The sequence below is a fragment of the Centrocercus urophasianus genome, unplaced genomic scaffold, assembly GCF_019232065.1.
Source record: "Centrocercus urophasianus isolate 14NV4802_14NV808 unplaced genomic scaffold, USGS_Curo_1.0 seq_11, whole genome shotgun sequence".
NCBI classification, from domain to species: Eukaryota; Metazoa; Chordata; class Aves; order Galliformes; family Phasianidae; genus Centrocercus; species Centrocercus urophasianus.
The window spans coordinates 74,389,517-74,533,695 of NW_024884253.1; the positions used below are offsets into that span (position 1 = coordinate 74,389,517).

At 34.7% G+C, this 144,179-nt stretch overlaps 1 protein-coding gene across 3 annotated transcripts; it reads right to left on the reverse strand.

Annotated features, from left to right (window-relative positions):
- Positions 1-17,937: 17,937 nt before the first annotated feature.
- On the reverse strand, positions 17,938-79,733 carry LOC122171857 (cadherin-9). 3 transcript variants are annotated; one of them, XM_042839654.1, is made up of 11 exons: positions 79,506-79,733; positions 62,264-62,558; positions 43,754-43,873; positions 41,368-41,535; positions 37,366-37,553; positions 35,878-36,131; positions 35,191-35,327; positions 34,181-34,302; positions 21,593-21,710; positions 21,244-21,495; positions 17,938-18,425 (listed from the first exon to the last, which is right to left on the reverse strand). In XM_042839654.1, exons 1-11 carry the CDS (start codon positions 79,731-79,733, stop codon positions 17,938-17,940), a joined length of 2,370 nt encoding a protein of 789 aa, XP_042695588.1. The 3 variants fall into 3 exon arrangements, with proteins under 3 accessions (XP_042695588.1, XP_042695589.1, XP_042695590.1); XM_042839655.1 differs by having other exon boundaries at positions 17,938-18,419; positions 79,506-79,721; XM_042839656.1 differs by lacking the exon at positions 43,754-43,873 and having other exon boundaries at positions 79,506-79,721.
- Between the last annotated feature and the right edge of the window lie 64,446 nt (positions 79,734-144,179).

The window sequence follows — 144,179 nt, forward strand, 5'->3', positions numbered from 1 at the left end:
TTGCTTGTATATATGGAGTTAAAAAATTACATGCAAAGTTGAAGCTTCCACACAACTAATAGTCAATATTAAGAGCACAGAATACTTAAACTGTGCAAAAACTGAGTTTGGAAAAAGGATGTATAGAAGGAGATGAAATTCAACTTTGAAGATCTTCACAAGTATAGAGCTTATTTAGATACATGTTTTCTTTTTCTATTCCTGAGTTTACTATATCTGGCAAATAGGAAAAATATTTTAGTTCAATAGCTAAAATATACCAAAGGGGCTCAAATAACACAGAAATTGTTAAAAAAAAAAATAATAATAAAAAATCCCTCCATCCAAATAGAAGATCCAACCCTTAAGACAGATGGAATGAATCAGAGAATCAGTAACTGTATGTGATGATACCAAAAGCAAAATTCACAAAAATACATAGATTGCTGATTATATGCTGATATTTTTTATGAAACGAAATTGCAGATATTACTGCCTGCATAGGATGTATTGGTTTACAGATTTCTGTGTCACTGTATGTTACAGAATATCATATATATTATTGAATAGTCTGAAATAGTTTTATTTTTCACAGAATAGATTTGCCTTCATTTTATTAAAGTAATGGTGGAACAAAATGCTTCCAATTAAATGGTAGCTATCTCTATTTTATTGTTCTCTTAAGTCAAAATGGTTGCAAGTAAAAGTTTTGTTTGTCTGTTTGTTTTTTAAATTTTCAGAGTGCAGTGTATAAAGTTGCTACAGATGCCTGTAACATCTTGTTTTAGAACAGCTTCAGTATTATTTTAGAAAGTCTTCTGCTGAAAGCCAAAGAAATATCTGTGTTTTCTAGTTTTATAGTATATGTGTAATGGGAAAAGGAACTCAGCTCTCTCCAAAACATTTTGATGACTGCTGTTTAACAAAATAATTAATTTGGTTAAATGTCAGCAACAAATTTCTGTCAGATAAATGGTTTTAAACAAAGTCTGGGAGAATTTAATGTTCCCAGGGGCAATCAAAACAACGTATTGATCATGACTGAGTTGCTTTCCAGGTAATTATAGGTTTCTAAAAATCTTCAGATTTAACACTGTTTGAAATTTGAACCTTCTGTCTGTTCAATTTATTGGTGAAATGTATCTTTTTCATAAATATTAAAATTCTATCAAAAAAAGTGGAAAATTTTTTCGTTCTATTATTAAAGCAGAGCAGTTAAATTCATGTAGAACACCTCCAAATAAGGTATAAATTCAATATCTTCATCAAATTTCCCAGCTGTCTGCAATACTGATCATAGTTTGATAAAAAGTATCAGTAAAAACGCTGCCACTTAACAGAGTAGACCAGAAAATTAGATCATGTTTAACAGTGTATACTTATGATAGCCCTTTTTAATGCGTTATTTAGCAGAGGAGGCAACAAGAATTCAAGTCTTTTATCCATGGTTTCAGAAATGTAGCAGATTTTCTTTCATCTTTTTACTGTTCTTTATCTTCTTCTAGCCAATAATATTAATGATAATGAAACAAAGCTTTGTACTGTGATTGATCTCAGCAAATAAAAACTGTGCTTTTCAACTACATAAAGTAATTTGAGTTTTCACAATATCTGAGAATATTCCCACAATGCTTCACCAGTAATCCCACATTTTCTTTATGCTACTTCCTTAGTGAGTGCACAAAAGAACTCACTTGATTATGAAACTGAAAGCATTTTTGACATGTCAATTCTAAGTTTTCCTACCTTTTATAAAGTAAATATTAAACTGTACATGAAAATTGTGCAGCTTCACTAATAATGTATTTATTTTGCTTTCTTTTTGTTCTGTGTTATGCTTCAAAAATGAGTAATACTTATTTAATATATATGGCTTTTCTGACCTTTAGTTTTTGATTCTGCCATGAAAAGACTACCTTTGGAGAGCAGTGTGGGATGTTTTACCAGAATCTCCCACAGGTATATCCTATGAACTACAAAATCTAGTTTACAAGTCTTTGAAAATGAAAAAGGAATGAAACATCCTGTCTTCCTGCAACTGGTTTCTTCCCCTAGCTTTCCTTCATAGATACTTCTTCCAAACATATAAAGAGCTTACATCTTTTTACTTCCCCACCTTGCTTCTCCTTATCTCTTTTTCTCTTTCTTCCTATTTATTTATTTTTAGCTTAACAATGTCTTTGCTCCCCCACCGATGCCTTTCCCAGAACGTGTACACTCTTGATTCTGGACAAGACAGGGGATGTCAAGGAGAAAACAATGTAACGTGGAAGCCAGATCTCTTACCCTTGCTTCAAGGTGCTCTAGCTGTCAGCTTTGTGTGTTCTAGTGCCATGAATCTCTCTAATGCTAAGCTCTAGTGTTTGTTTTTGTGTGTGTGTGTGTGTTTTGTTGTTTTTTTCTTCCACAGGGGCATGAAACCTATCACTGCTCATCACATCTCTTAGAAGTGTTTTCTTACCCTGTAGCAATTTGCTTGTCCCGACTCAGTGGGGCTTCTGCAGTGGCTTCCATAGAAACTGCTTTCCCTGAAGTAGTTAGTGTCCTCTTACACTCTGCTAATGAAAGGTCCTCAACCACATTTCAGTACTTGACATTGTAGATAATCCCATCTTCTGAACTATTTCCATAGCAATCCTAGTTATCATGCAGTTAGCTTTCTACAAATATAACTCTCAATTTCAGTCTTTCAACTTTTGACTACTTCATGTTGATAAAGCTTCTACCTGTAAAATAACTATGTTAGAATCGTGATCTTCCATTTTCGACATTTATGTGTAGTCTCCCTGTTTCTTTGTCTACACTAAGTAGATTCCCAATATCATTTGAGTATAATATGTTGTTAATAGTTTCTGTTATGTGTTTTAAGGAGAGGAGTAGCAAGTTAAGGATTTAATTGCTGACATTTAAATTATTATTGAAGCATGACTTCATGAAGTTTGGTATAATAGTGAATCTACAGATAATGTAAAGTAACTACAATAAGACAGTTATCTAGGTTGTTTTGCTTTGTTTTTACAAATTGAAAGGAAAATAATGGTTTTAGCATAGCTGTCTTTAAATGGTGGTTGCAAACCAAAATGTGTTTTCTAATTATTATTATTTTTTTTTATCTAGATAAGCAGAATTGCTACAAAAGTATATCATTATTGGTAGCATGCTCTTTAGATTAAGCTCTATCTGCAGTAACATTTATGATAGTTCTGAGATAGTATTTTCAGTGGCTGAATGAAAAACTCTTGACAGTGGTACAAAATCACCATGGAGGCTGGAGAAATTATTGCTGAACTGATGAAGACTAAAAAAATTATTAGTGCATTCTTGCATCTATGATCTTTTCCTGATGTACAGGGAGACACTGTCCTTTTCAATAGAGAATAAAATTCAATTTACTATAATAGTAAAGCCAGTGTAAATCTATATTGAATAAGTATTTGGAAGATTTTGTCTTCTGATGCATAAGCAGAAGAATGTTGCTCTTTTTTAGAGATGAGCACTGAATGACTTCACAGAAAAATAGAAGCTGGAATCAGTCTTTACTTGAGAAATATAAACTTAGTACATTCTTTCTTCACCTCTTCTCACGTTACATAAGAGGCAACAAAGTATGCAGTATAATTAATTGTGGTTGAATTTTAATAAAATCTTAACTATTATTTAGAGAAGATTCAGAGCATGCCTATGTTTGACATATGTATATTTGCATTTCAATAACCAGTGACATTGCTTCTAATTTATTAGCTATTCTGTGAGCATAACTGATTAATTAGATGGAATTTTAATGACAAGGTTGAGCATATTTTAATACAGATAAATGAAATAGAAGGTACGATTAATAATGAAAATTTTGAAGCATAATCTCTCATTCAAAGCATGGACACACTTGATCTTTGAAATGAGAGAAAAAAATATTCATTTCAGATCTCTAAGCTGCCATAAACAAGCCATGTTTTCTGACATATCATTATCGGACTAAAGAAAAATCTTTTCAATGAAAGATGCTGAAACCTGTAATTCAGATGAATGCAGGATAAACTGCAACGTATTTTTACAAGCACAGCCTACAAAATGGTTTATTACATGTAGGATACTGTGAAAAGTTAAGTTCTCAGCATCTAAGCAATCCATGAATATTTAGTTGTGATAACCTTGTCATAAAACTGTGCTGCCTGCATGACAGAAAGTTTGAATGTCTTGTACTCCATGAATATAGACAGTCTGAATATCACATTCTTACCAAATTTCCACAAACTACTAGCTTTAAAATCTTGTCTTGAACAGACCTGAGAATTCCAGAGCTAGGCAACAGGATTGAACTAACAATCTGAAAAATATAACCAAAACCTAAATTGACCAAGTATATTCTCATTGCCTACATTGCATGGTGCTGTGTAGTGGTTTCTTTGGCTTGTATCCTCGTGTTCACACAAGCAGCTCCAGGCAGACAGAACAGCCTTACCAGGTGCAACTACATCCTCCTCCATCAAGCTGGGGAGCTGGCAGCAGGAAAGATCTTGTCCTGCCAAGTGTCTCTGCAGAGCACAGCAGGCACAGTAGCTTCTGCAGAGTGTTTTTGAGGTTGCCTTCTTATCTGAATGCTGTCTCAGATGTGAAGCAGTACTGGGGTACAATATCATGGATTCTAATATGAAAGACTGGTAGTAAGAGCATGCTGAAAAACATTACAAGAAATAATGGAAAAGGGAAGGAAAAGAGACAGGCTTGACTTGAAGTATATTTAAAACAACAGCTCACTGAAATTGCATAAATACATCAGTCCAGTTCAGAGCTGGGGTCTGAAGCCTCTTGTGCTTTTCTGAGTGGCAGTTTCTTTGATATATTTGAAAATGGAAAGTTTGCAAGCATGTATTGCACAATTCAAGTCTTGTTTTTCTTTCAAGTTAACAGTATCCATAGAAAGTGTGCAGTTGTTCAGTGGTATTTTCTGCAAAATAACTGCTCTAGCCTTTTCCTCTCAACCATCTAAATAATATTAAAAATCCTATACTGGTAAGACTTAAATTTAGAAATACATAATATTATTGTAAAAATTTTGCTGCTTTTTTGAACAGCTGTTTACCAAGACGTGTTAACAAAGCTCAGTATTAATTTTTCATTAGCGTCTTCTTTACACATAAGGATTTTTTTTTAAAGAAGCATTTGGTCAGGCTTTATTTATGTAGTTTAGTTTAATTTTACATTCTATCATGTCAGTTTTGTTGAACTTCTATGTAAGCAGAATAAAATTTCTTTTGTTTAACTAGTAAATTTGTTAGCCGGAACTATAAATTACACAAAATGCTAACTGACTTTAAATAAAAATATTTTTTTTTTCTTGAAATATTCAGGTTTCCATGTAGGATAACTGCAACAAATTGTGTGTGATATCATCTTCAGAGCCTCTGGGGGCTGTATACTGCACTTTTTTCCCCTAGCTTTCAAAGTTGAATAATCCATCCACAGTGAAGAACTAACATATTCATGAGCACGCTTTCAAGTTCAGCTTTACGTTTTAGCAAACATAATGTGATTCAGGGCACTTAAAGAACCCTGACTCTCTCTGTGTGCAGAAGTTCACCTGTGTTGCATATTGTGAGAGATGGCAGCTCTGCCTACGGTGCTGGGAGGAGGTGGAACAGAAGCAACAGAAGACAGAGAACCGTACTGCCTGCTGACACTTTCCTAGGAATGAATGAAGTATTCATGTTTCCCTTTATGTTGATGTTGTTCTTGTTCATTTGTTTTTTAATTATTTTTAAAATTCTTCTATATATCCCACTTAAGAATGGAAATATATAAAATAAATTTCAGAGGCTTATTATTCAAAAACAAGAAAAAGTAAAGAAAAGGGCCACATGGGAATGATAATATTTATATATGAACATGGCATACAAAATGTTCATATCCTACTGAGATTTAAATTTACATATCTGACACATTGATGATTTGTTTTTCTTTTATTACATCCTAAGGAACATCACAGGAATGTGTGATGTTAACAGCTGATACACTGCATGTAATGTTTAATAATTTTCAAGTATATTCAAAATATTTAATATTTTTCTTCTAATTTCTTCTGTATAATACTGAAATTAAGGCCAGTGGAGAATTTTTTTTTTTTTAAATATATTCCTCAGAAATGCAGGAGAACATATAAATGGCACATACTGGGCTGATTCAAGAATTTGCCTTTATTAGCATAAACATTTCTTTTGAAAACACGCACACAAAGATCACAGCAGAATTGTGAATTTAGCATTACCATGCCCTAAAAGATTTACACGTATATGGTTGTGCTAGGAAATTAGACCCTTCTTCCAAAAAATAGAACTTTGCCATATAAAGACAATTTGATCGGGGTATTCTGCAGCTATGCAAAGGTTTAGCAGTGGAGAAACTCTGGAGGAATAGGTTCTGCATCTTAATACTCTGTCATAAGAAAAGAAATGCATGTACAACTAATTAATATTGCAGATGTTAACACTGTAAAAGAGGAATATTGTCTTCGTAATTACCCCTTCATTCTCTTTCCATCCTTTATGCTTTAGCAGAATGTTTTTCTGCTATATTAGTGTTTGTTCTTCCCTTAGTTAATTTAAATTGTATCAAGTAAACAAGCTTTCACATTTGTCCTGGGGAGATAATTCTCCTGTCTAACAGATATCAATGTTTGGATATTGAATTTTCTCATAGTATCCTTATTTTTAATTTTAAATTGCAGTCCTTCTCTTTTGAAGACAAACGTGTTTTTGCCATAGCTAGTATTTAGATCTTCTCAAATCTATATGGTGTATCTCTACCATGGAAAACTTCTCGTTTTTAAGGGCATTTATTCATATGTGCTCAATTGCTTACTTTTTTGTTTGTTTGATTGGTTGTTGTTGTTCTGTATTGTTTTCAGTTTTCTTATGTAAAATATCCTGTAGCTCACAAACTGGCTGGTTACTTATATAATCTAAGCAATATCACAACAAGATTTAACCTTCAAGTTTTTGATACCATAAACTGTTCTTTCTGTTTCCCTTTTCCCTCCAGAAGTTCTAATTGCAAAGCTGGCTGATGCACGAGCAGGAAAGAAACACAGCTTGACTTCCTGCTTCCATGCTGTTTTTGAGCACTACTAAGAACTGAAAACAATATTTTTACCAAGAAACTGAGCAAATATGATCCTGATGTCACTGACTGTTAATACGTTTGAAATCCTCATTTCTGCTACGCTAGTCACTGTGCTAGGACTTTGCTGTCTGTTAGTGACCATAACATGCATGTAAATTCACCTTTTAGAAACAGTACCTGAAATTACATTGAGAATGCTAAATTATTAGATTGAAAAAATAAGCTTTGAAATTATGTATTTTTTGAATACAAGTGACATAGTAAATTAGAATGTTTGTGGCTGAAAGAGGTTTGAAAGCCATCATTGCTGATATAGTGATTAAAAATAAACAGTAAAACTGAAAATCTACCAATGTAACGTTTTTCCAGTTCTCTGAATCTTTCCACTGCTGTAACTAATAGCATCATGGAGGCTCATAGACTTCTGTTTAACCAATTCTTCTTGTTCACTGACTACATCTCTCTCTGGCCCTTTCTCAGTCTGGCCACGTTCTGTTATTTAAAATATGCTCAGAATTTTTTGTTCTAATTTTTATTCCAAAAGTTCCATTCTCATTTGTCTGTTTAAACATGTAGCCTATTTCATTTTATCATTCTGAAGTCTGTATATCTTTTTTCATGCTATTTTTTTCCCACATTCTAATCTGATCTATGGTTTATGTTAATCAGTGAAGAACCTGTGTGTAAACATTATCCGTTTTTCTCGCTCTTTGTAGAAGAGTCCATTCATTGTACAAAAGTAAAATAAATAAATAAATAAATAAATAAATAAATAAATAAATGTATTTTCTATTAATGTTTCATTCCTAAGCAACTAGCTTCCACAAGGATGCTTTATAGCCTATAATGAGCATATGTAGCTTTTCAGAAAATTGTAATATTACATTAATCTTTTATGGTTGAAATGGTAGGCTTCTGAACTTCAGTAAGTTGCCAGTGCCATTTAACCTCCATGTTTTTTTTTTCAAAGTAACTATTCACAAGCATTCATAAACAGATATTCAAAAAACTTCAAAAAATACTTTAATATACTTTTACTGTTCAACTTGATCTCATAGATTCTTTAGAAAATCAGCTTAGATCATATCATAATTAAATAGAAGTTATTCAAGGTGCAAATGAAGTCTAAAGAGATTAAAAGCTGTGTGGAAAGTACATATTAATGGCACAGGGCGGAATGGATATTGAATCAATACTAGTTTCCCAATATGAAAATCAACCTTAAAGAGCTGAATTATTGAAGGAATTTTTTAATGTCATGAGGAAGAGGAAAAAAGTCAGTTTTCTTAGTCTGCTCTAATTGTAGAGAAAAAGAATGGCAAAAACAATTTTTTCTTAAACTTAGTAAGAGATGACAATGTCGTTCACAACTGTTGATCTGCAGAGTACACACATATTTACACAGTATGTAATGATATGAATAGTGAACATTCCTTATCAAAGGAACTTTGTACAGAGTTGGCATAATACCATGCACTTGCAATATATGTTGTAAGGATGGGTATGATGCTATGGGACAGATGGCTAAATATTCTGTCCAAGCCCCAAATAATTTGCTCTGAAGAGATTGAGAATAAAATCTGGAGCAGCTAAGTATAATGTGATAATCACTTTACCATGCTCCTCTCAAAGCTGGAAACCGCTGAAGCTCTATCATTGAACTGTCATTTCCACATGTGTATTCACCCATGTCTGCAAAGTCCTCACTGTCTGAGTTGTTTAGAACAATACCGTTACTAAATAGAACTGTAGGGATCCATAAAATCATTTAATCATAATTCCATGATGATACAGCAACCTGAGACTTTTGCATACGCTAGTACTCCACACCTGATCTTTGCTGGAAAGGAAGGCTTGGATCAATACGACATTTACTGTATAAAAAATGTAACTGACTTTGGAAGAAGGAAGGTTATATACTTGCTTTTGATTTTTTTGCCATCCAGGGTTGCATCATCCTTGCAGGCACCTTTTTCAACATTTTCTTCCCTTGCCTCCAATGTTTCCATCTTTGGCAAGGTAGTCAGAACATGGCAGGCTGCTTCCACAACATGGCAGGTTCATTAATGTTGTGCAGTATGCTTTAAAGAACTGTATATTTTTTAAGATCCTCAGGATAAACTGATATTTAATTACACAGGAAAATATTTTCTGAGTATGTATTTATTACACACATAAAGCATCTACTACTGATTTTTGATTCAAACTAGTTCAAAATTCTATTCTTCTTTTCCTCCTTTGGGTATGGTGATGATTCTACTCTACAAAACTCAAGAAATATCTTGCCCCATTGGCTGAAAAGTGATATTGGAAGATTATTCTTTCATGAAGTGATTTATGTATATGTGTGTAAAAGATGAATTGAACAGGGAAAAGTTCTAAATGGTGGGTAGTCCCAAATCTAGATATAAGGAATGTCAGCATGTATACATTGTGAATGTTATTTTTTGTTTTACTACTTTATGAAACACACTGTAGAATCAAAGTTATGTGAATGTTATTTTAAAATTTATTCAAATAATCTTTCTGAATATTATAAATAGAATTCTGCTGCATTTCTATCTAAACCTTTAAAATTTATTTAAACCGCTTTTTTTCCCAGCTTTTTAAGTGCATGCAACTATCTAGTTTGAAGCACTGAAAGAAATTATATCATTTGACGAGTAAACTTTGTCAGATTACGATATTTGTTTCTGCATCTGTTAGTATTAACAATGTAAATGTATTTTTCTTTCTTTCTTTGTTTTTTAAGGAATTTTCATAAAATCAAGATAAAGACCACAAACACAAGATTTTTGTTTCCTCTAACAAATTATAGTGTGTGATTTGTCATGGTACTTTGTAACTATTTTGGTGGTGTGAAGAATAATAGCAAGTCAATGACCTGCAGAGGGTGAAATTTGGCCCATACTGGTAGTGCTGCACAAAAATTGGCTGTAAAACAGTACAGGGCTGGCCATGTATCAGTGACAATAAATATTCTGGCACCATCAGACAGGATGGCTGAAGGATCTCAGCCTTGACACAGCTGAAATCATACTGCCTTTTCTTTGGAAAAGATCAAGCTTCTCCCGTGGTCAGTAAGTTGCAGATGGCAGCATATGTGTTAGCAGGTGGGGAAGCTGTTTACTCCCTTTGGCTCTCAGTACACATCCCTTAGATGGTGCCATGCTGCCTGGTGTCCATTCTGTATCCTAATTTGAGCATTAGCTGAAAAAGAGCCCTTCACTTCCACAAGGGATGTGGTTGTAGAACCTCTTCATGCCTTGTTTTCTCTCTGCATCACTGTTGAGTGCTGGTCAAGCTTGTTCCTAAAAATCTGTCATTAAATTACAAACCTGACACTACTGTGGGAAAAGCAATTTTTATCAGCAATCAAAAGATAATGTCTCATCAAGAAATCAAATGGAAAATCATGGAAGGAATCCTTTGTAATAAATAATAATTAACTCTAAAGAAGTGAAGGCCAGCTGGTGTTCAGTACTACAACCTGGTATTCTTCCCCTTCCGTCCTACTGTCATCTGTTTTAGATTAAAGATTTACTTGTGGGTTAAAGCTGCTGCTTCTTTGCCAAATCTGACCAGGTCACTGTAGTTTTTAGAGAACAGCTTATTCTGCATTTCTTCATCTCTCCTTTCTTTCTTTCTTTCTCTTTCTTTCAAGAAGCAAGCCCTTGAAAGCACATCACTTTCTCTTGCAGCTATCTGAGATCTCCCTCAAAAACTCAAAAAAAGAGCAACCTTATCTTGGGAAATATTTGACTTGTGGGGTCCCATGGAAGGCCACTTTCATTTAAGATGTCTGAAGACTGTGTGGCTGTAAAAACTCTTTTAAAAGCAATATTTCTCATCAGTTTAAGCAGTGATGATACAAAAATTATAACCTCCTGAATAGTAAGCTGTCCTCCTCGAGGTAGCATGGCGTGTAAAGAGCACACTTCTGCTCCCACTACTGTCCTGCTGGGTGTCCTTAGGGAAACTGTTGCACAAATAAGTGCTTTTCCTACCTGTAAAATGGTGATAATGATATTGACCTTCTTTATAAAAAGCTTTAAAAACTAGGGATTAAAAGCATTATGTAAGAAGTATTATTATCGTTGCTCCTAGCAACAAGCAGTCTGTTTCCTGACAGCCACAATAGCAATTCTCAAGTGCCAAAAATCCCAACCCTAATTTCCCTCTCCTCATTTCTACTTGTGAAACTTCAGCTTTCACCTCTTCTTCCAGTAGTAAGTGCCAGATATGTACTTCTGTGGTGCAGTATCTGAGTTTGGAGTGTGGTGTCCTGCTGCTTTGGGGAAAGGAAAGCTCCAACGCTCCTGATCTATGTTTTAAAAATAAGATATTTTTTGGATCCTGTGCTGCTCCAAATATATTCTTTCACTATGCTAACAAATAATGAAACTGCTTCTGGTGTGGTCCAAATGCCTGCCAGTAATTTGAAAGACAAACTGAAGGACAAAACTGTAAGTAGTGAGCAGTGTTATTATTATTTTACTCACAAAAAAAAAAAAAAAAAAAAAAAAAAAAAAAAAAAAAAAAAAAAAAAATCTGTTTTTGCAGGACTACTTTGTACAGCTTGTCATTCCCCTGTGAGAAGTGATGGGAGAAAAGCTTGGCACGCTCACTCTAAAAGCAAATGCTTTTTGAAATTATGGAGTTCAGTCCAACCTTGATGAAGGTATATTAATATGTGTTATGACAGAAACTGTGTCAGATTCCACAGTAAAATGAACAAAATCGGGAATATGCTCATACTTCAAGTCATAGGATTGCTATGAAAATGTATTTCTTGCTGTAACAGTGCACATGAGCAAGAGAAAAAAAAAACAAAACACTGAAGTTGTGACAAGACTATCACTTCTTGAGCTTTTACTGGTGATGAGAAATTTGTTAAAAAGTATTCTAATTAATTTTGCTACAGCCGGTGAAGGTGTTGCAGAGTTTGCTTTGCTTCGGGTGGGAATGACGGGGGGAAGGGAATAAAGGCAGAAAAGTGAATGCTTCTGAATCTCTTCTGTTAGAATGCCCTGTGACAGCCAGTGGGTTGATTCCACATTTCCTTCTCCTGCAGAAATAACAGCAAAAGGATTTTTTCAGAAGGCAAGAGCAATGATATTCACAACCCACTTTTCTGCATTTTTATTTATGTAAGATTCAAAATCCCAAATTCAAAGTAAATCTTTCAGTAGAGTTCAGGCCAAATCCCTTCTAGTTTGATTTAAGATTCATGAACTGAAATTCATGCATGAATTGAAGAGTAAAATATATCCTCTACTGTTGAATCAGATTATTTTATGTATTTTGGTGTGAAAACAGTAGAACCTGTCTTGCATTCTGACATGATTTTAATCTCTTCAGTGAATATCACTAAGTGACATTTACGAAGTCTATTGGTTAACTGTACAGATAATTAGTTTATATATAGATATGTACATACATATATATACACACACTAACACGCACACATACACACACCTGGGTCAATCTGAAAGTAATATCTCCTCTTTATTTCCATGGAAACTACAAAGATAGAAAGAGTACAATAACACAATTCGTTAGAATAAATGCTCATCTACAACATTATTTTTCAACATAGTCACCACCAGTAGCTATGAAATTTGACCAGCGATGGGGAAGAGCATTTATGACACACTTGTAAAAATCTGCATGGCCATCCAGACATGTCTTGTCTTTCATGAAGCTTCTGCTTAAACACTCACCACGGCACTGCTTTCATTTCCAATGTTTGGTCTCCATAGGCGTTCAGCAAGCATCAATGAATGTCAGTGCATACCATCTTTTCCTCATGGAGGAGTACAGTGACACACTTTTACTTTGCACACACTCTCATGTCAGATGCCATTCTGTTGGACTGCCCCTTTGCTGCCATCTGTTGCATGTCAACAAAACTTAACAGAACATTCATGGGACAGGCCAACCTCTATTGTCATACCAGCAATATCTACCTTGGATGTCATGGGCCAGCATAATAATATATGATAATAAAATAGAAGACATTACTTTCTGAGCAGGCCTTGTACGTACACAGCCATGTGAGTACAAAGAAACAGCCATGTTATATTTCCTGAAAGCAGCTTCTACAATGCATTTCTTCCCCATACATCTTCCAGTAGGAGAGGCAAAAATGCTTCCCATTTCACTGTATTATTTTTTTTAATCTTTCTTTCTGGAACTCAAATTCATAAATAAATTATATTCTAAAGCATTAAGAATGTAACAATTCTCCAGTATGCAATGACCCAATGAGTTTTCTTTTCTGTCTTTCTACTTAGCACAATTGAAGTGTAAATATGACTTTAAAATACAAGTTTCAGTGTGGAATAGACCATTAACTGTTGAAGTGTCCTCATTAGATATCATAGCAACTAAAAATTTTAGGCATGTTTACATCTGGTGGGAGTATAGTTTTTTTATTTAACCCAATTTAATAAGGAGAAATTGTGTCAATATTTTACTGAAAGTTATAACCTTCCATGGGAAATCATCTCCAGCAGTTATTTCTTTACTGATGAAACAACTTAACAGTTTATCAATTTATAAAATTCAAAATAAAAGTACAAAGAAAATATATATGCATTACAAAGCTGGACCATCATACAGTCATCTTTTTTCAGCTTTTTGCTTGTATTGAGATAGATTTGCTTCTTTTTCTTGGAATATTCCTTCATTCAGACTTTTTATTTTTTTTTTTAATTTCACCTCCTCTCTCTCCCATCTGCTTTCATTCGTTTTCCTGAGCGGAAGAAAAATTGATCCTTGCTTACATTATCATCATAAAAATGATATTTCTCCTTCTTGATACTCTTTTAAAGTCTCACAGCCCTTAACTTGTTGGTGACACATGTATGAGATTTGAGGAAACTCCAAGAATCTGTAGCCTCACTAGATACGATAGATTTCATACATGATGCAGGTGGCAAAGTGACCAGAACTTCTGTCTCTCGCTTCCTTTGCAGATGCAGAATTTTCTGTAGAAATATTGCTAGAAGGAGTTCCTTCTTTTCATCCCTCCCTTCTGTTCCTGGTACCTAGTCAATATTGTATATCCCAAAGAATCAATCAGAAATTCTGCCAAGGTTGGGACACATATTATATGCCTATTCAGAAGAAGATCAATCTTCTTTGGACCTTTTGTTCATTGCAACTATAAGTGTATCACCTTAGAATGCCAAAAGAAACCAATAGCTTCACAGGTATCAAGTAGAACCATTGAATAAATAAATAAATAAATAAATAAATAAATCTATGCTTGTCAGCTTCTTCTACTATGTTAAGGGTTGTGACAGACATGAACTCCTCCATGGAAGTACACTGGGAAGCAGTCTGGCTTATGACACCAGAAGATGTTCTTTGCATTGCATATGTATGTCATTTTAGTTTTACTATATTACATACAATCAAAAAGGCAAAAAACAATCTCAGTAGATGGAAACAGTTAAAAATGATACAGAACAAAATGGAAATATTACAATAGTTTATACTGTGAATTCAAATGATTCTTTGATGACATAATGAGTATTTACTGTGTTACTTTATATAGAAGAGTAAGAATAAAAAAGGACATATGTAATAGAAAAAAATACTTTTGCAGCGCATTTGAATGCATAAACACACATAGTTACAATTAAGCATATCAGGTAGTATACTGACCAACCAGTCAACCATTTTAAGAATGCTTGAAATTTTTAGTAATTTCAAGAAATGCCTTGTTTTGCTAGATCAGCTATGTGAAAATCTGTGAGCTGTAGATCTATGTAGGTCATCCTCTCGACATATAATACTTTAAGTAGCACGGGGCTCACTGCTGAAATAATGGGAAAGCATGGGAAAGTACAGTCTCATTCCCGTGCTGAAAACGAAGTCTAAAACTCTCCTTTTTGCTTTAGTAACAATGACTCACGGAATGAGAAATCCAAGAATGAGAGAAGGAGAGTCTTGTGTCTTTTTTGTCTTTTAAGATCTCCTGGAGTTTATGCTCTTCCCAAAATACTGCAGAGGTGCCATGATATATTGACATCAAGTATATGCCTGCATTAGAGACTTCTGTGAGCAGACTTTTGCAATGCTTCTTCCTCTATCTTCTTTCGGGCAGGGAAGGGGGGGGAAATGAATAGTAACAATGCACAAATAAGACAATTTTCATATGGAAAATATGAATTATAAATTAAATGCATACATGTAATGAAGATTAATGCCCTGGCACTCTGTTTCCTTCATTCTGCTTTCACCAGTAGCCTCTCTCAAATCAAACTGATAACATTTGACGCACTCTGTTCCAGCTCTTAGAATCTAAAAGCCTTATTCAACTCCACTGATATTTACCTTGTCTCTATGCGGCCCTGCCTGGGGACAGACATATTCTCGTTTTCATCTCTCCTGACACTACATCATTGTCTAATATTCAGATTTCTGATGACAACTTACAAAACTGCTAAAAGCTTGCCTCTTAGTCCAGTATACTGTGTTTGTCACTGAAGTTTGTGTTAACAACTTCTTTGTTTCAAGGAAGTTCTTCCTACAGTCCTGTTCTGGTTTGGTTTGGTTTGAATATTTTCACCCAGCAGTTCCTCTGCTTACTGACAACACTGTTTAGGACATGCATTCTGAAAATCTGGTTTTCACCTCCAAAAGTCACAAAAAAGAAATAAGCATTCGTATACCATCAAGTTTTGAGTAGATGTCTTGCTACTACAGCATCTGCAGGCTATTTTGACTTTTTGTCACTGTTTTTTTAATTCAATATACTGTTGCAAACTTGACATGCAGCTCAAAGTGAGCTGTTTAGGTGCTAGCCTGCAGCTCCTTGGCCCCCTGACCTCCCTCCAAGAACAAAGCTCAGAGATGCATTATTGGAACTAGCAGGGGAAAGCGTTACAGGGATAAAGTGAATAACAGTAAAGAGAAATTTTTTGAGAAACTTAGTAGAAAGGAAAATATTAGGCAGGACTGTGTTCCTATGCCTGACTGAAGTAACTTTGTATGTAAGCACTCTATCAGATTTTTAGTAAGAGAAGAGTGCCTCTGTATGTACTTTATATCATCTTTTGTGAATGAGGTAAAATTAGCTAATGCAGAGTCAACAAAATATGTACAAACACAAACAATGAAAGTGTTTTCAGATCCACTGTCTCAGATTTCAGTTAATTTTATGTGGGATCCTTTTATCAAAATTTGAGCTTCTGAGAAATGACAAAAATCCTTTTAAATATAGAAGGTACTTGTTTCTGAAAAAAATACAACTATTTTCCATTATTAAAAATTATGATAATGAACAAGAATTACATTCTTAAAATGTTCTGAGGGGCTTTCTGACAGAATTAATTTGAAGGTGCTGCTTAATTTTTTTTTCTGAAAAAAAAATCAGAAAAATACCTAATTTATATAAATCTAGATTATGAAATTTAATAATCTAGAGAAAATCTTAAAAACATGTTTTTTGGACATCCAAATGCACTTAATTTTCCCTAAAAATTGTATTAATACATATGGTATGCATCCTGTATTGTTAATTTATTTGGTTCTTTTAATGCTTCATTTTTTAAAGAAAAACTTTTTAACTCTCAGTCATATCACAACTGATCCAGGTAAATTCTTCCTATCCTGTATTGGAAAGAAAAATGTGCATTGCATGAAAGGTGAGGCAGCAAACGTATTAGAAATGTAAATGTCAACTAGATAACTGTATTAACACTTCAAAATATATGCAAATGTAGATAGTTCTTTGAAAGAAGAGAATGCTAAAATATTTAATAAAATATTCAACATGAACAAAGTTGAATTTTATTTCTACTGCATGTCTTGCTTTAATTTAGAAAGGCACTATTAGTAAGAGAAGTCTAATTGTCCTAAAACCACAAAATAATATTAAAATACAATCTCATTCCCCTTTCTTATGTCTACCAAAATAAATCTTCAAGGTTCCTTAAATCCCCAGGCATGTATCTATTAAATCCAGTCTCTTGTTACCTGGTCACAAACAAAGATAAGTGTGGGTGTAGAGGAGTTTCACAAAAAAAAAAAAAAAAAAAAAAAAAAAAAAAAAAAAAGAACAGTAATCTTATGCCATATAGTAATACACATTGCAAGGCAGATGGCATTTATTTATAATTAAAATTTCAAAATCATTTATCTTTTTTCTATGCTACATTCCCAATACAAAGTACTCTCCATATTGTTCTTGCACAGCACATTTCAACTACTGATCCATTGCAAGATGCACCTGAAAATAAAGTTTTGCACGATACGCGTTTTTATATTGTTCAGAAAGACTGAACAGTTTTTTTGTGATTAACAAATTATATGCATAAGTAGTGTTTTTATAAATACTAATTTATTTAATAAAAATACAAAAATATAAATATACATATATAAAAATATCATGATGAATCAACACACAGACATTCTTTAACTCAATAAATATGGCAGTAATATTAATATAATTTAAATATACTTTAGAGATTATATTACAGCATGGGTTCACAATGTCCCAGCTAATAGGAAAGGTAAAGCAAAGTAATTAAAACAAAAAAAAATCCACCTCATTATTAAAGGCACAAAAAGCCTTTTATTGTGTTTTCATTGTAAATGAAAACCTTTTTTCAGAATTTTCTAGGCAGAAAGGGTGAATTATAGACTTTTTTTATCTAAATCATTCATAACAATTTACATTGACTTACTGATTAAGCAAACCCTTACTAAGACAGCAACTATTTTTAGTTAAAAAAAAAAAAAAAATCCCAAGTAAGAGAGAGTAGGCCACTTTATCTAGTAATATAGACATGAATTCCACTAACATTGACCAGGTCACAGATTACTTCCTCAGTCTCTATCACTTTCCTCTCCACCATACATATCTGCTAATTTTTTAAACCGAGGTCCCCAGTCACTGAGGTAATCATAGTCTTGGTTGCCATCTGTGGCGAGTGATTCCAGGCTGCTGAGTGAATTTGCTATGGAATCATTTCCTTCATAAGCATACGTTGCTAATGAATCATAAGGAGGGGCAGTTGGGTCTGAATCATTTTCCTTTAGCCTTCGATGAATAAAATCTTGAACATCAATGTTTTCCCAAAGTGGTGCAGTCCGTCTTATCTGAAATATAGTTTCTGGTAAGACATCTCTTCTCATCTTACTTTCCTCCCTTGCTTCTGGATTTCTCAAAGTGCCAATGTCAAAAGCCTGGGTGTCTTCTTCCCCACCCCCTTCATCATTGTATGTCACAACGTTGTCTCGCACATCATCCTTCGAGATGATCAAGGGTTCTTTCTTCCTCTGTCTCTTGAGGGCTGCAAACAAGACAACTAACACTGAAAAGAAACAAAAGACGAAGGAAGAAATGTAGAGTTAGAAATGAAATATATGAGAAAATATTTTCATTACCTGTTGTACTTGAAATGTCAAAGGATTTTTAGTAGGGAAATAGGTACAAAAGCTGAAGTTGAGGTTAATAAGTAAAAATATTAGCATTTGTGCAGCAGCCAAATGTATATGTTCTTTTAAACCTATGGGAGCAATGGTTAAAATATTACGTATTCCATGTAGATATACAAGTTACTATTAAGCTAATGTTTAAAACTGGAGAATGTATTAAAATAGATCATCCTACAAGCATTTGACTTCAGCTTTACTTTTGTGAAGTACTGCCTTCCTGGCAGTTACTAAGGGCAATGTTATAAAAAAAAAAAAAGTAGTTGAATCTCCCAAACAAAAACAATTCACTCTCTTGAAAGCTAGTGATTTAGGTATTCCTAAGCGCATGATTCACTACTGAAAGCAGGATCTGCAAGTTCTCCTGAAATTAAGAACCTGAGAATCTTCAGCTATCAAAATTATTGACAAAACTGCTTTTTTTTTTTTCTTCAGGGACTGCAGGAATTGAAATCTGATCTCTGCTACTGTTTCATCCAAAGCATGATTCTGGTAGTTTAAGAAATACTGGTTGAATAAGACTTTGTTTTGGAGAGGTAAGAATTGGCACTAAGCTAAGCCTCTACAGAGGTAGATGAGAAACTAAAGTCAAGCTTTGTAAATACATTCTGCTGGTTAAATGCTATTGATTTCAGTAGGAATTCAATACTTAAATGCATTTAAAAATCTGACCCTTGTTCCAGTATCTGAAGTAAACAGGAAAGGCCAACAAAATCATCTGTCAGTGAGGTGTAACAGCGGATGCCAAGCCACACTTAAAGGCATTAGAGCAGTATATTAAACCTTGGAAGCAAAGTTTTTTACCCCAAATGACTTGAGTGATGGTGAATAAAAAGAATGGACATACTGAGGCCTGAGGGGGGAACAAAGATCCTCTGCATGTCATAGTACAGTGCTGCAAATTTAAAGGGTCTTCTGTTTGTGATTTTGTGAGTGTACAGGAAGAATCTTTTTCAATTTTTTTTCTAGTACTAGACAAGGAGTAGTCTATTCATAAATTTAGTAACTTCATATAAAAGAGGGCAGCTGTAAGGGCAGAACACTAAAAAATTATTATGAAAAAGTACAGCTGGGTACTTAAAGCTTCTCCTGTGACAGGCACAGTCACGCCACTCTACTGTCTGAACATACTTCTTGGTGAATAGTATTTAAATAAAGTCACAAGAACTACATCAGCTGTAAGCTAAGAATTTTGCTTAGCTGAATTCCAGCCTTATTCTACTTCAGCTTCAGCTATGTCTGTAGTGTTAAGTAAAGCAGGGTCTCTGACCCTGGGTCCACAAGATTCAATCTGGTCACGCTTGTTTTGCACAGTGCAGGTCCCTGAGGCTGTTCTGTCTCATGTGGTGTTGCTATGGTTCTAAGGAGCAATGATGATCTTGATTTTTATTTTTAGTTCAATATTTCTGTACTAACACACTGCAGCCTACTAGAGTGGTGTATTCATAGTGAGAGAGTATGTGTTTTGTGGTATATATTTCATGTTCTGTGTTATCACCTGAGAGAGGGCTTTGAAGATACAGACACCATCGACATGGTGTTAAGAACTGTGCAATCTGGAGAGCCAGATCTGATTAGAGCTTGCATCAAGATTGATTGCTGGGAGGTGTGCCCTGCAAGTTATGCTGCTCAGGCTGCGCTTGGACAATGTCCTGAGGAAGTAAATTTGGATCAGGCTGAAAACAGGAATGCAGTGATGCTCAAACCTGAACATTAGGAATAACTGTATTATTAGAGCTCAAGCAGTCTCCCTTCCCAGATACAGTTCCCAAATATGTAGTTCTGTCTCCTAACAGCCTCTGTGGTCATCCGAACATTTACTGGAGGTTGCCCAAATCCACTTGATCTTGCTAGCAATCCAAATACTGACAAAATTATATAACCTTACACCTGTTAACTTCTCACTCCCCCCTTGGCAATCTGTGCTGGCTGAGATGGGTGGGAAGCAGATGAGATCTAACATAGAGATTGACTGGAAAGTGGAGACAATGGACCTCTTAAGGAGGCATTTTTGGCCAGCAAAACCAACAGGCTACAATTTCTGTGCTCTTAACAACATGTTATGAGCTACCATTTATTCTAATTCCTTCAGATATTCCCTATTTTTTCAAATGCTGCTGCTGTCCAGCTACCCATCTAACTTTTGTGCTCAAACTTTATTTAATCAGCTGTACTCACTACCACTTGCAAGCAATTGAACATTTCTCTTCTATGCTTTTGAGCTAAATATTTCCTGAGTATAAAAATTACAAATCATTCATGATTAAATAGCTGGTATAATTGATATTTTTCTAATCATGGAGAAGCATATCACTCATCTTCAGGAAGATGATTTTCAGAGTCCTGGATTAAAATTACAATCTGTTTATAACGTAAAATATTGCTCTGATGTGCACAGTATCTGCAACTGAACTTAGATTTTTAAATTTATTTTCCCAAATGATACCAATAGTCTCATTGTTTCATTTTTATTCATTCTTACAAATTATAATGATGAATAACAGCCCACATTTGTTCCTTTTCCCCTCCAATCTCCTCTTCCATCTTAGAAAAGATTTCTTACAAAGGATAAAAGATTGCATTAGATGTGAAATATTGCTCTGCACTGTCATATGAATAAGGGGTTGAAGAATATCAGGGGTCTAGAAGCAATCAGTCCTTGTGTTGTCAATCATATGTCACCCCACAGGTACATACCCAGCAGGATGATGATGCAGAGGAGAATGGCAATCAGTGCCCCTGTGCTGAGGCCAGCAGGAAGGAGCAGGGCCTCTGTGTTGCAGGACTGCATGTTCCCTTGGCTGTCACAGGCACAGACTTGGATGGTTAGGGTGCCAGTGCTACTCTGAACTGGGTAGTCATTGTCAAATATTATGACTGGAAGGTGATAGGTACTTGTCTTACTTCGACTGTATCCATTTCTTCTAGTTATAATTCCTGCTGTGTTGTCTACAATGAAAAAGCAGAATAAATGTTTGTTACAGGATGAACACAGGATGGTATTGGGGCAGGGGTAATAGGGAAGCTGGCGCTGATCAGCAGTTACCTTTGTTGTCTATAATGGAGAAGTTTGGATGAACAGCAAATTCTGGCACCAACTCAAAGAAAAATTTGTGTCCTCGAGGAGGTTCATCTTTGTCAACTGCACTCACAGTCTGTATCAGCTATAAAGAAAACAGTATTTCATGCTTTTTTCTTTCTTAAGAGATTGTGTTCGTTTTAAATAAACTCTCTGATACTCATGTCCAGTGAAAATCTGATGAATCTCTGTAAGTAGGCACAAACTGATGTCCTAAGCCAAATGTTCCCCACATAAACACAAGAGAGGTTCCAGTAAACAAGTTGTTGCTTTGTTGTTTAAACATATAACAGAGAATGAAAAAAGGACAAGTCTTCACTGTGAGACTGCCATTTGCTTTGATTTGTACTCAGTATCTTGCAGTGGTGCAGAAACAATTGCCCTTCTAAATAAGACATAAACCTCCTGTGGCCTCATATAGCAATGACACAGAGCAGTGTGTAAACCAATTGTTAAGTGGGTCTAATTCCCAGTCTACCTCATCTGCTCCTGGTGATAAATTGTAGTACTGCACTGGCAGGATGCTCAGCTCTCCTGAGGTAATAAAGGGAGATACTTTACTCTTTCCTAAATTGAAATCTCTGGCTGTGAAGTTTTACAGCTGTAAACAAGGGCACTCAAGCCTTCTGGGGGCAGTGGAAACAGCCCCAGCACAGCATCAGAGCAGAAAAGATTGAAAAAGAAGGGCCTCAACAGTGATTCCATGTTGCACAGGTTTTCCTGCTGCATAAAAATAAGTGCAATTATGTGAACCTGATTATATATAGACACATGCACACTAGTAATTTGTCTTTTTTTTTTTTTTTCCTCTACCTTGCTGCTACTGGAGGCTAAGGAATACAGCTGCAGAACTGCAGAAGTAGAAGCTACCTGAGAACATCCATGAGCAGAGCTATGACTTGCAGCAGTTAGTACTGTGTGTGAGCTGCGTAAGGAGTAGTAATGCAACAAACTGTTCAAGTGATTGCTGTGCCCCTTGCACTCTCCAGTGGATACCGTGGATACAGCTGGAGAATGGCCCATACTCCACCTTGAATTTCAAGGGTATGTTTGAGTTCAGAAGATGTCATCTGAAGATGACAAAGCTCAATGGTGTGAGAATGAGAGTAAGCTTCTTCCAAGGATGCTACAACTCAGTACAGCTGTGTTTCTGTAGCACCTAAACTTAGAGGCAGAAGGAGCTCAGCAGTCTGACTTGATTCTTTTAAAGCTGTGAGGGAGCCAATGCCTGATTTGAGGTTTTCAAGAGTTTCCAGTGCATAGGGTGTCCTGAAATTCCGCAAACATCAAAGCCACTTGTTATCAAAGGCTTACTTCATGCCTTGTTTTTCTGATATTTCCAGGAAGAGTACAGCATGAGCCCTTCAAGAAATACAGTAATTGACAAGAAACACTGATATGATTTTTAAGCTTTGTGGAAATAAAGTAAGGAGCAGCTTTTTTTTCTTGCAGATTGCTACAGACATCACCTTGAGTGAGAGTTGAGCATAATGAAATTTGGATGAGTATTAGCATTTCTCGGGATGAAGCTCTATTGGATGAACACAATTACAGGGCTGTAATGTTCAGAAACTAGAAATCTCTACACAATGAGCATTCACCTGTTTTTCTGGTAAACCTTGGGATACTTTAATTGCATGTAATTACAGTCAACTGTTACATAACAATTAAAAAACAACAACAACAACAACAAAAACAATAGAGAAGGCCTGAGTTTGGGTAATTCACTTCCTCGGACCTTCTTCTAAAATAATTAAAAGAGATTTTTTTATTTATTACTATTTTATTTCTATGTTCCTAGGTATCCTGTCATCAGAAATGGACTCGAAAGGGAACGTGCAAATATCAGCACTGTACAAGAGGAAAACAATATGCTGAAGGTAGGATTATGCAGTTTATTTAAGCATGAATAAAACAATGACTATATACTAAGGTCTCTTCACTTCTAGAGCATTTGATGATCATTCATCACCTCACTTTGGGTGTTTTAGTTAGTTAGTTTGGTTTTTAATCAATTTCTCAAGATTAAACAAACCAGTTTAGGACACAGTATTCTGCCTATGTCTCCGATTCTGTCCCCTGTTTCCAATTTACAGTCTATTCCTCTTCTTCCTGTTACTATATGCTTCTGAGAGTGGCCACAGAGAGAGTAAGATGAAGACATTGCTTTGCTTTAAGTGAAAATGGAATATTATTATAACAAAACACACTTTTGATAGATGTAGAATATCAAAATGAAAATATTTTTTCCCTCAAATTTTTGTAAGTTTGAAAACACACACACAAAAGTGCTAGAGATGAGTGAGAATTAAAATATGTGGTAATATTTGTGCAATTACTTGATGAAAAACTCAAGGATAAAAAAAAATCCTCATGTAATAGCTGCCAGAAATTACTGTTGAGAATCTTGGAGTTTTTTGAGATGTAATCAGTGGGATGTTTATAGGATCTGGATTTTACTCCCTTCATGTGCAAATGACATGGGGGAGGACAATTATGCCAGGCATAGCGAAACCTAATTACATTGAAAACTTATTGTTGAGGATAAGGCTGAAGGAGAAAACAATAATAACAACAACAGCAGAAAAAATCTTTTCATCTGCTCAAACTATTGGCTGCATAAATTGTGAACCAGCTGTTTTTTTCATCACGAAAGATTTGAGAACAGAACAATGAAAAAGGATGAATGCAGGTGATTTTTTTTTAAAAAAAAAAAAAGGAGGTAAAAGGAAATTAGAAATGTTATCTAATTAAGTTTTTGTTTGTTTGTTTGCTTGCAATACAACTGTAAATAAAATAGATGGATGTTAGTGAAAATCACTGCAGAAATGAAAAATATGAGCCTATTTTTATTGTGCATTAAATCAATTATTTAAAAAAAGAAATAGTACTGATTTGTTTATATTTTGCAATTTTATGATGAAAATATATTCTTCTTCCATTTTAGGGCAATTGTTGAGTTATGATCACTTTTCTGCAAGACCTCAGAGAAAGGTCTTCAACATTGTAGGATTTATGAGGGAAGCCCTACTTCAGGAAATTTCCTTTTACTCAAATGAGTCAAGCTTATCAGCGTTAGAGGAGAAAAAAAGCATTCTCATTTTGTCTTTTCTTCCATTGTTTCCAGGAGAAAGTGCCTAATTTGGAAATACAGCATTATTGCCACTATTTGAACGTCAGTGTTGTGTGCACTTCTCTGCACTTAAAGAAATAGACATTTTTGTGTTACCTTTGAGGGTATTAAAAATACAAATTAGACACTAATAAATAATTTCTCTTTTATATTTGGGACAAAATGGTTCTACTAACTTGACAATGTAAGATGAGTTGTGAATGATGAAATATTCTTACTGGGAGAATATATTAGAGAATTCTTTTCATGATGAGACCAGAGAATCTTTCTAAAATATTTGGGCCCATTTCCCACTGGAATCTATTTTTTAAATATGACAATGGTTTGGTTAGAATATTGCTTTCATATTTTTTTTTTATTCTTTTCTCCAGAATACTGTTTTTCAAAGATCATGACTCACACAAAATTCAAAACTGTGACTAGTTTTTCTTCTGGCTATTTTATAGCCATTTGCATTAAGCTCTGGAAAAAGAGAGAAAAAAATGATCAGGAATGAATAGACTACCTCATAACAGATTCCACAGATGTAGTACAACCACAGACACTGACTGCTCTATAGTTTGATTCATGCTCCTTCAAATACAGGAAGAATATAAAAGCTAGGTGGGAGCATTCTGAAATAGTAAGAGTCCCTAATCACTTCAGAGATGTTCCTGAGGCTGCATCTGTAGACACGGAGTTGAACAAGCAAGAGTGTTGGGTTATGGACTCACTCTTAGGACTGTCTTCAAAAGGAAAAGAAGAAACATTAAAGCAAATGTTAGGCTAAAAGTACATCTTCACCTATACAGATATTTTAATAAATAGCACCAGCTAGCCACCTTTTAGGTGAAGTTTTCAGCCTGAACTGGTTTGATACTTCGTCCATACAAAGCACAGTTGCAGCTTGGCTCCAGAGCCCATACTTCAACAATGCAACACAATGCTTCAGGCATTATTAAAAAGTTAAATGAAGAAAGCTGAACAAGACAAGGTGAACAGATGAATTCACATTAAAAATTTCTACCCAGAAAACAAAATTTGAGATAATTTGAGTGTCTACTGAATAATCTGCTGCTAATTATTTTTTTTGAACAGAAGCATACTGGTGATGACTGTCATGTTTGAAAATATGTATAAAATGTTTTAATTTTTTTTTCAAATTTTTTTCTGTTAAAATTCACTTTAAACAAGACAGTGAAAAATAATGTCACTTGCAGAGGAGTTTAAAGATGCTCTGCTGTTTTAACCAGCACCTTTGTGAATTTTTAACAATCCATTTGTCGTATAGCATGAAATTTGTATCTCCAGTGACTGAGAAACAAGACCTCTGATGAATGACATTATTAGGAGAGAGACTTCACAGCAGGATCTGCTGAATTTTCTTTTATTTCTTTTGTGGGATTACAGACTGACAGAGGAATAGGCCTTGAATCCGGTTGAAATGTTTGGGCTTATGTTCTTGTTACATTACATTCTTAGATAAACCTGGATATTGTACAACACTGAGAAATTTTTCAAATGCAATTTTTCTACTTTGGTGTGCTTCTGAAATAAGTTTTTAAAACATCACTAGACACTTGAGAAAGGGACATTTTGTTCTTTGTTTTTGTCTGACACTTTTTTTCTGAAGTGACTTAGGAGAGAACAGAATAAATCCTGCATCTTGGAGCACTGGCTTTGTCATTTCTTGAAACATATTAAACTTCTTTTGTGTAGCAAATAATTCTGTGGTGTTTGATCTCAACAATATATCTGCAATAAGCTATGAAAAATACATAAGAGTCTGTTTTTGAGAGATCAGAATGTAACAGTTTACACATACTGTAGTGAAATGATGGAAGAGCAAATCTGTGTCTCTCCTGTCCTTTCTCTTTCTTGTCCCTTTTTCTGCCTATGTGATCTGGTAGGAACAATCCAACTAACCTTGAATACACTGCTAATGCAGCACAGTGGGAAGTGATTGGGTTCAAGATCTTGTGGAAGATTAGAAAGCAGCTACATTTCTCCAGGACTAAAGTAATATTGTTCACAGAACGATAGATTCATAGAATCGCAAGGTTGGAAAGGACCTACAAGATCATCTAGTCCAACCGTCCTCCCACCAACATTACTACCACAAGCTACTAAACAGTATCTCATAGCTCTTCATCCAGACACCTCTTGAACACTGCCAGGGATAGCAACTCCACCATCTCCCTGAGCAGGCTGTTCCAATGCCTGACCACTCTCTGAGAGAAAAAGTTCTTCCTTGTGTCTAATCTAAATCTCCCCTGACTCAACTTACAGCTATTTCCTCGGGTCCTGTTTGTTGCCTTGCAGAAGAGGCCAAACCCCTCCTCACCACAACCTCCCTTAAGGAAGTTATAGAGTGCAATGGGGTCTCCCTTGAGCCTCCTCTTCTCTAGGCTCAACAATCCCAGCTCCCTCAGCCACTCCTCATAAGACTTGTGCTCCAGACCCCTCACCAGTTTCGTTGCCCTTCTCTGGACAAGTTCCAGGGCCTCAATGTCTTTCTAGTAGTGAGGGACACATAACTGAACACAGTACTCAAGGTACGGCCTCACCAGTGCTGAGTACAGGGAATTGATCTCCTCCCTGCTTCTGCTGGCCACACCATCTCTAATGCAGACCAGGATGGCACTGCCATTCATGTTCAGCCAAGCATCAACCAGTGCTTTAGGTTCCTTTCCTCTTCACAGTCATCCAGCCACTCAGCCCCAAGCCTATAGTGTTGCATAGGGTTATTGTAGCCAAAGTGCAGGACCTAATTCTTGGCCTTGTTGAACCTCATCCTATTGACCTCAGTTCAGTGATCCACTTTATCTAGATTTTTCTGCAGGGCCTCCCTGCCCTCAGGGAGATCAACACTACCTCCCATCTTGGTGTCATCTGCAAACTTACTGAGGGTATGCTTAATCCCCTCATCTAGATCATCAATAAAGATGTTACACAAGATAGGCCCAGTACTGACCCCTGGTGGACACCACTTGTAGCGGATCGCCAGAAGGATTTAACTCAATTAACCGCTACCTGTTGGGCACGGCCTTCTAGCCAGTTTCTTACCCAAAGAAGGGTATACCTGTCCAGGCCATGGGTAGCCGATTTCCCCAGCAGAATGATGTGAGAAACCATGTCTAAGACTTTGCAAAGTCTAGGTACACTACATCAACAGCCTTTCCCTCTTCTACCAGTCTGGTCACACAGTCATAGAAGGAGATGAGGTTGGTCAAGCACAACCTGCTTTTCATGAACCCATGCTGGCTGGGCCTGATCCCCTGGAAACCACGCACGTGCTTTGTGATCTCACCCAAGATGATTTGCTCCATAACTTTCCCTGGTACCGAGGTCAGGTTGACAGGCATATCATTCCCCAGATCCTCCTTACAGCCCTTTTTGTAGATAGGAGTCACATCAGCAATCCTTTGCGTCCTATCCAGACAACCAGGAGCGCTGGTAGATGGCGGAGAGCAGCTCAGCAATCCCACTCCCCCCAGCTCCTTCATCACCCTAGGGTGGAGCTCGTCCATTCCCATGGATTTGTGACAGTCCAGATGGAGGAAGAGCTCTCTGTCTCCACCTGAATGATCATAGAATCATTCATATGTAGAATGATGTATTCTACATAGCATCCCAGGCTTCCAAATCAGGGCGTAAAGTGCCCTGAGAATAACTGATCTGGCTATTAAAGGCAGATGTAAAGAAGGTGTTGAGGACCTCAGCCTTCTCCTTATCCTCAGTGGTCACATTCCCTGCTGCATCAAGTAAAGGATGGAACTTCTCCTTGGTTCTCTTCTTACTGTTGATATATTTATAAAAGGATTTCTTATTCTCTTTTACTGCAGTGGGCAATCTGAGTTCAGGTTGGACTTTTGCCTTTCTAACTTCCTTCCTCCATATCTAACAACTTCCTTGCAATCACCTCAAGTAGCCCATCTCTTCTTCCAGAGGACATAGACTCTCTTTTTCTTTCAGAGTTTCAACAGTAACTCCCAGTTCATCCACACCAGTCTTCTTCCCCTATGGCTCACCTTACAGCATTCAGGAACAGTATGTTCTTGTGCCTCCAAAGATTTCCATCTTGAGGAGCACCCAGGCTTCCTGGACCGCTTTACCCTTAGGGAGCAACTCCCAAGGTACCCCTGCAACAAGCATCCTGAACAGTCAAAGTCTGTCCTCTTGAAGTTCAAGGTAGTAGTTTTGATAGTCACCCTTCTGACACCTCCAAGAATAGAGAATTCTACAATTTCATGGTCGCTCTGCCCAAGACAGTCCCCAGCCTTCACATCTCCCACCAGTCTTGCTCTGTTAGTGATGAGCAGGTCTAGCAGGGCACCACCCCTTGTAGGCTCTCATACCAGCTGTGTAAGGAAGCTATCTTCCACACACTCTAGAAATCTCTTGGACTGCTTCCTCTGCGCTGCATTATATTTCCAACATATATCAGGGAAGTTGAAGTCTCCCTCGAGAACAAGTGCTGGCGATTGTGCAACTTCCACAAGCTGCTCATGAACTGCTACATCTTTCTCTACATCCTGATTAGGCAGTCACCCACCAAGATATCATACCTTTAGGCCTTCCATCTGATCCTTATCCATAGACATTCAATTTTGTCATTCCCAGTCCCAAGCTCTTCAACATTAAAACACTTTTCAGTATAAACCACACCACCACCCTTCCTCGTCTATCCCTTCTGAAGAGCTTGTAGCCATCCATCACAGCATTCCAGTCATGGGAGTGGTCCCATCATGTTTCAGTAATAGCAACTATGTCATAGCTAGCCTGTTGCAAAATCACTTCCAGCTCATTCTCCTTGTTGCCTATGCTGTGTGCATTAGTGTAGATGCACTTCAGCTGAGTCATTGGTCTCACTCCCAGCTCAAGCGTTTTTCCCCTAGCCTCATCTCTGGTAAGCCCCGTTTCATCCCTTTCCCCATCATAGCTAGTTTAAAGTTCTTTCAATCAGCCCTGCTATCTCCTGTGCTAGGATTCGTTTCCCCCTTTGAGATAGGTGGGTTCCATGCACTGACAACAAGCCAGGGGCTGAGTAAACTGCCCCATGATCAAAGAACCCAAAGTTTCTGCCTCGACACCAGCTTCTGAGCCAATTATTCATTGCTTGTGCTTTCCAAGCCTGCCCCATGTCCTTCACTACCCAAAACAAAAGATCACTTGTGCTCCTGTACCTTGAACTAAATGCCCTAAACCCCTGAAATCTCTTTTCATATTTCGTAGGCTTCTCTGAACAATTTCATCACTGCCCACCTGAAGTATGAGTAATGGAAAGATATACCCCCAAAGGAATTATCAAATACCCCCAAAAGAATTATTTCAAAATCAGTGAAATCCTAAGTGGATGCCTAACTTGTCAACGTAATGCTTGTGCAATCTCATGTGTTCAGGTAGTGCTCCAGCATGTGCATCACTACAGTGACACATGTGGGTAAGATTGAATAGACTTCTGATCCTGGCACATTATGTCTTCAGAAATGTTCTAAAATACCCACAATTTAATGAAGTTTCATGTTTGCTAAAGCAAAACAATTTTTACTCTTTGGCTCTGGGCCAACCATATGCTGACAGTTTTAATGCAGGGCTGAATTCTTTATAGAAGTTGGAAAGATTTTAATTAAACTACTATTCTTATTTTAAAAGTGAGACAAATAGGGAATTTGTGCCTCTCATGAAATCAATAGGTTTCTACTTGGAGAAGAGAGGGACAGCATACAGTTAGTTGTGACTGATAATTAGCAACAACCACATTAAAAATGCGTTATCTGTCTTCTTCATCTTATAAAGGAAGCAGTGTATGGAGAGTAATGAAACGAAAAATCTGCCAGCTTTCCAAGAGAGAAAACAAATTCTTTCCCTGTTCTGATGCTTGAGAGCCCCTAAATGGCAGGAAAGAATATAGCATCAATGCTAAAAAGCAATTCAGGTAGTTTTCTTAAATAATATCAGTAGATGTTGAAATTAACTGAATTGTTGTCACTAACTTGCTCAGTTTATTCAACCTTCTTTTCAAGTAAATCTTCCTAGTTTCCATGGAGAGGATTCATCCTCTAATCCAGCTACAAAGACACAATTAATTCCTGTGACAAGGGCATGAGAGAACTTGTACCAGAGCCTTCCCTACAGCAGTCCCTGGGGCTCCAGCACACCATCAGAGGATTAGGAGTTTTTAAATTCTGCAAGGGGAAGGCTGCATCATACTCCTCTATAGCTTGTGCATTAGGCAGTGGGACTTGCAAGGTGACAGATCTATTCCAGCCTTATCAATGCTATTGTTTATGCATCTCTAGTGACAATATTTCTCCCTAATCATACCACTGTTATCTGGAGACAAAACAGTGGCAGAGGAGGAGGAGACACTCTGTAGGATTTTCTTTCTGAAAACACAACAAATGGAGACTCTAATATCAGCTGATGTAGAGAATGAGTAATGTTACTAGACAGTAGAGAACAATATTTGATCATTCTGACTGCTTCACTATGCAACTGGGATTTAGAGAGCATGGTGATTAATAGTTGGGCACAATTAAAAAAAATAATAATCTTTTAGAAATTAACCAAATGCATTTATCTTCTCAGTCTGTCTCTTCTGTTATGGGCACCAGATGTCGAAGCACTGCTGTGATGTATGAAGAGGCAATAATGACTCTAATAAGAAAGCATTTTTAGGTGATATTTAAAATAAAGTGTAGTACTAATTGAATGCATATTCATTATACTTATTGGGGCTGCTAAACATGAGCTATCTGGAATTTAGCATCTATAGCCCAAACATTCCAGTTTGCATCTCTATATTCACTGTTATTTTTAGGTCCCAAACTAAAAGTATTCTCATGTATTAAAGTTTATTTGTTTTCTGAAACAGTTTCAAATACAGGTAAATATCCAGGTGTAAATTCAGATGCCTGCATGAGGAAACTAACTGTTAAAAAATAGAAGAAAGATCTAGTTCTCCCATCCTTCTGCATCTACATTTGATGCGTACTCTCTTTCTAGTATCTGCAGATTTTTCCAATTAAGGAATATAATATCTGGAATTAAATTGATACAGTAGATGGATGGAAGATCTAAACAAGAAAACATGTAATTCACAGGCCTTCTCATTTTCTCATGGCTATTTTTAGAAAGGCACTGACTTCACTGGAAAAGTAAACGCAGTTTTCTTTGTTATTGGGTAATTCATCAAGTATTCTAGACTATTTGGTAAAAGAAAACTGACAAGAGCTTTGACTGGATTGAACTAACTGATAATATTCCACATGATTAATTTCATTGAAATAGTACTACTAAGCTCTAAAGATTTCTTTGTGTTATTCAATTAAAGTATATGACCTACTTTGCTATCAGCCATTATACTAAGATTTTAAGATTTCTTTGTCTCAATTTCATCTTGTACAAAGAAATTTTGTTGCACAGTCAGAATTTAGGTCATGTGCCAGCCATTCAAATCAGTGACTAGAATTATCTGAATGTATTCAATCTGAAGGAAAAAAATAAATAAATAAAAGAGATTGTAGATCATAAAAAAATATGAGGTTTCAATAATCAGAAGTTGAGAGAAAGGCTTTTCTCATTCTATAAGTATTGAACTATACACTTATATGACAATTAATGTTGTCGGCTCTGACAGTATGTTCTGATCATAAACTTCAGTTGCTTTGAATCTTTCAGTTGTTTTGAAAGATGTATCTTGTTCATTTTTCTGATATTTTAATTTCCTCCACTGTTTTAATTAAATTCACCACTGCCTTTGATATGAATATTTATCTATGTACATCATTCATATCAAGAACAAAATCATAGAATCATAGAATGGTTTGGGTTGAAACAGACTTTTAAGATCATCTATTTATTTCCAACCTCTCTATTATAGGCAGGGACACCTCTCAGTAGAGCAGGTTGCTCAAAGCCCCATCCAATCTGGCCTTGAATGCTTCCAGGGAGGGGGCAAATACAACGAACTTTCTTGAACAAGAATTAAAATATGATCAAGTACCTCTTTGAAGCCAATCGATTTCACTCGGACTATCCTCTGTATTTAATAATTCATTTAACTAAGTTCCAGTAGTAGGGGCAATTTTGTAAAAAATTACAAATTTGTAAAAACACATTAGTAGACTGAATGCAATTTACACACCTTTCAGTTTACACACCTTTTTCTCTCTCTTTTCTATATTTGTCTTTTTCCATTTTATATATATATATATATATATATATATTTGTTTTAATCTCTTAAACCTGCTTTAAAACACCATTGCTTTGCATCTGGTAAACTGCATATTCTTGCCCTTTCTAGAGTTCTGCAAGCTCTGACATTCTAGATCAATCCCAAGTATCATTTATGCTATTTTCAGTGCAGTCATCATGGCCTTGGTAAATACAAATAACTCTCGACAGAGAACAAAGTTAAAATAATATATTTTCTGATGCATATCTATGTTGCTCAGTCCTATATAGTCTTTGAGTTTTGTGTAGTTAGTATGCTCAAAAGACAGAAATAAAGATCTAGAATTCTGTCCTGGCCTCTCTACCTCAGCAGAAACAAACTCAAATTTCCTTTAGGGAAAATAATGATCTCAAGTCTTTTCATCCTCTCAAAGATGAGAGAGGAAATAAGACAGGATTCAAACGTGGACTTAAGCACGTGCTAGAGTGACAATTTCAGGGTATATAATCTGATGCTGTATCCAGTTATTTGGTATCAACTCAGTAAGTACTTTCGGAATTAAAAATTAGCAAAACATTCTCTTCCTTCACAAAACTTAAGACAGAAAAGCTGACAGATGTAATCATAAATACACATTGTTTCTAATTTTCTTTCATAAACCTTATCATCTTTTTAGATAATTACAGAGTTTATAAAATAAACTATATAAAATAAAGGGATGTACATGAGTTTTGCTCACATTCAGCTCAATTCAGAATTTTATAAAACTTGCAAAGAAAACAGTTACATTAGCTTTATTTATTCATGTACTTATGCATTTTTTATTTAAAAGATTTTTCTTATTCTACATCTCCTTTACTGGAGCATAGTAAAACATTTTCCTGTGTTTATGTGCTTGAAGGTGTGGCTATGTCAACTAAGGCTTTGAAAAACTTCCCAAAGGAAGTGGAGTTATGAGAGAGTACAAAGATTTTTTGTAGCATTATGCATAAGTAGATCCGAAAAATATTTTCTGATGTTAAGGATGAAAACACACCCTAAATAAACATTTCCTTGTACTATGTGATATTATATTAACATAAAATCTTCCATCTTTATCTTTTAAAATCTTCTGGTAAACAACAGGTAGCTACTGTAGTAGACAGGGAATAAAGAGGTTGTTGGTTTGATTTGCAGTTGTTGAAATGTAGACACTATGAAGTCTCTATAATGATATTCCTTAACAGTTTCACTAAAATTCTCAAAAACGTAAATATTCACTTACCTGTCCTGCTTTTGCGTTTTCGCAGACAAATGTTTCATAGTATTTGGCAAATTCTGGTGCGTGATCGTTTATGTCTAAAATCCGGATGAAGACAGGTATCTGGCTACTTTGTTTAGGATTATCTGAAACAAGAGCATGATTACAATGTACTATGTACAATGCGAAGTTTTGCACAGCACACAATTTGTGAAAAGACCTCTTTTGGTTTTTTTTTCCTCCAATAGACACTGGAAATATTAATCTTCATAACATGAAAACAATTATCCTCAACTTTCTACTCTTGTATTTTGCATAGGATTAAAAGCCCTAGCAATATTTGAAATCTTTTTCTTCTATTGTGCTACTTGAATTTTGAAATTATACAAATGAAGTCTGCTTAAAAGATTTGCATAATTGGCCACTGAGTTGTTACTGACGTTTGACTTGTATTCCATATATTGGTGAAGTAAATGATTCATTTTGAGGGCTGTTTCCTGATGCAGAGCTGTCAAGAATAATTTAGAGTCAACTAAAGAAAGAGAAAAAAAGTGTTGTCCCTTCTAAAACAGTAAAACCACAAAGTGTATCTGTGCAGATATTAAAAGCAGTTAGCATTGGCAAGCTTGACATCTGGCATCAGGCTATAGTCGGAGATGACTCATACACTACATTTACTGAAAATGGAGGCAATATTTGACCTTACAGTGAAGGAGTGTTGTGTGAGAAAAAGGTAACAGTCTTTCTAAAAATTAGAAAATTTCCTTCTGATGCCTGTTATTGGTTGGCTGAGATACATTTCTTCTACAGTAAATGATTTGCAGGGAATTCTCAGGAAACCAGTTTTGTTCAGAATTCCAAATTATCTTTCCACAAATGGGCAAAGATAATCCTTAAGTAGATATATAAGCACGTATAAAGATACTCTGTGTATTGACAATATTTGAGGAAGGGCAGGCCTACATCATAAATACTGTAGTATTTCAGTCTTTCTCAGATCCAATGTGCTTCTTAGGCAAATCACTCCAACTTACTGATTTCAGTTGCTATGACAGTGATGTTGTGCCAGGGAGTTTCTTCCCGGTCAAGTGGCTTTGAGATGAATAAGGATCCATTTCCTGAATAGATGTTGAAAATTCTATCCAGGTCAGTGTGTCGATCCACAGTATATCTGTTAAGATATATTACAACTGAGCTTCATTGTTTCTTGACACAGTCTTCAGATTAGTTTACAGCCACCTATAAACATTTTGTGAGTTTCACTGTAGTTAATTGAGAATGTTTTCTAAACAGGTAGTCCTAAGCTTTTCTGTAACTGCCACAGGAATGCAGTGTGTTACAAATACAGAGAAAAGTCTTTTTTAAGACTGAGTGGAATGATGGGCAAATTAATTATGTGTACTGTTTATTAGATTGTTATTCAAAATTATGTTTGGATTTGCAAAGTGAATGATGAAGTAAAACTGAATGTTCTTAGATAATATTTTGGCAGTGTAATTCTTGGAGAATTCAGCCATCAAAGGACATACATTTCAGGTGTAGTTGTCACTTTATAACTGCTTGCAATCACAAGTTCCCATAGATGTTTATCTGTTGAATGTTTTTCAGTGGCTCCTATGAGCTTAATTACATAAGTGCGCCACTGTACTACTCCATCCTCATCGTGCTTTGCGTGAGATGTAACCAATATTTAAAGCATTTAACAACGTGTAATGACTTACTTTATTGTATTTTTTGTTATATCTGGATCTCGGGCTACAACCTGCCCAATAATGCTTCCTTCCTTGGCATCTTCATCTACTTCTATTAAATATGAGGATCTGCTGAACACTGGAGGTTCATCTATGTCTTCTACAGAAATTTTGACCAGAGCTGTGTCTTTAAATGGCCCCAGCTGAAGAAAACGAGGATCCAGATGAGTGTTCGTGGCTTCCACTCTTAAGGTGTATAATATCTTCTTTTCAAAATCCAGCTGCTAGGGAGCAAATAATATTAAGAAAATTGCATCATTTTATAAGAAATGTGAGTCAGCTTTACAATGATGAATTAAATATTTAAGCATTTTTCAGAGAAAAAAGTCTCAAATTTGTAATGATCTTGGGGAAGATGGCATTTTCTAAGTATAAGAAAAAATGAGAATTATATAGGGAAGCAAGACAACTATGATCTCTTTGCCTACTACTTGTTCAGATTCATAGAAGCCCTGGATGATTTATCTATATAAAAATAGAAAGAAACAGGCAAGATGTACTCCCTCCACAAGTAGGAAGTGCAAATGTCCTTATTTTCCTTATGGAGCAAAAACACTTATGCCAGCTCTTTAAGTCACTCTGCCCTATTTCCACTCTCCTGTCTGCTCCCATATTATCACCTAGTCTTGTTTATTCTGCATCAGTAGCAACCGTGATACAACTTATTCCTACACTCCATATTCCACAGTGAAAAGAAAAAATGCAAGATCTGATTTCCTGCCTATGTGTATACATATATATACATAGATATTTGCATGCATGTGCACACAGAAATGAACACATATATACAGTTTCCATATATTTGTATTACGTATATATACAACAATTTACTGTTACTGATCATTTAAGAACAGAACTAAAAAGAGTGTTCATACTTCAACAGTCTGAACCATAAAAAGCACCAAACCAATCTGTCAGAGATGGCATTTTGAGATAAATTCCTATCAATCCCTTTGCTCTTAAGACCTCAATTGACATAATATCGAAGAACTTAAGTTTCACCGAGGCTGAACTTAAACCGAAACAGATTTAAGGTTCTGAGTGTACTGGATTTTTAAAGAGATTACAGAGTAACAGGCTGTAAATGTAAGATCATCAAACAGGAGGTGAGCCTCCAACCTTTGTGAGTACTACTGCACCATTCAGCTGACAAACTCCACTGCAAACTGAACCCCTCCAGGTTCACAGAGCCCTAATTTGAAAGTACTGTGTGAGATTACATATATTGAGCAGACAGCTGCCACTGAAATATTGCTTTATGTGAAGTGACATGCCAGTAAATTTCCCTCGAGACTTGAAAATAACAGATATCTGCTGAAGAAAGAGAAGAAGAAAACTAATAGAAGAACTTCTTGACAGCTTTGACCCCTTGTGAGATCTACCCTCCCTTGCCCTGGAAAAATAACCATAACACCTGGAGAGCTAAGTACATATAAAAGAGAAGGAGAAAAAATAAACCTTTTTGACAGTTATAATCCCTTCCTGTGTATCCTTGTCAGTGATGATATCAAACACATCTGATCCATCCCCATTGGAGATACTATACTCAATCTCTGCATTTTCACCCAGATCAGGGTCATTGGCTTTAATCCTGCCAAGAGGAGTCCCAGGTGGTGCAGATTCAGGAGAGCTGAACTGGTAGGTGCCTGGAAGAGCAAAATCAAGCTTTTTATTTTAAGAAACTTTGTTCTTCTGAATAATAAACACCTTCAATTTCACCTCGATTTTTTAAAATTACACAAAGAAAAATGCCATTAGTCATTACACTAAACTTTTACTTATACAAAACAGGGCTTGGAGTTGATTGACAAACTGTCACAAAAATTTCAAATGATTCTTCAAAGCCATTTGGTACAGTGTTTTTAATGTTTTTAATACTGGAACAGAGAAGCTCAATAATATGGCAGTGATTCTAATACTGATTCATTAACTATTCTTCTTCCTCAGTTCTCCAGACGTGTTGCCAGATATATTTGTAAGTAGCAGATTTTGTTTTGCTTCCTCAAGACAGAAGAGCAATAGCAAAGCAGGAGACTAAGATAGAATAGGCTATGCTTTTCCTCTTTTGATATTTGGAAATTTATATCCATTTCAGATGTTCTATCTAAAACAATTCCTTTATCCATTTTTGGTAATACATAATAAAGAGTCACAGTAAAGAGAATTTGGGTGCATGTTCATGTTAATTGCTATAGTTAATTAAAATGCACATACTTTTAGATTTTCTTTAATTTACTCAGCACATACATATTGTGCTCCTTCAGTGATTGGTGTTATTTAATGTTTTTATAATCAGGTTTTGCTAGAAAAAATTCTGATTACACAGACAGAAATATTTCATCTAATACACAGATGAAATGTGAATCTATACGTATTTACTGACAACATTCACCATAAAAATCTTAAGACATGCTATAGCATAAAAAGTATTAATCAGGTGGTTTTCTTGACCAGAAAGAACTAAACAATGAAGATTCTTCATCATTAGCAAGACATTTCTAAATCAATATTTTCTGTCATTTGCTAGAGAATATCTGACATATATACATATATATGTATACAGAGCATATTCCATGCAAATTTCCAGAATTTGAGGTTTTTTGAGCTATTTTCTGATGTAAATAAACATGAAATCACTATGCAAAATAATAACACTGGAAAAAATAGCTTAAAATTCTTGATCTGACTAATTAACACTGGGCAAAATGCAAAAATATTTTTTGAAGGATCTAAAAATTGTATTGACCTGAAGTACAGTACTAACAAGTATATTTCTTTTAAGTAGCCTATTGGCTGTTTCCTGTATTTACACATACTCTGCTTTCATTTAAGACCCTTGCAGAGTCCTAAAGGTTTATTTTATGCAAAAAGGGCTGTAGTAGACATCTGAGTGCTGAGAGAGTCTGTACCTCAAAATGTACGGAGTACAAAACATTGTCTCTGGAAATACCCTGTAATTATATAGATGTGTAACAAAATGGAAGCTAATGCTTGATGCTAAATTTTGTTTATTGTTACAAAATTGCTCAGCAATAGACTCTTTGACTGCAATCCACACAGACTAGAATAAGCGTTATTCCCTTAAAGCTGAAAATTTGAAGAAAGTTAGGACTCTTGGCAGCTAAATATAAGTTTGAAGGCTTACTCAAATTCAAAGGATTGTCAGAAGTGCTGAGAATACTGTAAGAATAGATTTAATAATTCCACTTATGGCTTCTTCCATATATATATAAGTAATATAAATAAACAACTCCCTTAATTGTTTTTGCATCTGAAAACACTCCTTATTTTTGTTGTTCTGCCTGAGAGCTACGTAATTTTGGGATGTGAGATGGCTAGTTTGATTTAGAGTACAATTGAATTTCAGTTTTGAATTTTCGTTAGTGTGCCATATAAGTTCAGCATTTAAATTTGCCTATGTTTTTCAAGTGTGAAGGACATTGAACATTTCAGGAAATAGAACAAAACATAAAATGTTTCTTCTTATTGCAATCCAAACATCCAGTACTTCACAGTGCTCTCCACCAATTTCATTCTTTTATCTACTTTAATAAATCAGTCTTCAGTTCTTCAGCAACATCATGTTAACTCCTGTTGTGTCTACTTGCTATTGACCCTCTGCATTGGGTCACATTTGTACTTATTCTTGCCTCGCATAAAAGAAAATGGAAAATAATTGCCTTTGGAAGGAGAAAACCTCCAAAATCATGTATTAATTTGAAGGGATGTTCTTATTTATCTTAGAATAAATTAAAATTTTCGGATGTGTCTATATACCTGGTTTCCCTAGAAATTTTGAAAATCACCCTGTTAAGGAGAAAGAAAATAGAAAGGGAGGGTCATCAAGAAAATGAAAGTTACTCCCCTGAAGACATCCCATAGCAATTAATGTATGGCCAATCTATGTTCTTTAGTGATATTCTATGTAGAAAGCTACATGGCATATTTTATGAAGCATCAAATTGTGTGAATTTCTTTACAGTTATGTACCAGAACCAAAACTAATCATAATTATCAGAACTTCTATAGACTTCAGGCTTCAGCTAATCTTTCAAGATCATCATTAAGGAATGAAGGCTAAGGAGACTGAGTGAGAAACTAACATAATTTTGTAGTTCTGTGTATCCTTCATTTTATTGTTTTATATAATTTTGTTTTGTTTAATTTTATTTAATTTTATTCAGCAACAAAGCTTGGAATGGGCTACACCACACTCTAATTTAGGTTCGGGAATTCCTGTTTGCCAAAGTACTGTAGGCTGTATCATGCTATAAAAGAGTATCCTCTCCTAAAATCAAGCAGAAAAATTGGTTGAAAACTGTACTGATTATGATTCAAATTATCTTTCTTTATAAGACCCACTGTACTTTCTCTCCCCTCTCTTTTTAGAACACAACCAAGTAGGAAGAATGAAAGCAAGTTTCAAAAATCCTCTCTCCCACACTGAGTTTTCTAACATTTTAAAGAATCTGTTCTAGGCTGACGTGCTTATACTGCTTTGAGTGTACTTATCGCCATGGCGCTGAAGTACTTTTCAAGTTTCTTTAAGTGTGGGAGAGAGTTCAGCCTTGTTTGTTCATTCTTTGGTGAATTTGTAAAGAGAGACGGTCAGGTCTCTTATCAGTGCTAACAAGCAATTCAAATTTTACAACATGGACATTCTTCCAGCAGACACTGAACCGAGACTGTAAATTTATTATATCTGTAGCCTGTCAAGCAGTTAGTAGACAATGATTTTAACAACAAGGAACTGGATTCAAACAAGTAGCCTAGGATGAAAGGATCTGTAGTATTTCATGAAGCTTACTATATTGTGCATTTTTCTATTGTTTTAATTTTAATTTTTAATTTAATTTTATAAATTTTGTCACATTTATTAAACAGACATTTTTGAAAACCTCAGCTGTGCATCAGATACAGACTAGATTATACAAAGCAGACTTCATCAGGAATTAAGTACAGATTACAAGTACCTGAAGCAAATACTTAGACTTCCAGCAAAGCATATCTCCTGATCAACTCTGCCTGTGCAAGGTGGTATATAAGAAAATTTGGTGAACTACTTGGCTAAACATTAGGGGCATATAAACACAATCCTAGATTTTGTTATTAAATTTCAGTAAAGGTTCTGAAAACCCTACAGTTACCCAAGTCTGCTGTTACAGTTAACATTCCTATGAGCAGAGTAAGAAGGGAAGTAAGCTTATAGTTGCAGAAAATATTTTGACATTTAAAAAAAGAAGATTCACTTTGCCTTTATGTCACTGCAACAAAAAAAAAAAATAAAAAAAATAAAAAATAAAAGAAAAATCCAGACACAGCAGTGGGCTGGTATTTATAGTAAAACAATAAATAAATAAATAATAAAAGGGGAGAGAAAAAAAGATCGCAGAAGGTGACAGTGAAGCAACAGATTTAGAGAAATTCATTGGAAACAACAGAACTCTTAGTGTTCCATACTCTGAGGAAATCGAGGTGGATTGTCATTGACATCAATCAGTGTGATGTTAACCGTGGTGGTCCCTGATAGTCCTCCCATCTGTCCTCCCATGTCTTTGGCCTGGATGACCACTTGATACTCTTCCCTGTTTTCTCTGCTCATGTCCGGTAGAGCAGTTTTGATTATGCCTTAGAGAAAAGAGAAAAAAAGAGGCACAGAGTAGAAGGCACACTTTAACCTCCGATTTTTCAAATATATAGAAATAAAAGAAATATTCATTGTTTCTAATATTCTAAATTAGTATTTCTTTCAGTGGCAAAATTATGTTTGTTGAACTAATAAACTTTTTTTCAGCTGCCATCCACAGCTATTATTTTAATGCAATACGAAATTTGCATCCCTGTAGAGGGCTTGATATTATGGCCTAATGATGAACTCTGTCATGTCCTGGTTTCATTATTTCAAACTTTAATAGATCCATAGATTTTAAAGACCAGTGAGGGCAATGGTAGTCAACCAGGACTATAGCTAATGAAGAATTGGAAAAGACTATAAAGCTAATGTTGGAAAACATTTTTACATAGCACACAAAAATCTCAGGTGATAAAATAAAAATAAAAATCTCCTACCCTGAAGAAAGATCAAAAAAATCTTGAGATCCAGAACACAAACAGTCTTTCCATTATGCATATTTTAGAATAGAAGCAGAGTTGCTGGGTGGTGTTTTTTGTTGTTGCTGTTGTTTTTTGTTTTTTTTTTTGTTTTGTTTCGTTTTTATTTAAAATATAGTGGTTCTGCAGGACTGAAGTGATGATTACTTTCTCTGTTGAAGTGGAAGAATTTAAATACAGTTTCTTTTTTTCCCTTGGGGGATTCAAATGCCTTCCTTTTCTTTTTCAGAGGAAGGAACTCATTACCATTACGTGTATTTTTGTTTGTTTCTTAAATCTATAGAGTTCCCCCTCCCAAAAAGATAGTGAAACAAGACAAAAAAAACAAAAGCCAAAATTCTCTAGTATAGTTATGGCATTTATATCCGATTCAGAGTTACTGGGTTCTACCTACCATAACTCAGCATGTTAATGAGTGTAATATTAAAAAGAAAAATGGATAAAAATAAAGGTAATCACAAAATCAAAGATGAGCTCTCAGATATTCCCCAAACTGTCCACCTTCTTCAACACCTGCTAGCCTTGGTTAATGAACTATCATTGTCCTTTTCCCTTGCTTCTGTATGGTAAAGTTAAGAACATGTGGAGAAAAAGAAACAAACTTCATTCCACATTATTCTCTCTTATTATCCTATATATAATGGCTATAATGGCCTTGCTGAATTGCAAAAAAGTAATTGTTTCAAAAGTAAATTAGCCATAATCTGAGCATGCCCATTAGACTAGGAACTTCATGGACTCTGGAAAAAATTTCACTTAAATTTTGGATACTTATACCAGAATGAATTTGATGATACGCAGAAACATGGTAGTGCAATGCATGAAAAGTTTTATATGTGTTGATATGAACTGTTTCTTTTTGATTTCAGTAGCTTTTTTTTGTTGATTTGATGTTTTATGGGGCCACAATTTTGTGGCCCATGGTAAAAGTACAGGAAAAATGTATGCCTTTGAAACCCAGTGCTGTATTAGTATTCTTCTTGAAATTAAAGAAAATAAAAATAAAAATAAAAAATTTAAAAAATTAAAGTCTGTTCTTTGTTGATAACCAAAGAACCAAAGTTATTAACCAAAGTTATTAACCAAAGTTCATATGAGTCTTTCTTCCTTTGCTTGACCTTTTCTTATATAACAGTGAAAAGGATTTCTCCTTATGCTTTAAGGCCCTAAGTAATGTACTAACGGTTCTTATTTCAATTCTGCTGGAGTCAGAGTATAGCTTCAAAAAACTTTTTGACATAAAAATTGTAATTTAACAAGAATCTGTCACAAACTTTTAAGGATAGTTTATTTACCTCTGGAGATACTTTTTTATCTCATGGTCTGAAATTTTCCATGTGTGCATATGCATATGTATATCTACATATACACATATTTATATATATGCATACATTTAGAGATGAACCAGATAAAATCCCAGAAACTGGTGTAAAACAAACTTTTAAAACATGAATCTTTGAGCCCCTTCCAATAATCTACACTCTAAACGATTGACCTTAGAGTTAACAATTGTCTTCCATAAATCGTATTGATATCAAACAATGAAATTATTCTTCCAAACCAATTTTATTTTAAGAAAAGTTATACTTTTGTGGATTACAACTTCCGTTTGTAAAAAGATTATCTGCTTTATGTCAAGTTATATCACACAATATTCAAATAAAAGTGAAAAATATCTTCATCCCTGTATCTACTCTCTGTCATTTCAAAAACCAGAACCTTGTGAGTTGCTAACCTGTTTCTGGATCCACTGAGAAATATGGCTGTCCCTGAAGAATACTGTACACCACTTTGGCACTATTTCCGTAGTTGGCATCATCAGCATCTGTGGCTGTCACTTGAATAACAGATGTACCTAAATGGGCACCAAACAAGGAATTAAAGAATTCTAAGAAGGCATGTATTTCTTAGAAATCATATGTAGTATTTTCAGAACTGGATTCAGTAAAAAGTCAACATCTGATAGATAAATCCAGTACTATCATCCTCAGGCAAAAAGTAAAATAAGTCATATCTTCCCTATGACTAAAACTAAAATCAGTATCACTTAAACTCCATGATTGGAGGTTGGTGGCCCTGCATGTGGCAGTGGGGTTGGAGATTCATGATCCTTGAGGTCCTTTTCAATCCTGTCCATTCTGTGATTCTGTGATTCTGTGATTCAGATAAGCATTAGAAATTTACAGGGAATGGCACATCCTTTGAAAAACAGTAAAACACTAATTTTTTTCTTGAAATTGAATAGTTTTAAAGGTGGCCTTTTGGTGTAACATGGCCTCAGTAGAGACTGTACGCTTAAAAAATAGGAATCTACTATGTGAAAAATACTATTATGACTTTCAAGTTCGGCTTAAATAATACACTAACTTGATTTTCTGTTTAGAAGACAACCTCAAAATATCTGGTCAAACCTAAAAAAAATTCTGTCTCAATCTAATTTTTAAAAAAATTTTAAAGACTTTTTAAAAATTAGTTACATTTTGCAAAATCATATGATGCACTTTTTTCATCCTTATTAAAATTATCCAACTATCTGGCAAATAATTTCTGTTAAACCATAACTACAATTTTTTAAATAAATATTTATTTTGAATAAAAACTTTTTCCTGAGGTCCTCTGATCACAATGAGAGAATAGGTTATATGAGATTTAAAAAAAAAAAAAAAACGGAGACAATTCACTGTGTGTAATTCATGGTTTAGAAGCAAATGAAAGCTTTTATAAAGCCCTATACAACCCTATACAATAACTGTTAAAACATAATATTTTTAGAATATTACATACATATATATAAATCTTCTCAAGCTTTTATTTCTAAGCAATTTTCAAGACATCAGTATGCATTTTGCTAACCTAATCTTGAGCTGACAAATTTCTGCACATATGGAGGCAGTCTAACAACTGAAACTGTAAAGATCTTTAGCTTCTTATCAAGGGCTGATGACTGACTGAGAAGAAGCTCTTTACTGTGCTTCTGGATAAGTATTGTTGGTATATCTCACTTTTCTTATTTAAAAAAAATAAAGGTCAAGTGAGTTCAGTCCACTTAAATGAAATCACTTCCTATCCTCTTTTTTTTAATTTACTCTTAGACACTTTAGATTGGAGTTCATTCCAATAACTTGTGGTCAGGTAGCCTTCCTGAACTATAAAATTGGTGTTCAGCTATAAAAGATGTTCAGTCATGTGAGATGTTGAAGTGCATGATTTCTACTTTGGCCATACCGTATATATGAGGGACTAGGGTACGCAGAAACATGGGAGCATGTTAAGTCCTGTTATATGTATCTCTTTCCTCATAGTACGTAACAAGAGTTTGCACATAATTTTACCTACATAAGAGTAACTGTCCTTTCTATTTCAGGTTATCAAAATACAACAGTTAGTTATATTAGGTATTACTATTATATAGTTATTACTATTATTAGGTAGTTATAACAGAATAACTAGAGGGGAGGAATACTTCTTTCCCTGCAACGTAGAATCAGTAGAATGAGGTTGAAAAAAGGCTTTGTCACAATGCATCAAACACTAAAGAAGCTTTTTGCAGTTAGCAATCTAGATTATTTTTGGCTAGTTATACAGAGGTTGCCTGTGTGCCAAGGCGAACTATGAAAATAATCCTGTTTAGGGACAATTTTATCACTAATAGTGTTCAGCTGAACTGTTTATCTGGGTGTAAAATAAAAAGTATTCTTTGCAAAATTCCATAAGATCCATCTGCTTTAAAAAAAAAAAAAAAAACAGCAATAGATAAATTAAAGCTCATGCCTATTCCCAGCCTTGGGACTGAGACAGAGTATGGTCATAAAAATTGAATGCACATTAACTTTTTTTTCCCCTGCTTTCTTGTTCATCTGAAAAAAAAGAAAAAAGAAATAGAATACTGAAGACTGTTACAAGGATAACATTTTCTTTCAACAAAGGCATTCCACTGCTTTAGTCAGTTTTGTGGAAATTTCTGTCTTTCTCTCCGTGGACTGTACATTTTTGTTTGTTGAGTCTCAAATGCCATGTAGGAAGGCTGCTGAGGAGAACACAAAAGCTATAACCCTATAGAAAACATAGAGGTCACTACCAAACAAATCAAGCATATCTGATGTAGATATCATTAAGTTTACAAAATATTTATGTTTTCTTTCATTTATTTGAATTCATGGAGTGACTAAACAATAGTGTTAAAACACCTACACCTTGCCAGTAAGCTAACAGTACCACTAAGGGACATGAATAACAGAAATATGTCCTCAGAAAATTTAGTATCAGCAAGCAGTTTGTTTTCTTCTCTACCAACAGAATGCTGTGTTAGAAAAGAGAATATTCATGGACTGTAGGCAGTGCTTGCATAGCTATTTTTCTGAGGAGGAAATTTCTCTCAGTTTCTATGTTTAGAAATCCAAACAGAAAAGGAATATACTGAAGTAACTCAAAGCTATCAACAAATAAATTGGCAAAGTTGTAGAAATGGTTTGGATGTTTTTTTGACCTAAATCAGTTATGACCTTTACTCACCCTCACCCAAATGATAAATGTGGATTTTCAATTTTTTTTTTTAATGTCCAGATTAATTCACAAGAAGTCTTTTTCCTCACTGTTATATTAGGCTATACTAGGCTGCTATACTAGACATTTTTTGAGATGCTTCTGCAGCTGCCAGCTTGAACACAGTGAGGAAGAAACAGAACAGAGAATGAAGGAATTAAATTAATCCTGGAGGGTAGGGAGTATTTTAGCTTTTGGCTTTGTTTCTCATCGTTCTACACCTTTTAATTAGCAATAAATTAAATTACCCTTTCCTAAGGGCCTTTTGTTGTCTGTGATGGCAATTGGTGATTATTTTAACAAACAGTATTTTCCATTTTTCTTTTTTCCGTACCCTGTTGAGGAGTAGTGAGTAGTGAGTTGAGAGAGTAGTTGGGCTGGTGTCCAGAAGCTATCCAAGGTGAAACCCACCACACAGCAAAGATACTGGACAAAATGTGCAAATTGCTTCAATAGTCATCTAAGAAATAATAACAATAACAAATGTTCATGTGTGTTTTTATATCTGAGTGCATGCAAGAATGTGGAGTCCAAAAAAGAAATTTGAATTAGAGAGAGCATCACTCCATATCTAGGACAGTGCCTGAACAGAGTTCCACGGATGGCCAAAACTCATGAAGAATGAGATATAAATTCGAAAAAGCTGTTGAAATGAGAATGCTTTTCTGAATTATCCTTAATGTGTTTGGGGTATATGTAGTCTTAGGTCCTCGAAAGATTTCCTGTTAAAGAAGGTCTCATAATATGACACCAGAATGTTTTATATGGTGTGTGTGCACATCCCACAGAAGACTGCTATAGTCCAAGAGGTCTTCTACTGAATGAGCTAGGTATAACTTTATTTTTATGTAAAATATTACTCTCCAATATGCCCTTGTTCCTTCTTGGCTCAGCTGATATGAATTAAAACAGCTTCTGACAATCAGAAGGATGTATCTGTGTCTATTTGAAAATGTTAATTAGTTGATAACTTCTTTGTGACCTTCCTTTTGGACAAAGCAAATGAGCACATTATATTCTTAACACAGTGCATTTCAAGACTCCTCTATCAAAGCAGAATCCAAGTGACGTACAGGGGTTTAAATATCATTCAGAACGAGGAAATCTCCTTTCCAATAGGGATTCTGTAGCTTCAGTGTGCATTTTCAATTTGATTCTTTGATTCTTTAATTCTTGACTTTTTTGATAGAAATACGATTTCAGATCTATTCCAACTTTTGATTACAAGGAAAAAAATAGTGTTTGGTTTAGACTTTGATCTTCCAATATAAAGACTGCAAGAAGTCATTTCACATGAAAAAACCTGAAAATGCTGAAAAAGAATATTTTTACATTATCAGATGGTTCTGATTTTTACACATAATTTTTTTTTCTTTTTTTTTTCTTTTTTTCTTTTTTTTCCGTAGCTATGTTCAAAAGAAAGCTCCACTCAAAGCAGAAAGACTGTTTCATTTTCAGAAATAGAAGGCCAGCTGGAGTAAGTGGAGAGGCAGGAAAGACTTTGTTTCTCTAAAGGAGAAGTTCTTGTGCACGCTTCCTGTTTTCAAGTACAATGACAGACTGCTCTTCATCAAGTTTATTCATGGAGATAAGATTTTAGAGGAGGAGGAGAACTGTCACAAGCTGAAAAGATTTGGGAAAGGCCTAGAAAATCTCTGCAGTCAAAAGTAAGAATTTTGTTTCATTAAAATCCTATAGAAGATTAGTGGATAGATAGCTTGCTCAGACAGCGTGAATCCAGGTATGTTTTCATCTGGACATGCAAGAGAAATGCCACTACCGTAAGACATGAGTAACATTTTTATTTTAAGTGAGCTACAGAAATACTAAAGTATAGTAAACAACTTTCAGTTTTGAGAGCAGGTTATTCTATTTGAATAGATAGAATCTCTGTGTAGGCAATATACTGGAAAAAATTATGAACTACAGGCAGTCATAAAGCAATGTCTAGGACTTAAAAAAATAAGGATCCACAGAATTTATCACCAAGATCTCATTAGATTATCAGTTGGAGTGGATCACATTCCTGTAGGAATAAACACAGCTGAGACCTAACCTTCATGTTTGGTTGGAAGGCGAATACTACCTAGAAAGCTGAAAGAACATGGAATTGCAAGTGAACTTTGCTCTTTACTACATGACCCCAGTTTAGGAGAGATTCTGCTAGACTGCTTTTTCTTTGATACAGAAAGGGCAAAAAGGGTAGAAGCATGAAAGATTTGTTAAAGCAAGAGGAACGGAAGAGTATAAGCAGAAAAAGAGCATCAACAGGAAAAAAGTATAAAAGATCCGAAGTTAGAAGAGTAATAAATGGGCATAACTGAGAAAAACAAACAAAACTAACTAGAAGAAATAAGGAAACTGTGAAACTGTACCCAAAGGAACAACAGCAACAATAACATTACATGGAAAATTAAGAAAGAACTTAAAATGTGGTTCAGTAATACGTGGTGAGCTAAAATATGTATTAAAAGCAAGGCAGTAAAAAAAGTAACAACAAACACACACAAAGAAGATGCAGACTTCTTTTTACCCAACTAATTATTTTTAATAGCCCAACAACAGACTTGAGGTGACATTTCATTACATTGAATATATGCTGTCCCATATTATCATGTAAATAATCTCACATAATGATTGATCCAGAAGTCAGCTGATGTGCTAACTCCAGTAGATGGGTACTCTACCTTTGATATCACAGTCTACTGATCTTCCATGGACACAGTAATCTGTGCTAGAGTCACTGAAAGTAATTTCTGAGAGATGCAGGAAAACCAAGCTATGATAAGAAGAATAGCTTCCTTTCTCAGAATTATTTTCCTTTCGCTCTCCTTCCAGACCAGTAAGACAAATGGGCCTTACTACTCATTTCCAAAATATGAGATACTATTCTTAGACAGGTTCACTCTTGAAACAATCCCTTGTATTATATAAACATAAGAGGGATATTGTCATCATTTCTTGTTTTGATGCTTTGGGATTTTGTTCTGTGCTCCCTTTTCTACAATAAAATCTATTTACATTTTACAGTGCATTATCAGGACTTGCATTAAAGTATGTGCTAAAGATTGTTTGACTGCACAGAAAGATGCAATGTTGCTAAACTACTCTGTCTAACCTTTTGAAATGCTGTGTGGGCTACAAGCTTTTGACAGTGAATACAAAACATATACCATTGCAAAATAATGTCTGAATTGAGCTGGAAAGAATGGGAAAACTGAGCAAAGCCTCTAGCCCTTGCCCTCCTGCTGTTCAATCTCTTGATATAGTAACTTTAGTTTTTCTGTGCTAGTAATTGTGACTGCAAAGTGCATCAGATGCTCTGCATGAGAATTTGAAAACTTTTATGGACAAAATAAGAAGTGGAAAATAGTAAAAAGAATGAGAAATAGTTTGAAGTATTGGTGGGTGAACAAGACTGGATGTTTACCCTTTGAGGAATTTATTCTTTTTTTCCTCTCACCATGAAGAAAATCATTTCTGAAACAATATTGATGTCATCAAATGACAGTAATGAGTAGTTAGACTCTTTCAAGTGTTAATGTTGATTTCCTCTTACACTGCATTTCCTAAAATAATGAGATAAAGTGATCTGTCACCCATAATTAATGAACTGCTTCTTAGAATTCTTTTACATTTGTTAGATATGCTTTATGCACTTACAATGAATTAGCAGACATTCGGGCAGAGCAAGTATCTTCAGTCCAACAAATGAAAACAAAAAAAACCTCACACACACAAAAACGAACAAACAAACAAACAAAAACCAATAAGGAAATAAATAAATAAACCCACAAATTCAATATTATCATTAAAATTTCTAATCAAAATGAAGATGAAACTCATCAGCTGCGTTTTTCTGGGCTTGGCGATGCTATGTATATTTCAAGTTTTCCAGTTATAATTAAAACTAATATGTGCAACAGGTAATACCATAAAATGCCAAATAATTACCTCAATTATTTATGTTTGTCTGGAATGCCTTTACAGAGTGTGTGAAAACACACCAGGTTTACCGACTAACAAGTGCCATTCATGGCAAGTCAAACAGCTATTCCATCACTTAAAAATTCCTTAAAGTCCTGTTTTTTTAAAAAGGTTAGAGTTGTGAATCTTGCCCATTTTGCCTCACCTTAGTTCCTGGAATACCCTAAAAGGGAGAAACAACTTTTTCAGCTGTTCATATGAGAAATTTGGAAAGAGCTGTCTCCCCCTTGATCCTGGCAGTAGAAGTTGTAGTTCAAAAATGTTGCAATACCTTACCTATTTATTAAAAATCCTGATAATGAATAGCAGTTTCAATCCTGTATTCAAGGCTATTTATATTTTCTAAATTATAAAATAATAAAATAATCACAAGGATAATATTTCTTCTCTATTGTCAAGACCTTCTTCATGAAGCACAGACTAAAGAATGCCCTTAATTTAATTATTCATGAAGAGCTTTCTGCTTTACTGGCTTTTTTTTCCCCTACAAAGAAGTTACCTGGGGACTCCATTAAGTCTGTAACTTAAGTCTTCACTTAAAACTCAACAGACAAAAGAAACAGGTTTTAAAATTTGTCACTTTTTAGGACTACATTTAGAGTTTCCTCTGTATAAGCCCGTACATTTCTATATTTTACACTGTAGTGCAGAAAGATGTGTAACTTTTCAGGAAGAATCTGTTTAGCTTCCATTTTATCTTTCATTTTCCCTCTCATTTTGAGCTTGGCTTTTGTATTTCTTTATTAGATTTTGCAGCTTCTTTACTGTAGATTTCTATTTAGAGGAAGAGAATCTCATGTGTATCTTCAAAATACTTCTGTAATACAAGTAGATAAAAATCTGAACAGTTTCTAGCCTTTTCCAGTTCCACAGACAAACGTGATCAAAAACTGAGTGTTAATCTCTATTTTGACTGTGAAGGTAGTGCTGATGGGCCTGCCTGTGGCAGGGGGGCTGGAGCTTGATGATCTTTGATGTTCTTTCCAACCGAAGCCATTCTATGTTTCTATGATACTGTTTTTAGACAAAAACAAAACAATTTTAGAACCTGCATGATTCTATCTTAATGACTATAGATGTGAGTACAATGTGTATGTGTGTGTGTACATGCAGATAAAAAGCCTCAAAATTAAAGTAAAATTTTAGGAGGTGTTAAGTCACAAGAATTTAATGTTATCATTTTCAGACATTTCATTTATTTTCAAAAGAGTTAAAATATCTACCAAATGATTCACATGCAGAAGTTTTCTTCTTTTTTTCAGTGGTGTTGAGAGACAGGACAAGGAGTATTTGGGCACAGACTGGAACACAGGAAGCTCCTTTTGAATATGAGAAAAAAGCTTATTTACTTTGAGGGTAGCAGAGCAGTAAAGCAAGCTGCCCAAAGAGGTTGTGGAGTCTTACATGTTCTGGAAATATTTAACAGTTCTTGAGAAGTCTCTTGGAAAAAAAAAAAAAAAAGCAACTATCTTTGTGTTTTACTTTCAAAAGACAGTCACATGTTAGCATTATTTCAAAAACTAAGCCTGACATTTTACACTCAGCTGCATAGCATTAGCAACTAAAATGCATACTCAAGCATCCAGAAAGCTGTCTTTGCTTCTAAAAAGGATTGAAAGCTTCTGTGTTCATGAGATTAGACTGAGTGAACATCCCAGAGGTTTACCCTTATGTTTTAAAAGAACAAAAAATGAAATAATACTTCTAAATACAGTTTGTAAATTTGTTTAATGGTGCATATAGACAATTCTCAAGCTGATTTAACTCTGACCTAGTCAACTCCAATTCTTGATTTAGATCTCTTTGTCTACTTGAGAAATCTCATTCTCATAAATCATTTAAAGGAAGATATTTTTTGGGCACCTAGAATTACTTAATTGGCTTAACTGTATGGTGTGAAAAAAAGAAACAAGAAAACCTGTGGATTTGTGTGATGTAAATAGAAGTATTAATGCTGTCATTTCTATTTAAAGAAACCTACGTTTAGACAACAGATTACTTGTCTACTCTTAACTTGCTTATTTTAATGTTTTCTGTGTTTTAGCTTCAACAAAGATTGTTGCACACCTGTGTTATATTTAATGTGTTGCTTCTGATAGAGGCATAGGTGTTCCTAATCTTATCCATTCTAATTCATCCTAGTTATGCCAATCCTTTGCACAAGCAGTTCAATTGCTGCAAACTCCAATGTGGGTCATATAAATGAGGTCTCATTGCACCTGTTACACTGCAGCCTGTCTTAAAAGAAGCAAAATTATCTGTACATGTAACAGCAGATAAATGAGAAAATTTGGTGCCTGGAAACTGACATCAAGTATAGGATTTGGTATTTTTCATAGCTCTGAAAACAGATTGCACGTGGCTGTGAATAGTAATTCATTTTTTTATTAAATGCTGTATAAAAGACATAAGTTTTTACATGTACTGGCTGAAGCAGCATGGCTTCTCCTTTCTGTTTTCAGAATGTCATTGAGATTTCTACATTTTACTTGTGGGGATGTGATAGGTGAAAGGACCTCATTTGAGCACCCTATCTAAAAGAAAACATCACTAGGTATGCAGAACATATCCTACTGTACTGTGTTGCAGTGTGAGAAGAAGCACTGATGTCAAGGATTCAGACCCGTTAGGCTTTTGTTCAGAGATTGGAGTGTTACACTGAATAACTACGGAAGTAAATGGAAGTAAGATGGACACATCAAGCAATTTTTAGTGTGGGTATGATGCAAGCAATTTTAACACTAATTTCATTCTCTAGTCTTGAGCTTACTCTTTTTCTTTTTTTTTTAATGTACATAGATAATGGGAAATAATAAAATGGTTGCAATAAAGTAGCCAAGTGAATAGTATTGTACTGAATAATTTCAAAGAGAGATAAAAGGGAACTACATTTCTTTTGGAGCAGGACTGAAAATTCCCCTTGGCACAAAGACAGTCACTCTGAGAAATGTTCATTGCTGCAGCAGCAGATGAACATATGTAGTCTTCCTTTGACTGGTGGGAAATTGAAACACACAGAGATTAAAGTTTTCATTGCATCTTCCAAGCGTAGGCCAGGCAATTTACAAAGCCTAGAGCCCTATGAAGTACTTTAATATTTGTCTTTTCTACTAATTGCTGCATTAGAACTGCCCTCATCTTATCTCTTCCTGTAAGAAATAACTTAGATCATGAAAAATGAGCAGGTAGATGCAAATAGGAGCTTAGGGAAGGTTAAAAAGCTCAGTTTTCACAGAAAAGATATCTGAAAAGTATCTAAGCTTCACTGTGTTTAAAGCAAGAGCCAGTTACCTTTCCTTTCTGACAGCAGTTCTACAAAAGCCCCATTTCTAGCACCAAGACAGTTATTTTTGGTAGGGAGTTAGTTGATGGCTTTCGTTTTCCTCCTGCATTCCTTGCAAGGGATGACATAGTATCCCTGTTGTAGTATCATAAGGAATCACAATAAAATAAAATAAAATAACGTAACAATAACATGTTAAGAAGATCCAAGGATTTAGAAGACAAAGAAAATGGAATAGAGAAAGAAATTTTTAGTTTATCTGTGAAGCAGTCTCTCCTGTTTTTCCTGCTTTATTTTGCACTTGCACACTCCTGCCACTTCATGAACAGTTTCTGACACAAGTCTAACCTTATGTGAACTTATCTGGGGATCAAAGTAGTGAAACTAGTAGTGAGGATGAATTCATTTATTTTTTCTTATGATTATCTGTTTAAGTTTTATTTTCTTAGTTTAGAGAGCAGATGAGGCATAAGTCAAGAAAGTTAGGAGCAGAGATACAGTAAAAGAGTTGCTTCTTTTGTTTATATCTTGAAAATTCCTTATCTGTAATGTGAAAATGTTTTGTACATCTTAAGCTTGAGAATAATTTAAATTCTTCAGAGGCACTGATTTGAATCTTATTAACACCGATTTTTGTCCCTCATTTTTCTGAATATGCAGTGCTTCTCAGTTCTTTCAAATGAAACAGTAATATATTCTATATAAACTGTAAGGGAATAATGATTTATCTGGTGATTTACAAGGAAATTTTCCAAAATTTATAGAAGGTTTTATTTCAATTTTCTCTCCACCTTCATATACATACATATATATCCCAACAATTCCCATATGCTGTTCTACCCTTGTAAGATTTGTCTTCTTTATTACTTCTTAAACATATACTTATAAGGAAAAATACTCCTTTCAACAAAAGAAAGAGTAAATTTATGAAATTAATGTTTCTTAAAATAAATAATAAGTATGTAAATCAGGATAAAATGTAAGCAAGAACATATTATTGCAGGTTAGTAAAATAGTTTTAGTCAGATTACAGCAAAATCAAGACCATCATCCACACATTTATTTATAAACATCTGAAACCAGAAAAAAGACGCAGAAAGAAAATATCACTGTTTCCGGCTGAAAAATGGAAGAAAAAAACTGCCTCCATTAAGTCATTTATACAGATCTATAGATTAATGCTTACTGACATGAGCAAATTCTAAAATAGAAAATAAGATGCTTGCTGTGTTTTGTTTAGTTTTTGTTGTTGTTATAGTTGATAGTTTTGTTTGTTTGTTCTGTTTTTCTTTAATAAACTGTCAGCTCCATTTGGTCTTGTAAGGTATTCCAATATGAAATAGCAAACTGTGAGAAATGTGGTTTTATGATTATATGACACTGAACAAGCAATGTAACTAAAATAAATATCAGAATGTAGTCCTATTAAGAAAATCATTGGTAATTGTGATACTTAATATTACAAATAAACAATAAAGAAAGGGTGAACAATGATACTGGAATTTCTAAAACAACCATTGTGTAACTGATGTTGCAGTATACAGAGTACAACAGTAAAAATGACAGTATGATCCTGTGAGTTTTCTTTCATTTTGATCTGTCTTTTTCTATTTCTCTTTGCATTTATATATTATGCAAGTATCTTTAATTTAGAGTAGCTGTTAAAGGCATGCATAAGCTTGCTGTAATCCTGTATGCCTGAGTCTAAAAGGGTCATATCTCTATTTCATGTATAATATCCCACTATCAATCTTCACTATCCAGCATTTCAATAAAAGTAATTTTATGAGAAAATGTTCAATTTTAAGTTTAACCATTTGAAATGTGGCCCTCCCTCCTCATAGATTATACAAGTCTTATCATACAGAATTTCTGAATAGGGAAGTGACTTTCCTCAGATCCATAAAATCCAGAAATTAGCAGTGGAGTTAAGTATGGAGAAATGAATGCTAAACTAAATTAGGCATTATCCCTTCCCTTAATAGGATCAATTGAAACACAAAATGTTTTGGAAAATACTCATCAGCCATAAGTTAAAGACTTTTAATGAGAAAAAAAATGTAAGCCTTACTCATTAATATAATCAGGGCAGGTACAGGAGAGCATAATAATATTGACCCAGGAATCAAAAGCGATTTTAATCCACAGAACATCACATTGCTATCTTACATCTTAAAAATTAAGAACTTTTTATTTTCTGAGAAAAGTGGCTGTCATAGTGAAGTGTGGGGGGTTGTTTTATTTATTTATTTTTACTTGTTTCTTTTTTGTTGATATTCGGTCATTTGTATAGGCAATCACATTTTATTCAGACAAATACTTAGATCAAATTTTGTATTGGTGTAATATGTGTTTGGCCCTTCATAGACAGTCTTTGATGAAAGCCACAAGTTGAAATCATTACATTTCAATCATGATCAGAACTATACTTTTTCATTTACATAAAGAGGGAATTAAGACATTATTCTCCAGACACATAACAAGTATTTGTGTTCTCAAAAGTTTCCATCTATCATATTTCTAAAACAGCCAATTCAGAATGCATCATGCTCAAAATCCACCTGCTCTTCACTGTGACCAAGATTTCGTCTTACAGTTTTTGTTATATTAATTTTAAATGTTGAAATTCACACATCTTGTGTAAACATCCAGCTTTCCTATACTTTCTTTTTTTTTTTTAATTAACCTTTATTGTTCTGTCTATTTTTCTCATTTTGAAATTATTTTCCATTAAATCAAATCACCTCATCTTAACAATCTTGAATTCTTATGCTATTCTATTTACAAACATATCTACAGCAGTTATTAATCAACAGTTCTTCAGTATAGTAGCTGACTTTAATAAGAAAATCCATGCTACTGAGTTTTAGAATTTCTTAAACTTTCTAATTTAATTTTTTAAGTTAATATCACTGTGAGCATTTAGCATAATCATTTCCATAAAAGCTATCTGAAATTAAACTGCAGTCAGCTCACTTCACTAGTTTCGATTGCTTCTAGAACTAACTTTGCTACACAGCATTTTAGGTATACCCATAATGCTGCTGGGGATATGACTGGATCAGATATAAGCATAGCCAAGTTAATTTAAATGCAGCTTGATGGCTGCAGTGCAGATACTGCAGCATAGGATCAGCATAAACTAATGCACAAATAAGCATTCATCCCTTCTGGGCTTGGATAGGCTATGCTGAAAATCCATGTTATATTCTCACTCTTCTTACTATCAAGCAAGTCAAACATGAATGAGTTTTGCCTACTGGTATACTGAAAATCACACATTCTGTCAGAGATGTTAGCTTATATTTTTCCCTTGTGTGCTCTAGATCTAACTATTCCAAGAAGCAGTCAGTAACACAGTGAGAGGTATGTAGTATGATATAGAATTTGAATAAGAGATACATAAGCATTCGGAAAATAGTTAATGGCGATTTAAGTTCAACTTCTCAATCACAAAGACATTTTTCTGAGTGTTCAGGAATATCTGCAGTTATTGTGGTTAACTTTACAAAAATACTATAGATTTAATATTTATATTTTAAAAATCTTTAGAGATAAGACACAAAATTCTTAGAAAGAAGTCAACAGTAGTAAGAAAATGAAAATGCCCCTGAAATTTTTTACCTCATCATTGTGAGTGCATTTGTCTCTTAAGAGGTATAGTGTATTTCTGTAGTTCTTTCCAGTCAGAAAAACAATTTGATTAAGCATGCAAGGATCTGTTTATACGTAGTTATAAAAAATAACAGTCATCATCCTGAGTATTTATAGCGTGTAACACAGTACTACACTGACTTTGTTATTCTACGTTCTCTGCTTGAGATTCTGGATTTTGTTTTACAGTTCTTATTCTCTTCATTTGTTATAGAGGGTCTTAAAGAGGCACTTAATTCTTTCTTCAAAAGCATGGGTGTCCAACCTTTTGGCTTGCCTGGGGTGCACTGAGTGAAGAGGAATTTTCTTGGGCCGCATATAAAATATATAATATATTAAACCTATACAAATAACAAAACCTCCTTTATTTTAAAATATTTTTATTAAAACATCAAAAATGTAACAACAGAAACTTAAGTGGGATTCTGTTTTTGTGAAACTAATGAATGCATTATTTTATGAAATAACACCAGCCAACTTAAACAAGAAAGCTAATATGTCTGCTTAATAACAAAACCCACATGTCTTCAGAGGTGTCATGTCATTCACAGGTGTAAGTGGGTTGAAACTTAGTAATCACTGTTTTATTCACTCAGTGGCACAAGAGTAGTAACATGTAATACATGTGAGTTTCAGTTCAACTGAGTGTGTGTGGAGGGTGTGAGAGGCAGTTAGTACTTCTCTGCTCCCAACCGTCTGTAGCATACCATTGTTGCCTAATGAGCCCACATTCAAATTATGCACAATAAATTCATGAAAAATGAAAAATATCACTAAAAGTCACATCATAATATTAAAAATTGTGAGGCCACATTACTAGTTGTCCAGGAAGCCATAGGTTGGACAAAAAAAAAAGGTTCTAAAACCTTTTAATCTTCTTGAATGCACTTCTGTCATCTCAGTCTTTTCTTTTTCCATTCAATTTTCACTGTTTTCTGATCTTTTTTTTCAGATATACTAATTTTCCTAACAACAGCAACCCTACCAAGCATTATTCACTCTGTAATTCCTCAGGGCTGGTTGCTCTTCTGTCACCATTTATTTTACATAAATCTATGACATTAAGATTCATTTTAAATTCTGCAGTCCAGAACATGTTTCCATACCAAATTTAGCTACTAGACACCTATCTCATTTACTAACAGCAGTGTGTGACAAAAACACTCAAGAGATTAAGTGTTGAGGTGTAAGTAACTTGATTGCATAACTCACAATTGAAAATTCTGAAAATTTGTGTGTGCAACACGCACTATGGAAAATATAATTTGGACTGCATATCCATACAAGAGAAAAGTAAGCAGTTGTTCATTAAACCTTTTCTATAGCATTAAGAATTATAACTGCTTAGATATCATAATGCATTGGATATTTTTTTAAAAGTATATTCTCCTACTGTGGAACTTTTGACCCAAGAGATACTTCCATAGCCCATTGCTAACCTGCATTGGTTTTGAGTCTAATTTTTGTTACTTTCTTTTCTTTCTTTCCTCTGCATTTCACTGTATGCACTGTTTAGTGCATTTTGCTGGCTTATACTAATCTTTGTTTCTTTTATCCAGTTAGTTCAAGAACTACATCATTTTCATTCTGTATTTTATGTATGTTTTTTGTTGTGTGTCTTATGGAAGCGTTTGAGTACAATTTGCTCACTTGTAAATTGCATTCCCCTTAGGAGAATGATTTCACCTTCCTCCTCCCAGGTCATTTACTTCAGTCATGGCATCTGCTTCCTCATCTGGAGGAACAGGGCAAAGAGACTCCAAGGAAGAGTACCTTTTCATATTTCTTACCAACCTCAATGTACACCATGCTGCTTAATTAACATTTTTATGACTGACTGCAGAAATACAAAATTTCTGCTCCTTGAATTCACTGATCTGGATTTAGGGCCTTCTTCTCTGCTGCTTTGATAAGTTACAAAATTACTTTTACTCACTCAAATTCAAATGCTAAAAATTGACATTCTCGTGTAAATTTATAGTTCCAAATGCAAATAACATCAAAGCAGAACAAAAAACAACTCATATTCCTTTTTTGCCTCCACACTGAAAGCTACTTACCACTTAAAACCATTTTCTGTAGTGCTGTCTTCACAGTAAAACTCTTTACTGCATTTTTTTATTGACAATTTTTCTACTGAAATACATAATTATCTTTTATCTTCTTCCTTATCGTTTATAGACATTTCATAGGCTTAAAATTTCACAGACAATTCTAAGGCACTAAGTCCTATATCTTTCTATTATTCTTATGCTTTTCCACTGATTCTTAGGAGATTGGACTAAGCATTAAGATTTAACATGGACATAATGTTGTTTACTTTATCTATTCCAACATAATACCTTACTGAAAAGAATATTTCAAGTTAAATATGACATGTGCACTGACAACAATTTTACTTCACAAGTCATCAGGAAAGAAAATTCTGAATTGGAAAAGATTTTTCTGTTTGCATGCATCCTTGAAATAACTATTTTAGGACTCTTCACATTACACATAGTACTGTAGGAATTCCACTGTCATTATTATAAAAGTGTCAGGTTACATTATCATACGATCATAACATGGTTTGGGTTGGAAGGGACCTCAAGAATTATCAAGTTCCAAACTTTTGCTGAAGGCAGGGCTGCCAACCTCTAGATCAAATACTAGATCCGATTGCCCAGGGCTCTGGTCTTGAACACCTCCAAGGATGGGCATCCACAACCTCTCTGGGTGGCCTATTTCAGCACCTCACTGCCCTCTCTGATTAGATATCCCCCCTGATATATAATCTAAATCTCCCATCCTCCAGTTTAAAACCATTCCCTTTGTCCTATCACTATTTGTCTGTGTAAAAAGTTGATTTTTCTCCTGTTTATAATCTCCCTATAAGTACTGGAAAGCCATAATGAGTTCTCCCCACAGCCTTCTCTTCTCCTGACTGAATAAGCCCAGCTCCCTCAAACTACCTTCATAGAAGAGGTACTCCAGCTGTCAGATTATCCCTGTGGTCTTCTTCTGGATCATTTCCAAAAGCTCCACATATTTTTTGTGCTGGGGGCCCAGACTTGAACATACAGTACTCTGCCCTGCTAGGGCAAAGAATAGGAGGACAGTCACCTCCCTTGCCCTGCTGGCCACCCTTCTTTTGAAGCCTAGAATATCATTGGCCTTCCAAGATGCATGTGGACACTGTTGGCTCATATTACAGTTTTCATCCACCAGGACACCCAGGTCTTTCTTCACAGAGATGCTCCCAGTGAGTTCTCCCAGCTTGTACACATATCTGGGATTACCTTGACCCAAGGGCAAAATCTTGCAGTTAGGTTTGTTGAACCTCATTATGTTCACAAGGGCCTACCTTTCAAGTTTATCAAGGTCATTCTGGATAACATTCCTTCATTCTATCATCTGCATTACCCATCTTGGTGCCATCAATGAACTTGCTGAGGATACACTCAACTCCATCATCTATGTCCCTGATAAAAATGTTAAAGTGCATTGGTCCTAATAAGAATGGACTTCTGGAAGACTCTGCTCATTACTGCTGGCCTCCACTGGAAGTAGATCCACTGACCACAACCCTTTGACAGTGTCCTTCCAACCAATTCTTTATTCACCGAATAAGGAATAATTCACACTTCAAATTCCTATGTCTCCAATTTAGAGTTAGGGATGTGACACAGGACCATGTCAAAAAGCCTTGCACAAGACCAGGTAGATGACATCAGTTGCCTTTCCTTCGTCCACTCATGCCATCCATCACAGAAGGCCAATTACACTTGGTGATCATTATTAACTTCAGGAAATTATTTTTGCAAAGACACATTGGTTGCAAATATTCATAGGTGCTTTTTTTTCTGTCTGAGAAATAACATCATGCAGGGCCTATTTTGGAAACCATTATATTAATTCATGATAAGTAAATAACTCTTGATATATTCCTTGTTATTTGTTCCCCATTGTCCCAGGTATTTCAGACTTAATCATCAGAGAGATTGTCTCTACTGTAAATGATTAAAATGCACAGATGATCATTATTAACTCTAATGAGTGTATGATTGTGAATACTATCTATGATGCTATTATTTCTACGAAGCTCAAAGATTTATTATACTTTGAGACTATATTTCTTACCCAACTACTAATGGAATTCCACATTTTTCAGCGCAGCTGTGAATTGCTTTAAGCTAATTATTTTTTAAAAAAATTAAATTTATCTAACTAAATATCTTATTTATTTGGGAAAGATGTTCACATGTTTGGTATCCTAAAAAAAAAAAATAATAAAATAATGATAATCATATTAATGTTGATAACAAAGATATAAAAGCAACAATCCAAAACGAAATCTTTCAGTATTTTAGCAAGATATTTTGCATCATTTTGATACATAAATTGATTTGAATACTTACTTCCTAAAAGTGGCTCCTGTCTAAAGCTACAGAAAGGTTTGGAAGATTACACATTGTAAATATAATGAAAATGTATGTTATAGAAACAACACTCTCAGGTGTGACAAAACTGATAAGACAATTGTATATCTTACATTCCTTGCAGGTCCAGTGGGCTTAAAAGAGCAAAAGAGCAGCTTATAATGTAGAAAAAGGATTTAAATGTGGATAAAGATTAAACAAATAAATAAAAACATGAATCAATCATTTATGTTATCCTACTGACAACAGAATTTTTTCCTTGGATGTTTACAGAAACTAAGTATCTCAGATAAGAAATTATTTGCAATTCCAAATCAGCCCAAAAATGTTTGGAATCTACATAAGGATAATTTTTACCTACCAACTCCAGACATCTCCGGGATACTGGCGGTGTACAGATCCTTGGTGAATTTTGGTTCATTGTCATTGATATCGTGGATTTTAATGATAAATTCAGACTCTGGCTCCACTTGTCTTCCAGACTTTCTGTCTATAGCCTTGGCACGTAGCACATACAGGGACTTTTCTTCTCTGTCCAATTTCTTTGCAGCATGAATATCTCCTGTATTTTCATCTATAATGAACAGACTGCCAGCACCATCTCCTGTTAATATGTATTTTAAATTTCCATCTCCTTTATCTTGGTCAGTGTGTAGCTTCAGGGAGGTAGAAAAGAAGAATTCTATAAATATATGTATTGTTATTACAGACCAAATCATTCAGCATATATGAATAAGTCTGTACAATCTTGACTGTAATTGGGGTCAGCAGTGGTTATCTTCTGTTTCACTGTTGAAAAAATTACGAATTTGTGACTCAGTAATACACAAAAAAATATTTCTATGATAGAAGATGATGTAGTAATGTTCAAAATTAAAACTTAAAACAAAAGATAACACTTCTTTCAATGGCCTATCAAGAAAGTGATAGTTGTCTCCTTATTGAAAACTTTAAAGATGAAAGGGAGTGTAAAATCCTCAAGTTTCTATTTGGAGAATAAATCTTGTTTTCCCATTTATTGACTGTTGATGATGCACTCTTGCATTAGTATCTTGTAACAAGAAATAGATTTTAAGGATTACAGCTTTTGAACTTCCTCAGATCACCTATAAGTGTTTTGCTCTAAGCAACTTGTGTTTCTAACATATTTCTTTTGAAAGATCTTGCTTCAGTTAATTACTACCTTCCTTCTAGTCCTCTCCACACGGGTGAAATAATTCTCAAGAACACTAGGAGGTAAATTTTCAAAGCATTGAGTGGAATTTTACAGTTTTTTTCTTACTACACTTCTACATAAGAGTTCAAAACAGTATGCTTATGAGCTTAGAGTTACTGATAACTTGCTGTACAATACCATTGTGAAAAAGTGCTTCAAAACATCAGCCAAAGCAAGGCCTTGAGACTGTCTCATATTTTAGAAATTCTGATACAATGCTCTTTTCTTGAATTCTACTCCTATAATTTCATTTACAGGGGTATACACTTGCTCTTTAAAATCATCTGCAGTACATGTCCCTCAGATATATGTTTACAGTCCCGTTTGACCACAGCTCAGCAGCCTGAATGTTTTGGATATGGATAGAAAGAATCCAGCTTTTTTTATTTTCTCTGAATAGATTGTAATATGTCACCCACCTGAAAATATATTGTTCAGTATCAGTAAATGCTTTAGTCTAGATTGTCAGTAAAGCCAGAAAAGTTATTTTTTGCCATTTTTTTTCCTCATTTCTCTATCTCAGTCTGTGTTTATCTCCATGTTTCATAGCTGAACCACTTCATCTTTCCACTACTCCACCTGTATAAAGGCTGATCGCGGAGAATTTTGTTAAAATTCCTTCACTTTGATTTTTTCCACTGATTTTACACTGTAATGTAACACTATTAACACATGTGAGCTGATTATTCTCTTGTTCTTTTAGAGGAAAGAATGGATGATATGACTATCTGAGCAATTTTAATACCTACTGTATTCAGTCTACCACTGTAATAAATCTCTATGACAATTCTTAAGGATTAAATACAACGTGTTTGAAGAACGTAATACAATATGCATATAGCACTCACAAAAATCCTCAGTGGCAATTAGCCAGCTCTAAGGAGAATACAGAAAAAGTAAATTTAAAGACTGCATCTTAGTACAGAATGTGGAGTATTATGTAATTAACAAACAGAGTTAATTAAAAGCGTTTGAGTATGAAACCTGATCTTGTTTCCAGGGCAAAGAAAAAGAAATCAAAGTAGATTTATGCGTGTCTCAAGTGCAAAATGGAGTGTATTACTTTTGGTCAGATGATCTTGCCTTGTGTCATACAGCACAATTTCTGTGCACTAGAAAACATGAGGCCTGGGGATAGTGTTGTTGACGTTGTGGCCTCAGTTAAGCTTACATCCTTATCCTTTCTTAATCTTACTTGAACTTATATATATATGTTCAAATGCAGTTATTGATATAAATTTCTATGACTTGTTATACAAATTAAACTGAATTCTGGCCTACAGGTAATATCTGCATAGCAGTCTGCCTTGAAAACTGCATGTGGAGGGACTTAACTATCAGGAGTCTTGGTCTTGAATTCTCAAGAATGTGATTTGTCCAGAGACACTAGAAATTTTCCACTTTTCAAAATAAGCAACCATTTCTGGAACAAAATATTACACAATTCTGAACCAGGAAATGAAAGAAAAAAAAAATCAGGGCAGGAAGTGAAATGAGATTTTTACTACTTTTTGTATTATTTAGAAAAGAAAACCAAAATCTGTATTTAAATAAAAATGTAATGTAAGTGTGGAATTATATCAGAAACCACAAATATATAAAATGCATTTTATATTCATTAGAAATTGTACCTGGAATATTATTTTAATATAATTTTATTTGAAACTGTGGTAATGCTGTGGATTAACCTTGCATCCAGCTAACCACCGCACAACCTCTCACACTGCCAAACAGAATGAGGGAGAGAATTGGAAACAGTATAGAACTCATGGGTTGAGATAAAAGCTATTTACTAAGACAGGTAATAATGTAGTTCATATCTGAATAACTGTTAAATATTTCTCTCAGTCATCTCTGCAACCTAAAGAATCATTCAGAGAATATAAAAATGACTTTAAAAACAGTGTTTTTCATAATAAGAATCCAAATACAGCTATTCACAGTTGTTTATTCCTACAAATTCTTTCTAGATCTAGAAATCTGTTCTTCTACTGCAGACTGGTCCCTTGTATAAAAAAGAAGATACATGTAGATAGGTAGCAAAAAATCCAGACTGTGATTGTAAATAGTGCTGGCTTGCCAAACTCATTTTGATTGTTCATTTGAACAATTCTTTTGGTAATCCAGAATCAATGACCTTTTGCAGTGGGGCAGTGATGAGCAAGTAGTGGGGACACTGATCTTTGTACATTAAAAAGTGATTTTGTAAAAAAAAAAAAAATCTATCCACCATCATTCCCTTATCCTGCCTAACTATACATAGATCCTAAGAAAATAGGTTAATTTATTTTATCTGGCATTCCAAACTGCTCACAAAGACGTTCGGTAGATCAAACTGTGATGGATGCTTTAAGGTTCCCCTGATTTCATGTTTCTACCAGATTTTAAGCAGAATTTTCAAGCACAGTAAATTTTGAAATAGAGTATGATTTCCAGGCAACATATTTCTTTACCCAATTGCCCACTTTCTATTAACAAGACCACTGAAGTACAAAGTACCACTTATTCCATACGTGTCAATTTCTAATTCCCTTGAATGTTTTATTTTAACTTAGCATTTGATGAATTTTCATTAAGCTATGATTTAAGTTTGTAGCATTAGAGTTTGTGAAAAAATAGATTTATTTCCATATTAAAAATAAATAACAATAATTGCAAAAATCAAAACTTCTAATATGCATCTGATATGAGCAAAATACTAGTTGTGTAGAATTTAACAATCAAACAATTCTCACTGTAACAAATTTATATAACTACCAAATATTATTTTCAATTTACAAAACAGAGAAACTCCAGATAAGATTGCATATATTTATGTAAAATAAATATAAGGTGAGATACAGTTATAAGAATGTGATGCAATTTAATTTTGACTGATAGATACAGATATAGATATAGATGATATGGATAGATATAGATATAGATATAGATATAGATATAGATATAGATATAGTCCATTCCATTCTATTTCCAACATGGAGTCATTTGAAGTATTTTGAAATGAATTTAACATTGAAGATGTTCTGCTATTTATCTTCATTATCTTAATTTCTTATTATTCTTTCACACGTATTTATTTTGCTGTAGTCTCCCGTGTTGCTGCTTAAATGCACTGTCAACACAAACTCTCCTGAGGATCATCAGAGACAAAAATATCAGTAATGGTTATGGCAGTGACAATTAGCTTTCTCTGTAACAACGTATGTCTTAGGAATGAGCATATTTTTAAATCTTCTCTCAATCTTCTTTCTTTATTTGCATATGAAAAATATGCATCTCAAATTACCCTTTCTATCCAGTTCTGCAAAACTGATTTTTTGTTTGATGTGATAATCAAGATCATTATATTTTCCAAATAAATCTTGACATAAATATACATGGGTTCATGTTACAATATGTAAATGAGTAGAAAGACAACAGATGATCTCAGAGATCTGTAGCATAATTTTATTTGCCCTAAGTTAATACCTTGCACCTTTGATGTCTTCAAGTACTACTCAATATTTATCAACAAAATGTAGTTATAACACATAACTTCTTGCTTTCAGGATTATTACAGTCCATAACTCCTCAAAAATTATTATCACTACACATGGTAGAAAAGAAGCCTATGTTGAAAGGAAAACAAATTTCATAAACAGTCAAGTTTAGGAATTGTTATGGAAAGAAATAAAAGTAGCAGAGGAAAAAAAATTGCCTGAAGAAGCCAAAATTGAGAAGTTCGTGGCTGTTGCTTAACACTTCAATTTTAGTTTATAAAGTCTTATGTAAACTGGGTGGCAGAAAGTAACAGTATCAGAAAGTAAATTTTTTCAAGTTAGGCAGACATATAATAAGTGGCAAAGAGAAGAATAAGCAACAAATTATTTAACAAATTATTTAGTAATATGAATGCACTTTCCCCATTTAAAAAAAAGAAATCTTCAGACTTAATTTAGATTTCATTCTAATTATAATTTATTTCTGTACAACAACTGTTGTAGAGGAAAAAGGAAAAAAATAAAAGATGAAGGTGAGCAACTTATTACTATTGAGATGGACAAAGAGAGTGCAAATATTTATTTATCAAAATTCAGAAAGGTGGTATGTTCTCTCCTGTGGAGAGGAATGAGAAGAAATGAAGGACAAAGATGCCTCAAGAAGAGGATAGATCCATGTTTACATCGAGGTTTACACTTCTGTATGGTTTATAGTATGCCTCTGTATCATGGTATCGAAAAAGGGCTATCACTGCAGATTTCTTATCTCCACTGTCTTCAAGCAGACATTAGAGCTGCCTGCTCTTTTGCTCTCTTCTATCTGCCACAGGCAAAACAGTGAAAATGTGAAGTGTAAATGCTGCTGGTTAGTTTGTTTTGAGGCTATCACGAGTCAGCAGAAGAAACTTGGAAGCCATAACAGTACTTTTTTTTTTCCCCATGAAACTGAAAGCTGTTACAAGAATTATATATTGATATTATTTTTTTTTATCAAATATATTTCTCTTTAAGGATTTGTTGAACCATCTGCAGCCGTCCAAACATTTTTCTATTCATTTTGTATTTCATGTGCAATTTATGCCTCATATGGAAAAAAAATTCCCTCCAAACACTATTCTCAGCCTCTTAGTTTGCAGTACAGTTAAAGTTATTCCCATATGCCAGTCACATCTTTGTCTTTCCTAGAGAGTCTATTCCTTGAGTTTAGCTTTCAGTTATGGCATAAGGCAAAATTCTTAAGTAATGTATAATTTAGACTGAAAAGCTTTTCCATAATATTTACGTAACGCAGCATTATATTAATAGTTTAACAGTTAGGAAATAGTAAGTTTTGGCTGTAACATATTCAGACTGATTCTGTAAAATATATAGGGAAACCTCAGTAGTCTGCACATGGTATACATGTTCAAGTGGCAAAGTGTTCTAAATGGTAAGATTTAGCATGATTCTTTCAAATATACTTACACCTTCTGAAATGGGAAGCGTAAGTAATGGGAAGGGCAGAAAATTTTTTCAGGTGTGTCCAAAGTGTGAAGCAATGCAGTAATCCTTTTTTAACAAGAGGCAGAAAAGAATGTTTCTAAAGCTCCTCAGATATCTAGTAATAACAATCTGTAGCCAAGATTTCTGGGCTGAGGGAAGAAAGAGGAAAATCCAGTATACATTACTTTCACAAAACCTTGTGCCTATTTGCATCAGATTTTTATTTAGATATATTACTAGAAGTCAGAAGAGTCATTCATATTCAGGTGAGAAAGAAGAGAGTAGTTGAAGAGGTGGATGGATGAGTATTGAAAATAAAATAAACGAAATTCACGTAAAAAATGCAAGAAGTGAACTTGAAATAAGAGTTTGTAGCACCGTTCAATCCCAAAATCTCACATAAAATATGCTGAGTGCTAGTGACAAGTAGGATATTAACCAGTACCCTCATTACATGATTTCAGATTTACAGCAGCTGGAATATAGAAGCAACAGGAGCTCTTCCTTCATTAACATTTCAACTAATTAAAAACTCTAATGACATCTTAATAACTTCAGTGGTTCTTCAGTGTAAATTGCAGTAGCAGCATCTGCAATGCCTTAATTTTCTATTCATGTATGTTTAATCAAAAGTTTTATGTATGTTCTAAATGGCAATGTATTTACCTGACATGAATCTGTGACATCAGCACAAACTTCTTAATTAAACAACCTGACTTTGTGTGTGATGGTAACCAAGTGACTGTATATTAAACAAGGCAAATGACATTTACTTTTCTTATCTTCTATTTTCCAGCATCTGGTTCTTATGTTCAGTTCTCTATTGTTACAAATTCTCTAGAGAATGATACTGTGAAAAACACCACCGACAACAGCTGCAGGTGCTGATTTTGGCTTAATGGTTAGAGGTAAATCTAGTTTTCAGTTAGGAAGTGCTAAGAAGAATTCTTAGCAGTATTTTGGTGCTGCTGATACAAAAACAATTAGGGAAAATTCATTTTCCCTAATACCCACATCTCCTCCTCCTGTATAGGAGTTGGAGTACTGGAATACAACTACTTTCTCAAGTGTCTCCTTCCCTTGCATACCTTCTATATCTCTTGTGCCCTAGTCAAATCTGGAAAGATGGTTGCATTCTTACTTTTCTACAAGGAATTGGATTTCAGAGCATATAGAATTTTCTTGTCCATTCTAATTTCTTGATTATCCAAATCAACTGCTGAGATGCAGGTTCTCAGCCTGATTTAAAAAAATCAAAGTTTTGCTGCAGTTTGTCAAAGACAATAATTTTTCTGTTCCAGAATATGATATATAGGTTACTGTAAACGATTGTAGTCATCACTTATGTCCACAGATCAGAAATTATCACATCACAACTCAACATCAAACACTGTCACTTTAATCAATCCCTGGAGCAGTTGGTAAATCCATCATTATTTTAAAGACTTCATAACAAGACAGTACATATATTTTTCATAGATTTTTTTCTGTCCAGAAACTTCTGGGTAAAATCTTACAGCACGTGTGATATCTTGCAGTTTGAGGGCTCAAAATTCCAAAAGATGAGCATAGAGATAGGCTGAAATAAAATCTCTGTCCATTGAAACAGTATTAAATTTTGAAATGGATAAATTTGGAGAAACATGGGGGAGAGGGATGTGAGCATGCAACTATGAGCTGCCGTTTTCATTCTCATTTTGTTCTATGAATCTAGCGTCCTTGAACTTGTATCCTTTGTCCTAACTGCACAAGAGTTACACTGATTAAGTTCTGTTCTTTCCAGATGTGGATCATCCACAATGATCTGAAGATAGTGTCAATAACAGGAATTTTTAAAATAAATTTAATCACAAGTGTGTACATGAGTGTGTGTATGAGGGTGAAGCAGGAAGGGGGCGGTTTGTGTATCATACAGCATTATGCAAGAGAAATAGAATAAGACAATGAGATGTGAGTCTGTGATCAAAGAGTCTTTTTTTGGTCTAAAATCTCTAAACAGACTTCCATATTTGCAGTACCAAAAAAACAGGACCAGACTATAGGTCAACTAATTCAAAGGAAGCAAACCCAAGAACATGCATTTTTTCTAAGCTGTTCAAAGATCTATTTTTTCCAAAAATATTCAAAATATTTGAAGCTATTTACTGTCATTAAAAAGATTTATTCTTATGTGAATGCACATCAGACCTGAAAGAGTGATGATTTTGAGTTCCATACTTATTGATTCTCAGTCAGTTATCTAAGAAAAAGTTTCAAACCACAGTTTTATATATATATATGTATATATATATATTTTTTTTTTTTTCTTCCCCCCAGAAATTGTGATCTGCAGTTGACAAGCTAAATATTTTGTGGTTAGGACGCTGGATGCATCTCTCAAGAAGTTCAAGCCTCAATACTTATTCTAGAATATGACTGTTCAATTGTGACTCTTTAAAATCCTTAAATTTGAATCTGAATTTAAATTTTAAAATAAACAGTTGTGGAAGGTAGATAAGATCCTTTCAATAATCCTTTGTTAATGTTTATTTCTTAGCAAAGGTAACCAAACAACACAAAAAGGGGATAAATTAGTTTAAGATATTATACTTATTATACTGTTTATTCTTCAAGTTGCACTGGAATTGTAAACTTTCACACTCATCAAAGGACACTCAGTGAAAGTACACTGTAGAGGTATCATCCATCTTTTGTGCTCTTCAGCCTGAGTGCCGTTCCCCATGGCCACCAATGCGCTAAGGCACAGTGTCTTGGTAAAATCTCAAAGGTGGATATATCAGTATAAGGTCTGAAATCAAGAAGGGCCAATAATAAGCACCAAGTCTTGAATATATTGTGATAATGTAGCTTCTTACCTAAAACTATTGCTAAAGGAAGAGTATGCTGGGAAAGAAAAAGATTTATTTCCAAGTAGTTTGGAAATAAGTATTTATGAAAAGATAAAAAGAGTTTTTTTGCTATTCCTTTTTTTGTGATTGATCCAATGCTTACTGAAATTAGCATTATGTACTTCTACAGTTTATTTAAATGTCATTTCAGATTATTGTCTTTGGAAGGTCACCATTATAGCAATGGCAAAGTCAGGATTGTAGCTGGAACATTTACCAAAATAACTTCATTATTTTCCTGGCACAAAAAAAACTGGTAAGTACAATACCATTTCACAAGAGCCTGAAACAGGCTTTCGATTTTACCTGTTTGATTAAGCATGAGGACTGCTGCTTAGTGGAGAGCAAGGGTAAAGCTGTCTGGGGCTTCTAATGAAAACTGCACAAAGGACGAACAGCACGTAGAGAAGCCAAAGCATAAGGCTGAAACCAAGCATGAAGCCCTGCAGATCAACAGTGCCACTTCAGCAAGGGTATGTTTAATTGCTAAATCTGCAAGCTGTAACAGATGAAATTAGATGAATATGGAAATAGTAGATAATGCAAGAGTTAAATAAGAGTGAGGTCTAATGATTTTTTTGTTGTTCATTGGGTGGGTGGGTTTTATTGGTTTCTTTTCTTTTGCTCTTTAGAGTCTCAGAGCTAATATTAATGAAAAAGAAATCCATCAAAACCCATCAGGATGTGCAAAAAAAATGAGTTAATATTAGTTTAACAGCATGAGTAGTCAAAGTGCTTGCATCTGCTTAAAGCACAGAAAAAACCTTAAACTATTGGAGTGAATTTTGTATTAATTTTAAGGGAAAAGAGAAGGAAAAAAAAAAAAATTGGGGGGGAAATAGAGTCTTCAATGCTAACTGTAAAAATATCTCATCCTTTGTTGAATTACATTTTTGTCTTAGTATTTACTTAGTACTTTGGATAAGCACATAGAACATCAAGTAAATTTGACGTTCTCGCTAATTATACTACGACTTTATCTGAAATAAAATATTGACCATTATCACGTTGAGTATGCGGAGACTTTAAGATGTGGAGATTTTGAGATAGAACTTCACAATCTGCTAATATTCAGAATGAAGGATTAAAAATGCTCCTTTCTCAAATATTTTCCAACCTTGACATATGCTATCATTTCTGCCTTGATTTTCTCCTCAAACATGTGAATGTGCTAATTGCTAATTGTTCACCTTTGCAGTGGTTATTCAATTCTCTAACTGTTGTCATTTGCTTCTGTAACTTTGGATAACTGTATTCTGATATTCTCTATTGATCTTCAAATTGACTATACATAGACCTTTCTCCAACAGAAAGGTTTTTCACAATACTACTGTCTGACACAGTCAAATTGGCCTTGTGAAGTAGTCACATACTGATTTGCTCTGATGGGGTTTTCTCTCTTTTTATTACTAGACTGGCAGATATCAGTAAATCACAACATAGTCAAAACACTTCCCCCTTTCAGAATTGCTCCTGTAAAGTAATCCATGGAATAAATATGCAGAATCATGAAAAGTGTCTTGATAAAATCATTTTCTTCACCCTCCCACCTTTTCTGCAGAGTAAATGATTGCCTTATAACAGGTAATGATAGGTCTGCAGATTTCTGCTAGTCTAAATTTCTCACCAGAAGTCTGGGAAATGCCAGCCTGTGAAGTTGTAATAAGAAGCTAGGTCTATCTTGGCAGGTCCCAAGCCAGCTGGAGCTCTGAGGCACACCTGCATAGGTCTTTTAACATAAGGATCTTGCAAAGACCATGAGGCTTTCAAGCTCAGAAAATTTATTTTTTTATTGAAATGAAAATGTTGTTTCATAGGGCAACTGAAAGTTACTACCAGAGACAGGAGGAATTTCCATCCTAAAGTCCACATGGCTTTACAGTCTTCTTTTTGTTGTTTTTTTTTTTTTCTTCCAGCTTTCATTTTTGTTAGCTTATCACTCTCAATCCAAACAAAGCTTTTTATAAAATGTTCTTTAAATCTCTGTTTTAAATAATAAGTTTGACTTCGAGTTTTTTAATTGTCTGTGTTGCAAAGAAAGTCGCTTCATGCCAACACAAAGGTGACCAAGCCATAGAATGGCATTTGTCTTAAGCAAACAGCTATGAACAACTGAGTGGATCAACCACTGTAACGAATGTTTCTCCTTGACCTAATTAAAAGAGTGCGAATGTTTCTCTGAGAGAACAAGACTCACATGAGGATATGAATATGTAGCACAGGACAACATAAGGTATAGAAACTACACAAATTAATAACTATCAAAAGAGTTTTTTTAGTGAACAAGCTTGACTTCAGCTCACATATTCCTTTAGAGAAACAGAAGATGACCTGCATCATAATGATGATTTTAAAAAAAATCATTTTGATATTCAATATTGCACTCTGTGCATAGAATATCTAAAAGAATGTGGCCAGAGAGTTTGGGACTCTTACAGTTTTGCAGCACATGCTAGATGTAGCATTTTAAGAATGTTCACACTGAATTCTTTCCTCATGTGAATTATCCTTCTGAATGGTTATAAGTCAGTAACATACGATTTTTTTTCTTTAAAACATATCATACTGTTTAGTTAAAGGATGATAAAGTAACATGCTGTTTTTAACAGCATTTAGGTGCTGGACTGAATGCAACAACTTTTGTAAAGAGAATGTTAGGATGCATCTATAATGAACTGAAGAACACGTTTGGAAGACTTACAGTGTTTCTGTATGTTTTCTCATGTAAGAATAGGTGACTTCTCAAACTGATTATGTTGAAGGAAAATAACAAATGCTTTGAGTAAATCTTTATGGATTTATTGCATATGTCGATTAAAGACAAATAAAAAAGCCAATTTTTTATATTCTAAAGGCAACATCAAGAGAAAATTCAATATATAGACAAAAACTATTTATGCAATAAATCAAGAGCCAGCTCAATGGGTCACCTTTTCTGATCACAAGCTCTTTTTTCCCAAACTTCCCAAGGCAGATGCTAAGTATTGCCAAGTTCATCACAACATTGTTGAGAGGACATGAACAACAGTGGATGAACTGAGATAATAATGATGGAGTAAGGACTACATTCATTCAATTTTCTTTCTCTTCAATTACATTAAACAAGGAAAAGAAACAAAACAAAACAAAAAAAATATATATAATGAGGTAATTGAATGAAACTGAATTTTTAAGTCTGATGAATGTGTAGCAAGACGTCCTATATTTTATATGAAGTTCTTTTGATTTGCTCTCTCTTTTCCTGTAAATCAGACAACAGTAGTAGGAATCCCACTTGTAAGTGTCTGAATACTTGTAAAGTGCAGACTGCAATTAATAAATGATTGCATTCAAATAGATACTGCAACAAGCTCACCAAAAGAAACATCCTCTGTATAATTTTCTTTATAATTTTTAATAAGACGTAGGAAAATGTCATGAATCAAACTCATTTGTTAACTGGTAGAATAGAGATTTTTCATCAGTTTGCATCCAATTTAAATGGCTCTTATGACATGTAAAGCTCAGTTTATTTATTTTTATAAAAATTATTAAATGGGAGGTTACTCATGGAATAGTTAATTTCGAGCAATGTTAATTCTTTTTTATTTGTATTTCCCCCTTTAATATGAAAAATAAAAGTTCTGTTTCTTACAGGTGGTGCAAAAAATGCTATTGTTCCCTTTCTTTTAATTTTTGGGATAGATACACATTTTAAATGTTTGGTATTGTATAGTTTAACATTGCTCTCGCATAGTTTGCATGAAACTTCACAAATTATCTATCCTTCAACTACCTTTGATTAGTTAACTGCCTATTCTATGCAGAAAAAGGCTAGCTTTCATATGGAAACATAACTGAGCAGTTTAATAAAAGGAAAAAGAAATTCATCTCTTGAAATCTTGTACATATATTTTTGCAAACCATAAAGAATTGTGTTTTCCAAAATTGTTGATTTTGACTAGGTCTGTTTCTTCCCACCTAGGGATATTTCATAATGACAACAGTTAAAGATGTGGAAAATCTGACATTTTGCACAACTGAAGCATTTTTACTGAGTGTCAGTTAAGTTATTTAGAAATAGGGGCTAATAAATTCAGTTTTAGCTTTGGAAAGTAAATCTAGGTATCCCTGAAGGGCTATCTGTTTTGAGACTCCAGTGCATTTTATTGGCTTTTCCTTTAATTAATGGACATGATCCCATCAACATTTTAATATTCTTAAATTGCATGTCCATTTTCTTAAGTTTTTTCCTTAATATATTTGTTGAGGCAGTGAGTAAATTTTGATAGACTTTTATCTCACAGAAAGTCAATGTTTTAGATTCTATTTCTTAGGTCCTTTCCGGGGGTTCAGCTGGGGTTTTCTACCTCATTAAATATAGTAGCAGCTGAAAAATCGAATCCATGATCTTTCCCAATGTGAAAGAAAGAATACCACATTACAGTTTCTTTTTTGTTTCCTCAACCCCTTTATATTTCATAAAATATTGACGAATTTCCTTTTTTGTTTAAAAATAGAAACCCCTCAAACATTAAACTTTGTGTATTATATTGTAGCCCCCTTTTTTTTTTTTTTTCTTTTTCTGAATTCTTGGTAGGTAGTATGAGCTGTACTATTCCTCTCACTGTATCCCATGAAAAACTTCTCATGCTGATGTTTTCACTAAGTTGTTCAACATTCATACTAAGCAACAGGTATCTTGAAATAGCATGATAGTTTTTATGTTTTAATTAAAGAAAAAACGGGGAAGACCATTTCGTTTTTGTTTTTGTTTTTAATCAGGACTGTGATATTGCTTATGCTACCTTTCTATCTGACCAAATATTCCATTCACAAATTCTCCATGGCAAAATTTATCTTCCTCTGTGTTTTTGGTACATGTAGTAACCACTGTTTTCTCTAGATGCTTCCTTAAATTAATTTAAAATGAAGATGAATTAAAAGATGTCATAAACAGTTCTTGAATTGTTTCAGATATGAATAAAAGGATGTATGAAATTTCAAGTCTTCCTAATCTCTCATCTTTTACATAGAAAAGCATCCAACAGTTTGATACAAATGGATCGTTTGAAGAAGGAAAAGGGAAGAAAGATGCGTGACAGATATACGATAGGTTCTTATTACTCCTCTTTCTACAATATTCACAGGGTAATTGTTTTACATGCATGCTGCTGCCTAAAGACAGTCAATGATTCACCTCTGTCCTTTGAGTAATTTCCTTACTAAAGTTATTCTAGGCATCAAGTCTTTTGGCACCTGTTAAATGCTAATATCTTTTACTCACAAAGCAATATTTTCTATTTCACTAAGTGCATTGGACGCACTTACTGGTGTCTATTTAATGTCACATGTCACCATTACCACTGCTTCTGTCCAAAAGCTATCTAGCAGTAGCTGGGAACATAAGCTCTCCTCTAGCTGTTCAGAGTCCATTAAAACCATGCTACCTGCTTTAGTGGTCTCTGAGCTATCCTCCAGCTTTGCAAGGATCTGGTTTTGTCATCTACCTTCTTAGTAGACCTGACCTCATTTTGAGTTACTTCTTGTCATAAGGTGAAGCCTGTCTCCAAGCACCACTCAGATAAATGAGACCATTATTATATCTGTCAGTTTTAACCGCTTAGATGACTCTTGTATGTGCAAGAAAGTAAGAGAAACAAACAAACAAACGAAAACAGGGATGGTGGAGCTGTCAACTTTCCATTCTTGGAAGACATTTGGGAAGGAGACCGGAGGGTACAGTAACCCTGGTAACAATTACTATTCAATCTTAGATATGTGGAAAGATTGTTCTGAGCCTACTTGGCTTGTGAGGCATTTGGCTGCTCTCAATCTAATTTTAAAAGGCAGTAAGTAGTTAAGATGTTAGCACATAAGGCATGCAGGAAGGGCTACCTCCTACCCTCCAGGGTTCTCTGAAACGTCAGAGACAGTCTAAGGTAGAAGTATCCACATTGAGCCCAGACTGTCAGAAGGATTTAGATAGTCAAGTGGTTGGAGGGAGTGTTCTGTTCCTTATGTTTCTCCCTGGTACTGGTCTAAACAGGGCTGGAGGACTGACTGATGAGATGGAGAGGTATTGGCTGTCACAGAATTACTCTCCATCTCCTCTCTATGGGTCGATGATGTTTAGTAAAGTGTATAATAATATGCCATTCTGAGAAATGTGTTATTTTGCTCCACTGCCAATAACAGAACACACAACAAAATGAAGCGTCAGTGAAATAACCTCACTAACAAAATGCAAGCAGTAACATAATGAAGTAAAATTATTTTAAAATCAAAATGTGAAGGGAAAACTAATTTATTACTACTATACCTATAATCCCTTAGATGTTCATTTTCTGATAATTTTTCTTAATTCATTTTATTTTATTTCTAGTGCAGCATTTATTACTCTGCCCTTGTAATCTATCTGCCTGTGTATATCCATATTAAAGAGGGACTGGATAAGAATTCTTACTACCAGATAGTCCTCATGGGTGGGAATAAAAGTGCTTTCTCTTCACACTTTTTTTTTTTTGCTACTTGCCATCACTTCAAGCAGAAGAATACTAAACCTAACATTTAAGTCTTTTTTGGAGATAATCTTCAAAAATTTTGCTTTCTATAAACAGCAAATTTCTTAGCTGCTAATTCTAGCAGCTCTCTTTAGGAGCATGCCTCTCTTTAGGCATGCTGTGTATGCCACATGTAGTAGGGAAATTTTGGTCTAACTCAAATATAAGGGCTGTGTTTTTATGCTACTGAGGACAGTCACAATCATTTTGTCATGTCATGAACTGTACTAAAGTTAACACAACCATATGGATTACACCACTCCAATCCAACGCCCATCTCTTTGGAACACTGGATAGCGTTTGTGGTGATTTATGTTAGAAAATCACTAATGCTGCTCCTCCCTCAGGGCCTCTGTACAAGATTTTGTGGTGAAATGTAAAAAATCTCAACACGCTCTCTGAGTTGTAATAAATATATCATCTCAGGTACTTATACTGCTGCATGGGCATCTGTTTTCTTTCTTGAACTCAGCTTTGTCAATAAGGTCCAATGGTTTTCAATTAGTTTGGAATGATTGCAGAGTAAATTAACACCTGAAACAATATACCATGTAGACTCATTACTGAGTAATTTTCTTTGTGTGAAGCAAACATATTGATAACAGTCTCTAGGTATGCTGAATTTATTTGAGATTTAGAATGCATAGATGGTCTGAAGTCCATTCATCTATAGTACTATGTCCAGAAAAATAAATTCCTGCATTTGCTACTTACTTGTCTCTATACAAACTTTATGTTCTAACAGAAAATATGTCTTTAAGTTGAGGTAGAGCTTCTATGGAGATCTGTGCACTTTATTATATGTTTTCTTTGTAAGCTTCCAACCAATTTTTTATTTTAGAAATTATGCAATTAGTTTACCTTTATTGAAGGTCATTTCAATAAAGGTTGACTTATACCACATCTACCTATTTTTTACACTGATAAATAAATCTAGCAATAGGATTATTTGGAATTATCTTATTTCTACTTACTACAACAGAATCATGTGAGTATAATCTTAGTATAAATGGGTTAGAATCAAGTTCATAGTTATAATTATAGTTGGTTTCTCTGACATTTCTCTCATAATAAAGCTTGCTTTCCAGATGATCATACCTCACATGATTAGAGGTGTTAACAAATGATCAAAAACAATTTGCAGTCTTTTAATTAAAAATGTCTCAATCCACATGGTAGTAAGGCACCAGAAAATAACAGCTACAGGACAACCCTTGCTAGTGAGAGCACTGTGAATGAATGACAGAAGTTGGAATTAAAATTTATTACTGTTTTAAGATAAACATTTCCTTGGTTTGAGAGTCATTCTGGGTGGTTACTCTAAATTAATATCAAGACTGTACAATTACACCAGAACACAAGGCAGATCTGTAGATGGTGGACACCAGAGGACTGGAAATATGGAAACCCTTGAGTTATGTGATATCAGGAAAGATAGAACTTTGGAGAGATGGAATTCAGAAGTGCTGAATTCTTTCAAACCATTAAGTAAAGATCTCGGTTTGTCACAAGGATGATGAAAAATATTGTTTTTCTCTTCTCTTACACCTTGTTTGTGCTTACAATTGTGCAGAGGAAGAAATTTTATTGTTGATAAATAAGATTTTACATTTCACTTGAAGAAGCATACATCCCGGTAAGCTGGCAAGTGCCACAATGTAGATGAATGAAAGCACAGCTTTTCTATATCCTTATCTAATATTTACGTTTAACAGTTTAAAGCTGGAAATGATGAAGTGATGAAGTGTGCATAGGCATATGTAATAACAAACTGTACCATGCTTGTCTGAACAGTTTCCTATTTTATTTACTAAGCTACTCCATTTCCTGAAAAACTTGGAGAAATCAAGAAAGACTCAAGTGACATGACAGGTGTTTTCTTTGCCTGATATGAAAAACTGGGAATGCTGCATCATAAAAAGCAAAGAGAGGGAGGGGAAATTCCAGGGTTGTCAGATGCATCACCTGTAAAGAATCCCTTACACGTAGAACTTACCTTACCCACATATTGAGTATCTGGACCTGTGTACTCTTCCAGCAAGAAAAATTGATTCCACATCCATCCACGCTTGGTACGATGCAGTGTTTTTCCATCATTCTCTGACAGTCTTGTTGTCCTTTCACTGTGTGAATACTTGTTAGTTCTTTTTTGTGATGGCATCATATGAATACTATGAAGCACAGAGCTCCAAAGCAAAACTGTCAAGAAGGAATAAGCCCCCATCATTTACAGAGATGCTATTAGACTCCACTTCTGTAATAATTCACCAGACAAAATTTTCAAATGTTATATTCCTCTTGGAAATAGGACCTAGGGAATGGAGAAAAGTGTTTGAGAATATTGCAGTCTAGCAATAGCCTAGTGATCAAGACAACGACCCATGCAAATTACATAAAACTGTATGAATAAATAACAGTTGTGTATTTGAAGCTTTTCTTGAGACAATTACATACAGGAATTAGAGTGTAAATTTAAGTCCTTTGATGCTACATTCATCCTCTTCCATTATACATTCTCACAGTATAGATAGACAGTAATTTAAGACATTAATTGAGTAAAATGCCTTTGGTCATAAAAGTTTAGCAAACAGTTTCTTGTTCAAACAATAAAAATAGTCATGTAGTAAGAAAACTTGTAGTCTAACCTCTTCCATCTCAGTCCAATGGAATCTTCTTTTATTATCTGCAAGTCTGAATATTCTCTTATTTTGTGAACAAGAAGACTCCCTATTGTCAAATATCCAGAGAATACATTTCAGTTTCTGCATAAAGGAGCTCATGATAGAAAATGAAATTTAAAGTATTATTGATGACTTTAACAAGTTTCTTTGCAAGAGTGAGTTAGGAAAGTTTTTTTTATCGGAATTCTGCTGAGATTTGCAAAATTCTACTTTTGGGTCAGAATCGTGCATGTGCTGTGTATTTATTTTTTCAATATGGGAATTATATGAAATTGAATTGAAATAAATTTCAGTTTATTTTTTCAACAAATGGGAAATTTCATTACATAGAATATTGTTATTATTGATTCTTACATAGATACTGATATTTTCTGTAGAAGTTTAGCTTCTTGTAGAAGAACACAGCTTATCCAAAATCTTTTTTTCATATTGTTTTGGTTTTTTTGTTTGAAATGGAATAGTCTTAATTTGGCAATACAAGTGAGATTCCAAGTGTCTCAGTCTCTTTTATAACCTGGATTACCAGGAAAACATGCTTTAGTTTTTGGATATTCTTATCTGAGCTGTGATGTGTATTACAGAAAATCTAGTTAAACAGTACAGCACCTAAAATATCAGGAAGCTAGTTCATGGACAGTGGTAGTGACAAGAAAGCATGAGAAATTTTAGAATACTGAAATTCTAAAATTTGCCAAAATGTATATACCCATCTTACTTTCTCTCAAAACTCTAACAGAAGCTACCTTTACTTTTTAAAAATTATTTTATTTGGAGGATGGAGATGTCTTTTTCAATGGGAATTAATGGAAATAGGATTTTTTTAAAATGAAAGTTATCAATTAGTTGAGAGCCAAAGTTATTTAAGAAAAAACATTCCATGAATAATATTCTAAATGCTTTAATGAGTTCATAGATAAAGTTGTGCCCTTGTGTGGAGTTCTCCTTAAAATTGTGATATTTTTTGTGGTCTCAGGATCTTAACTGTCAGTTTGAAAGAAAGATCAAAGTCTTAGTATTTTAGTAACTTCAAACAGCTTTATCTGAGCAAGAAGTGAGAGCATAGTATATTTATCACTCTCTAATATGTTTAAAATCAAACAACAAAAAAATCAATTTAATAGGTGTCAAATTTATGCAGAAGATTATGGATATAATACAGGAAAAATTTTATTTTATTTTGCTTTATTTTAATTGAAGAATCAGAGCACAAAGTAAATTCAATTTACATAAAATCCTGCACATGCATCCTGTACATACATCTTGGCACACATTAGTGGATGTGGTTTTTTTGGATTCTGTAGGTACGCTCAAAATCTTATTTTCTATCTTTTAATGTCCAATATGATCCTGTTGAATGTGCAAGGACAAAAGGCAACTCTCCTGTGGCTAATTTAATGTCAGTAATTTTTGACATTGTGAAATAGTTCATGTTAGATACGTTATGTGATTGCCTTCTTCCATGCTTATTCCATAGAGATCAAAAGAGATTGATAAAATAAACCAACAAATAATAATTAAAAAAAGGACAATATTAAGTTCAATCTTTTATGCTGATTTTAAATGTCTAAATTTAATTATTCTAATTCCCTGTAAAACATAGACAGAAGTATTTTTTATCATTGAATATAACTGTCTATCAGTGTATCACATAAAACGTGGTTATCTGGACCACCAAATGCATCACCATTCAGGGCCTATTCAGACTCTGCAAATATAATGCTTGAGGTATTGTACAATAGCAGTAAAAAGAAACAGCAGCTACTTTTGAAAATACTCTATACAAAGAGCAGATCTCCTCGTTTGTAAAATGACTCTCAAGGTTCCTGTCTTAACCTTGGAAACGTTGCTTGATTTGTCTTAAAACAGTACTTTGTCTTTCAGGGTTGTGTTATATTATTTATTTGCTACATTGCAGTTCAAGGATTCGTATTATATGCATTCTGAAAATAAAAAACGTGCAAATATATTGATCAAACTTTGGATTTGATTGCTTTTGCTTTGGATCTGAATGATATGCTGAAACTTAACTAAATGTTCTGGCTTTATGTACTTTAATTCATTACTGATAAATTTCTCTAATTGCTTGGAGTTTATTAGCTCTTCTACATTAAAAAAAATAAAGTAAAATTCTGAAAACTACATATGTATTTGGCAAAGATTTAATGCATAGTTAACCTAAAAAGCAGAAAATCCTAAAATACACGTAAAATATATTTATCTTCTGAATTCATTAGTCATTATTCAAAATTATAGAAAAATCTAACACTCCAATATTTTAGATTGGTTTATTGTTATTTATATATTTAGAAACAGTACTGGGGGAAAAATTGTGACTGTCAATATATGAGGGCTGCTCTGAAAGTAATGCCTTCCATTTTATTACATCGGGTCACAACATCAGAGATGGATATTGGTGGTATGGCAGTAGAGGTTGAACCTCCCCACCATGTTTCCACTACATTTTATTGCTTTGTGACAGATAGCAGTAAAGGGGGATCTGACCTGGAAGCACATATGGAGCATAGATGTTACATAGACCTCCTTCTTGTGGAAATAAATGGCACCCACTGCCCTTCATCAACATTTACTAAATATTTATGTTTGTGGATGTGAACACAGTGATGTGGTAGGTGGCATGTTTCAACAGTGATGGCAGAGACAGTGGCTCACCTCCGCTGGCGCAGATTTTTACAGTTCTGAACCATGCAGACCCTTGCTCACCACTGGTGAATATGGCAGTGACTATGTTGAAAAATAAAGCATTTAGTGACTGAGAATTTTCAATATGAAATGCTGTTATTACACTCTTTGTATCTGTTGTACTTTTCATGGAAATAAATAAGAGGCACTATTTTCAGAGTAGCTTGTATTTTCAGGTAGTCATTTGGAGATGTGTGAGTGTATGTTCAATTTTGTGATATCAAATGGAAGTAACATAGGAAAACTCAATTGTTTAATTTTTGCTATTTCAAAATGAAACATTTAATTTTCTCAAACTCTCCTTATTCCTTTCTGTCCAAAATCAGTGTGCCATACTCATTCAAATGCATTATATGCATTAGATGCATTACACTTTTCACTGTACTAAAAGAAATCCTGCAAAGTGGCTGTTGGTTTCTGCATCTTGTCTTACAGTCAGCTCTTCAGGTAAGTCAGGATGAACACTTGGAAGGTTCAGAAGGCGTATTGTTACGCTGAAACAAAAGTTTCTGGAGCAGTCTGGAAAAGCAAGAGTAGATGCCAAAGGGTCCACAATTTGCAGTGTGTAGGTGGTCTAGATACACTATACAGAATTATTTCTTTCAAATACCAGCCTTTTAAAAAGGGAAAACTCCTCGGAGTATTATCGGTTCCCGTATTTAACGTGGTTTTCTGTGTAGTGCTGCCCTCTACTGATTTCCTCGCTAATTAACAGAAGGACTTACTACTCATCAAGAATGATGAAAGCCTGATTTTGAAACGACTAACAAATACATAAATAAATAAAGCCCGTTCTTTCCCATGGTAGGATGTTCTAGCTGTAAAGAGAGATTTATTAGTCTAGAGGATTCTGGATCTGCTAAACATTACAGCAATTAGATTTCTTCCAAGAGGAGAAAAGATGTTTTGTCTGAAACCAGAGAGCACAATTTTAATGATTTTTGCTCTCAGTAACTGGTTTACGTTATATTCACAATCCTTATTGCTTCACTTCTGCTTCCAGTATTTAGACAATACTAGAGTCAATTTATTATTCTTGTTAAATAGTGAAAAATCTTTTTTTTTTTTAGGTACATTGGAAACTTCCTTAAGATGAGCTATTCCCATACTACACAGTTTAATGCCTTAAATTGTGGAGAATTTTGGTCTTTCCCCACTCAGCCAATCAGAGCATCTGAGTGGATTTGATTTTTACACTTTGAGGGATCCATGGTGGCTACCTGGAATCATTACAGTCTCACTTTGCAGGAAGGACTCTGACATCAGAACCCTGCAACAGTTCCAGATAAATGAATTATGTCTATATAAAAGACATGATTATCCTGAGCATTATAGAAACTAGGAAAAAAAAAAAGTATATTTTTAAAGTCCTTTTGAAAGTAAAATATTCTATTTAGATTCTCCAGGTGTAATGTGCAATAAGACCTGCTGGGATCAATAGCAAGGATTTGTTAGCAATGATGCCAATTTAAATGTTTCTATAGCAATAGCCGTGGCAATGTTTTTAATTAGTACAGCACAGTCACTCACAAGCATGACATGAAGAAAGGCTAACCTTCAGCAACTTGATAGTACATCCCACATCAGTTTGTTTCATTTGTTAATAGTGAGGTAAAAATTTGTTTTTAAAGACATGGGCTGCAGTGCTCATTTACATCTAAAAATAGCAGAGTAAAGTGCAGCAGCAGCAATTCATGTTGCTCTCACCATGTTTTAAATAGAAGGGATGCAACTGTCTTCACAATGATCCATACAATCTGTAAAACTAAGATATGTATTTAAACAGTATATAACGAATGTAAATCTTCTGTAGCCTGTATGTGTTTCACTGACTTTGGCTATGTTTCTTCTGCAAACAAAATATCTGAACATGCATAAGTCGCTCTGAAAGTAATGCCTCATATTTATTTCCATGCAAATTACAGCAGATACAAAGATTATAATAGTACTATTTGATAAAGCAAATTCTCAGCTACAAAGTACTACTTTTCAACAGAGTCACCACCATTTTTTATATATTTTTGCCACTGATGAATAAGAACTTGCATGCCATACTTTTGTAAATCTGCATGGCTGTGAGGAACATGTCACTGTCGTAGCTACTGAAATGCGCACACCACCTACTATGCTCACATCCACTTTTTGGCCTCCATAAACTTTCAGCAAGCATCAGTGAATGCCAGTGGGTGCCATTTTTTCAGTGTAGAGGAATTCAGTGACACACCTTTGCTTCATAGACATTGCTAAGTCAGACACCATTCTGTCAGACTGCCCCTCTACTGCCTGCCATCTGCCACACAACAATAAAATGTAACAGAATACTGTCAGGAAGGTTCAACCTCTGCTGCTATAACACCAGCATCTGCCTCTGATGCCATGGGCTGATACAATAAAGGGGGAAGTATTACTTTCAGAATAGCCCCTGCAGCTTTGACCTATGGAGTCTGAATTCCAAGAGCAATGACTAACATAGTATTAACATAGGCTACACTATAAACTTCACATGGTCACCAATAATATCAAGGCTTATGCTAGATCTGTGCCACTTTTGCTTCAGTCATATTTACTTCCTGACTACCTAAAGACAGACGAGGTATGTACGTACATGCCTCCTTCCAAATGCAGCTGACAATGAGTCCTGTTATCCTAGATAAATGAATAAACTCTGGATGCATCAGTGATAGCTGACTTTTAAAAAATGTATTCCTAATTTTTCTCTTCTTCATAAGTAAAGATAGGGTTGGGAACAACACTGGAGAGATGAAAAGAAAATGATGACTGTGCATCTTCACTATAACCACCTGTTGCTTAATCTGGGAGAATGAAGAAAGGTATCTTCATTTATTTCTAGAAGAATTGAAGTATATTATGGGGGAACTCAAACACAGAAGGGACAGATCCTGGAGTGATGAACGCTCATCTTTTCAACACTTATATCTCACTCGGAAATGACAGTAAAAATAAAAAACAAAAACAAAAACTTCACTCCCATTGCAAACCTTTGGAGCAGAATTTCAGAATAGCTTTCCAGCTGAAAATTTTTCCAGAAAACTACTGAAGATAGTACTGAGTGTACAGACACTACTGAGTGTTTCCTTAGCTATGTGTATCAGGAGGTCACATGAACATAAATAAAGTCTTAGAGAATTTCAACTGATAACAATTTATATTGGAATGACTGAATTAATGCCCGTCGATTAATTAATCTATGTTTTATCCATGCATACCAAGAAACATTTATCTTCCTGTTCCCAGCCCCTTGGGATCATACCTTGGAGATTTTGGACCAAATTCAACCAGGGCTTGAGTCAACCTCTGTATCACACAGTGAGAAATGCTAGTCCCATGAGTGGATGGATGGCAGGAGAATGTGTAGATATGTGTTTGCACAGTCCCCACTGGCAAAGTCTCATGCAGAGACAGCTGTGTGTTAGGCAACTCTCCCTGGGCAGTGAAATAATATCTGCCCTTCTCTTCTGGGATGGAAACAAAACACTGGCCTCTTTCTCCCCACCCATACTCCTGTCAGTAAGTGAATTACTGCACTTCTGACCCATCCTGTATGAGGGTCTCTTACTTATAAGCAACGGTATTTGATCAGGCTGAGAAGAGACTTTAAAAACCTCTACTACTGAGGAAGCAGCTCATTGGGATTTCAAAAGCAATATATGAGTTTTCACATTAAAAAAAATAGAAGACCCTTTTTCTCCTATAATGATCCTTTCTACAGGATCTGCTTTTCATCAACACGAGGGAATCTAAGAAATATATCTCCAGTAAACCTTTTACACAAGGCCTTTTGAAGATCTTCCTTTGATTTTTAGTATCGATTTTTCTCCACAGGATACATATTTTCCTCTTAGCATATAATGAAATTGCATAATATGTTTTTATATCACACCTTATTTACAAATACAACACATTCATGGTTTTTAAAGGTTAGCCTTTAGAGACAGAAGAATAAATATATACTGTCATCAAAGCAAAACTCTTCTTTTTGTTTCCCCTTTGGAATTACCTGTTTATTTGACATGACAAGTCCTTGCATTCATAAACCAGTTGTCTGCACTTTAATATTGATACCCTACACCATTTAAGGCATTTTTTTTTCCATAAGCAGCTTAACCTTCTGTCTGCCTGTCACAAAATAAAGAGGTATCTGGAGATGCAAGCCCCTCTTTTCTAGACACATTGATTCAAATCAGACTTCCTACATTAAGCAGATGAGATTCGCCTATGGTAGCACTGTTAATGATGGGACACACCAGTAATGCTGATAACTGGGACTACGTGCTTTTGTCAAATGCCTTTCTTGCAGCTTGTTACGCAGCTCTCTACTCCAGTCACACAGCTAAGTCCTAATGAAGCATTCTGAGATTCTATGTCAAATGCCTCCTACCACTTCTTATCTTCTCAGCATAGCATGTAGCAGGATAAGAACTTGCTACATTTTCCAAGTCTCTAGCTTGTATAATAGCCCAGCAGGCTGTAATAAGCCAGAATTTCTTGGAATGCAGATATTTTCAAGATAGTACCTCAAGTAATTTTTTTTTAAATACTAATCTTTTTTTAGTTCATGTATATTTGAGTCATTAGAAATCATTCATATAGGGAAGGATAGTGAAAAACAGATGCAGTTATTTCCTGCGTCGTATATATATATTCATTTATGTGAACTGGAAAAAAAAAAAAAAAAAAAAAAAAAAAAAACCAAGTTGCTGACCAATTAAAGGTAGTTAGCAGATTTGGAGTGGTAATTGCAGCCTGTTGTTGTGTCTTCCTTCCTGAACAAATGAAGCAGCTGCTGAATGCTGTCATTTATCAGAGCTCAGCCCTCTTTTGTACCCTTCTGCTGTCTCTAAGGGGAATGCAAAATCAAGAAAAGTTTCATCCTCTGATCTGAGAAAATCACAGGAATTTGTGCACAGAAACAATGCATAGATTTAACACCACTTTTGCCATTTATTATTTCAATGTGAAAGGATCCTGACACAGTTGAGATTTGAGACTGGATTTTCATAATAAATAGTCTGCAGTATCTATAAGTGTTATTTCTACCACTTAAACAAGTAAGAGTGATCTCAGAAATGTTAATTATTATGATTTCCCTATGTCTGAATCTCATTCTTAAAAAGATTTTCCCCTATATTCCCAAAAAGAAGCAGAAGCACTTTTCCCTCACATCTCGTTTGACATCATTAATGAAAGAAAAATATAAAACATGAGTAAATTCTTAGCAGGTGTAATAATGTATTGCTAATTCTCTTAGCATTCTGATAGTCCAAGATCTTTTCAAGAAGTATGATAAACATCTATGATAGTATAAAAGCATGGAGAAATATGTGATTATTTTTTCTCCATTTTCCTACTCTCCAGATATTAGATATTTAGTAATTCCAACAGATAAACTTTATCACAACTTTCTGCTGATCTGCTTTGCTTTGAACTCATGTAAGTTCCTAGGAGCCACAGCACTGTGCAGCAAGGAGAATAGCAGTTCAACAATCTACTGCGAGACCAACTCCTTTTTTTTAACAAGGTATGTGATGGCTTCATTATACAACTAGACCTATAGTTGTAAGCCAGGATGAATAGTCATTTGTTCTTCACTGTCTTTGCCACTGACAAATTTATCAACGTGTATCAAATTCTCCCTCAGCTGTCTCTTTTCCAAGATGAAAAGTTCTGGGACTGCTGGTTCAATCACTCCTTGTTTGGAAGCCATACCATACTTCTGATTTCACCTTTACCCTTCTCTGAATTTCTTTGTATTTTGTGTTAAGTTGTTTGAGATGGGGGAGTTTCATTTATTGCAATATTCAACATGCAGGAGCTTCATGAATGTAGAGACAGTCAATCACATTGTTTTTGTAGCACTGTTTGTTTCTTTCCATTGTTGAAGGAATCTGTTATTATGTATCTTTATATTTGGGCATTAATCCCAGATGAGAATAGTCAGACTGTTATTTTAAGTGTGAAATCTGAAGGTTAGTATATGTGTTGCTTTATGTAACTTCGTAATTTTATTACAAATTCATCATTCGTTATTTTGACGACAAGTGTCTGTATTGCACAGAATGCAATTTTACTAAAAATCTACTGTAGTTATTAAACTGTTTTAAGGTAAAGACCAGATGATGTGGCAAAGCTGGAATGTTTACTTTGTCCGTGTCATCTGTGAGAAACCGGTCTTAGTCCTCAAACAGAGCTGTGAGTTTTCTCACAGCCTGTTGTTACAGCCTAAGTTGTTTTAGGGAGGGACTGTGATAACAGTGAAATGGCATGGACAATTGCACTACAAAAGTTGATTTTCTTGTCATGTGAAATATACTAGCATATACTAGCATATACATATACTAGTGTCATAGCTATAAAAATATTTTGTGAGCCTGTGCAAAGGCTGTTTAGCTTTATTACACTGAATGTTACTTGCAAAATTTTTCACCTTGATATTTGAACCTGTTTTCAGTTTATTTACATGTTAAGTAATGCTGGCTCCATTACAGATCCCCATGAAACAACACAGCAGACCTTATTTCAGTGTGAAAACCAATTATTTACTTCTTCCTGCTGGTTCTTGTCATTTAATCAATTGCTGATATATGCAAGGGCCTTCATTTCCAGCTTGTAGATTCTTAAGAGCCTTTGGTGAGTGACTCTGTCAAAAGCTGACTAGGAGCAGAACGGGAACATATCAAAGAGGTCAGTTATCCATATACTTGATAACACTTTCAGAGAACTGCAATAGCTCTGAGAAGCCAGACTGCACTTTCCACTGACTTTTCAGCGCTACACCATGATCACGAATTTTATTCCTTATAAGAGTTGCTGTTAGTTTCTCTGTTAGACTTTGACATTATTTGTCCTTGATAGAACTTAAACTGCTTTTTTAAAAATGGGCATTATATTTGACGTGCTGAAACCTTGAAGTGTCATGGAAGATGTGGTACAGGATTGTAGGGAATAATGATTAGTCAGTGGTTAGTCACAAGAAACTGCTGACAAAGGTTTTCCATCAAATTCCCAAGTATATTTCAGTTTTTAATTGTAGAAATTTTTAAAAGTATTTTCTAATGAAATTTTAAATACGGCATTCTGCAGATATTTGGCAGTGGATGTTGGGTGCCTTTTTTTTTATTATAGTGGAGTCCCTTCCTGATATTTGTTTTGTAAAGCTTTGTGCATTTTCCAATGGTGGTGGTGGCAATGGTGATGAGGAGACTGTTGGACTAGATGATCTTATGGTCGTTTCCAACCTTGTGATTCTATGATTTTATGATTCTATGATTCTATGAAATTGTAGCCTAAATGTCCTCAACTAAATTTCTTCCTGTGCTTGATTCTTACAGACAGGTTCAAACAGCCCATAAAGAACTCTGATCAAAACTCACAGTTTGGCTTCCATTTTCAATTTAATATGGCAATTTAGATTACTTCAAGTTATAAAGTCCTCTGAGGAAAAAAAATCTCTGAAATTAATCTATTAATCTCCTCCACCTTGGATCCTTCCCTGGATTTTTTTTTTCCAGAATTTCAAGATTCTCTGTAGTATTTCTTGAATTTGATCATTTGTGCAAATTTGTACCATAGTTTATACGTGATTTACTATTGCTATAATGATAGTCAATTCTAGAAGATTACATACTGATCTGGAAATGGGTCTAAAATGGGGGGAAATGTCATCTGCACATATATTTAATCACTTAATTGTGTTCTGATCAGACATCAGTTGTTATTGCAAATACCAACTGTTTTACTATTTATTCAGAGGCAGAAGTAGCTAGTCTATATCAGCTAGCTTTCAAATAACGTGATATGTTTCCTTTGGTAAATTTTGGACTATAATTGAGAGCAAAACATTCTGTATCCTATTATGAATTTCCAGAAAGTGCAGATTTTCATGTGACTTATTTGGATTAATTCAAAACACACACAGTACTTTTCAGATAATATTGTAGAATTACTACCTACATCTTCCTGCCTTTTTCATTGAAACGTGGTACAATATAGAGGATGAAATTTTGAATATGTTTACAGTTTCTAAGAGGGAAAAAAAAAGTTGAAATATGTCTGAAAACAGCTGAAAAAGCAAAGCATATGAAAATGTAGAATTATGTCATCCATTCTAGTACAGATGGTTTGCCACAAATGTCAGGATATCAACAATCATTAAAATATATTTATCTCATAAACTTAAAATATCTACATCTTTCTCCATTCTTAGATTTCTAAAAGATGAAAGAAGAGAATATATGGGAGTATGACCGAATTTATAGCCATGTACCATACTGTTATGACAACTCTAGCTTCATAGAAAAAATTAGCACAAACTTATATTAGGAAAAAAGTGCAGAGGTGACATTCAGGATGTGTATATTGGGTCAGTTTTCTTTCTTATGAGTAGATACAGTGCAAATAAAGTTATATTGTCTACAAATGAGCTTTGTCCCATTCTTTTTACCTTTGTGATTTTGAAAACATCACAGTGGCAAATTTTGATACCACTTCATAGTGGGATTGTTAGCGCAGAGCAGCAGCTAATGAAATATTTTCATTGCTATTCCCAATAAAGTTAAATTACTCTTTTGTTGGTGTTTTTATTCATTGAAAAAAAATGTACCTTCATCAAAAATCTGTATTACAATGTTGATTTTTTAATAAAGAGTAACTGCTACTCATATATAAAATGAATAATAATGATCCTGTAGAGTGAAAAACAACTGTCCTATTGGTTATACAGCTCTTCATGAAAGTTAATTTTGGATACTATGAAGGAAAATATGCTGCAATGGTATAATTAGGAAGGTCATTATAATGTAAAAAAATGAAAATACTTCATATAAATCCAATTGTTTAGTTGTGTAGCCCAATATCCCAATGAATGTTGAGAAATTCCTATTTTGAGTAAAAGGAAGAGCCAAAAAAAATCCTGAAGAATAATTCATTTATATAAACCTGCTTAAACATTTGTATTTTATATTAGGATAATAAGAAAGCAATAGGAAGGAATATGACTGGAAAAAAGTCTGCCTTCTTGCTGACACAGCAGAAGTCATTGAATAGCGCTGCTGAATTTTTCATGAAGACTTTTTGCCAAAAATTCTATTCCTAGTTGACTCAGCACAGTATACATGGAGACATGGAGAAAATGGAATTAGTTTTACAACATGAATTATACCTACATATTAATGTAGAAGAGTAGAAGAATTTTACTTGGAAAAGTAAAATTCAAATTTGTAATGAAATAGAAGTATGCCCATAAAGCCAGTATTGCTAGATTGCTAGTCTTATGTTAAGAAGAAGTTTTTAATCATGAACATTTAGGCTCCATCAGGATTTGTTTTTCTACACTAGTACATTTTAACACTTTTTCTCCATCTTTCCATCCTAACAAATCACTTCTTATTTTGCAAGAATTACTCTTTTTTTTTTTTTTTTTTTTTTTTTTGACTTTATAAATAGCTGTATGTGTTTTAGTTCTTCAAGGATATGTACCAAAATTTCCTGTAATCAATGCATATAATTCACTGGACTTTCAACTAGAAAACGGTCGTGGAAAATTTTTTAAAAGCAAACCAATAATAGTTATATTTTTCACTGTCAGTTCCTAATGAAGTTGAAATAATGTAGGAATAAAATCTAATTCTTTTTGGTCTCTTCTCTGGAGAGTAAGCTAGCTGAAGTGCTTTTCTAGATATCTTTTGTTTATAGTTCTCCTTCATTTTGTATTAATAGCAAAACTGAAATAAGGATCAATCTGTGAAAGAATTTTATACTTCAGGTTTGTACATACTTGATGGACTAAAGCTTAACATCTTTCTAAAATATCTTAGTTACATCCCTAACTGGGAAATGTGTGTCTATTTTTAGAATTTACAGATTCTGTATCTATAATACAATTGCATTTCACAAGAAATGTATAATATCTGGATTTATTCATTAAATTCATTGCTGTTAAGTAGGGAAGAAAAGTGAAAGACTTGTGTTTTGTTTTGTTTTGTTTTAATATTAGGACATTCTGAGTGTTCTTAGTACTGAATAGTAGATGTGTGCTATCCAAAAGAGGGAGCCATAGTATTATACTACATCTTTCTACTTTATGAGGTGATGAAACTGATTAGCTTCTTTTACTCCTTTTCCTTGGACGAGAAGATGCTGCTAGCTCTGAGATTTTTGTTGTTCTTTTCATGTGAAAAAATGATATAGGTCAGAACTAAACCATGCATCCTAATAATTTTCTTTGAGCTGACTATAACAGTTGTAATAAAATCATATATGCTTAAACAACATAAAAGTATATTGTCATAGAGTCATGTCACTTGTTCTTGGTTCCACCAGATGCTTGCATACCAATTTTGATGAAGGAGTTTAATTTCTCTGAATTCATTTACTATCTTATAAGGTGAAAAAAAAATCTAAAATTATCAAAGAATAGTCTATGATGTAAGTTTTTCTGGTAAATAAAAAAAGTGAAAGACATTCACCTAGGAGGAGAGGAGAGAGGACAGAGGAGAGGATACAAACATTTGAGAATAAATTCTGCAGGAAAGCAGTATGAATGTTCTTCAGAGGAGAATTGTTTAAAGTTAGGTGAACATACCATTCATAGCTCATATTTGGCAGATAAAATTTGGTTGCCTTCTAGAATCTGTTTTATGTTACTCAGCTCAAGAGTCATAGATCCAATTCTTTTTCAGAGCTGATGAGTATTAGCAAGTTCAGAAATTAAAAAAAAAAAAAAAAAAAAAAAAAAAAGAAAAAGATTTGTAAATGCTCAGATTCTTCAAAAATTGTTGTTTTCCCACGGTCAATTTTTTCATGTATTCTGAAATCCATGTATCTTTTTTTGTCCTCAGATGTTTAATCATCGGGGATTTATATAATTGCAGTACTTCATGTGTTTTGAAAGTCTCTGCAACTTTCTGTAGAACTTCAGATAACAAGTTTGGGAATAAGTATTATTCCCCATATCTGAATTTACCACAGTGATGTCTGAAGTGCCTAATGTATGTTGCAATACATTATGTAGATTAGTTCTAGGAAAACTCCTACAAAGTACATAAGAACTGAAATTTTATTTATTTATTTATTTATTTATTTATTTTAGGGAAGGTGATCATCTAAATCAAGCACAAATAGAATAAACATTCCACCTTTTATTTCCACCTTTTTCCTTTCATTACTTAAAATTAATTACATTACTCTGAAGTCCTTGTAAAAGAAATTCTTTAGTTGATATATTTTTAAATTTATTCTCTTCAGGTTTAGTATCAGTATTTCATGATCATCAGTTACATTGGTTCACAAAACGTAAACGCTTTCCACTTCATTTCTATTGTGACACATTATGCTTTATTGGTTAATGTGAAACAAATAGAAACACTTTGATTTAATTACTGAAAGCTTTGTTATATAATCCAAAATAAAACACTCTGCCTTAATTTCCAAATTGAACTCTTCTCCCAGTTCTGTTATAATGAAATTTTGTAATTTTTCACAGAACTTTTGTTAATCAAATTAAAGTTTTAATCCGCTGTCATTAAGTCATCTCAAAAGAAAAGATGAACTAGAGTTTAAGCCTGTTTCTTGACCTCTAGCTTTCCCTTCTGGTCTTGATGAATATACATAATAAAATACACCTACTAACACTAGCTTGTGATTTTTGAAATTCTAAAAGATAATGCATTGAAAATGTATGTGAAATTTATTTGAATGTGAGCCCTTTTATTGTAATTATAAGTTCTATATATACAAGTTCTTCCTTCAGTCTTATTTTTATTTTCTGTTTTCCCTGCTGGCATTTCAAAATGTGCTTATTTTTTTTCTCATTTATATTCACCGAAGTTATTTCATGTGCCATCAGGCTTACTTTGAATATTCTATTTCCAAACCAAAAACATTTGTAATACTTTTAATCTATTTTTATTTCAATCGTGCTAGTCCTTTGCAATACAGGGTATGCGGCAAATTACTTAATTACAGTCTGTTTTAACCTGCATCTATATAAATAAAAAGTGTTCTTAAAAAGAGTTACTTTGTAGCTGGAATTCTGAATTTCTAATGACTTCACTAGGACACGTGCTTCTATTGTTTTCTTTTTCCATACGGAATCCACAAAATTCTAGATTTTTCAATGTGTTTATTTCAGTGAGTATTTGAAGGTTAAATGTAACAATGGACTCTTTATTTCCATTCTTCTTCCCTCCATCATTTACACTGAATATTATTTCAGTAAATGATTAATTTATGTAGAGGAGATTTTCCTTTCTCTTTCTTGAATGTACTGTCTTTGCCACACAGGTGTACGTAGCATTATTTCTAATTTTCCTACTTTTAACTCTTCTAGTCTTTGCAAGAAATTTTACAACTTAATTCCAAGTCAATAAAAAGTTGCCGCTAAATTCTGTGTCATTTCTGTACTTTTCCACCATTTTATCTGCCATTAGCCAAAGTCTCTGTATTTCAATGAAATTTTCATTAATGATATACACATATTAATGTCTTCTAAAGCAATTGCTTCTTAAACAGATGTATACATTTGTGTTTTATTCTGTTTAAATGGAATATTTATTAGCCCTGCGTATAATTTTAAAATCTGTATTGTGTATTATTTATTGTCCTATCTTTTGGTATGCAGTTACAACTATTTATGTTATCTAATAAAATCACTGATTAATTTGAGCAATACTTTCAAAATCCTGTATTTGTCCCATTTAAAGCTATACTGAAATTATATTTGAATCTGATTTTGAAGGCTGAACAAGCTGTAATTTCTCTTTCTCTCCCTGTGCAGAAAGAAGTACTTTCAAACTATCTAGATTTTCTGATAAATTTACACGTCAGTGTATAAAAAATCAGTACTTGGTGACATTTTTCAGTATTTTCATTTGACACCTATCCTTCAAGGAGTATGGAATTATTCTATTCATTTGTTTAGTTCCGCTCGTTTAAAAAAAAAGTATTTTATGTAGGTAGGTTGCTCCAACAGTTATGCTTCCTGTTTCTTTCCACAGAAACTACAAGAGATACAAAGAACACTGTTCGATAGAGCAAATTCTCAGCTATAAAATGCTATTTTTCAAAATAGTCACCACCATTAACAACATATTTTTGCTGATGATGAACAAGAGCCTTATTGTCACTCATAAAAATCTGCACCAGTGATGGTGAGTGAATGTTTCACAGCTGCTATGATGGTGACATCATTGATACAAAAATGTTTCCCAGTAAGTCCATTTTTCATTGGCCCAACAGATGGAATTTGTAAGGCACTAAATCCAGATGTGGGGTGGGTGTGATAGGACAGTGAAGCCAAAATTGGCAATGTTCTTCAAGGTCTTTAAACTGACATAGGTCTGAGCACTAGTTGCAAAAAAATGGTTGTCTTCTGCTCTGGTCTGACTCTGAAATGCAGTGATCAGAACTGGTGGTTTCTCTGGGTTCCAGTGAAACCAGACGGGCCCTCATCTTTCTACCCCGCCCTCAAAAAAAAAAAAAAAAAAATCCAAGACAGTGATATCATTTGACCCTCTGAGGGCTGTGTCTTGAATTTTTTCTTCAATGAAGAAGTATAATGTCACCATTCCACAGGCCGCTGTTTTGGTTCCAGCTCACAGTGGTGACACCATATCTCATCATTGATAGTGATTCAATCCAGGAAACTGTCACCTTTAGTGTAATACTGCTTCAATAGATTCTGAGAAACTTGTATATGGTGTTCCTTCTTTTCTTCTAAGTGAGCACTTAAGGGACCCACCTTCCACAAACTTTGTGATTTCCAGTACTGCTACCATTTCCAATGTGTTGAAGCTGACAATCAGCTCTGCATACAGTTCCCTGGTCTTTATCCATTGATTCATATGGATGAGCTGATCAAGATGCTCGTTGTTTTGTGTTGTGATAGCTATGCATGGCCCATGGCTATGCATGTGGGTTGTCTCTCACATTGCTATCACCACTGCTAAAATCTGCTATCCACTGCCTCACCATGTTTGCATTCATTGTTTGGTCTCCATAAATGTTCAGCAAGCATTGGTGAATGTCAGTGAGTGCAATTTTTTCTGCATGGAGTAATTCAATGATACACCTTTGCTTCATGCACACTTTCATGTCATTTTGTCATACTGTCCTTCTGATGTCATCTGTCGCTCAGCAACAAAATGTAAGAGAAAGTGAAGGTTGAAACTCTATTGCCATATCACCAACATCCTCCTCTAACAATGAGGGCCAAGATAGTAAAAGAGGAGGCATTATTTTTAGAGCAGACCTCAGATCACACATGCACTCTTCCATATATTATGTATCTATGTGTATCTATTGGATGGATTGGTGATCAGCCATGTGGAAAATTCTGCCTCTCCTTTTCTTCTACATCTGTCAAATCCTTCTCTACTCACTGACGATCATTACTTTATATCTTCCTTTTATAAAGGCTGAGTTTAAATGTTACTGATGTATTTGAGAATAGTCATACTGTGCTCTAGACTGTGCTAATCTTTCCATCAGATCTTACCTATGGGTTATACACAGCTGTTTTCACCAAATGCTTTGAAGTGCTTTGCAGTAATTTCTGTGTGGTGATCGGAATTTTTGGAGGGGAATCACATGAATTCCAATTTACTTGATCTCTAATATGACATCGACTTTTCAGTTTAGTCCTAGTAAGATGGAACCATGTAATTATGAAGATATTACATACAATGCTGAAATATTACTTATTTATTCATAGCATTTTCTCAGTTCTTAGTATCTCTTCAAGACTTAATTTCAATATTTGATTCTGTGCCCTGTGAGAAAATCTATTTGAGTTAGAAGGGTGATACTTTCTAATGAGCAGTAAGCTAAGACTTTAATATTTTCCTGTGGTACCTGTAATTTAAGAGATCTTCAAATTCAATAATAAAATTGTTTATGCATATCTTAGCTGAAATTAGATATAAAATTTGAGCTTTTCTGAAATCAAATGTAAAATGTGAACTTTAACTTGATATATAGAATTGTATTTATAGAAGTTTCTGAACATCTTTGCATTAAAATTAGAATGTTTAAACGTTCTCATTTCTAATAATGTGCTGTCCCTGCCATCCTATCTATTTTCTTGTCCTTCAGATTTTCAGATTTTTTAATCCTTTTTGATTAATGATATAGAAATCACAGTCTTGAATGAATTCTCCGTTCTCATGTCCTTTCACAACCATTTGTTTGCTTTTCATGTTTCAACACGTTTACTGAGGCTATATGGTTTGTTGTTGTTGTTTTTCTTAATAAACCTCATGTTTGTTAAAAATGCAGCAGGCAAATTTTACAGGCATAACAGACATAAACATGTTCTATCAGGAAAGTGGGATTCTGTAGGAGAGATTTGAACTTGCTTGCAATAGGTTTTTTTCATTTGTTTGTCTGTTTTATCTTACATTTTTTTTATGGGTTTCTGAGAAAAATCTGCAGACTCAGTAGGTAAAATCTACCCACACTTTATTTCCAGTCAGCTGTTTAGTGTTGTGCTATTCTCTGAGAACTGAGTTCAGTTTCTTTAATTTGCAGATTGACCTTCTCTTGAAGAATAGGCGGTATTTTCCACATTAGAAGAATGTAGAAATATTAATAAAATGTCTATTAGTTAATTAATTACATAATTAATTCTGCTAGGAAGTCACTATTGATGGACATAAATGTGATTGAAAAATATGTTACAGGGCAGGTGGGCTGGACAATGTCTGCCCTAGTAGAATGACAAGCTATGGGATGAGTAGTAAACTTATGCTGGATTGAACCTTAGGCTTTCATCTCTTCCCTAGTCTTTCTCAGAGATCTCTTTAAGATGGAGCACAAACATTAGTGGTTGTTAAGACATGAATCTTTGATCACTTAAATATCCATAAAGTACAAAGATAATGATGGTGGCATCTGTGTTTTTTTGTTTTTTGGGTTTTTTTTGTTTTGTTTTGTTTTGTTTTTTGGACAAGTGCTCAACATGATTTAGAATGCAAGAAAGGATCTTTCTCTACACTTACTAAATCAATTCTGTCTCCAGAGCAGTGGGGACAGAGGTTTTCACTGTCACATCACTCCATGGCATAGGATGTCACCCTTTTTCCTCACTTCCCTCAGGATGGCTTACCATTCAGAACCCTCTGCTCTCTCCATTGTCCACTGATTTCTTCAAACCTACCACAAACATCAATAGTCAAATTACAGCAATGCACAAGAAAGGCAAGTGCTAATGAAGGCAGTGAAGCCAGGCCCTCTACCTTGCAAACTATGAGAAAAGATAAATATTGAAAAATATTTTGACAATGCCGTAATTCTGACAGATAACAATTATTTGTAATGAGCATCAGACAGATTAAGACTGCTGGGCACCTGGGTTACTTCTGCTCACTAGTAGATGAAATCATAATGTATCTAACTCTTACTATTACATCAACTTTCACTTATAAATTACATATTTATCTTCACTGATGCAGATTTTTACGAGTGAGACATGCAGACAGTAGTTCATTGCTGATGAAAATGTATAGCTAATGTTGGTGACTATATTGAAAAATAGCTTTTTGTAGCTGAGAATTTGCTCTATTAAATACTATTATTGTGCTCTTTGTTGTTGTTGCAGCTTTCATGGAAATAAATATGACACATTATTTTCAAAGCGACCTATGCATATACATACATATACATAATAAATTATATATATGTTCTTGCATTTAAATAATGAATATTTTTATTCTATGTTTGAATTTTTTTCAAAGGGAATTTCATAAAAGTGCAGACAATAAACCAAACAAACACTGAAAAATACTTCTTAAATTCTGACTGATATAAATGGCAAGTTTTAATCTCTGTTCCTAGCATTAATGAATATAGTTGGTAAAGTATTAAGACTGATTAATTATCAAACACAGTAGTTTAACATATTATATGAAAAAATTCCATTTATTCTAGAAAAAATCCAAAGATTAACACCACTATATATATATAGAAAGTAACATTTCTTCATCTCTTGACTGGGCTATGTACTGGTTTGCTACCACATCTGAGGAATAAATTGCTTGTAAATAAAGGTTGTAATTGCACACAATGACAAACTTTTTTATCTAAAGCTTAACACCTACAGTTTTCTCACTTATCATTAGGATAATAACTGTTGGATTCAATTTCACTTAGTATACTTCAGAAATTACCATGATAGACTAAAAGGAATAGTGAGAAAGCATGCATATATTTTCCTTGTTCCCTTCAGATAACCAATATCGGTGTGGAAAATTCTATATAAAAGAATCATCACTTGATTTGTCAATTAGCTAAACTTCAGGAATAAATAATTGAACAAGAGAGAAGAAGTCAACTTTATGTTTGCATTGTGGAGGGGCATTTAAAAAAGAGATGATTTTTTTCCTATCTTGCATCTGATCATTTAGATGATGAGGCAGGTAAGGCTGAAGTTATTATGAAAACTGCATTGTAGCAATAACATCCCTGGTTTCCCAAATGACTACACCTTGAGAAACAGAGAGACAAGCTGAAAATCTCATCTTGAACTAGTTGTTTAAACTTTCTGTAAGTAGGAGTTTTATAATATGTGTTACAGGTAGAAATTGTAAGGGTGTTAGAGTAAGAACAGATACTTCACTGAATGCCATCAGTAAATGCTACACTATTGTATTTATGTGATTTAGACTTCAATTCTCTTTCCACAGAATTCTGGCCTCAATATGGATTAATTGACTGACATTCTTTATTCTTTCAAGATTTTCCTTCTGCATTGATAGTGCAGGCAGAACAGCAGTTTCACTGTGATTTCCTCTGATATTTACCAGTCTGGTGTGTTTATTGTCAAAGGATGTTTTGTCAAAGGACATAAATTTGAAACTGCCTGCAAATCTCTTACCAACTCACTGAATATAAACTTCTTACCTCACCTAATATTGGCTAAAATATAAACCACCTTACAAGGCAAGTATATGCATGGATTTCCTAATACTGATGCCGTCCATACAGTATAAATGTATGTAATATGTGCAGTGTCCATATATACTATGTTCCTATCTATATACCTAAGTTGAGATGGATACTTTTATCATGGTAGGTATAGATAGATATATACATAGTTATGTAGATATATAGAAACTTAGAACATATACATGCATATTTCTATTGATATCAGTAGATACATAATTACATAGATACATGAGTATATGTATGCATATGTGTATGTGTTGTCACAAGCAGTAAAAATTTATTTTTTTATTGTCTACTAAATTCACAGACTGACTAGCATGAAATTTAATGCATACTAATTAACCTGAGGTAGAAGAAACTGGAAATTAATTTGACTCATTTATTTTCTGTTCTAGAGCAATGTCCTCCCTACTTATGTTCCTTAAAAGCATGTATTTGCAGATTTCAGCTCTCATTCTGTACAAATTAATTATTTTGATGCTACAGGCTCAGAAATCACATAGAAAACTACAATAACCAACAATAGCTAATTTTAATCCCACCTGTGGTTCAGTAATTCATATTTTAAAAAAAAAAAAAAGTAACCTTAGACATGATGCTGATTTACACAAATCTTTTTACTGCTCCACATTCATAAATTCACTGATGGAACTTTAGAAAGGAAGCATTCCTTCCATCTTTCTCCAGAGAATGAATGACACCACATTGTAGGGTGCAGTCAACACACCAGAGGAATGGAACGCCATCCAGAGGAACCTAGATAAGCATGAGCAATGGGCTCACGTGAACCTCATGAGTTTCAACCAATTCAAGTACAAGGTCTTGCACTTGGGTCAAGTATGTTACCAATACCAGCTGGGGGATGAAAGGATTGAGTGCAGCCCTGCTGAAAATGATCTAGGTGAACTGGTGGATGGGAAGCTGAACATGAGCCAGCAATGTGCCCTCACAACCCAGAAAGTCAACTGTATCCTGGGCTGCATCAAAAGAATAGTGGTCAGCAGGTCAAGAGATGTGATCCTTCTTCTCTACCCAGTGTGGGTGAAACCTCACCTGGAGTATTGCATTTTAGAGCTGGAGTGCATTCAGATGAGGGCCGTAAAAATGATCCAAGGGATGCAGTACCTCTCCTATGAGAACAGGCTGAGAGAGCTGGAGTTCTTCAGCCTGGAGAACAGAAGGCTGCAATATGATCTGATAGTAGCCTTTCAGTATCAAAGGGGCCTACTAGAAAAAAGCGGATAGACTCTTTAGCAGAGTCCGTTGTGATAGAACAAGGCAAAATGGTTTCAAGCTTAAAGAGGGTAGATTTTGGTTAGATATAAGGAAGAAGTCTTTTACAATAAGAGTGGTGAGGGCACTGGAACAGGTTACCAAGATGTGGTGGATGCCCTATCCTTGGATGCACAAATTGGAAATAGTCATTTGCTGATAGTGATTTGCTAATTATCCATGGAATGCAGATAATTGCAAGGAAGGAAGAGTCTACATGGATTTTAAAATATATTTTCATTTTTCAACAAGTCTGAACTCTCATTAGAGATGAAATTTCACATTTGGAAAGTTAATGTAAGGATTACTGCACATCTTACAGGAAATGAGAAAATATTTTCCGTAATACAGCATTCTTATTTTTACTCTGAGAAAAATACATTTTTTAATCAGATAAAATCATCATAAAAACACAGATTCAGCATTCATTTTCACTCTGAGTAAGGGAAATGCACAAAAGTAATTTAATGACTTCAGTGGGACTAGTCTTAATACAAAATGTTACTCATTCTGTAAGGACTCCAGAACTTGGCACAAGCACAAGCAGTTCTTAAAAATAGTTTAAGAAACTAAAAACATTCTTTTTGAAATGCCTATATTTGCCTGATATTTTCTCAGTTCCTACAAAGGCAGAATTATTTCCTTGAGATTTGCCACAGGCTGCTCCCATTCCTTAAAGTCAGAAGAGAAAAAAAGAATGTTTATTTAACAGTTTCCCACTTTGTATCTGAATACATTATTTTAAAGGATTGTGATAAAGAATAACGTAAGTCACATGAAAGTATTCTAATAAAAAATGATGAACACAAGCAACAAAATTCAGCCAAAAATTTTCACTCGAAACTTCAGCAAAGTCATTTTAATCTACTCTCAGAATTTTCCTGAGTTATGTTTAAGTTAATATATATGTATACATACATGTGTAAACATATGTAAGTATTCTGCTCATGAACTGGGGTTACTCTGATTTTTTAAATTCATAAATAAGCAGTTTACTAATGAAATCTTGTATAATCTATAGTTTTTGGATATTAACATGTAAATTTTATTTTATAATGTGCCTACATTTTCTTTCAAAACAGAGCTTGTGGGATTAATGTCCCCCTTCTCAGATCACACTGTTTTTGCTTTACCTCCTTCGCATCTCCTCAGGAGTAAATATTGAAAGACAGAGAATATAAAGATCAACTATTTTAGTAAGATCTGAAGATGAGAATCGAAGATCATCCCGCATTTCAAATTTCCTTTATTGAACTATCTTGTATAATTTCATGTTTTATTGAATTCTTTTTTAAGATGTTCAAAAAATAAATGTCAAACTCTTCATTCCTGATTATCAATCTAATTGATCATTATTTTCAGAAATTAACAGACAAATATAATAATGTTTGTATATATTGCTAGATGTATTGCTTGTACTCATGATTAATTGCTTTCAATTCAATGATTAAAGAATAAGCAAATTGACACCACCTTCTCATGAGAAATGTTGTGTAGTTTGTTTCATACTAATGAAAAGGCCTGCTGTTCCCATTTCCGAATAGAAAAGCATTATCTACTATTTTCTCTGTTTCACTGAATCTTTTGTTAGGTATCATTTATAAAGAGCATGTTTTGATTTTGGACAAACAATTTAGGATAACTTTCTCAACATATTATATGCAGTGGAAGATGCTTTCAGCGTTTCTTGAAAAAATTGAATTTCTGAGTGATGATGTGCATGGCCCAATGCTCTAATATTTTCTCAGGCAGAATTTCCATGAAGCTGGAGGTTATTTCCCTTGGCTAGGATTTGTGAGGTCAAAGAAACCTGAGTAATATTTAATGCCTAGAAATTTGTACTTACACAAACATCCCTGATATTTGCATTTTCATTTCAGAAGATTTTAATATCAAATTTACATTTATGTGAGACAGGAAAAACAATCTAATCTGAAGCTGTCTTTGTGTTGTTGTTTCTCTTACTACTAAAAAGTGTGAAATTCAAATATAAATACTTTCACTTAACTGGCAAAGAAATATACTGGCCATCAATTGAGGCACACCATTTTGCAGTTGCAGAAAATTTTGTGAAATAAATATTAAAAACTGTGGTATTTTTTTAGGTACTCAAGGCATATTTATTTTCATGCACATGGTCAAAGTCACACGGAGAAGTTTGAGACTGGGAAAGCAGAGGCACACCCACAAAGCTGCTGAGAGCTCATCACCTGAACACTCTGTGCAGTAGTCTCTGTGGGATGAAGACAACCTCATCAGCCTCCATTTCTGAAGATGTAGAATTAAGGTTAAAAATAATACACTTGACTTTCTATCTTCACTTCTTTATAAGCTACAGCATATGCACAGCATTGTTCTGTTTTCCCTGAAGTTACTAACAAGATTTTCCTTCAAGTAAATCACACCCAGTTTTGCTAGAATTTTCTGGTGTAAACATACTGAGATCTGATCAGGAGTGGTTCCTCCTGTTAAGTCATGCCAGGCAGGTAGGCCTCGGAGCCACTGGAGGCTTTAACACGATCAGTCACTGGATGTCAGAACAGTAACTTGTCTTTTGCCACTCAGTGATTTAATATTTGTTTGAGAGACAAAAGGAGAAAGTTATTAAAATGACGCTTGACTGCTTTTATGAGAATTCTTTTTGTTCGTAGCTGAAAGTCATTTCCTCTTGCATTATTTTCCTTTCCCTCCCACTCCCTTTTAGCAAAATTTAGGATCTATTTCCACAAATGACTTTTCATAAACTCTCACTCACACACAGAATGCAGTTAGCTTTCACTCAGACATCCCTATTCATGTTCAAATATTTGTGCTTCTGTGGATAACATTTGCATGTAACACCTGCTGCAAGCCTTAGAAATTCAGAAGGCTTTCTGAAATGAGTGGGAGATGCATTTTTGTGTATGCTTTTGCTTCAGTTGCCTTCTACAGTTAAATAGCCCTGACTGAATGAAAGAAACCTATAAAATAATATATCTGATATGGTCTGATATATCCAGGTCTGTGTAACCCAGTTTTGCTGTAAGAACAAGATTTGTGCAGGAACTGGGAGGTTTTTTAAGTGTTCAGTGATGAGTTTTTATTTCCAGGAAGGTCTTTTTGCATCTCCACAAGATTTTCCAGAAATGAAAGGAGCTGAGAGAGAGGGAGCAGAAAAGGAGAACAGTGCTAGATTTCTGTTTATCCCTAAAAAAATAGGTAAAAGGTTATGTGTGCATGTGTGATTTACCCTCTACCCTACACTAAAACTCTTAAGTAGTATTTGTTCTTTTGTGTGTCTTGTTATCATCAAGATTTGGTCAGCATCAGGAGACATCCATCTAACTTAGTTTATCTCCTGAACAAACTCATCCTCGAAGGAAATTGTGAGTCCTGTCACTTTTGACCTCTACCTCTCATGCTTCTGCCAGTAGCTTCCCTGCAAGCCATCTTGTTGTGCTACAGAAACAATTTCCTGACACCAGGGCAAAAGCAAACGTCAGAATTAAGTTGTGTAGTTCTTTCCACAACTGTCAGTAATATAATTTAAACCAGTTGATTTTGATTGGCAGGCATAGGGAATTAAATCATCCCCATTGGCTGATCCAATGATTGGAGTGCATCCCTGCCAACCTAACACGAACTACACTGAGTGCAGCATCCTAGTGGAGCAGAAGCCAGGCAAGGGGAGAGTGCACATCCTCCCAAATGAGCTTCTGTCTGGAGAGTCGGACATTTATTGAATGGTCACTTCTTCAAACAAGTGTGAAAATTGAGACTGTGAATCTGTACAAGGCATATGGCAGCACTATTTCACAATGCCGTTTCTCTCCAAATTGCATTTTCAAAACTGCTTTCTGAGTTTTGGTGATATTTATGTAACACTTTTTTTTTTTTTTCTGAAATAATGACTGTAATGTAGCCTCTGGAAGTGAAATACACTACTTTTCTCACACAGATAACATGTTTATTAAAGATCTTGATGAGGGGATTAAGTGCACCCTCAGTAAGTTTGCAGATGACACCAACTTGGGAGGGAATGTTGATGTGCCAGATGGGAGAAAGGCACTACAGAGGGACCTGGATAGACTGGATCAGTGAACCAAGGTTGATTTGTGTGAGTTTCAATAGGGCCAAGTGTCAGGTCCTGCATTTTGGTCACAACAGTCCCAGGCAACTCTATAGTCTTAGGGAGGAGTGGCTGGAAAACTGCCTGATGGAAAGGGACCTTGGTGTACTGACGGACAGTCAGCTGAATATGAGCCAGCAGCGTACCCAGGTGGTAAATAAGGCCAATGGCATCCTGGCTTGTATAAGGAATGGTGTAGTGAGCAGAACTAGGGAAGTCATCCTGCCCCTTTACTTGGCACTCGTGAGGTCTCACTTTGAATACTGAGCTCAGTTTTGAGCAGCTCAGTACAGAAAGGACATTGAGGTGCTGGAGCAGGTCCAAAGAAGGGCAACAAGGCTTGATAAGGGCTTGGAGACTATGCCCTATGAGGAGAGACTGAAGGAGCTGTGGCAGTTTAGTCTGGGGAAAAAGAGGCTGAGGTTAGAGACCTTATTGCTCTCTTCCAAAATCTGAAAGGTACTTACAGTAAGAGCAGTGTTTGTCTCTTCTCACTGATGACAGGTGACAGGATGAGGAGAAATGGCATTAAGTTGCATCAGGGTAAGTTTAGGTTGGATATCAGGAAAAGCTTCTTAATGGAAAGGGTTGTTAAGCACTGGAATAGGCTCCCCAAAGAGGTGGTTGAGTCACCGTTTCTGATTGTATTTAGAAATGGTTCAGATGTTGTGCTCAGGGACATCATTTAGGGGAGGGTTGTTAGAGTTAGGGTACTATGGTTATGCTGTGTTTGGACTCAATGATCTTTAAGGTCTTTCCCAACCTGAGAAATTCTATGATGATTCTATGATTCTAAGCAAACAAAAAATTTCACTATTGAAATCTCTCCATCAGAACTAAAAAGACTTGACAATTATTTTAGGTACAACTTTAGTATATCACAATAAACATACATATTTCATGATTTTAAAACAAGCTTGTTTATCTAACATTAACATATATATGTATTTCCATAAGCATTTGATTAGATAATATGATCATGCAAAAGTTTTACATCTGTACTAACAGAAAATGTCATTAGCTGTCAACATATTTAATCTTTAATTCATATTATTACATAGTGAAGGACAAACGACAGGACAATGCACTTTATCTGCAAAATTCACATATAGTTAGCAATATGCCTATAAAACTAACATAATCTTATGGAATTCAGAGTAACCATAGAAAAAAAAATGTAATGAGACACCTAAATATTTAATTAGTCTGTTCTCACTTTTTGAGAGAAATTTTTAGCTATGCAAAATGACTTGGAACCAGTGATCTTTGTAGAGCCATCATTAGCAAGTCTTATCACCAATATTATTTATTAAAAAAGGCATTTAATCCCATTAGCAAAACTGTTACAAGTATTACGTTTGCCTTTTTACCCATATTTTCTCTTATCACAATGAACTAGTTTAGTACTCAACAATGGAGCATGAGCTTGCTGTGATTAAAGTAAAATATTAGGTTTGTCACAGACTTAATCAGAGTGAGACTGATACGTTGATTACAAATCTTACTCCTGCATATGGAAAGTACCCTCACCAAACTATCATTTTACTGCTCTCACCTGCTACTTAAACCTGTCTGTGAGATGGCAAGTGGGTGCAACTGTATGCACATTACCATGAATTTCAGGGGAATATGGAGTTCTTTATGGTTCTTAAGCATCATTCTTTGTTTGAAGCTAATCTGTCAGTGAAATTGAATGGATGTGACTGCGTGTCTCTTGCATGTGGAAAGTAAAAGTAAAATGCCATTCACTGGGCAGTTTCTCTCTGCTGATTACTTCAAAATCAAATGGTCAGTTTGGCCTTTTAAGCTTTCTGCCTTGTTTTTTCTCTTAGTCTCTGTTTATAAACACTGAACTGGTATTGTTGGTAGTGCTTCTGGAAAACAGCCTTGCGCTTTAAGCCTGTTGACTCTGACTTACTGCTCTGAACATTCAGAGGAACATCTGCCTCAGATCTCAGTCATTCTGAACGCTGAGCTTTTAGTCACCCATCATGTAAAGAAAAATAATTTCATTACCGCAGCTAAAGAAAAATAAAGCATCGTTACTTTATTCCTGTTGGTACTAAAATCCTCTTCATTTTTCATTCTTCTTAACTGTGTTTGTTATAATTAGATGTTTTCAGTACAAACAAAGATGACAGACAGTAAAGGGTTATACTTTCTATCCGAGCAGTTGAAAGAGTATTCTGCACAAAAGTTAGATTACATTGTTACTGTTATATTGCTGTAAAAATCAGAATGAGAGTAATACTGTTTAACAATACCACCAGATAGTGTAGACATTGCCAGATTTCTCATACACACAAGGAACTGTCATATATACAACAGCAGAAGTTTATATTTCAGAGATTATTTTAATTTCTCACTCAAAAGTGCTCTTCTGACTCTTCCCCCACCCCCTCTCTAAAAGAGATCTGCAAGGAATCTTTAACATTTTAGCCATTTTAAAGAAAGCGTCTACTTTTTTGTGCTATAGACATTTCTGTGCTACAGAAAGTTAATCTACTCACCGTGCCTGGCAGCTTGAGCCCGGCTCTGCCCATCCAGTGCTGTTTCTCTACCTGCTTCCTCCCTTCTGCCTAGCACGGTATCTCCAGCTCTGTGTGCTTACATCTAACTAAGGCAGCCTCTCTCCCAGTATCGCTTTTAACTCAGGCAGGCAGGGAGATGAAGCCAAAGGGACTCTCTATCTGATTGGTTTCCATTCAGTGGTCCTGATTAATAAGAAACGTCCCCCACTGAGAGAGATGTTGCTGCCGATAGAGCCACAGTGCTCAGATGAGGAGGTCTGGGGCTGGGGGGACGCCGACTTTGCCAGCTATACAGTGATTTGCAAGTGAATGCAGTGGGAGGGTTCAGAGAGGAGGGCTTTGTTAAGGACCCTCTTATTAACTGAGACTTAAATACAGAGACTCCTGCTACCAGCTCAGTTTGATCTGTTTTCAGTTTTAATATAAAGGGAATGGTATGCCCATAACCTTTGAATTATCTGGAGAAAAGATCTACCCTAATTATCTACACTGGCAGTTCAGTACCATTTGTGTGTACATACTGATTAAAGAAAGTAAAATTACCCAGTACCATTGTGGTGAAAAATTATTTTAAGTTGAAGAAAGGTCAGTGTACAAGATTTCCCTATGTACTAAATGGGTTTACAGCAGCAGTAACACTGACAGATATTGATAATGATGGATTTGTCATTGCACCTGGAGGAGAACATAATGTGAAGTTGCAAAGGATATTTCAGGAGTTATGGTTAATAATGTTCAGGTCATTCACAAAAACACGTGGTTTTGCAAGCAACACAAATGAAATTTCATGCTTCCTGATACATTTTTTGGGGGGCAGGAGTAACCATTGCTTCCCACTGTGCTACCAGTGTGCACTATTGTAGAACATCATCATTTGTTTGAAACAGCATCTTTGATCAAATAATAAGACATTACTTATCAAAATAGAAAAACTGAAGTGCTGTAAGTCCTGTGCATTTTTTTGTGAGCTTCTGATTGCTAATAACTATTTCAGTCACTGACATAACTTAACAATTTGCAACAGGACTGCTAGGAACAGTGACTTTGCAGTCACTTTCTATACCAAGAAATTTTGGGAATAACTTTCAATGGATGTTGTAAGCATGAATAGAATAGCATAGAATGCTGTGAAGTGTAATGTAATGTAATTAATTTAGTGCCAGCATTTCCTTCTTAGAAAGATGGGTCATGATGCCAGTTTCTAATTAGGAAATATCATTAGGTAAATAACTAGTGGAAGGAGAAATTTTTTTACTCTCATGGAGGAACCTTACTGTAACAAAAGATGTGTTTACCTAAAATAACCAATTGAGAAATCTAAGTAAATTATTCCTCTTTTTTTCAGGCATAAGCCCATATTATTGCTTTAGTACTACTACTGATGAGCTCAGCAGGCCCATATTCACAGTATGTTGTTTCTAATGAGAACTATGTCATCATTATATTCCATTTGAACTGATTAAGGGATTGATATAATTCATACAGACATCAGCCTGAGTCTTTCCATTGATTTCAGTAGCACTTAAATTGGTCCCTGAGTGAACTTAGTCTTCTCTGGGAATTCTGCACATCCATTATGACTATATTTGCATATTTGTAACTGAATGTAGAATTCAGCCTAACATTTTGAAAATCAAAAATCAGAATCCAAACACGAACAGGATCAATTACTGTATTTCAACTAAAACAAAAACAAAAACAAAAACAAAACTGTATAAAGCAGTTTAAATGAGCACATGCATTTCACAGTCTACTTTAGCAGATCTATGGATAAAAATGCTTGCTATAATCTTTGTTTCAGTACGTACATGGGAAAGCAAGAAGAAAAACTAGAGACAGACAACTTTATATCTCTGATGCCTTGTTATCCCAGTGAAGCCTTTAATTTTGGGTATTCACAAAAATATATATTTTTTCTTAATAGGAAGATGGTTGTACGATTAAAAAAAAAAAAAATGAGTAATGTCTCTAGGTTTTTCACTTCATTAGAGCTTTTTCACTATTTTGGCTACTCTACAGGTACATTGTTTCTATTCTTATTAATATTAGGAGATCATCAAGGTATAGAGAAATCCCACAAACTGGAGAGATATGCAAGACATCTTTGCACAACTCTTCCTTGAGCTTTAGTAGGTGCTATTCCCTGGCACCTGGAGGTCTGTCTTCTGCTTTGAAGGCAGGCACACACACCAGTGCAATACTAGGCAGTGTGCACTCATAAATGGGAAAGGCTCTGTTCATGTGCCATCTAGAATTTTGTAGTAAAACAGCCAACATTATTTATATTAGACAGTATAATGGCTGCTTTCTCTGATATATTCTTCATGATGTTGTAAATACAGCACAGTGACTACTATAGGGGAAAAGTCAAAAAAAAAAAAAAAAAAAAAAAAACCAACATGCTATGCATTCATGAACAAGATGTACTTCTAATACAAACAGTATTACATGATTAGGGTAAAAGGTTTTGCAATATAAGTTGTAAATGAAATACACATTAAAAGTAGGACAAAAAGGAGAAAGTGTGGGTGTGACAGCAACCAGAGAGGGAAGGGCGGGAATTTGAGTCCGTGCACTAACTCACAGAAAGCTACTTCATATAGAGGAGGAAAAAGAAAATGCTTCTTCTGAAAATGAGTGGGAAGAAGGTAAGACATGGGAAAGCAGAAAGTGCACCAAAAGGTTAAGGCAATATTGTTTTTATTGCAAGACAGGCTGTACTTCAGTTTTATGTTTTATGAAGTCTTTCTGGAATCAGGTCTTTTCTTTTTCTGACCCCTCTTCATCTTCCTTTTTTTTTTTTTTTTTCCTTTCTAAAGGTTTTTCTGCTGGCATCCATTGGAGGCAGTGATTGCACACCTAATCTTTGTTGAAATTACAAACATTTCCTTATTTCACAGCAGCTAAGATCATGCAGCAATGCACAGAGTGGGCTTATTGCCATGATAAATCGTTCTGAGTTCAATCACTGCTTCCCATCATTTTTTTCTTCTCCTGACAGGTTTACACTTAATTTGCTTAGGTAAAACTAAATACAAATAGAACTTCAGAAGACAGACGGAGTCATCTGTATCTACCCTGCTGTAAAATAGGTTTCACCACCTATAATCCAGTCAGGGAATGATGTCTACTAATATTCTGGTGAGACTTTGAATTTTTGAATAGTCTTTTTGCATGCTTCCAGTAAACTAAGCCAGGATTATATTCTCACACATCTGTTCCTTCCAACATCCTATGGTTTGTAAGGAAAAAATGGCTTGGGATTTTGATAGCAAAACTTCGCTTCAGTCTGCCAATTATATGATTTCTTTCCATTACGCAAAAAGTAAAAGAGATGTTAAATCTTTCTCCAGACTTTCTTTTCCCGTGGAAGTCTTTAAAGGGTTCATTTGTTAAAGAATATGGAATAATATCTGACTTTGAAAGACTGAAGAACATTACTAAATCAGACCTGGCAAGCAATAGATTTCGGCTAGCCCCCTTTGAAATCTTCTGTTCTTTTCCCCCTTTTGAGCCCCTTCCTTTGAAAAAATTATGCAAGAAACAGCCCCTCTTTCTTTTCTGAGGGAGAATTGCAATACTGTATCTGGCTCCAGGTTGCCAAAAAAAGAAATGAGACAAGGAAAGATGTGTGTAGGAGGGAAAAGAACATGTAACAAGGCCAAAACATGGTAAGAGCAATTAAACGTTGTTGAGCTGCGTTTGAACAAGCCAAAGCTAAAATGTACTTATAAGGCAACACCATGCCCCACAGACCATTGGATTAAGCTAAATTGTCCCCAGACTTAATGGTGTGTATGTTTTGAGAAAGACATCAGTAGGAGCTTCAATCAAAAATATCTTTAACAGTCAGTTCTATAGCTTAAATTGTATATTCTGTTCTAAGTATTTTAAAATCACATTCATAAATTATTTTTTTTTCCATCTTGCTAAAACCTAGTGATATTTTCTTTTAGGAAGATGGCACAATATGATTGGAGTTATTTGCCCACATACATATGTAAATTTACCAAAACATACATGGTATTATTAAAAATGTTTTTACCCCAAAGAATAAAGATTATTTAATCCACAGAATCAAGATGATTTGACGTTACTTTTTAAATTAAAAATAAAAATAAACGAAAGATCTCTTATAGCTTTATTTTTGTGAATTTGTTTTTAATTAAATCTTTTTTCTTGTCAGACAGACATATATCAATGGAACTGATCAATTTTATCTTGCTTTCTTTACAGTCTACAGATGCAATAATTTGAAATTTCACAACAAGATAAATCCGGGTTAGATTTTGCTAAGAGATAACTGAGAATTTAAAACGTCAGAACAGAATTAGTAGCAGCAAGGCCTTTATGTTTTCTCAGCATTTAATCAAGTCCAAGCTGGTAAAAATTTTTGAAGTATACCATAACAAATACATGAAATTAAAATGTTCTAAATTTTCAAATGATTTAATAAAAATTGTGTGGGAATATGCATTATTGCACACACATAGAGTTAAACGCACTGTATTTAATATAAACAATAAATATTAAACAGAATTTATGAACGCATCAATAGAAAATTATGATAAAGTCCATAAAAACATAGTGTGAGTTCTAGGCTAAAATGCAAATCCTAACACTTTTATATACTGATGCACTGAACACTTTAGTTCTCAGTCTTATATAAATAATTGCATACATGGGTAATTAGAGCTTGTCAAGATCTTTAACAAAGATTTTTCCTTCGGTATACTGGCTTTCTGAAACTATTGATCGGTACTGGATTCTTCTTGTTGATCTCCTATATCAAATCCTTTGGGGAGAAAATTGTGAGCACTTGATTCCTGCCTGAAATGGAACTTTTCAGAATGATTTAAATACAGTGTTAAGCTTGACCTTATTCAGTTTGTTTTGGGTGATACTTTAGTTTAATTGCTTGGTTGTTTAGTTGGGCTGGTTGATTTTGTTTGTTTTTGCACCTCAGTGCAAAACATTTTGAAACTCGTTTATTCACATACAAGGTATCTTAGAGGGTTTTTCCCCACAGTCTTAATCACAGTGAATGAGAAATTTCAGGAATATAAACAAAGCATTTAAATCTTTTTAGAAACTGCGCCACTTTCATGCTTTCATGTTACAGAAATATTACTCTAGTGGCCTTTACCTTAGGACAGACACAATAACGTGAGATTACTCCCACTTACACTTGTACACACACACTCAGACACTAAGTAAGTAAGTAAATAAGTAAGTATGTAAATAGATAAATAAATAAATAACGGTTTTTGGGAAAGAAGGGGTAGCCCTTGGTCTTGTAAGAAATGCAAGTGCTATGAAGTGTGAATGAAGCTCACTTGCTACAGATAGAATGAACACTAATCAAGGCAGGTGTAACGCTGGTCTACTGTATTTGGAATCAATATTTAGTTGTACAGATGTAACCCAAGTTACTAAGATTAATTTTCAAATCTTAATCACACAAAATCTGATGTCAAGAGAAAAAAAAAAAAAAAAAAAAAAAAAAAGAATTTAAATGGAATTTTATAATATCAGTAAAATCTCAGATTTTTCATTATTCATGCACTGCAAATAAATAAGTAGATAGATAAATAAATTAAAAAAAATACTGTGAAGTATTCTGAAGCTTGCAGCTAGACAAAACAGTACATGTGGAACTGTATATTAACATGAGATGTCTAACCTTAATTCCATAGCTAGAGTTCATACAATTTTGGTATGTATACTCAAGTATTTATCATTATAAGCTGCTAAACATTCAGTTGCCATTTATTCATCAGCTTAATGCTTAAATTATTTTCTTACAGTATAGAGCATATGACAGTTATGATGAGTTACTGAAAAAAATGTGGGAGGAATGTTGTTTTCCTCTAGCATAGAAGTAGAAGCAGATTTAGAATAAATAGCAGAAGTAGAAGATTTTTTTAAAAAAACAAAGCTCCCTCAGATGACCTTTGCCCCTTGATATGACAAAGATAAAACATTTTTCATCCTTTCTACATTAAGATAAATATATACACATAAATATTTGCATTCCAGACATTATTGCTGTGTAGAATATTCTAGATCCTTCCCAAGTTGTCTTTTGCTTATGTGTATAAAAGAATAATAAATAAATGTTTCAGTCTGTGACACATGCCAAGGCTGTCCTCCATCAGTTTGGCAGGCACCAATTCTGTTTACATCAGGTAATTTAGATAAACTTCCTCATCTTCCGTGTGTTAATGCTTAAGTTCCCAGTCACTACTGTTCTTGGAGCATCACCAAAAAATCCATAATTGTATTATGATTGAATATTGAGATGAAATTCACTTCACTTATTTTATTGGTCCAGAAGTTAGGCAGCCACTTTAAGCTATTTCACCTGCCATCATTGGAAGGAGAAAAATGTCTCCAGAGGAGGACTTACCCATTTTAAGATAGCTGCCTAAGATATTGGAGAAAAATTGGAGTTGCTAAGCAACCCCATATGGATTTTTTTCTTTCTCTCAGATGACTATGGAGGGGATCTTGCTGAAATGCTTAGATGTTTGCCTAACTTTCAAGTACTGACAACAGGTGAAATTAATTCTTTCCTTAAGTTCCTTGCCATGGAGTTCTGAAAGGTCTATGATTCGTGACAACAATTATTCAAGGTTCATCTTTTTTTGCACTAGCTTGTTGTTAAATTATGTTTCCATAGATATCTCCTAGCTGGGAGGAAAGTATGGAAATAAAAAAAAAAAAAAAAAAAAAAAAAAAAGATTTTAGCATGTTATTATTCATTCAAAAATGAAATGTCCTTTCAATATTTTCCATGGTGTTCACTTACAGGAGGGTATGGGTAAAGATCACAAAAATGTCACAATATTGAGACAATCAGTGCTATTGACCAGAGTGATGTGGTCAAACAATTTGACTTAGCATATTCATGCAAAGATTCTAAGTCAGAAAGTATGCAGAAAGCATGTAGAAGCTTAAGTTATTTCTTTCAAAAAATATTTTAGAATAGTAGAACAGGCAAATCTTAATCATTCTGATTCAGGGATTCAGAAATAGTTTGGAGATAGCAAAGCCTCAGAGACCCAGGCTGGAGCTTTGGTGCTGAAGGAAGCCGATGTTAATGACCTAAGATAGAATATATGACATTTTGTCACTGTTTAGTCAATTCTATTACCAGTGACAGGACTTTCCCTCCCTGATATTTCTCTTTTGGAGAGGGAGAAGTGTAAAGGATATAACCAAGATAAGGAGGGATAACTAATATATTACAAGTGATAAAGAATGTAAGTCAATATGATATGAGAAGGATTTACAGATAATAAATTAAAAAAAAAAAAAAAAAAAAAATGTTGAGAGAGAAGATTCAGCTCTCTTTGCTACCAGAAGTGGAAGAGTTGCTAACAGCTGCTTCTATCTTTGCTATCAGAAATGGAAGAGAGGCTTATCCCCCATTGCTATGCTATTCTACCTCTTTTACCAGGAAACAGAAATCACGTGGGGAGTACCAGAGACTTCTGGGGACTGCAGTCTGTTTCTTCTCAGTGTATCTACTTCCCAGAGAGCTGCAAATCATGTAAGCTGACAACGCCAGGGAATGATCAAGGAAATGCAGCTTCCTGGCACAAAGTTCCATTATTAAAACAGCTTGCTTCATGATGTCATAATATGGAATACCGATAACATAGGACAGACTTAAGCAATGGGCAGTATTTTCTGCAGGCAACTCTTTCTGTTGCCTTCTCCAATGCGACTGTACAGTTCCCCATTGTGAAAACAGTTTTAAGTGTGTGAAGCAACAACTTGGCTTATAGAATTATAAATAAATAAATAGATAGATAAATAAATAAATAAATAAATTGCTATTCTAATGATTTTATATTTTTTTAGTATGGTTTGGAGTGTATTTAATCCATTTAACTTTTTAAAGTTATTATTATTATTTCTGCCTTTAGCTTTGTTTTGTAAATAAGCGGGAAGGTTGCTCACAATAAGGATAAAAATAAGGGAGACAGATGAGAGGAAAACGGATAAATGTATCAAAATGTGAGGCTGATCATCTGGTTATTTTGCTATCTAGCACAGCATCCAAAAGTTATTCAGAAATCAGAATTTATTCAAAATTCCAAAGACATTTGCATGTTTGTGGAAAACAATATACCTTGCTCCAAAAATGCATTATACTATGAATTGTAGCTCTAACTTCAAAACACTTTCCTGGGGTGAATAGGTCTCCTCTTAGGATGAAGGCCAGATGGAGTAGCAGAATACTTTGTTGCTGAGTTTCCCTGAACAGCAAAATAATCAGGTTACTTCAGCAGATGGACAACACAATGCTTTAGGTGTTGCCAGCTTTGTACAGGCACTCTTGTTTGAACAAGTCTCCAACGCTATGTTGTGACAGTTGGTCTTTATTATCATCTATTTCTATTTCTGTAGTGAATAGAAAGCTTTCGCAGAGCTCATCACCACTCTATGTCAGGTGCTTTAAAAACATGCTGAACAATGCTACTTTTTGTATTAGTGAATGTACAGTTTAAATGGCCATAGACCTCCTAATGTAAGCGGAAAGAATACAACCGAACAGCACATACAGAACTATGCTGTTCCCTTTCAGTCACACTGCAGCCTGCAGAGGGGAGGAAAGATTATGTTCCCACTTGAGTGTCCACCCTAGACAACAATACTTATTTCAGACTACTGCACAGAAAATTGTTCAAAGCTTAATCATAGCCACATTGCCTCGATTAGCAGGAATTGATATGTACCTTCTGCTCTCTTAGACTTATGTCAGCACTTCAGCAGCAACAGTTATTGCCATGGGTAGCTTCTGAATTTTACAGTCTTTCTGGTTTTGGTTGGTTGGTTGATTGTTTTTCGTTTGTTTGTTGGTATGTTTTTTTTTCCCACCAGTAAAATCCAATGGAATAACTGTACCTAGATGAGGTTATCCTCAAAATTGTCATAGGTCATTAGACCACCATCTGTGGGAATGTAGCATACCTTTTACAATGTTGAGATATCTTCAGTCTTGACAGTAGATAAGCAGTATTTTTCAGATCTAGCCAATGCACTGAGTAACCAAATTACTACGATAGGCATTATCCAGAAATCTAAAGTAGTGATAACAAAACTCCATCAGCTTGCACATTTTGGCAAATGGAAATTCACAACAGCACCCACAGGAATATATTCGAATCCTACCAGCTTCCCATTTCTTACCTTTCATACCCCTTCTCTTTTAGATACAGTTATTTACTATTGAATTGCAAGAGCACTCTGGAGCACTCTCATGCCCCAGGATGAAAATTCATGAAGCCAGATACTAAAGTCTGAACAAAATATTTTCAAAGACATCAGTCTGGAAAGATTACCCAGGCAATCTGAGAGATGTTATTTCTGAGCTTAACTATTGTGCATATGACCTGTAAAATTCCTTTGGAGTAGGTAAAGAAGGAAGCTTAAAACTACTTCTGCATCAGCTATAGAAGTAGGGCAAATAAAAACAGAACAGCACTTTTCTCAAAATCCTGGGGTAAAGTATTAAAATAAGCAATACAAACCCAAAATGTAGTGTTGCAATAACGAAGCCGACAAAAAAATATTTTCCTCAATTTTTCCTTTTTTTTTTTTTTTTTTTTGCTGGCAAATGAATTTCATATCCTACAAGTAACAAGATATCATTTTCCAATTATGCTTAGTTACTTCTGAGAGTTGAGTTTATAATTTTGATTTTAGAAGTAAAACATTCTCAATTCAGATATTAAGACTTTTCACTAAGGATTCCTATTGCTAAAGGGGATTTTTGCTATAAATCTTCAATGACAATGTAGTCCAGTTGCTACCAGGAAACTATCTTCATTATATGCAAAAATTATTGTATTGCCTCAGGCATTGATTAGCCATTTGGTATAAGCTTTGTTAGTACAGTGCATTCACTTCTATTCTCTCAAGCCAAGTCAAGCAGCGAGCTGAGGCCACTGTCATAAAGAAACTTCTGGTTAAAGCCTTTGTACTCTATCAACTAGATAACAAAGAATAGCTGTCATTACAATAATGGTGTCATTTTACTGTTTTAATTTAAGAGTTACTGATTTTCTGATTGCAAAATTAATTTTGTGAGTTCAGTCTATTATCCAATTACTTAGAAAAATTACTCTGAATGACACCTTGTTTCAGTGTAAGAACTCAGCATAATGAAAAAAATGCCTGTATTTCAATCTCAGTGAATCCAGCTTTAATGACAGGGTACAGTAAACAACTGTCTTGGTACAAAATATGCAGATTCAATCACTGATCTGCTCTTGCCATATCTGCCTGAAACAATTCCCTTCAGGGGCTTACATGACTCCAGCTGGTAAGACCAAAAATGAGGAGCAACCCTTTGGTTAGCTCTTTCAAACCAGAGCCCTGGCTCTCTCCTGCCTTTACACTCTCCTGTTACTGCTCTTCTTTGTCCCTCTTTCAAGTAAGAAGTAATGAAAGGTTATCCACGTTTCTTGACTGTGTCTGAACCCTAAGCATCACTTTGCTGCCCTTTATCTGTAAACTTGCAGCATGAAACAACAAACGATTGGAGGGCTGCTCTGAATTAAAAGATTTTCCTCTGTAGTATTACCCTGAAGAGCTTGCACAGTAAAATAAATTCTGTCCTGCTAAGCTACAGAACTAGCGCAGGCATGGGTCCTTCATGTCAGGGAAAATGCTCTGATCCTCTCACACTACTGGTTGTAATCAATGCACTGATGGGGACCAGCTTACCAGTGTCTGTTGGATTTCCTCAAGTGCAGGTTGCATTCTCTTAAGATTGAACTCTGGTATTATTTCAAGGCTCCTTTCTATTTAATGGCTTCTAAATTATTTGTCTTGCTGCCTTCTAGTTTATATGCTTTCTGCCAAGCCTCTTAAAAGATTAAAGGGAATTTGCTACCCTTTCAAGTGAGGGATATAGTGAGAGTGAGAAAAGAATTTGATGATATTGTACATGTCACTGATTAGCTTCAAACTACAGCTTTTCATTGTTTCCATGCACAGTGCCATTCATAATCCTAATGAAAACAAAATTCCATCTATGCACAACTTTTCCCAGGGATGAACACTGCTGTTTGCATTAAGGGCTAATGTAAATCCCAAGGAAATGAGACCACTACTCAAATTCAGGCTGTGGTACTGTGGTCCAAACTTAGATCTGCAGGAAAAGTGCTAGGTATGTCAGAAGAGGCAAGTGATCTGAGCATAGTACTGTTCCAGACATTTTAAAGACCTCTGTGATAGATTAATTCAGCCCAGACACTAAGGCAGCCTGGCTGTGATAATTTTGACACATTTCCGTTTACCCCAAAGGAGAGCTGTACTCATTTACTCAAATGCAATTTCTCCTCTGACTGACGGTTGTACCATTTAGAGATTAAAAATATCCCAAACCTACAGCTTTAGTTGTTGACATCTTAGCACAAGCAGCAGGCAATCATAAAGCTTGAGATTAATAGGGCTTCAGGGCAAATTTGCTTTATTCAGACAGGCTCTGTTTCATTCTGGTGTGTTCCTCTGTCGCCATAAGGTTTGCTTTCAATAATTAATTTTTAATAAACAATTAGGTTTTTAATGTACAAAATGTAAATATAGACATGGAGTCTTCATGCAAAGAGCCATCAACAGATGTCCACTTAAATATATCATATACATATGATCATGATTTTGTTTGTGTAAAATGCCCATAAGGAATTGTCTGTCTAGGGTTTATTGTTACTGTGTTTAGTGCTTGCTGCTTGTATGTGGAATAGTTAGCAAAGTTCCTCCATCTTTCTCAGAATTTACTTTTTTTTTTTTTTAAATTTTGAGCTCATGGATTCAGGCATGAGATGAGCCTAAAACAAGTGCAGAATCAAAGCACATTTTTAACTAGCAGACAATAATTCATTAATATTCTTTTTCACTTGGGTATCTGGGAATATCTTTATCATTTTGGGGGATCTGGAGTTCAAAGATCTCTGATACACGCTTCTTATCTCCTTGTTGAACAGAAATTATTTTTCCATGGCTCTCCTCTTTGTGATTGGTAAGTGGCGCTGACTCTAATACTTATTGTTTCTCTTTTCTGTAGGAAATGTTATTAATTTTTTAAAAAATGCAATGTAAAAGGAGATATCTTACACAAAAATAAGTTTTTTAAAGTAGACATTGTTTGTATTTTTGCTGCCCATACAAGACACGGATGATGTGAAACTTAACTGAATGTAGAATGAAAAATTAGTTTTGTTTTAGGGATTTTGATTCTTTGGCCTCTTTTTAGATGGGAAAGTTTTTGATGCATCAAAAATTCTCACAGGACTGAGAAATTGTTTCCTACCAATTGTACTAATAAGGTCAGCTTTACATATCTTCAGACTATAAGAAAGGATATCGTTCTAATGATTTGAAATGCATGACAGAACAACTTACAATTTTTAGGAAGTAAGATGAAAATATAGTAAGTAGATTCTAACTGAATGAATGTATTTTAAGCAAAATATAAGTTTAAAATTGAACATAAACTTCACCTTGTGATATTATTGTGTAAATATACCACATAAGGCAATATAGTCATAATAACAAATTTTCTGTACGACTCAAAGTTTAGCTCATTCTTTTTACACATAGTAATGTGTCATTATTATTGCTTTCCATCTAATTACTTGTTCAAGACACTAATGATAGTATGGGGAATATATTATGAATTACTGCCTTTTTACGTACAGACCAGCCTTTTAACTATGTGCAAGCTTGTAAGGATGAAACAACATATCTAAGTGAAAACAGACTGAGAAGTGCTTTGTGTGGCAAGTGAGCACTTCATATTTCAGATATCTCAGTGAGAAAATTCAGAGACTTGGGAATGTGAAGGTGGGAGAGTTTGTTTTTCTGTTTTTTTTTTGCAGACTTAGTACTTCAGCAAATCAGGTGACATGCTCTCAATCAGCATCTGGTGAGAAGTCCAAACATACCACGATCTGAACTGTGCTATGTGATTTAGCTTTCAAGATGTTCTTGATTGGAACACTTCGAAGATAACAACCTTCTGTTAATAATAATAATAATAATAATAATAGTAATAATAATAATTTGCAAACTGCAAATGCACAAAACTGAATGAGCAGAGAGGTACAAGAAGCAGAGTTCCTTCACACTGGATAATATAAGTAGCCCATGCACTTCAAGAATCATTCACTTATTTATGAATTAGTGAAAACTTGATAGTTATTCACTAAATATTGAGACATTTTGACACCCAATTCTTTCTTTACTCAATGGTTAGAGATTTATTACCTAAGCGCATTTGCATACTGTAGCTTTTCATTGGATTACAAGGTGAAATAAGTACATTTCCCAAAAGAAAAGTTTGGATTTCTCTCAAACTCTTTGATGTGTACTCTGACTGCAAAGCGCAGATCTGGTCCAGATTGCTGGAAATTCCAGACTTTCAGCCTGCTCCTTTCCATCACAACCCCTTGTTCTTACTAAGGACTGGAACAACTCATTTACAGTACTCCTAATGTTAGGAATATACAGCCTGATAAGCCATGATGGTAGCAGTTAAAATGTCAGTAAGTGATACTGAGTGTGAATGAAGTGCACGGCAGGTGGGTCAGAACTGGTAAGTCTTCAGGGTCCATTCCAACCCAAGCCATTTTATGATGATTATATGATATTTACTCTTAGTTTAAGTGTACTTTTGAACAATTGCATACAGTCCAACTATGTGTCAGATTTTGGCTATATTTTCCTTTCGCACATTCTGGAAGGTGTAATCACTTCCCCATGATTTCTTGATGTCCTGAAAGCAAGTGGGACAGGTCTGGTTGCTATAGCTTGATTGAATGAATCAGTCTTTTCCTTAACTGATAGATCAGTAGTTAGAATATGCATACTGGTTCCAAGACTCTCCAGATATGATCTGCTGAAGTATGATAAATTGCACGTGGAATGGACAGTATGTCTCATGTGCACCACTTGCATTTCTTGTGCAAATTCTGGGTGTACAGTACAAGTATTAGCAGGATTTTCTAATCACAAAAAGGAATAAGATCTTGATCACGTAAATAGGATAACTCATTTACATAAAAATAAAAGGTAGGTAAATAAGCCCTTTCTGAGCATCTTATAATAGCACCATCAGAAAAAAATTGATTACCTTTTGATGGCAGACTTAAGTTGAAAGTCAAATGGGAAGGTTTTTTTAATTTAAAATTTGAAAACAACAAAATAAAATTGTCATTTTTCTTAAGCCTCTTTTTTGCTTCTTATTTTCTTTAAATTAATAATAAAATAAGAATTTAAAATGTTAAAAAATTCAAGTGAAACTACATCTGATTCCAAATAAAATCTTTTGTCAAGTAAAACTGGAAGACAGTTTCAGTTGTTCACCAAAAAAAGACATTGCAGAAGCTAAATTAACATTGAATACTTTCACAGCCCTGACAATTTGAGCAATTTAACTTTGCAAAGTTGAAAAGTTTTTGATTCATTAGTTAGGACCTTCGCAAAAACATCTTATTTACAGAGAAGTCAGCTGAAGGATGGAGAGTTAGCCCCACCATACTTTCAACAATGCCTTATGTGATGTATTTGCCCTTCCTTTTGTTTTAATGTCCCTGGTGCAGCACACCCATAGGTCATTGTTTACCAGAGTCATTGACAGATGAATCAAGAGATAGGGATATAGAGTTTTGTTGACAAGACAGCTCTGATTAAGGAAGTAATTTATGGTACGAGAGATGTGCATTCTCATCTCTCCATAAAAACGTCTTCTCTGCTTTACTCCTCTTACAGCATCTTGACGCTCTCTTCTTCAACCATTTCATTAGCCAAGTTAGTCTATAATTAATCTGGAAATCAATTGATTTGCTCTAGATGGAACTCTTTCACTACACAGTTGTTCATAATTGGAATGTCATTGCTAAAATCACCAACCTGAATGTCTCTGTAAAAGTGACCATCTCTGGCTAAACTATATCTAATATTTCAGACATTAAGGAGTTCCTGGATACCTATGTCTGCAAGATTGCAAGCTTCCAAAAGGCATTTCTCACCTGCATTTTAACTGGCTCATAAAGGACTATTGCACATGTCCACGACTATGAACCTTCTGTTTTCTGCTGATTTTAACCACTAATTCTCCAGTAAAACTGGGATTTATGAGAATGTTATTTAGCTGGAGTACCTCTAAAATGAAGAAAGGCTGAATAAACTGGGTCTGATCAACTTGGAGAAAAGACTTGTTTGAGATCTTATTAATATACATGAATATCTAAGGAGAGAATACAAAGAAAATGGATCCAGCTTTCATTATTGGTGTCAGTGACTAGACAAGGTAATGGCATAAACTAAAATACAAGAAGTTCTGTCTGAGCATCAGGTAACACTTTCCTACTGCATGTGTAATGGAACATTATCACAAGTTGCCCAGAGAGGTTATGGAGTTTTCCTCTTTGGAGTTCTTTAAAAGTCATCTGGACATGGTCCTGGGCAAGTGGCATTAGATGTCCTTGCCTAAGCAGATGTTGGACCAGATCACCTCCAGATGTCCCTTCCAACCTCATTCATGCTATGATTCTGTCATGTAATTCTGTTCCCTGCAGCCATTTTGTGATTTTTGACACAAATGTGAATTGAAAAAAATAAAATTACACCGAGACAGGGTTTGTGTGTCAGATACAGGAATGTGATGCAATTTTATATGGCTTCCACATTATACACTTTCCTCAGAATTGCATGACTTAATATGTTTCTTTGCCTTTCCTTCTTCATTCAAAGCTTATTGCTGTCTTTTGTGGGCTTGGGATATCTATTTAAACTGTGTGTTTTGAATGAAATTCACAAGATTCACAATGATAATATTCTGCTGGACACTGGGACATTAGAAATGCAGCACTGAAAAGACTATATCATATTATGCTGTAAAAAAGGAATTTTAAATGTCAGTATACTCAGTCAGGTGAAAGTAATACTATTCTAGGAAGTAATTAGGAGGGTTTACAGCTATTAGTTGTCTCAGGTCAAGATGATTAGAGGAAGAATCCTCTTTATTTAAATAAGTACGGGGCATTATTATTATCTGCACTGGCAGAGTTTAAGACTTTGCTGTCACTTGACAAAAGGTTTTTAAAAAGCTACTCTCTTAAGTTGAGTTTTTTTTGTATTAGGAAAAAAATCTTTGAATAGAAATTACATGGACATATATAAGGCTGGAAGCACAATCGTTCTAACTTCATATGATTAATACAAAATGATCTGTATTGTTTATTTAGCTCAAAGAAATTTCATTAAAACAAAATTTCAGTGAAAATTGTAATTCGTGGCTCTGTTAGTTTCAGCACTCAAAGTCTTGAAGGAGATGGGTTTACTTGGACAAGTTCATCCTTGTGAAAATTACAATTTACATTGTCTTGTTTCACATTAGTTGAATCCTGTTGAAATCACAAAGTTCAGGCTGGAAGAGATAAGGTCCAATCACCCTTCAGGTTAAACTTTATTCCATTTTAAATTAATTTAGCGAAATATGTTTGGAGAAGTAGTTGTACCTTATGGGTTTTTTGTTTGTTTGTTTGGGGTTTTTTTTTTTGCTAAACAAGTTGCTTGTCAGGGAAAGTTGATGCAGCAACTTGGAGGAAAGTGAAAGATTGTTTAGATTGTCAGAGTTTCATGTTTTGAGATGATTATTTTTCCATAATTGTGCACAGGCATTTATAGTACTGATATCGAAGGAATTTTGTTTACATTTTTATGTATTTTTAAATAAAATTTCATGAATCCAATCAGGAGCCCAGAGAGTACCTCATTGCATGAAGCAAAAGAAATGAGGAAAAATTCACTGCAAGATAATATTTCACATACATATTGATGACCACAGCTTGAGGAAAGTGGATAGTCCAAGAATATATTGCTGTTCACTTTTTCTTTTAACTATTTTTTTTATTTGATCTTGCAGATTCTGAAACAAAACAATCAAACAATCAAACATCAACAATACCTGGCAACTCTCAGATTCTTGAAAACTCCTTTCACTTATGTAAAAATCTAAAATGCATTTTAAAAAATATTGGATATCAAAGAAACTTGTTTTGATAGCCCAGTGAGCTCTAAAGTCTTCCCAAGAGTTCTAGGACAGAATCATAGAATGGAACACCCTAAGTTGGAAAGGACAAACAAAGATCATTGATTCCAGCTCCTGACTCCGCACAGGACTACCTAAAAAATCAAGGTATATTTCTGAGAACATTGTCCAAATTCTCCTTTAATTATGGCAGCCTGAATGCTTTGCTAACTTCCCTTGTAAGCCAGTTCCAGTGCCTGATCACGTAGGTTGTATGACAGTGGCTATAAAGAACTGCAATATTTGAAAAAAAACATTGAAGTTGTCACCTAACTTACTTCTACATTTCTATAAAGGACATTCCTCCCCTGTATATTAAAATTTACCTATGTCTTGCATTGTCAGTGATTACACGTAGTAGTTAATGCAAAGTATTTCTCCTTCAGCTGTCTGATTCTCGCTTCATCTTCAGCTGTCAGTAAAGGTGCTGTCAGAGATATTATTCAACTTTTTTGAAGTCAGTTACAAGGTGAGTTTCATCACAATTACATTTGAGGAATATGGTAAATAAGTTTTTGAATGTTAGAAAAAAGCAGGTAGACTGTACATATATGAATGATCAACTGACAGGTTTGGCACTCAAAAATATACTTGAATTTAGATTTCAGTTTTTTGGAGGAAGGCACAAAATGATAATTGTAGAAACTGAATTTTATAGGTGTAAGGGATAGTATAAATTCTGAAAAGAAATTTCGAATATATATATATATTAATTTTCACAAAGGATCCTAGTTTAATGATTTCAAAATTACTTCTGTTATTGAGAATTAATTTTCCTTTTGAATATAGTTTGAATTTCACACACACAAAAAAATACTATTAATTAATGTTAGGCTGAAACTGAATATTTGGAAAATAAACAGAGTATTTCCTTTATTTTTTTTAATATTTTTAACTGAACTGAAGGAAAAAGTATAGAGAAATCATTTGTAATTATATTCATGTCTTTAAAATACTTCAGCTCTTCAAGGTGGTAATTTTCTTTCAAGTTGGAAACATGACTCATTTATCATAGAGTAGAAAAATACAAAAATACTTCCTATCTGATTTTCTTAAGATGTTGAAAAATACAAAATCCGTGTTACTGGAAAATATGTCCTAGTTGATAAATACTGTATATATTTCCTGGTAATTATTTTCTCAGAGATTTGTGCAGGCCTCAAAGAACAGCTGTGATTTCTTCACACATACTAATTATTGTATTAGCCTTTAAATTTCATCTGTCAATTGCTGCATTTAAATTAAAAGTTCCTTGGTATATATGACTGGCAAAGTTCTAAGCTGATATAATCAGTACTGCTGAACAAAGATTAAACCCACCTAAATGGCAAATCTTCAGACCACCATTTCTAACATTGCCAGGTGACTGTTAATTTTCAGACAATAGTTTATTGAAAAGGTTGCTCACATTGATGTCCAATAACATAAAGAAGCAGATTTTTCCATGTGCGTATCAGAAGAGGGAGAATGGAGGATTTTTTTTCCTTAACCAAAAAAGAAAGGCAGGGAGGACACAACATATATGGTTCTTCACATGCAGAGAAAGTACAGTAACAATCTAAATTAACTGCCTAGCTGGAAATAGACCAGGAAAGAATTCACTGGAAGAAGAGTAATATGAATGAAAGAGGGCTTAATCTTAAGAAAAAAAAAAAAGAAAAAAAAAAAAAAGGCTAAAGTTTAAATATTACCTTGATGAAGAATGTAGAAAATTATTTTCCCTCCATCTATCTCAACTAATGGTAAAACAAGGAAAAACTGACAAAGCAGAGGAAAGAAAATTAAGCTTTTTTGAATTTCACTGTTAGTTTGGGTTTTATGAAACATGAAAGTAAGTCCAAACCTTGGTTTGTACCCAAACCTTGCGATCTAGCTTTTTTTTTCACTCCTGTTCAGAAGTAATGCCCCTCTATAAAATAATCTTAAAAATAAGGATTTGTTCAGATAGAATTCTTGAAATAATGTTTTGGTACTATGGGAAGTAATTTAATTGTCAGCACTGCCCATCACATCTTTTCAGAGATCATGAACCAGAAAATTTCGTACGACTTCAAAACTGAATAGGGATTTTTGTATTGCAGGCATATATAGAATAATTTTGGAGGTGTTTTCACTTGAAAAATGCTGGTTTACCTCTTGAGTCATTAACTTTCTTTTTTTTTTTTTTTTTTCATTGACATAATGCACAACCTGATTGATCTGGCCACCTCTCTCATGCCAATTCTGTTTCGTCTTCTTGACGGTCTTTTCTGGCTCTTTTTCTTCATGATAAAAGTGTGCACTTCTTCCTTCCCCCTCAAAAAGTCCTCCAGTGACCACTTTTCATTTCATGTAATTTCCATCTTCCTTTGCTCTTCCACCAATATTCTCAGTGGTTACACAATACTTTGCGGAAACTGTATTCACTCATTCCTCTCTGTTATGTAAATAGTTCTTATGTCACATGAATATTCTTTTATTTTTATTTATTTATTTATTTATTTATTTATTTTTTGCAGCTAGTATCATTATCTTGATTGTTGCTTGCTCCCATCTGGATATTGTCATTAATTCAGATATTTACTGGCCATAAATCTTTCAGTTTTTTCTTTGTAACGCCTCTAAGACAATTCCTTGATTGTTGTCTACAAAGCTGAACTCCTGTCTTGCTGTTAGAGTGTCATGCTGCTTACAGTTGATAATTACAAAGATAAAAAGCTTTTTTTTCTGGGTTGTATGGAGAATTCTGACAAAAATATTAGTTATATTCTGTTATGATCATTAATGTTTCCTTGAATTTGTATATTTCCTTTGTCTTAGCTTTCTAAATCCTGTCCAGAAAGGCTTTGCATTTAAACCATCAATAATAATTTACCATTCTGTTTATCTTTCTTCATTCACTGCTAAAACTTTACCCAAGACCTAATATTAGGCCACATTGTTACTGTGCTAAACATTCAGATAAACAGCTTCAGGATTCTTTATTATGCTTGTCCTCTAACTTAGCATGACTATGAATCAAGCAACTGAATTGTTGTCAAAACTTTTTTTCTTTCATATGTCAAAAAAATACTACAGGAGATTTGGCAGCATTTAGACAGCTAATGTTTCAAAATCATTGCCTTATGGAGCAACATATCCAATCTTTTTGTCTTATTCATCTCCTATTTCTTGTTTTATAAATGGATTGTAAGTTGTTTCTTACACAAATAATCAATTGTTTTATACCTTTGCAACACTGCCTCTTTTAATATTGGTTTAGAACAGTGACATTAGAATAACATAATTATAAACAGCAGAAAGAAAATATATTTTTGTGAAAAAAAGATATATAGCATTACGCTTTCCCTTATCCTCTGTAGATCTTTTTGGTATCCAGACTTTTAGACAATTTTGATAGCTAATCTCTTAGGCCAATGGGAATTAAAAATCCCAGCGATGCCAGATCCTACAATGAGAACTTAAGAACAGTAAATCATCTAGTCCGGAATCCTTTCTCTAATTGCAGAGTTGATAAGATTTTGTTCTAGAAGGAGAAGCTGAAAGGTCCCAAAATTTATGCTTTAATTGATTCATGATTGTGAGGAAATTTTTGCTCCTGTCTGTTGCCTTGATACAAACTCAAAAATGTTTTCTTCCCATTTTTCTCATCTGGTTTTGTTGTGTTGTTTTTAAATATATATTTTTAGGCTATTTTCAGGAAGACAATCACATCTTTTTTGAAAACCATGAAAGATATTATTTTCTTTGACAGAATATAATTTCTGCCTTTATTAATAAAAATTCCCCAAATTGCATCACTTTACTGTAGTGTGCATTGCTTTTCATCAGTAGGAAATTTAACTTCAAATCTCCACAGTCCAGTTTGATATTGATTCACAGTTTTAACTTCACAGAATCATGGAATGGTTAAGATTGGAAGGGACTTCTGGAAGTCATCTGGTTTCACTTTCACTGTTTAAGTGGGAACACCAGGAGCATGTTGTTCAGGACCGTATCCAGATGTCTTTTTACAATCTCTAAAGAGGAAGAGTTTGTTTGTTTGTTTGTTTTTCCTGTAAAAGACGGATTCATTCTGTTTTTCGAAAAGGTAGAGATTTTGCCTATATTCATTGAAAATATGAATGATAAGTTTTTCTCTTTCTTTAGCCTGTTACTTAAATTTCTCTGGTTTGGCTTTGTAGTAGTTATTGTTTAATTCATCAGACTGTATTTTCATGGTGATCCAACTTAATGTTTTATATCTGAAGTCATTAAACATTGAAATATAAGTTGAAAAAAATTCTTCTTCCTGTGGAACACCTCTGGACCACAGTGTTAAGTAAACAGAATGATTTCATGAACTGCCAAAAATTATGCAAATTATGTCAATGAATGTTTAAGTTTAAGCAGAGAAGAAGGTAGCCTGAAGATATACATAATTTATCTGGATATTGATTTTACACAGGAATAAATTATCACACATTTAGTTCATATGGGTAGTCCATTGGCAAAGAAGGCAAATAAGATTGCCATATAACAACTGTTCTTACTACTGAAGCTGAGGTTAAGGTGTCTTATAACATTTGTTTTATCTGAGAATACATTAGAAGGATTTGTCATCTTTTGAATAATCAGTAGCTTTCAAAAATATTCAAAAAATGTCCTAAATGTTCCATTACATTTTTAAACCTCATTTTGAAAACTCAATAATTAGACCTAACATTAAATGTAAGTCAAATGACTGTAGTCAATAATTTAAAGCTTCAGAGAAAATTTGAACCCAAACGAAATGCAAGATCAAGACTTCGATGTGAGGAAATCTTATCTGCCTTCAGCCCGGGATGACACCTAGATCCCATGTGAATAGGTATCATAAGGCTATTTTCTTTGCCAGTGAAGATCTTAAAAGGGCCATTATTATTTTCATGACATTTTAAAACTCTGAAGTTAAGAACATCTAAATGCACACGTTCTCAGGAGACACCCTTTCCAAGCTAGAAAATAAATAATTCTCATTTCCATTTCAGATGATCATGAAACTATAAACCATCTCTGGCTTCCAGCTTAATCTTATCTTTAAAGGTTAATTGCATTCTCTATAAGTAGAAAGTTTATAATCAAGACTTGGACATACTGATCCAAGCTGAAGCACTTGATGGAGAAGTGAATGAAGTCTGAGCAATGTTTTCCTTAGGACAGAGACAGAAGAATAACTCTTATCTGCATAAATTATGTTACTCAAAAAATCAAAAGCACTATATTTCTGACTATATAAATGACAGAAACTAATACATAGATTTATTATGAAGCAGAAAAAAAATATATATGTTACCTCTGAGTAAACCGGAGGGAAAAAAAAAGACTATACCTAAGAAAATGAAGTAACATTTGAAAGTAACATCAGAATAATCTACGATAACAGCATTCTAAAAATATTTGTCTGTGGAATAATGAAATTTTCTATTTTATGTATGCCTAATATTTTACATGCACAGTCTCAGAACGTGGTGAGTTGACCCCAGTCAGCAACTGAGAACCTATTAGCCACTTGTTATCTCCCTACTCCCTTAGGGTTAAGTGAGAGAGTTGCATGAGAAAAAGTAAGGAAAACTGATTGGCCAATATAAAGAAGGTTTAATGTGTGAAAGGAAAAACAAACAAACAAATGCAAGTTAAACAAAGGCAGTCACTCACCACTTCTCACCAGCAAACCAAGAACTTCTCACTCTGAGCAGTAACTGCTTTGGAAAACTCAGCACGATGCTTAGCATGTTGATAAAAGGAATGGAATATTCATTTGGTAATGTTGGGTCAGTTGTCTCCTGTATTCCCTCCCAAAATTTCGTCCACACTCAACCTACTTTTTAAGGAAAAAGAATGAGAAATAGAAAAGACCCTTCTATTGAGCAAGTGCTCTTCAGCAACAGCTAAAACTGCAATCTGTTGTCACACAGTTTTGAATATAGATTTAAAACACAACAACATAGTGTGCTATAAAGAAAATTAACAGCATCCCAACAATAGTACAGAGAGATCACATTATTTAAAAATAAATGAATAAATAAATAAATAAGCACATTCTGAATAGATTACTTTGTTTTATTTTTTGTTTCTGAAATATTAATGTTTTTAATGTCAAGGAAGGATCAAAGAAACTGTAGAAAACAAGTATAGAATTTTATCAAATATCTGAAAGAAAGTAATCTGAGAGGTGTGAATTTCTTTGAGTACAAATGTTGAACGCAGCTGACACAACTGAGATTCAAAAAGGGAGTTTTAGAACACAATTCTGCAATTTTCCAAATGTTTTACAAGTATTTGTAATCAGTTGAAGTTTCTGCTCATCCTAGCAGTAGGAATCAGCTTCAGTAAGGGCCTGCAACTCAAGCAGTGAAGTCAATTAACTTCAAGACATAGATTTTATGCATTAATTCCAGTGTTCATAAAGCTACACGTTTCAAGGTTGGGGAGAATATTATCACAGTGATTAAAACTCATAGGCAGTCATAATGCTATATCCTCAAAAAGCTGCAAGTGGCAGATGAGTCTTGCTAATACTGAAGCAAAAGAGAAATCTCGATAAACAAGCTTGGAGGTCACAGCAGAATATGTTGTTATCAATATGTCATCCTGTAAAATATGTAACTTGACTCACATCTTATAAATAAATCTCCTCAAAGCATAAAGCACAAAGGAAAATTTGGTCTTGTCATGTCTTCCCATGGAGCAACATAGCCTCCCACTAACAGAGTCATGCAAGCACTCTTCAGAATTAAGATTGAGTTCACAGGGGAGATTCATCTCTAAGTTAAATGCTGTTAATGTACTCATTTAGATTCTCCTGTAAAACTAGTGCAGATCCATTCTAAACTATGAGGGACACATCATCCCTTAATTATTTAACAAATACAGTTTTGTTTTATGGTGGAAAGAAAGCTGTCAGTGGCTTCTTGCATCATTGTCTTCCTTGGATCGTTGTCTTCCTTCAGAGACCTAAGACTCTTTAGAGAGTTGGGAGATGTATCTTAAGTAGAAACACTGCCACACCCTTTAACAGACATCTCTGTTCTCCCTAGCACCTGTGTTTCCCATTTGTTTGCTAGGCTTTGGGCTTTCAGTGACATCAGGAAGACTGTATTTCTTGGAGATAAATGCACCACTGCCAGTGCAAAGGAAGGAAATAGATCTTACTATAGTGCAAAGAAAAAATGATAAACACTGTAGAGTCTGGCAAGATAAAAGTAAATGCTGTACTGGAGGTACATGAGAAAGGGAAGGAAGTGAAACCATTCCTGATGGCTTTAAACAGGACAGTGGCTGAAACAGGGAATAAGAAAGGAAAATACATAGAGACCATGAGAAAGCTGAGTGGAGAATGATAGAAGTTACCTAAGTGAAAAGATCAATGTGATCCAGTAGAAAAAAAAAGGAGCCTGTGGTATAAATGGGACATGGCACTGTAGCAGGAGAATGAAAATGATTTGATGAGCAGAGCAGAGTAAAGCCAAAAAAAGCTAGAGCAGGCATGTTCAATGTGCAGCTCACAGGCTACCCACAGTCTGGGGACAGCTAGTAATGTGGCCCTGCAAGATCATAATCTTTCAACATTGTTATGTGATTTTTACTGATATTTTTTTGTGAATAGCTTGCATGAAGCTCAAGCACAGTCTGTGTAGGTGGATACTGTGGAAGGGAGGTCTCAGTGCAGCAATAACTCCATTTCTTGCACCTTCCACACAAAATCAAAGTGAAACCAGTTTATATTACACTTTACATGCTCTTGTGCCACTTGGTGATTACCTACAATAATATTTCAACCTACCTGTGTTATTTTGTGTGCCTGTGAGGAGATCCACTTTTTGTTATTACGCAAGCGTTACAATTTAACTCAGGGTCAAGTTATATAGAAGACAACATTTGCCACTGACAACTCACTTCTGATGAAATATCACTGCATCATACATCAAGAAAATGTATGTGCAAAAGCTTTAAAAATGGATAATGTCATGCAAATCATTATCAAATCTGTGAATTTCATGACATCCAAGGGATTGAATCATCACCAATCCAGGAACTCCTTAAAAGTGTGGATGCTGATTATAGGGACATTATTTACTTCTCTGCAGTAAGGATACTAAGTCAGAGTAAAATGTTGAAAACATTTTATGATTTGCAAAATGAAATCAAGTCATTTATGAAATCAAAAGGAAAATTCGTATCAAAACTTGAAGATGAAAAGTGTCTCAAGGATTCAGCGTTAGTGGCGGATTTGACTGCTCATCTAAATGAGCTAAACTTGTCTTTGAGGTGAAAATTGACCTATTCACTCTAAATTTCAATCCATATTAACATTCTAAATAATGGCAAGCTCAAGATATGGCAAATAATTTTATGCATTTTGATAGATTGGCTAAACACAGTCGTATTAGTAGTGAAAAATATGCAGCTTTGCTTTCTGCTTTAATAAGGAATTTGAGAATACTTTTCAAGATTGCAAGAAAAAATAACCAAATTTTAGTATATTTGTGATTCCATTTTCAGCCAACATAAATATATTACCTATGAATTTTCAAATGGAATATGTAGACTTGCAATCAGACATTCAACTAAAAAATGCTTTTTACTAGATTTTTATATAAACTATTTTACCAGAGTAAAATATCCTTTACTTCGCAGTCATTTCTTACTCATGTCATTGCTCTTTGGCATTGTGCACACTTGTGAATAAATATTTTCATGAATGAAGCACAAGAAGAGTAATATCAGATTCAAAATATTTGATGAGCACTTTGACAACTAGCTAAGAATTGCAACCACTGCCATCAGACCCAGATGTATTATTTTCATGAAAACAGGCTCAAATATCCCACTAGTTTAATGTTTTTGTTGCTGTTTGTTGTCTTTTTTTTTTTTTTCTTTTTTTTTTTTGGCTCAAATCTTGCTTCCTGAGGTATTTCTTGTAATAAGACTCTGACTGATTTATTGAGGAGGCAAGTAATGGGTGCTACCGTGTGACCATCAGCATCACTTTGTGGACATTTGAAAGCCTCTTTCCTCCAGGGTGCTTGCCTCCAGAAGAGAGTGCTCAGGAGCTTTTACTGGCGGAAGATCTGGCCTGTGACTAAACAGCTCCAGCTTGTTATGGGAAAATTGGGGAATGATATCATTGTGTCCTGTGAAAAACAGGATGTAGGTGGGCATCCCTGCTCCCTCTTATCTGCTGGCCAGGCCGGGAAAATGGGAAAAAAAGAGTTTCTGCTGAGATCCCAGAGCCAGAAGCTGCCACTCCAAGGAGAGCTGACTCAACCACTTTGGATTTGAGCTGTCACTCCAAAAAGAGCTGACTCGACTACTTTGGAACCATTGAAAAGGGGCCATCATCGCCATGGTCACCACCGCTGTTATCAACAGAACAACAATGCCTGACGACCCACCACTACTGAAGATCAATGACTGAACTACAAACCACGCTGGATCCATGGTGGTGACTATCTCCCTCTTGTTTCCTATAAGGACTCCTTGATTATTCTTTCCTTTTTTCTCTCTTTTTTTTCCTTTATTCTATCTTTTCTGTCACCATCCTTCCCTTCCCCATTACCCTAATTCATTATAGTGTCCGTCCTCCCCTTCCACGTCTCCCTGATGAAGACCTGTAATAAAATGTCTAGACCAACATTTGAAACATTTTCTTAATCTCATGCTGGGTATACAGATATAAAAAGAACCTCCTCTCCCTCCTATAAATTGGAGTGAGAGAGTATAATTTTAAAACATTCTGATAAATATATATATATAGATAAATTTATATATCTATATATAAAGAAATTTTTGTTACTTATATATATTAACTATATTAGATATTTTATATATGGCCCAAAGTACTTCTTCAAAACCTTCAACATCTTCATCAATGACCTTGATGAGGGGATAGTGGCCACCCTCAGCAAGTTTGCTGATGATACGGAGTTGGGAGGATTGGCTGACACGCCTGACACGCCTGAAGGCTGTGCTGCCATTCAGCGGACCTGGACAGACTGGAGAGCTGGGCAGTAAGAAACCAGATGAGGTTTAACAAAAGCAAGTGTAGAGTCTTGCATCTGGGGAGGAATAATTGCATGCATCAGTACAGGTTGGGGGATGACCTGCTGGAGAGGAGCTCTGTGGAGAGGGACCTGGGTGTCCTGGTGGATGACAGGTTGGCCATGAGCCAGCAGTGTGCCCTTGTGGCCAAGAGGGCCAATGGCATCCTGGGGTGCATTAAAAAGAGTGTGTTTAGCAGGCCGAGGGAGGTGATCCTCTCCCTTTACTCTGTCCTGGTAAGGCTTCATCTGGAGTACTGTGTCCATTGGGCTCCCCAGTATAAAAAAGACAGGGATGTCTTGTAAAGAGTCCAGCAGAGGGCCACAAAGATGGTGAAGGGCCTGGAGCATCTCCCCTATGAAGAAAGGCTAAGTGAACTGGGTCTGTTTAGCCTTGAGAAAAGAAGATTGAGAGGGGACCTTAAATAAATATCTAAGGTGTGGAAGGCAGAGTGGTGAGGCCAGACTGTTTTCAGCAGTGTGTGGAGACAGGACAAGGGGAAACAGCCCGAAGCTGCAGCATAGGAAGTTCTGCACAAATGTGCACAAGAACTTCTATACAGTGAGGGTGATGGAGCACTGGAACAGGCTGCCCCGGGGGTTGTAGAGTCTCCTTCTCTGGAGATGTTCAAGACCCGCCTGGACATCTAATTCTGCCACCTGGTATAGGGAACCTGCTTTGGCAGGGGGGTTGGACTTAATGATCTCTGGAGGTCCCTTCCAATCCCTACGATTCTGTGAAATTCTGTGAAATTCTTCACTCAGTGTGGCCCAGGAAAACCAAGAAGTTGGACACCTATGACCTAGAAAGTTAGTCTGATACTCAATGGAAATTGCCCTTTTCCTTGTGTTCATTGACTATCATGCTTTAAGTATGTGATATGTATGATGACTGAGGTTAAAGACAAAAAAAAAAAAAAAAAAAAGTCAGAATCATCTCTCTTCATTTTTACCCATGCAGTAGAGATTAAATCTCAAGCTGTTGTTATCTTTGCCTTGATATAAGCATCTCAGGTTGTTTTTTTTGAATAAAAGATTGCTCTGAATAAAAAGACCACTAGCTATCTGAATGACATAGGAAATCTAACATCAGAGAAAAATGTCCACAATCCAGTCTTAAAAATTGCATCATACCATATGGGGAAAAAAAAAAAAAAGTGGATTAATATGGTTTAGTCATTTAAAATCATTAATCTGAGTGCTTGAAACAGACAAATTCTAGAATATTAATTGGTACAACGTTCTGACTCTTACATATTAAAAAAGAATCTTGCAATATCTCTGACGAGATCTTTGCTCCTCAGTACCAAGGATGATGAATTATTGCATAAGCTTACTTTGAAGCATTGCTTTGAAAGAAATTAAGGGGTATTGTTTAAATAAGTTAGAAATTCCCATTAGATAATTTCAAAATTTGTTCAGCTTGAAATAGCCTTTAATGCTCTGTTGAAGTCAAGGTAAATTGAATGAATGAAAGCTGAAAGGCATCGTCTTTCCCAAATACTCTTGTATCTCAGTTGCAACTTCGTGATCTGGGTGAGCAGAGAATTAGATGACTAAAGCTGGATGGATGGTTAGGCTCAGAGATTAGCTCTCAACAATACATGTCAGGCAGTGGCAGGAATCTGTCTGGAAAATTGTTTAGTGTTTCTATCAACGACCTGATGAAGATTCAGGAAGGCATTCTACAGAGTTTGGAGGGGGCACCAAATCAGGCAAGAAAACACTGAAAACTCTCAAAAGCAGTGCAGAGGGATCTAGATAGAGTGCAGAAAAAAAAGAAAAAAAAAGAAAAAAAAAGTCCATCAGGAATCTCATGCAAAAGCTGAGACAAAGCTGAGTGCTGCCCCCAGGCAGGGAGAACTAATGTAAGGACACAGACTGGAGCCTGAGTAGGTGGGGTAGATCAGTGGAATAGACCTTAGGCAGGCACAGGCTGGGCTTCAGCCAACAGTGTATCCTACCTGCAGGGACAGCCAACAGTGTCCTGAGAGCTGTATTCACAAGGGCGCAGCCAGGACAGAGGGGAGAGAGGTCAACGCTTTCATCTGGTACTCATAGGATCCAATCTATATCCTTTGCCCAGTCTAAGCATTGAAGAAAAATATAGTAGAAAAGTGATATAAAATTTTTACAGTCAATATTTGTTCAATAAGTTGGTTTTATTAATAGTTATTGAATTTATAATGCCTGAGTCTTCAGTGAATAGAGATGGTTGTAAATTATCTGCTAGATAAATGTTTGGTTCAAGTAATGCAGGAGTATTAAATCTGCTATTTGAAAGGCTTTGTATTTGATCACTTTTTTCTTCTAACCTTTAAAGAGGCTTCTGAAAAATTTCTGTCATATTAGCAAAAGAAGACGTTTTCCTTAGCACTGAAAAATTCTGCATATCATCAATGAAGAGAGCCCTAAGATCCTTTCATTTACCACAAAATAATAAACTACGAACAAAAATGCTATTTGTAGTGAACTGGGAGCCTGAGATTTTGACCAGCTTTAGTTGCACATGTAGTGTCTATGCATCATCTCAGTAACAAACAAAAACTTGCGTTTGGATGTAAGCAGAGGTCTTTGTTATAGACAGCAATAGCAGCTTCTCTGATGAAACATACATCATCCACTTTCACATGCCAAATTTAGAGGGTTTGAAATGTGGGTACCTCTATAACATATTTCTGCGTTCTGCAGCTCATTTTCTATGAATATTTTATGAAAATACACAATAAAACTCTTATTTATTTCCTCCTGTCTGACTTCTTAGCAGAACCCAAGACTGTGGAATACTTTCTGTCACTGCAAAACAAGGATGCTTCTGAACACTTGTGTGGAAAGGCAATCTCCTAAATTTACATTCCTCCAGGGTCTGTCAGGGAAGTTCTAGGATAATTTGATGCAGAAAGCATATTGGTTATTTTTATCTGCTGCTAATTTCTTTCCACTTCTTTTTCCATAGTAAGATCAATCTAAATGCTTTATCAGGATTGATTACCTGTTGCTCTCAGATAGCAATGTGCATCCCTTCTCTCCCACATTCCTGTCCTCAGCATTTAATTCTCTCAAAGAACAAAGAGAAACAATGTCGTTTTCTTTGTTTTTTGCATTTACTTTAGAAATAATGGGAATTTTTTTTCACCATTTTCCCATTATTTCACTTGTGCTTTAACAAGTAATGAACTGGGAAGCATTCATTTCTTCTCACCTGATGCAGAAATGTGTTCATGCAAGACATGCAGATATTAACTGAACCAGCTGATAATTCATTTAAAGAGCATTTCATTTTTTAAAAACATCATTTGTGGAAATCTTGCCTTTCTACAGAGCAGAAATATTTGAAATTAAAATGACAGACCAGAATATTCTCTTGATTACTTCAAGACCCTAGGGAGTTGCCTGGGGTATTTCATAACTCAGAATTCTTTTTTATTATGTCTGTAAATTCATAGTTCACTTACCTAGCTCATTACATCACCTTGCAGATTTGCTGCAGTTGCCCTTTTTATTTGGGTAGTACTGCTTTGAATCTTATGTTTAAGGGATGTTTGTGTTAATTGAGTTCAGAATTTAGATAATTTTCAGTAAGGCAGTAAATTTGATATGCTTACTTTTATGTCAGATTTACTGAAAATAGTACTGAGGTAGATTTTTAAGAATTATATATAAGTTTTTTTCTGATATCTAGTTTATTTTTATAATTATACACACTTCCAATGGTATTGCTTAACTTCAGTACTGCATGAGACAGTTTCATTTATTGCTCCCTCAAAGAAAGTCTCTGGAGTCACTAACATTCATTTTAAAAACTGTTATTAGATAATAAATTACTAGGTGTATCCTTAAGTCCATATAAGATTTTTTTTTTTTTGTCTAATCACTCGTTTAATATTTCAGTTTAAGCAAGTGGCAAATCACAATAATTTTATTTCCTAGTAAATGTGATTTTACTTGTATATTGTTTTGGCATTTGTTTTGTTCAAATAAATTTTATTCTCCCAAGGGAATTCATTTGTCATATGCTATAAATATCATCTTATTGTAAAGTGTTTTCAATTGTTTTATTTTAAGCCAACAGGCATCTCAGCAGCACATAGCAATTCACTCATTCTCCCTCAGTAGGATGAGAAAGAGAATCAGAAAAATAGTAAAACTCATGGGTTGAGATAAACACGGTATAAGATATCAGAAAGGGAAAGGAATAATCACGGCAATAGTAATAATGATAAAAGTATGTGTAGAATTAGTGATGCACAGTTCAATTTTCCATGGACTGATGCCCAGACAGTCTCCAAGCAGTGGCTGCCCATCCCTCAACCCCATGCCAGCTCTCCCAGTTTTACATTTGAGCAGGATGTCATATGGTCTGGAATATCTTTTTGGTCAGTTGAGGCCTAACTCCTTGTGCTGATAGGGCAGTATGAGAAATTGAAATGTCCTTTGCTTTGTGCAAGCACTGCTCTGTAATAGCTAAAACGCTTATCATAGAACCATTAAAATTGTTAAGGTTGGAAAAGACCTCCAAGATCATCTAGTCCGATCATCCACTTACCACTAATAGTTCCCCAATAAACCATGTACAACATACAAATGTTTCTTGAGCACCTTTAGGGACAGTGACTCACCTACCTCCTTGAGCAGCCCACTCCAGCACCTGACCACTCACTGAAAGAAGAATTTTTTCCTAGTGCCAAACCTGAACACCCCCTGGTGCAACTTGAGACCATTCCTTCTAGTCCTATCACTAGTTATGCAGAAGGAGACATCACCCACCAAACCATTCCTTTCAGGTAGTTGTAGAGTCAATGAAGTCTCCTCTGAGCCTCTTCTTTTCTGTTGTTGTGCTATCAACATTATTTTCATCCTGAAACCAAAGCAAAGCACTGTATTAACTACTATTAGAAAGAAAATTAACTCCATGCCAGCTAAAACCAGAAAATCAATTTTCTTCAAATATTATTTCTGGAAGATTTTTGTTAACTCTAACAGATGTGATGAGCCTTTCTTTTGGGCTAACAGAAAAGAAATTGAAACAAAACCAAACAATTACTATTCACCGATTGATGTGAACACTACAACATAATGTTAATTATAATTACATTTCACATTATTAAGTGAAGAGAAAACTGAGACACTTGTTACTTCTGTCATTTAAATTGTCAGGATAGTTTTTAAGAAAACTGAGCTGCTTAGACAGAATTCAACTTCATTCATGGTTTCCAAACTATACCTTATTTCCTCCAGTATTTCAGAAGAGAAAAAAAAATAATTCGTTATTACTTTTCTTTTTCTACTAATTGGTTCAACAAGTTAATTCACTGGAGTGTTGAGTGACACCTACCAATAAAGACTCAAACTTTATCCAGCCTGTGAGTGTGTTGCAGTCAGCAGGTAGTGAACTTGTAAGTTCTCTGACAACATCGCTTTTTTAGGCAGGAAGAAATGAAAATCAGTCTCAGGGACTAGAATACTATCAGGAGTGTTAATCTGTTCAGAAATCTTTACCTGATATTTTGATTTAAATTACCATATCATTTTCAGTGGCCCAGCAGCATACATTTGTGATCCTGCATGGGTAACATGACCTCATAATTTCTCTATAACGTAACTGTGTTATAACGTAATATTTAGACCACACGCTTCGAATATGCTAGATATTCTCTAGAAGGAGCCAAAATATACTTCCTGGAAATGATTCAGATGCCTTTATTTACAGTTTCTCAGTGAATTAAGCTTAGGTTTTTGTTTGTTTGGGTATTAATTTTCTCTGTCTCTTAGGGTTGCCTAAGCAGAATTTGAGATGTTAGTATATATGTATTTTTTTTTGCTTTGCAAATTAATCATTTCTTTTGCCAAAAGTTTCTTCTATGCCTCATAGTAGAACTCAAAACAGAAAAGGCAATGTGAACAACTTTAGCTTCTCATAAAAAAGGAATTACTTTTTTTTTTTTTCCCCTACACCATCTTACTCCATATAAATTATCTCCAGAAGTTAAGGTTTCTGTTGAGTAATGTTTTGTTGGTGGTAGTTTTGTTTAGTTTTGTTAGTTTTGATGAACACGTTAAAATCAGCAAATAGAAGATATCCACACAATAACATAAATATTATATCTACATTTGTAAGATATTATTCTGTTAACATCAGTGTCTCAAAGCTTGTTGGGGACACAGATGGACATGTTCAAGTCCTGAGAAATCCTTTGCCTGGAGAACTTTGATGGACAAGTCCTGGGCAAGGATTGTGAAATCCTTTGTCTGAAGGACACAGATGGACAAGACCGGGGCAAGGAGAGAGAGATGAGCTGCAGCTAAATAGCTGTGAAGGGCTCTTTTGTGTGGACTCATCTCAGGATGATGGCCATCTCAGGGGGTACTCAATGACTCTTGCTCAAGCGCCCAAGGATATCACTAACGCAGGAAAACAAGTAGGATAAAAGAGGAAGCGAAAACCATGAGGATAGGTTTTCTGACAACAGATTCCTCACGAAGTGATGCCTGCATGCTGAAGTGGAAGAAGAGGTGTCTGACATCAGATTCCTCACACTACCGAATTCCTGCATGCTGACGAACTCTCCTGGATCTGCTACCTGAGCGCTGCTGCTTTCTCCTGGATTGGCTCTGCTACTGCCTCCTGCTACCGGCTTGCTGCCCAAGGCCGGCCACGTTGCTTCTCTCTCCTTTCCCCCTTCCGAGGCTTCTGCCTCAGACCTTCAAACGTCATGCAACAGGACCGCTGCTGGATCCTGGTGGTGACTATCCCCGCTTTATGCAATTCTTGCTTCTTTCCTATCTTTTCTATCGCCCTCCTTCCTTTCCCCGTCTCCCTGATTAGGATTTGTAATAAACTGGTTGGACTAATATATGAACCGTTGTTTCTTAATCTCACGCCGGGTATACGGATATTAAAAGAACCTCATCTCCTTCCTATAAATTGGAGTGAGACAACATTATATTAGACTATGTACATCTTTCCATATAACTAATTGATACCACTTTACAATTTTTATTTATTTGTGTGTGTGTGTGTTTACTGTTTGGGTTGTTTTCAACCAAGCAAAAGCTCTCATACAGAAATCCCTGCAATAAGTTGTATTTGGTCCCTCTTACCATATCTAAATCATACCTTTTCTATATTCTATACCTAGTCTTCTTAGAAAAACTAAGCATCCATCCTACCAAATTTTGAGCATCATCCACCTCCAGTGCAATGGAACACCTCTCTAAATACTCAGTCTGACATGTAAGCTTTCAGAGATACAACTGCTTCTGTCCTAACTCTTCTGAAGTACAGAAACCCTCCAGTCAGCTTTTCTACAAGTACATCTACATTAGCTACATGGTCCCCATACGCGCACTCTCACCCAAATAATTTTGTCAGTTGTTCTGCAGTTTCAATAAAATAATAATAATAAAAAAATCCATTGCCCTGAAATGCCCAAGCATTTATGTTCATGTACATATTTGACTACTTAAAAAAAATATTTCAATGCATTTTCAGTGCTGTTATTGACTCTATAAAATAAAATTTGTTTCCAATACTCAGTTCTTATGACAGAGAAAAGCACCTGGCTTGCTTTTGTTAAAAATATCTAAAACTTCACTGAATAATAGCTTTTACAAAACTCCTTTGATTTTACATTTTTCCTTTCACAGTGTGTGGCTGTACTCTATTTCACAGGGCAATGCTCTGCTGAAATCTGTCACTATAAGAAGCAATATGATAGTTGTCAGTGATATCCAAAGAAGACTGAATAGCATATACATATCTTACTTTTAATGTGTCCTTAACACATTGACTTTCCTGGCTGTGGGAGCTAGTAAAGAGAGAATCAGCATAAGGTGAAGCACAGCTCCTGCTGGGTGACCAAACTGCATGAAATCTCATGCTTCACTAATGATGCTTCTCATACCAGCTGGCCAATGGATCATGAAAATGAATCAGAGGTACAACAGGGATTTTTTTTTTCAGTTGTAACATTCATAAACAATTAAGAGCTACTGGCTCTTATGCTTTCAATAGGTAATAGTTCCACTGCTTTGCTTTAGCTATAAAAGAAACAGTCTGATGATTATTCTGTACAGAAGGCACCAGTGACCTACTTAATCAACAGTTTTCTTACTTTGGGTAAGATATTTACCCTGTCTGTACTTCTATTCTGGACGTGGCATTCAATATGATAATGTAGCAGTAAAATTCTTCCAGTCATACCCCACTGTGAAGCTTTCACCTCTCCACAAACTTAAGACAATGATTTATGGTATCTCTCTGGTTCTCT

Excerpts from the sequence above, each read along its gene's own strand:
- LOC122171857 (XM_042839654.1), bottom strand. The coding sequence starts at position 79,733 with ATGGGGGCTTATTCCTTCTTGACAGTTTTGCTTTGGAGCTCTGTGCTT. Across the intron at positions 36,132-37,365 it reads GGATTATAACTGTCAAAAAG|CAGCTGGATTTTGAAAAGAA; the intron begins GTTTATTTTTTC and ends TTTGCTCCCTAG. Across the intron at positions 21,711-34,180 it reads AAAACGCAAAAGCAGGACAG|CTGATACAGACTGTGAGTGC; the intron begins GTAAGTGAATAT and ends TTTTCTTTATAG.